The sequence below is a fragment of the Cyclospora cayetanensis genome, unplaced genomic scaffold (genome assembly GCF_002999335.1).
Source record: "Cyclospora cayetanensis isolate NF1_C8 unplaced genomic scaffold, CcayRef3 CcayRef3_contig_125, whole genome shotgun sequence".
NCBI lineage: Eukaryota > Apicomplexa > Conoidasida > Eucoccidiorida > Eimeriidae > Cyclospora > Cyclospora cayetanensis.
The window spans coordinates 1-122,059 of NW_020312065.1; the positions used below are offsets into that span (position 1 = coordinate 1).

Below are 122,059 nucleotides of genomic sequence, written 5' to 3' on the forward strand. Positions count from 1 at the left end.
GGGCACGTACGACACGCGGAGGGGGGTCGCAGAGGGGGGGGGCGTGGGGTGTCGGATGTGCCTTGGACTGGCGGGTAGCGCTGCGTGACGTGGCGGAGGCCGGTGAGTCGGACTGCAGGTCCGCGGGTGCCCTGAGGCGTCGGCGGCTGTGGGGGTCCTCCCGGGCGGGGCAACCTCTGGGGGGGGGGGGGGGGGCTGTTGTTCCCCCCCCCCCTGGGGCTAAGAAGGCTGGGGAGCGCAGCACTCTCCAGCAAGAGACAGATTTGTTCGTTTCTCTGCAAGATCTTCAAAACAGCAGCAGCAGTGCACAGGGGAGGCCCTGCAGGAGCAACAGCGGAGGAAGCGGATCCTCCGCTCACAGCCAGTGGTGGCAGCGACAGCTTGGATCCGAAGCGAACCACACTCTGCATGCGGCTGCAGACAGGCTGATGCCAGTGAATCTGGAGGGACTTGCAGCTATGGAGGCTTGCTGCAGAATGGGGGCTCTAGGATCGCCTGAGGTTTTTGGGGAATCGCGCGCAAGCCACGTTAGCCGCTGCTCGCGCTTAGAGACTCTGGCTTTTGGTAGGGAGCCTGCCCTCTCACCGGTCGAGCGACAGTGGCAGTCTCATCAACGCAAAGAATCTGCCAGCAACGGAGACGCTGAGTGGAGGGAGCGAAGCCTCCTTAGCGCTCTCCAGTTCACGAGCAATAATCGAGACTTCCCCCCGCCCTTCAAGGCGGATGCAGGAGAGCTTCGAAGTCTGCTTTCCCACCACACTAGCTCAGAAGAGGTTCAAAAGGTGAGGAGGGTGGGAGGGTGCCTCAAGGCTCGTTTTGCTCGCATGATTGTTTTGCTGGGCCCATGCAAGAAGGCGCCTACTGTGTTTGAGGCCTAGCGACGTGCTGCAGCGGCTCGATAAAAAGGCGGGCAGAGGTGTTGCCGTCGGTTCTCCAGGCTGCGGCGTCACTTATGGGCCCTATGGGCATGCGAACAATTGGGCTTTTGTGGCGCCGTGTAATTGCCTTCTTGAGCCTTTTCTGTGGGGTCGAGGCACTTTTTTGTTGGCAGGCGGATCATGATAGCTACAAAGGGGCGTTTGCGTGTCTCCTGTGCTCCGCAGGACCGAGAAGACGGCTCCGCGCAGATCTTTGCGTTACAGCAGGAGGCCGTGCGTCGTTGTCTCCGGGATTTGCGTGACTCGAGCGTTTCTTTGTTTGCCCCTCACATTCGATCTCAGAAGTTGGCCACGGTGGACGCTCATCTGGCGTGGGTGTCGAAGACCCGTGAGTTCCAGCATATTGTGGTGTATCTCCACCTGTTTGAATCTGCCCTTTTCGGGGGTCAGCTTCCCAGCAGAATGCCTGTGGAAACACAGCGAGTTTTCTTTGGAGCTCTTGACGCCCTTGCTGGGGCCTTTCAGTTGGGTCATGGAGGGTCTTCCATTCCTCAGTCTCCCCCGAATCCTCTGTCGCTGCACACGGGGTTCTTCTCTCATAGGGATGCTTCCCCCCTTCAGCGCTCGTAGAACGTTCCCCTCTTGCGGGGGCTGTTCGTGGGGAGGGAGGTGGTTACTGGCCCCTCTAGCCTGTTGGTCCAGGAGCACTGCGGATACGCATGGAAAGGATGGGGCCCCCCTTTCGAGGAGGCCCGGGTGTAAACCATGACCGGCGGCTTCGATGGCCGGAGTGCAAAGTTCGGGATTGGGGTGCCATTCATGAGTGTGTATCTTCATGTGTTCACAGCCATTGTGAATGTGACTGTTTTACGTGCTCCTCAGCCGGTTCGTGTTGAACTTGTACCTCAGAAGACTGCATCATTTTAGACCTGTATATTACTGTATATAAAACAAAGCAGCTGAGTATATTCATTCTTCATTCCTTTGGACTGCCTGTCTCACCTTGTGTGTATATCGTGCAGCAGATCCCCAAGTGTGTCCATATATATATATACACCGCAAAATATGGCTGTGCAATCTTTACCATTGCGGGGCGCTGAACGTGCGGCCGTCCGGAGGTCGCTTGTGGGCCCTCCAACAGGCCGAGACCAGGACAGTCTTAACGAAGGTCTCTGCGAATGGCGCGCTTTTTTCAGCAAGTGCAAATTTTTAACCTCGCACTGCCGTGGTTTTCATTATATGCTTGTAGTGGCTTCTACTAATTGGTCGTCTACTTGTGTTTGGCTGGCAGGTGGATTCGCATGCGCCTTCATCCTAAAAGATCCACGGACTTCCGTGCGAGTACTGATATTTTTGTTGCTCTAGTAACAATGTATGCATTTTCTGATGCCCCTAGTTTTGGGTTTCTGGGTAGGAAGGAAGGAGGTATTTAAGAGAAGCTAGAGTGGGAGATCGGGTGCCTCCCAAACGGCAGGGGTTCTAGCTTGCCGTCTGGTGGAGGCCAGTCCCTGGACTTGAAATCGGCATTTTAGTAAGAGAGTTGCTTCAGTATACAAAGTCCGGGCATAGCTAGGGCTCCCTGGGCTCGTTTATGAGGCAACGAAGGAAGCTTGATCCATGAATGGATTCTAGGGAGGCAGCCTTGTTGCACCATTCACAGCGTGCCCTGTTGAATCCTACCCACGAGCATGAAGTAGGCGGCATATAGGGCGTGGCGCAGGGGCCCTGTAAAGAAAGACCAAAAGGGGTGAGCGAAGCGAAGAAGGCTGGTTGCCTCCTTTGCATCGCGCCATCCTTGCTGGCTATATATATGGTGCTTCCTTCATGCTCTTCCAGATTGAGGCGCTTTGGTACTAGCATTCATTAGTGGTATTCCCACTGCTGTTTTCAAAGGAATGGAGGGCTAAGGAAGTCAGCTGGATGGAGAGCGAGAAGGCGCCAGAGGGGTCGGGATGTTAGGGGCCGTAGAAGGCACGCTGACGTCAAAACAAGGCAGATGCTGCCTTATAGCGGCATCATAGCTGAGTCCTCGCGGCGAAGTGCATGCAACAGCCCTGATTACTTGGACGGCCTCAGCCGCCGTACAGGTAGCTGACGAGCGAGGTTGGTCAATGCCCATCATGCAGGGGTGCAGATGCCTGCTAGGTCTGTTATCCATTACGCACTGTTTGTACGGCTACGCAGCTGACCACTAACTCAATATAGGTGTCTTCAGTGCCTCCCAGGCGACCTATGTCGTTAACCGATATCCTAAAAGGTATATTTTCCTACTATTCCGAAGCGGGTTATCCATACAGGCAAGAGGTCTGTACGAAAGAAGGGTGTGTCTGCCCATGTGCGGGCCTCACAAGCAAGCAAATCGTGTCTACAAAAGAAACTCTTTATGATCATGAGAACTATACTATGAGCGTCAGCCCCTCCGCTTTACCAATTCCCTGGGCGCTCCATTTTCAATAGTATCTGCCATTGATCTTAGACGCAGCAGCCGCAACCGAGTCTCTGCCAATCTGTCTATGCCCGTCGTGCCAGTACAAACAGCCTCGGAGACACTGGCTGGCCCTGCGCTTTTCCCCTCGCCCTCTTCCTGCCCGCTCCCGCCTTCTCAACTACAATGCGTTGCATGCTTTGGTGTATCGGCAGCTCCTTCAACGCGTCAACGCCAAGGCGTGCGCTGCTGCTTGTACCTCTCCAGGACCCAAGAGAGCCATGCTGCAGCAGCACCCGAGTCTACATGGATGCAAGGCGCAGCGGAGAGGGGGTGTCGTCCCTGCGACTCCACGCGGCGAGTGCAACAGTCTGCGCTGTCTGCGCAGTCCTTCGATTGCAGCCCCCGCCGACACACACCAGGAGGAGAGCTCCCCCCCAAAAAAGCCACTCGCAAGTACAGAGCCTTCGGTACATCCAGGAGAGATGCAAGCTCAAACAAAGCGTCTGCTGCCTGCTCGGATTCCAGACAAAGAGGGGATGCGCGACCCATCGGAAACGCTGCGCTCCCCGACACCCCATCCTCGGAAATCCAAGGAGGCAGCAGCAAGGCACACAGTTTCGCACTGTCTCCAAGCTCAAGAGGGCCCTCTGGAGCGGCCAAGGAGGTGGGAGAAGACACCGCAGTCCCCCCTGCGCCTTCGGCCTGCTTTTGCTCCTGTGCGGCAATGCGCAGCAGCACGGCTCGCCAGATTTCCAAGCGTTCCCTCCGCTTCCTTCCTTCTAATGGCCTTGGTCTCTTCTTTTCCTCCAGCCCTCGCTGGTTTCCCCCCGAAAGAGGCCCCCATCGCTTGCCTGGACCCTTAGGGATTGGCTGCATGCAAAGGCGGCCCCTCCCGCCGCAACTCACTTCTCTGACGAGGGAGGCCCACCAAAGCATGAAAGGAATGGCAACTGCAGCCACGATTTTTTGCGCTGCGGCGGCCCTTTCACACTCCTTCTCTTCCCAAAGATCATCTCCTCGCCTCTCGGCACCCGAGGACGAGGACGAAGCGGCTCCTCTGCCGCTCGAAAGAGGCCTCTGCAGCAAACAGGGAGCCGCTGTCTGCAGAAGCAACAGGAAAGTACGCATCTGCAGAGCCTCCGAGAGAGGCAACGAAAGGAGCAACCTGCTGGCTGCCCAGAAAGACAGGTGCACGACGCTCGAGGGGCTGAGAGCCAACCGACGGAAGGCCGCAAAGATCTCCTTCTCATCATACTCCACGTCGTACGCATTATGTATCTGCTCGGCACGATGCCTCGTGTCGCTGCTGCTGCCCCCCAGGGGAGCTTTCCCTGAGAGGTCCTCTTCCGAACCAAGCAACGCCTCTGCAAGTTCGACTGCTGGGGAGACTCCTGAGTACAGTAGCGGACCCCCACTCACCGCGTGGCGCATGCAATACGGCTCGAGAGAAGCACAGAAAAGCCACACCGACAGTTTGGGTAACAGAGACATGCTCTGGAGCGAGTAGGAGGAAAAGCAGCAGCCCCGAAGGGCACAGTCAAGGGCAGAGGAGAGGCCCTCTCCTGACATACATGCCCAACGCATGCAGCGCAATTCCACGCAGCTTCCTGCCTCTCGCAGGAGCCCCTCTGGGGGATCTGATTCAGTGGATTCTACAGGCTGCTCGTTATTTTCCAGGCCTCTAGCGGCGGGTACACCCGAGGAGGGAGGGGCAGACGCTGCCAGTTTTCTTCGCTTCGCAATTACGGCCCTCCGGAGATCTTGGACTGTCACGCGGCCTTCACTTATGGATTTTAAAAGACGGTGTAGCACATGGGCATGGGAGCTTCTGAAGAGATCCAAGGCACCGAACTGTCGGCCGTTTTCAGCGTGTTCTTGGGGGGAGCTGCTGCCGAGCTTGTCATGAGAGGCAGACGTGCCCCGAGTGCAGCGGCCTCCGGGATCATCCATATCCCCAGGTGCTGCCAGCTGACTGGAAAGCTGCGGCTACCTTTTGTGCGTTCCCGATATAGGGGGGAAGGCAGAAGCAAGTCCGGTCGAGACAGAGGTTAGGCGGCCTTAACTGGGGAGGCAGAGACACGGAGGCGCGCGACACGTGCATGCATGGTGCATTACTGGCTCACTTAGGAAGGCCGCATGCCGAAAGAACTGGTGGACGGGTTCTGCTCTTGGCTTTGCCTGAGCCTAAGCTACCTGTGTGCCGGTCCGCCTGGCTCTTGCAGCCACAGCTATGACAGTATTACCACTCCAAAACCCATCTCTTGCAAACAAGAGGGAAGAAGATCATGCGAAAAGGGGAGCTGGAAAGGCGGGCAGCAGCTTGCGGCTTGGGGGCTGCTAGCAGGGCCGTAGCGAACAGACAGGAGAGATGAGACTCAAGAGACGCCCATACAGACCTCAAATGCGGCACGAAACAAGGCGACTAACAGAAAAGAAAGACAGGGAACATGAGCGAACCCTGTGTTATCCTTCAATGTGCTAGTGGTTCTACACAGTCTCAACCAGAGTAATCAGCGGCTGAAGCCCCAAAGACCCCTTCGCCTCTCTGCTGCACGAAATGAAAGCCAATATACTATTGCACGTTGGAATTTGAACTATATAGCTATATACCATTCGAGGGAATGGATATTCTTTCATTTCTCTTCCTTTCGCCGCCCTCATTCCTTTAAATGCTATTACTCATGAACTCACCGGATCAGCAGGAAAAATACGAAGAAATCACCGTTCATCATCCTGCTGATCGCTCGTTCCTTTAATTTGGTCGCCAAGAGTGGCGTCACTCCGACTCATGCAACCCCTCTTCTCGCCCTCTCCCTCACTCGCCGTGTCTTTCACCTTCCTGCCTTTTCCCTTTCGTATTACTCCCTCTCTTCTGCTTTCTTCCGTCCCTTACGTATTTCGCCCTCTTTTTCACTCGTTTTTAAAGCATTAAAGCCCCAGAGCCGCCTTTGCGTGGCCTTCAGGTGGGCTTTTCTGTTCCCCTTACGCCCTCAAAGAGGGCAACCGGTGCGGCCTGCAGGGAGCTGTAAGTGAAGTCTCCCTGCATGGGAGGGCAGTGAAGCTGAGAGAGGCAGGCAAAGATCCGTGTACTGGGCCTGCGCGTGCTTCAGAACCAGGAAGGAGAAGCAGGCAGGCGCTAAGGGGGAAGGCATACGCGCCGACGAACAGAAAGGCAACATAGAAGGAACTCCCTATTTTCCTCTTTCTCACACCAAAGATGAGCTATAGGAACCGTCTTTTGAACGAATTACGCGATGCTGCGCGTCAGCAAGACACCACAGTTCAGCTAAGAGCAAAGTGCGGAACAGGGGGGACTGAACTCAGGGAGTACAAATTACACATATACATGCAATACACATACATGTACGAATCTACGTGCGTGTGTTCATTTTGGATAGGCGCATATTTAGATATACATGCGTTTGTATATCACATAGTGCAACAGGATCTAATTGCGCCTGCGAATTTGCTTTGATGTGTTCTTCTCGAGAGCGTCCATTTTGCATCTGTATTATCCCAAGGACGTCATGGCTCAGTATATATATATATATATACCTAGACTGGAACGCACAAGAACTAGCTTTTCATTTACTGCAAGACTCAGATATTCTACACATGCCAGTGACTCTCTCCTTTGTCTGTTACCGCCTGGCATTTGCTTCCAGCGAAGACAATATCTTGGAGTGGACGGCTCTCATCAAGGGCCCCCGGGACTCTCCTTACCAGGTACACCTGAACCCATGCCATGGAACCCAGTCTTGCACTGTGTGGAGTAACTCGAGGAAACACTTGCTTGTTGAGGGCTATCGCAACCGCTGTACACAGACTGGACGCCACCCGCATGCACACTTCACTCCTACACTTCCAAAAGTCTGTGTGTTGTTCTACGCGCGCGCTTGGTCTGTTGACTTGTAGGACGGGACTTGGTGCCTACAGATCGTCTGTCCCCCGGCCTACCCCCTGTCTCCGCCCCGTGTTCACCTCCTTACAAAGTGTTTTCACCCAAATATCGACTTCCGGACAGGTTTGTCGGCTTTCGAGGCTCTAGAGGCGAGACGGGCAGAAGCCATGCAGACGTTCGGAAAGGACAACTGGGAGGCGTGGAAAGTGGCATGGTGGAAAGTCTGAGCCCCCCTGCAGCAGGCAGCTGAAAGAAGCATGCGGCTCCGAACACTTTGCTGGGTCTTGTCGCTTTGTATGTGTATGGGTATCTCAGGAGCAATCTGCATGGACATTTTAAATGAAGGATGCTGGACGCCAGCTTGGAACTTGCACTTTGTGTGCCTCGCAATCATCTCCTTGTTGGATAGCCCAAATGCGGACAGCCCGCTCAACTGCGATGCAGGTGACTTCCGATCGAAATACTCACACACTCTGAAGCGGTAGAACTTCAGAATCACTCCAAAGGTGGCTGTTCATCAGCTAAAGCATTTACGCACTGCAGAGCTGCGCATAAGCACTGTAGAATTGTCTACACTGTCCATGTTCGTACACTCCAGAGCTCTCTATGGACGCTTTAGAGGTTTCTAGACGCAGCAGAACTGTCCAGACACTTGAAGCTACTTCTACTCTGTAATTCTGTCTACACCTGGTTCTCCCTATTCAGGCAATTTGATCCGATCTGGAGACATGCGCGGGTTCCGATCCATGGCACGGATGTACACCAAGGAACTTGCCTGCGGCCGTGATGCCCTGAAAGGCGAGTGAGCAACACCCAGTCTGATTATTTTGAAGGAAGAACCCACAGGGGAATGAAGAAGGCACAATAATTGGCTCTACAGGCGAACGCTGGTGACAAAGGCGGTCACAGCCGCTGCATCACTGCGCAGATAGTGCCGAGATCCATTGCCATTAGTGAGTGTTTCTAGTGTGTAAATTCTACTTCATGGGTAGCTGATACTTATCTACGGGAGCCGAGTTTCTTCTTTAGCCCGGTGATTTGAAGCACGTTTGTACGTGTGTGTCGAGTGTATATGTGTGAGGTATCTGCTTTGCACGTTCTATTCATTATAGGGATATATTTAGTGCGCAGACGAGGACATCAAGATTGTTGCAATTCTATTGTCCTGCGAGGGCTGGGGTGCTTGAAGAAGACTGAAATTGCTCCTCTCCTATGCGCAGTACTTATTTGGGTTCTCGGTATTCGAGTAATCTTGCTCGAGTTACAGGGAGCACGGTTTTTCTATATTTTAGGGGAATGCGAGCATTAAGCGTTTTTTCTGACTGTTTCTACGGCGGGTGCCCAAACCCATCACTACATTATGGCCTATCATGAGCCCAATGAAAACAAGAGAGTCATTTTGCACTGAAGCGGTGTTCAGCGCCGGCAGAGTAGCACCAAAAGATTAGTATTCGCAGCATCAACGTGTGTAGGCTCTAGTAGTAGACGAGCACAGGTGAATCCTTCAGCTCTATAACCTGTCCCTCCCCAAGTGCATCTAGTCCTTTTGAGCAAGTCTCGCCCCCCTCCCTCAGTACCCAGAGGGGAACGAGGCGGAGAAGGGCCCGCATACCGTGATCCATTACTGGACTGAGCTGAAGAAAATGGTTGTGGTTTATGGTTGTTTTTCACGGGCAAACCCCGTTAGCGGTTTCCGGGAGAGGCCCTATAACGACTAGCAAGCAATGCAGCCCCACGAAGACGAGCAACGGCCTTCCTATTGGGAGGCGGCAGGACACCAATTTTGGACGGCATTTAGATTTGTTTTATTATTGCAGAAGAAGGCGAGCTGCGCTAAGAGCCACCTTGAAGTGGGTCATTCGCTGTGGGACTGGGTGTAGCTGACAGAATCAAGGAGAGAAGAGAACCCTGCAGAATAGTTTGTGCATTGTTTTTGTGATGAAATTTATGAATACATAGACCTGAATGCTGACTATTATTTCTCTTTTTAGAGGACATCGAAAAAAGGGGGAGTTTTGCGCACCTTTCCCGACCCCTGACTTGCTGAACTTTCCGGTGGTATTTTTGCTTCCTGCCATTTTTAAGGATTCAATCCTTGATCTGCCCCCTTGCCTTCCTCTTCTCCATTGTCTTTCTTCTTCTTGGCGTGCTGATTATATATGTACCCTGTATGAATAATAATGATCTCTTTCTTTCCTCTAGTGCTCCTTGTAGCAGCTGCCGCAGCAGCACCAGTGGTCCAGTGGTCACCTGTTGCCAAATACCCCAAATCACAGGAAAGCACCAGTAAACCCAAAATCGCACCACAGCAGGATATAGAGAAACTTCAGCCGCGTCCCATCCCTGAGATATGGAAATGGTGCAAGGAGGAGCCCTCTCTGATCAAAGTGCGTGAGCAAGACCATACTACCTAAAACCTTGAGCTTCGAGTTCCACGTTGACAGTCCACTCTAAAAATATTCTCTCATCCAAAGCTCTTTGGTGGCCGCTCCTCTGCTGTGAAGGGTCCCCCCGTCTCCTACACTAAGTCGACGACTCTCCATGGTTGCGCGAGGGATGCATGGCCGAACGTTCTCATGCACTCTTCTTTTGTGGTGTTTCCCTTCTTTCCAGAATGTGGAAGTTTTGTTTGAGAATTACCCGCTGGTTCCCGGGACTAATTTCAATGTCATTATTCGTGGGGATGTGCTAGAACCCCTAGACGAAGTGACGGTAAAAACGAGGATAACGGTAGGGGGCCTCCTCTCTATCGTAGATACTCAAGACCTCTGCAAAGGGCCCAAGAAGCGATGCCCGTACACTGCAGGCCACCAGGAACAGAGGCTTACATGTAAGCAAAGATGACCATCACATACTGCATCTGCCCCCCCCCTCCCCCCCTCTAAGCACAATAAAACCCTAGGCCCTTAAAGAAATCAACCACAAGTTCCCCAAGCAAGCAGACAAAGCCCAAGGAGAAGCCCCAAATTCAAAATAATCTTCGACAGAAAAATGTGCTCCTATCGCAGTCGGATTAGGCCCCTAGAGAGCTAGAAGCGGCTGGTAGGCGCTAGGTGGTTGTGTAGTTTGCTACCCGTACGCACAACTTAACCGCCTAACATGTGTGCATCCATCTCTTTGGCCTTTATTCGCGCGCAGATCCAATTACCATTACACTATTTGGGAACGTATACACGAAGGCGATCGTGAGCCAACTGGTCGACAAGCAAACGTAGCTCTTACGTCTTCTCTGAATGCCTGTGTATGTGTATGTGTTTATGTATGTATGTGTGTGTGTATGTGTGTGTATGTGTATGTATGTATGTGTATGTGTGTATGTATGTATGTATGCGTGCGTGTTTGTGTGTATTTGTATGTATGTATGTTTGTATATATGTGTATGTGTGTTTGTGTGTGTTCCCGTGCATCTTCGCATTCCTTGTCTTTGCTTCTTCACTGTATCACCGCGCATCCCCCGTCTCCCCTCCGCCTGTAGATAGCTGCGGCTGAGTTCCTACATACGCCGAGATATCTTGAGTTCCCCCTAGCCCACAAGCGCCTCTCTTTTGTGCCTCTTCCTCGAATGCGGTAGCACATCGAGCACCGCTGGCTCTGCGAGTGTTCAGCTGCAGTGTCCTCGTGAGTCAATTTTGTGAGGGCCTTTACTGTCTGCCTTCAGCTATTGGCACACAAATCACATACCTGCACCCCAGTGTGTGTGCTCCCTTCGGTTTGCCCTTTTGCGCAGATGTACGCTGGTCAGAAGCCTATTGCGTGTATCGATCTTGGGCCCCTCGTTACCAAAAGTGCAAAGGTTGTGCCTGCACTAATAAAGGTCTTGTAGTAGCTGTGTGCCCCCCGGCTTGTTTGATCGCCCTCCACCAGCAGCCCTCAAACCCTGTAGATCGCGTGCCCGCCTTTCTAAGATCCGTAGCGGTTATCGCAAGCGACTCTCTGCAAAGGTCACTCAGGCCAGCAGTGAGTGGCACCAGCACCACAATCGTAGCTACACCGGCAGCAAGAACTGGTGCCCTAGGCTATCAAGTGTCGTTTGTCTTTGATTTGTTGTGTCCAAGTGCCCGGTAGTCATCATCCGACTGGGCATTTGCTTCGCTTTTACTTTCTCTCTTTGACCGCAATATGGCACTTTGCTTGGTATACGTCGATTCGCGCTAAGTATAAGTAGTGCTTACTAGGTCCCCCCCCTGCCCCCCTTAGGGCCCTTCTTAATCTTGCTGCTGCCCGCCCCCTACGAACACAGCGATGATCTCATAGACACTCATATAGGCTGTTTATGGAGGACTCATGACAGTCACAGCACAATGTGAAGCCGGCAGAAGCCCTAAAAAAGCGTCAGCGACGGCACTAGACTGTCGGTAGCCATGCATGGGTGCCTCCTTGGGTGCTATTCGCTTGCTTGAGGACTGAATCTGCTCTCTACGGGTCCGCACTAAGGCAGCAGGCCCCCTTTTTATGCATGTGCCAAAGGTGTTGCTTCTCTCAGCTTCGCCTCTTTCCGGGTTGCGCTGCGGGCTGCAGCAACACCGCGGCACCTGAACGCCAACTGCTCCACCAACAATAATCTCTTCACCAGCCAGGGGAGGGGTAATATAGAGATTAAATTGTGCGCCTTGGAGATGCAGCTTTACTACCGTGTAGAGAGACTGCGCGATTCATTGTCCCTCGTACGGGCACCCCCGGGGCCTTCATTACTCAGACGATGGGGATCAACAAAATTCAAAGAGTGGCTTCAGGAAGTACACAGAAGGAGGTACAGCTCAAGATGACACTCAATAGAATCGCTTCCCGATACTGAAAGCCATACCAGAATAATATTGCCGCAGCAACCTCCAGTGTCGCTGCGCAGGGCCTACGGACGACGCTGCCGGAAGAAGGCCCCTACAGGCGCAGGAGCTACAAAGGGACCTTGGGATCAAGTATCTACGCTCAACGTGCATAGGAAGAATCTAAAATAGGGATGCTCACCCTCGTGCTGCCGCTGTGCACCTGCACGCGGTACTGTGCTGCATGCATGCAATCGAGATCCTGCCCAGGAAGCATCACCAACGGTCCGTTGCTTAGTGACCCGGACGAGGAATAGCTGTTCCACATATGTAGGCTTGATATTGAAGTGAATCGATGGACCGGAGGTAGATAGTGAGAACAAGAGCATGCTGTGAGGGCAGAAGCCCGGACGGATGGACTGCCGTGCACGTGCCCTTCCATGATTTGCAGATAGACGAATCAGCGGATCCAGCACAAATAAATGCAGGATAATACATAACAATTTGACTTCCTGCAGAATAGCCTGGGTGCTGTCATCCCCCGGTCCGTCTCTTCGAGCAGTGGCCTCGAACTTGAAAGGTCGCCAAGCCAGCAATCCCAGAGGACAACCGATTCCAGACAGTGTCTTTGTGGGCGCATGCATCTCTTGAATTTGATCTGAATGTAGCCTTGGTTCATGTTTCTCTCGGTAGTGGCGAGAGGAGGCACTGCTTTCGCTCATGATGTGTGACATCTCCTCTCGCGTTTTGGGGTGACCGTCCTCCATCTCAACCTGTCCTAAAAGATCTCATATTCCTCTCAGCAGTTTCGCCATAGCAGCGATCTTGAGAGTCCGCCTTAGTCCCATGACCATCCTTTTGCCACTCTTATGGGGACTTCGCCGGGCAGCAGCAGCTGGCGTCTGCGCTTCCCGCGGCGCTTCAGTCACCGCTCAGCAGGCAGGAATCTCGAGAGCCATTTCAACTGCACCGGAGCACCCGCGTCGTACTCCGGATGCATGCACATCTCAAACTGATGGGACGGACAAGGCTAGGGGTGTAAATGCCCAAAGCGTGTCCTCGGGGAGCCGCATGCAGCAAATACAGCAAGTAAAGCAGGTAGAGCAGCAGCAGCAACAGCAGGCCCCAACTGTTGCTCAAATAGAGGATGGGTATCGTTTATATAGGAATATTTTAAGGGCTAACAGAAGGGCGATCTTAAAGATCCCTGTTCGGCGCATGGCCGATGCGTTTGTAAAAAATGAATTCCGCACGCACTTGGCAGCGGCAGCAGAGGCACTGCAGGGCCTCGGCAGCAACGAATCTGAGCTGTCTGTACGTTCCACAATCTGCCAGCAGGATGCTGCCAACGACAGCCTCCCAAGTGGGCCTCAAGTAACGGACGGAGGAACGAGAGAAGAGCGGCGGCTGCTTCGGCAACCAGGGGCAGAAGAGTGGACCGAGTTAGAGACGAAAGTACAGGAAGAGGAGCGAGATATATCAAAGGCAAGGCCTGCAGCAAATATAGCAGCCTCTCTCGCAACGGTGGCCAAACAGCCCCAGTGCTCGTTCCATCAATTGAATATGTTCTTGGATGCCTGGGACGAGTACCTGCGCCATGCGAAAAGCGGGGCGTCTCCCCTGCACTTTGGCCGCTCCCTTAGACCATCACAGCGAAAGCTTTTGAGTGCAGACCAAAGAAAACAACTCACAAAGCTCAAGTGCTTAGCAGGGCCCTCCCCACTGCGGTAGGGGTACCCGAAATCTTTTTCCCTTTCCCCTTCCTTCCCTATTTCCTCCCGCAGGGGCCCTTCGCAAGGATTTTCCAATAGGCGCCTCTGTTACTTCGTTTCTGTCGAGCTGCCCTGCTGCGCGCAAATTTGTTTGCTGTTGCTGGAGTGGCGGTTCGCGGCTGTCCCGTTGGGTGCGAGGCGTCGCGTGCCAGTAGGGGTCTCGAATCCGTTGAGACAGATAACGTTGACGACGTAAAGGGAAGGAAGGTATAAGAACCAGGACAGACTTATGCAGAGAGGCAGTGCAAGATTCCTGTTGGAAGTACGAACTGGTACCTTTGCATTTGGCACTAGGCGATATCTGTCACGCGTTGCATACACAGAGACCTCATGAGCCTTCTGATCCTACTCCTCCCGCCCCAGTAGTTTCGCTTCCCCTCAGCTTTTTTTTCAGACAAACCTAATTTTGGAAAGGCTAAATACTCGGGGGACGCCGCGGAAAAAGCTCCACTTTTCATGTAGCAAGAAAAGCCCCCCAGGAGGACGAGCGCTCCGCTCCGTGCCTTCAATGACTAAACTTCATGCTGCTTCTCTGTCAACTCCGTTGGATCTGGCAGCGGTGTGTTAAATGCCTCGCATATTATGAGGAGGAAGGGTGGCGCTACTATTGAGTCCTGCCGAACAGCCGCCCGAGTCTCTGCTGCCTGGTCACACATCCAAGCCCCAGCCAGTCCCCAAAGGCGCGTATCCTTCCACACGTTAAACTTCAGTCATCCCAGGCTGCTCCTATGAACCTTTGGCCTTCTTAGCCTGGCTGCCCCTCCCGTGAGGCCGCCTGCCCAAGTGCACCGCGTAGCGGCTTCAAAGAAGGGCAGGCGGAGGGAGAAAAAAGGGGGGACTCGGCAGGGGAGGGAGGGAGCGCGCGTTAAAGGGTGGCAGAGGCAAGGCGGCAAGCGTTTAGAAGACACGCGCGAGAATTTGGATATCGCATTTGAATTTTTCCTTGAAACTAGGTTTGTCGTGCGCTAGAACTTGGGGGAGGGGTGTGACGTTCCTGGAAGGTAGAGAAAGTTGGACCATGCACGCGCTTCTTCCATCATGTCTGATTTTTTGGTTCCCTGTGGCGTCTTGCCGTTGCCCCTCTGCGGGCGCCTTTCTTCCCGTGCCGAGCCAGCGATACCTCAGATCGAAAACCTCCTCCCCCTGGAGTGCCCCGCCGCCTTCTGAACCGCTTCCTTACTCACAAAGAGTGCATGCGCAATTGCTGCTGAGGCAGTGGCTGGCCCTGTGAAGCTTCCCATTCGGGACCGCCAGCGCTTCGGGGCCCAACAAACAGTTTCTCCTCCGTTTTAAAGACACTGCATGCGATAAGCAGCCTCTCACGCGCCTTCCGCTGCGGCCCGCGTCGTCTCGCTATTGTCGGAGAGCAGACACTGCGAGGGCGTCCAGTAACAACTTCAGGTGGGCGTGTGGAAGGGCGGCAGATGCGAGGCCGCTGCCAGAAGATTCATCCCTGCAATCAGGCACAGCAGACGCGGTAGGCGGGGGGGAGGACGGTTGTTGAGCACTGCTGCCCTGTAGCTGCATCCTGAGCGCCTCCAAGACGCCTTCTGTACAAAGCTTGCTCTTGCTATCCTCGCGCAGGCCGGGGAGGCACTTCCGCAACAGATCAAGGAGAAGCGCGTTTAGTGCCGCTTGCGCCACCAACAGATTCTCCTGAGCCGATGACGAGGCGGCCGCAGGGGCCTGCGAAAGTCCCGTAGACAGCAAAGAATCCTCTCTCTGGCGCTCTCGCGTCTGCAGCATTCAACGGAACCGCGCATGCACTCAACAGAAATCAGATAAACGTGGCCTTCTCGTCTGTGCGGAGTACTAAACCGGCAAAAGATGCAGTCCAAAACCGCGTGCACGCGCACACCTAAATCTACCCAGCAAAAGCCTCTTATGTCCCTCTTTTTTTCTCTCTTTCTCTCTCTGCCTAACAGTGTCTCGCTCGACCCTTGAATCCTTTTCGCCGTCGTTCTGCTAGTTCTCGCCCTCTGTCCCTGTGTATACAGCTACCCCTCTAGCTGCACTTCTGGTTGCCACTAAAAGCCTACCTCTGAGAGCCGCGAAATGCACTGCCGCTTCCAAGCCACAGGGCCCTGCAAAGCACCTCGAATTTCAGAGAAGAACAGGCGCTGTATGTAGGTAGGTTGGCTCTAGCGTCAACCAGACAGCTTTCAATAAGGAAGAAGGCCAGCTCGCGCCGAACAGGCCAACCCTCTAGCCCACCTATTGCAATCCTTCCTCGTGAAAGACAAACTTCGCCCCACTAGCCATAGAGCAAGAAAGCAGCAACGGCAACAACAACGGCAACAGCAGCCTCTGCTCACATGCTCTGGGCTTGCGAGTGAAGGGGAGAGGGACGGCGAGGCAGAGGCCGAATACTCCGTGGGAGAGCGCTCTACGGAGGCTGCATCCGATCCGCCTTTCTTGGCTGCGCCTCCTGCCCTGCTGCAGGAAAGACGTTGGTGCTTCGACTGCAATACCCTCTGCACGCAGTGCACACTCAGACACAGGCTTCCGCTTTGACCAGGAACAGCCTTGCAAAGACTTTACGCCAACTCATGTTTACGTAAAGGATTTCGATGCACAGCTACGTTAGGGCTGTTTGCGTCATCACGCATGTGGCTTCTTCTTCCTTCCAGCTACCTCTGCTGGACAGAGGACGCCTTCTCTCTGTCTCTGTCTCTGTCTCTCTCTGTCTCTGTCTCTGTCTCTCTCTGTCTCTGTCTCTGTCTCTCTCTCTGTCTCTGTCTCTCTGTCTCTGTCTCTCTGTCTCTGTCTCTCTCTCTCTCTCTCTCTCTCTCTCTCTCTCTCTCTCTCTCTCTCTCTCTCTCTCTAATTAGGGCTTTCGCCACCGTTATGGGAGGCTCCGCAGCGCCTCTACCACCCCTCACGCGCAGCTGCTTACCTTACGGCATTCAATGGCCAACCGCCTCGCCTCCTCGAAACCATGTTGCTTCACAGGAAAGTAGGCCATTCGCGTTTTCCCTTGGTCGTACCACTCCGCTACAAATCTATTCCGCTGAGCTTGAAACCGCACTCCTGTCACCTTGGGAAGAGTGCTAAGTCGTTCTTTTCCCGCTGCCCCACACTCATGAACGCGTTTCTGACGTTGGAATAGTGAGCCCAGTGACAGTGACTCTCCAGATGCGGCGGCCTCAGGAAGCGGGCAGACAGCGGCTGCCTGCCAGGCCCCCTCCCTGGCAGGAGAGCTATCGGTGGTGCGAGCAGGAAGGGGGGGGGTAGCAGCGCACGGGGAACTTGTTTCTGCAAAAGGATCGTCGTCCTTGCTCATTGCAGAACCCGGTTCGGCCTCACTATGAGGGGCACTCGGGCGGGTTGCATCCATTGCAAGGCTCAAGGCCTCCGCTTCGCGCGCTTCGCGCGCTTCGCGGCTTCTCTGAAGAGCCAGTTGCAGCTCTAGCCGCTGTTTGTACGCCTGTAAGTCGAGACTGGGAAGGCATAATTCTCCCCGTCTGTCCAGCACAGTGGCCCAGGGGTTCCCCCGGCCTTCTCCGGCAGATCTCTGCGTTTTTCCTGCTCTTCTATCTCCCTGCGAAGATGCGGTAGAGCCTCGTGATTCCAGCTTTTGGGATCTGCGAGTCCCCTTCGCAATGCTCCTCAAAGAAGAACTGCTCGTCCTTGAGGAACTGCTGCTGCCAGAAGGAACGGCGGCGCGGGAAGGCGTGACGGCCTCGGGTGCGCCGAGGCTCTCCCCGCTAGCAAAGGAGTGTGGAGAGTGCTGCTCCTCTAAAGCGGTCACCAGGCTCCTCCCAAACAAGGCAGTAGGAACATTGCCACTTTCCGCTGAAGGGAGCTCATGGGAAAGCAGACGAAAATACTCAGCATCGGTCCACGCGCGGCCAGCGTGTGCATCTGAGGCCGCAGGTGGGGGCGATATGGCCATTTTAATAAAAAACAATGCGGAGGAGAGGGAGCTGGGGATGCCGCCTTGGAGAGGCTGGCGGCCGGTGCGTGGCGTGGACGGGCAGACGGAAAGTCACTCAGAAACGCGTCAATTGAACAGTGGCCAATTGCATAATAAGGCAAAAAACCTTGATATCAGTCACGATAGGAGGGAATTGCAATGCTCAGAGGTTCGGCCAAGGAGTTCGAGAAGTCGTGCGGCTCGCAGCAGGCGAAAGGAACACACGATCCAACACAGACATTGACTGCCCTTTTGCTCCCTGGACTAGCAGTCACGGAAGACTACGAAGTCCTTTCAAATGAATGGGTATTGTACTTTGGCTCCGGCGGGAAACCTGGAGGATCGGGCGATGTTGAAGAGGAAGAAATGTCCTCCAGATTGCCGCAGGACACGAGCTACAGCACACCCGGTGTCACGACGCCTGGTGAGTGGCTGAAGTTGCTTCCCAGAGTTCGTCGGGACTTCAAAAGAAGCAAAAAGGATGATTTTGTGGCTTCAGTTTGCAGTGTTCTCACATCAGCCAGCTCCGGTAACTTGCTGCTTCATTAGCTGTGCGCTCGATCGGGCAGCCCGATGTTGCGGCGCTTAATGAGAGATCATGGGGAAATTTCACGAGTCTGGCTATAACTACGAGGATCTGTTAGAGACGTTACTGCCTTTTAACGATTAGCAGAGGCAGCGGTACGCTGCCAGAGGAGTTGTGGAGCTAGCGCAAGGACGAGGGGTGAGGAGAGCTGCGCCGGGGACCACTCACTACAAGTCTAGTGCCGCCTTCTCCCGACCCCCCTCTACCTGCAGGCCCCGCGAGTCCTAGATCCAATGCCCTATAGCTCATTCTTAAATTATATAAAACGGAAAATCTACATCAAACTCGCAGGTACATAGCGACTTCACGGCAATTCTGAACTCCACCAGTCTTTGGACCACTGCATTACGAGGTGCTGTCTGTAGACCGCAATTGTGTACGCAGGCAGACCCATAACTACCCTGTGTTCAGTCAGGACCTGCAAATATTAGCTAATGAGTGCTCGTTCCCAGTGCTTTTAGAAGCCCATAACGGTGACCATGCAGACGATGGGGTAACAGTTTGCTGTCGCGGATGCATACCCTCGGGAGTAACACCTAAAGAATCACCAATCTCGCGCACATGTACCCAGTCCATCATACTTTGCTCCTTATTGTTCCTTGCCATAGCAGCCTTCTAACTAGCGTTCCCAAGGCCTCCTGAGGACGACTCGTAGAGCCACAGTCTCCCCAACACACCGAAAGGAAGGGTACGCAGAAAAGCCCCGCACTGCTTCGAAATGCGCACAGTGGGATACGCAGAGCTCCTATATTTAGTCCTAGGATAATCTCCTCGTGGTGTGCCCTTTTTATTCGCTCTCGGCTTCTTTGCAGCCACCACTTTAGCCCCTGACAGCTTGTGTTTACTCCCCGGCTTGACAGAGCGTTAAGTGGCAGGGTCTCTTCTCTGTAGCTCAGCCGTATCCGATTTGTTTGATTCTTGTCCAGGTGTTCATCACGCTTGGGTGGCGGCAACTTAGAGGCCAAGAAATTAGAAGGAGTAGCTAGCCAATGGGGAGTCACCGAGGACGGCCGGCCCCTCTGAGAGGAAGGCACGGGAGGAAAAGCGCTAGTACCAAACGGGCCCATATTCCCTTCTCGCTGCTAAGAACTGCTAGATAAAAGGGGCTCATACTGGTCGGGCTAAGTTCTAGTTGGCTGAGGGACAAAGGACGAACGCAGTGTAGGCGAGATACAAAACGCCCACTCAGTTCTGGGTGTCCCCTATACTGCGGGATTAAACGAGGGCCCTTAGCCATCCTTCAAAGCCTTCAATATTTGCCTGTAGCAGGGCACGCGGACGGGGAGTCTCGGGTCAAGTGTAGTTGGAGCCTCTAGTGGGAGCAGTGCGGGCCACAGAATGCTGGTGCGGCACTGTTGGGGCCGCATTTACGTGTCTATAGCAGCAGCTAGTCTCTCATGTCCTCCGCACGTTTCTCGGGCCTACATCCCCAAGTACGAGTTTGTAAATGCATTGCTTAGACTCCCTTGGGTTCTCGGAAAAGGGGGGCGCAAGGGCCCCAATGCTCTGTCTGCACTTGCCGTTGCAGTCCCCTGGGTGCTCAGCTAAGAGCACAAGTGACGCCGGCAGAGGCAGAGAAAACAAGAGTTTAAAGCTCCGCGCGGCAAGGGAAGGTTTCAGAGAGATTGTAATTCCTGTATACCGAACTTTAAGGGCCTCTATTCATCGGACGGGTCCCAGGTAGGTCATTTTGACTGTGGGCCTGAGGCGCAAGGAAAAGCACGAACATACGCGTAGCAGAGCATACACAACACAGAGGCCTGCTTCCCATCGTGCCCTTGGCCTTCGGTGCAGGAGACAAATAGAGCGTGAGTGGCTGCCAACAATATCAACCCCCGAGCATTGCAAACAAGGGAGCAGCAGCAAGTGGGCAGCCAACTAGAAGCGCCCTGTATGCACAGAAAGTGAACGAAAACCGCGCGGAGGGCAGACACAATTTCAAAAGGAAGGAGACAGTTTACCTGAAGTCCGTGGCACTCTGAGCTTCCACGCGGACTCGCATCTTGCTGAAGACAGAGTGCCGGACAGTATTGTCTTTTGAGACGAGCTGCTCAGTCTCCGGGTCAAAGAGGAGGTCCTTGCTAACAAACACAACGCCTACAAGCGAGGCACGCGGACGACCACACAAAAGACTCGGCAGTCGGTGGAAGTGTGTTGCACGGGGATGGATCGTGATGAACACACGAAGGCAGACAGTTTCACCAGGCGATGCGTAGGGGACTAGACACACGCACGTGTAGGTAGGTGCGGCATCTGCTGTCAAAAGAGGGGAACACACAGGATTCACGCAAATGCAACGGATCGAATAGATAAACCGTGCTCGTTTCAGTCCCTGTTTCGGCTTCTGCACGAGGCTGCCGCGTAGCGCGCGCACTCACCCTCCAATCCATATTCGTGGACATACACCAGAGCACCATTCTTCTTTATCTTCGTGATAACTGCCGTGACTTCCTGTGGCCCCTTTCCAACGAAAAAGAGGTAGACGTAAAACTGTACGGACTGGCGCCCCGCCATCTGGGCCGCGCGATGCTTCAAGTTCAGCAGTTCACACTGTTGAGAGAGCTGGTGCCATAGCAGCAAGTCATACACGGCAAATCGCAAGCAGCAAACCGACAGCTGAGGTATCTGCTTGGACTCCTGATACAAAAAGACCCTCTATCTTTAACCCCCTCCTCCCCCCACAAACACCCTGAACGGCCTTCCAAACGTAGGCGCCTCTCTAAGAAGTCAACAGGCAGCGCGTCCCCTGCACCCCTCTGCGGCTGAACGACACCGACTGCTGTTGCTTAAGAGTGCTTAGGCGAGGTCTCTAGGAGCCAAAGACGCAGCACGTGGCGCAATGTCTGCACCTGCCATGTGTGTGTGTATCTCCCTCTATCTCTTTCTCTCTCTGTGTGTGTATGTCTGTGTCTGTGTGTGTATGTGTCTGTGTGTACTCTTACTCTTTCTCTGCTCCGTGCAATTGGTGGAATGGGCTCTATCCCCAAGGTGGCCGCGAGGAGTCTGTGAACGATAACGTCTGCGTATCTGCGGATGGGGGAAGTAAAGTGCGTGTAGATCTCAGCTGCTAGGCCATAGTGATGAAAGAAAGAGGAGACAGCACCGTCTCCAGCTCCCCCTTCTTCGCCCTTCCCTGAGGTGCTGCCTGTGGCAGCCTCTGCAGAGCTAAAGTAGAGGGCCTGAGGGACCAAACAAAGAGAGCACAGAGCAGCGAAGCCCGTAACCGACGTGTTTTGCCGTGAGGCTGCGGTGGGCAAGCGGGGTCAGCCATTCAAAAGAAACACGCCCTTGCAGGATGCAACCATACAGGCATACTGCGAGAGGCCGCCTAAAAGTTCCAAAGCGATTCAGGAAGAAGTCCTTGAGATGGCATATCAAGCAGTGGCGACGAAGGGGTGTCGCCGTGGGCATCTTTTAAAAGTAACTCGAAAATCCTACGGCAGCCCACACGAAATCCGCAGTTCCGCACCTGATTCATACATCGCGTCGTCATTATGCGGAGAAGAAAGTCAAGACTCGGATTCTGACGTGCGATTCGCTCCAGAGAGGCGTTCAGCGCCTTGGAGGACGAATAGCTGCACATATATACACACATGCATACATACATACACATGGACATACATATAGATAGGCATCCCTCAACAGCAAACGCTTCAGACTCGCAAAGCACACCGAGTCCTGAGCATGTATGCGAGAGAGGTGCAACATGCCAAGCAACGCATAGGACGGTGAGGGGTGAAGGCCCTCCACAGCACGAACACCACGTAGGTAGGTAGGAGCCACTTATAAGAACCTTACAAGCCCCCGACAAAGTCTCAGAGGGGCTGGTTGGCCATTATGGTCTCTGAAGGGTTGATACAGTGGAGGCGAGCCGAAGTTAGTCGAGACGTAGCGCACTCGAAGTCTGTGACCCCCTTGGCCTCGAGGAGCTTTTTCAGGGTCTCTAGGCTGGGCGTCTTTGGGGATGGATGCCTCCTCAAGAGCGAGTTTTGCGGGAAAAACTTCTCAATATGCTTGGCGACTGAGACATTAGCGAGCAGCATGTAGTCCTCTACCTGGCACAGAGCGCGCATGCAGCCCAGAAGCAAATTAGTACTGCCGGAGTCAGGTGTCTGGGCAGCCGTAATTGAGGAGCCAGTCCCCGGGACCCTACAGGGACGCAGAGCAAGACAACGCACCATCTTGTTGGTTTCTCTCGCCTGATAGAGTGCTATATCAATTGCTTCCTGCTCGACTGTCTCCACACTAAGGTCCTTTCCCGCGCCGTCTCTGGAATGCCCCTCTGCACCGGAGGCTCCCTCTGCTTCAGAGAGCTCCTCGTTTGCGTGCTCCGCAATGGCCTGCCTGATAACCTGCACGTCAGGGCTTGCCAGCTGGAGGCCCCCCGCCTCCATGCGGCGTCTCCTGAATATCTGCGAAAGCCGCAGAAGCTCTCGCAAGTTCTCGGCTAGGGGAGACCTGCGGGCAGCCAGCATGCATCCGCACGAGAAAAGCATTGGCGGCTCGCAGACGCCAGCAGAATGCACGGCAAGGTCGAAAGGGAGACGAAAAAGTGAAAGCAAATGGAGAAACCCAAAGGACTTTCGCCTCGCCCCCGAAGACAGGCACGCAGCATGGGCTATATGTGCTAGCAGTCCTCATGCAGTCGGGGAGCCGAAGTACTGGTGAGAAGAAGAGAGCATGCAAAAGACGCCCTCAGAAATAGGTCCCCAGCAAGAAGTTCCAGCTCGTGCGAAGGCTCAAAATGAAAAATCTGCCCCCTGAACCTCCCCTGTAGAGCGTTGCGCACTTGTCTCTCTTATCGTCGATAAGGCTCTGGGCCTCCTGATACGTCAGAGCCGCAGAAGACTTGATAATCGTCTTGTGAAAGCACGTTTGCAGAATGTTTGCATCAGCGTCCATCTCCCAGAGAACTGAGAAGGCAAGACGCTCACGGCCTCCCCTGAGAGACAGCACAACAGCCGATCATCGGGTGGATGCACGTAAATCATATATTTGTGTATACATATGTATATATACGTATATATATATATATATGCATCTCGCAACCAATATCATAAGGACCCTGAAGAGTAGAAGCAGTATGGTGCGGAGAACGCAAACGAACAGACATTGCAAAGCCCCTTTCCCTTCGTACCACTAGCGCCACGCATGCACCTATTTTCTCTCAGTCTCTGCAAGTGCAGCCATCTCTTTCTTTTTTGTATTAGGCCCCCCTCCCCCCGCACCCATCACCATTAAGGGCCTCCACATACACTAATGAGCAAAGATCCGTCGTCAGCAGCGCTGGCAGCATGTCTGTCCTTCTCTCCACCAGATATACCGTCGTACAGCGCTCCGCAGCCTCAATGTCGAGCTGTGTGTCTGCAAACCCCCAAACCTTCAATCGCCCCCGATCAATCTCATCGGCCTCTCATCAAACACCGTTCGAGAAAGCTATATTTAAGAGCAGATATCGCGTCTACTTCGGCCTTAAGCACACCCCCTCTCAGATACACTTCCTCGCATAGGATCCAATTACGCTGGACGTTGCGTCTTGGCTGTCTCCACCCATTCATAGTAGCCCCTTGTTTTGTGCTTGATAGCTCCCCTACCTGGCCTCAGAAAGTGCGTCACGTCTGCAATGTGGACGCCTACGCGCAGCCGGCCATTCGAGAGCCGCTCGAGCGAAAGCGCATCGTCAATATCCTTGCAGTTAGGAGGATCAATGCTGCATGTCAGCACAGACCGAAGATCCAACCGTCGTGCTTTCTCAGAGGGCGACAGCAGAGAGGGCGTCCAGTCCGGAGGAGGCAGGCACCGCATGGCCGCCTGTGAAAACTCCCGTTGCGTAATGCCTTGCTCCCGCAGAATCAAATCTCTGCAAAGAAACCCAGTGCGAACGGAACACCTAAAACACTGCACGATACGGCGGAGAGAAGAGAGCCAGCACTCGATCGGCATTCAACCCAAGAAACAAAGGTGTACAGGTGCATGGAACCCGCAATCTTAACATAGCTACGTTGGGATGCGCGCGCGCATTGACACACAAACACCCTGCCACATGCACACAAACATACATACATATATAATCAAAGAAAGCCCTGCCCTGCCTCCACCAGTCCCATAAAAACAAAGACGCACCCCTCGGCTTTGCGGTCCCCAAAAGAGCCAAGTATTTCCGTCCAGTGCCCCTGAGGGAGTGAATCGCAAGGCAGGTAAAAAGTGCGAGTTGCAGGAGTTTCCTCCAGAGAGCCATCCAAGGACTCCTGGATCCGACTGGATTTTCAGTTTCTTGCCGCAAACACTTCGAAAGGACAACATTGCCAAGAGGACTCTTAAAAGGCTCGCAGCAGACGCTGGCGACCAGCCAGGGGGCGCGGTTACGCAGAGAAAGCCGAGCGGAGGGCACATACACAGCGAAAGACACAATAAATATGTGCAAAGTGGATTTGAAAAGGGCCAAAGGGACGCTCCAACATCGTTCTCCCTACCCTGGGGAGCCTATGATATCGATCCCACGAGTCCACCGCCACAACGAGCCGCTTGCCATCCAGTTCGCGCGACTGTCTTGTCTGCCAGAGCAACCAGAGCACCCTCAAAAAAACAAGGCTTCCTAAAGAACGGCTCCTTGAAAAGCCTTAGCAGTGGGCCTTCCCAGGGTGGACACCGTTGCTTTGCGACTCACTCGCTACTACGTGCTAGGGGCCTCAAGGAGAGGCACCTCGCGCAAAGACGCGCGAGCCTCAAGGCTTAAGTCAAAGGGCCCAAGGGCTCACCTTGATGACGACGTTAGGGTTGCGGCGGTCCGCGGGAACGAAAATGCGCTCTACAGAGGCAGATGAGGGCATGCTCAGCGCTGCAGCGAAGCGCACAGTCATAGATCTACGTGGATGAAGGGTTCCTAGAAGAAATCGTGGGGAATCTATCAATGGCACTGCGCGGCTGAAGAAATAGGGAAAAGGGACGACAGTATCGCATAGATGAGAGCGCGATACAGAGCGGAATGCAAAAGCTCTCCTGACCCTTCACTTCGTCGATGGGTCTTAACGTCCCGCAAAATTCCCTGCGTCCTCGGCGGATAATTGCCACCACGCGGCCTTCCCTCAGAGAAGAGCACGATGGTTTATTTGTCTCCGGATCTTTGACGGTTTCGACTTCCCCCTCGCCTCCGTCGTCTGCAAAGAGGTCTGCCTCTTCATTGACTTCTTTAAGTTCTGCCGAGAGACCCGCTCCTCCTTCCTCTACAGGAGGGGCCTGGGGAACCTCTGGCCTAGGATCCGCAGCCGATATCGGGTTATCTGAGATTATTTCTACAGCAACTACGTCGCCTTCGAACGCCCGATTCAAGTTCGTCCGACCGACTATACGGACTTCTTCCCCTGTACGCAGGGGCGTCAAGCAACAGAAGAGCGAGCAGCAGAAGGGGTGCATTTGCGGATTCTTTTAATGCTCAAAAGGCCCTTGTTGTGCGAGGATCCTTTGAGATGGGGCGGGTGTGTGGGAAGAAAAGGCGGGAGGAAGACTAAAGGGGTCCTCAGTCAGCCCTCCAGGGTCATTTATGAACATGACCCTTAAGGAATCAATTTCATACAGAACCCTCTCTTTCCTTCCCAGCGACCTCTCCCAATTTCTTTCCCCTTGTTCTCCCTCTTGCACTCAAAAGGCTTTTTGGCACGCCCCCTAGAGTGCACTGTGCGTACACTGCGCCTACCAGCAGCGAAAACAAGACCCCGCCAGTTGCAGTCCGAGAGCATCCTGAGTTTGCCCTGCAAAATATCCCCTCGTTTCAGGCTTTCGGCAATGCGCTGCTCCGACCAGTGGGCCTCATAGAAAGCCTTAGAAGCGCTGCCCTCAGCCCCTCCAGCGTCTTCCACGTCCTAAGGGCCACCACGAAGCACAGCCGCATGCGAGCAGGCGCATGCATCAGCACTCAACTAGCGAAGCGCGTGCAGCATGCATTCTGGACAGGAACCACTTAAAGAGCTCTCCAGCACGGGAGACCACAGGACGAGCGAAGGAGGCAAAAGCAGAGGTCGGCAGGGGACGGTGCAAAGAACGGGGGGGAAGCAGAAGGAGGAAGGAGCGCGGCGATACATCATGACTGACAAGCTGAGCCAGCTGCTCCCCAGAATTCGGAAATTCATCTTTCACACTTTCCAGGTACTCCATGACCGTCTGCACGTCCAAGCCGAGCGCCTCGGCCCTTGCCTGAGCCAAAGGAAAACGGATGCGCAACTCAAAGAGAAAGCCTTTTTGTTATTTGCACGCCGCGCGCATCCAGAAGCGCACAAACACGCGACCAATCCTTATATCCCACGCGTCGCAACTTCTCTCCACGATGCAAACCGCCCTTAGCACCTTTGTACTGCCGCCTCCTTGGCAGTACAAAGGTGCTAAGGGGTCCCTGCGACGGCAACGTTCCCCTTGCAAGTGCACACCTTTAAGCTCGGATCGTGCGTCAACACTGTTACCCGTGGTCCACCCCCCCCGACGGCTAAGTCTGCTGCCTCCTGCGGCGGCTGCGTTGCTGCAGCAAGGGCTGCCGCGTGGCACTGAAGCCACTGGGCTGCAACACAGAGGCCCCTCGCCTCATACTCTTTAAGTGTCTCTTCTGCAGCGACATGCATGCATAAGTGCATGCATACACACACAGATATAGACACGCACATAAACATAGAACAAAGAGAAAACGGACTCGCAGAAAGACTGGACGGCGCACAGAGGGACCCCAAATGTGTGCACTCCAAGGAAGCGTCGCACGCGCAAGCTATGGAAAAGCCTGCCAACCAATCATCGCCTGCGGCAAGCTGAATCTGCCGGCCATCAGTGTGAAAGGGTGGCGCAGCCTCCAAGAAGCGCGCTAAGGGGTCTCTCACCGTCCGTTGGTTGCACAAACGTCTGCGAGAAAAACTCATTCGGGAAAAGGCAAAAGCATTTTGGACTGTCGCCAGGGCTCGCGCCCTCTCCACAGAGGGCTCTGAGCCGTCCATACACCTGGAGGTTCTTGGCGCGCACCTGAAAGGGAAACCAGACATGCATTCACGCCTTCCTTTTTAACCGCGTCATCATGGCAGAGCCAGCCAGGCCTAGAGAGACACCGAGTAACACCATCGCCTCACAAAAAAGGGCGAAGCAAGGCCAGCAGCACCACAAGCAAACGCCGCGGCAGCGTCAAAGGCAGCATCGGACCTGATTGAGGACTGTCGAAAGAATGAGGCAATTCCTCATGCAGGGGTCCGTCTCCACAAAGTCGATGAACGCCAGGAGCAAGGCTGCATCCGGCACGAGAACGCGATCCTCAGCGCGCAAACTTCCTGCAGCAGCAACGTCAACAGAAGCGGGTGCACCGCTAAATTATCATCTGCTTGGTTTCTTCAAAACCAAAGCCAGCGAGGGGGCGCAGGACGCTGTTCACAAATTCCTAAGGGGAGCAACAACAACAACCGTGTGACATAGTTCATAAGATACCTGCAGCTTTGGCCGGATCCCCGCAGAGACAGCATTCTCTGAATCCGCATGGAATGTCGTCTCTAAGATACACCTCACGAACTGTCTTGCGCACCCTGCCTCGCTTCGTTATCTTGAAATATGAGAGATGGCGCGCTGCACTCTCTACGCCGGCCTCCGCCTCCATGGTTTGCCGCAGTCAGATCTTTTGCCGCCTGTTTTTCTGCCGCAGCGTCCCCTCAAGGGAAGAGCTAATTCGACACGATGGCAACAGGATGAACACGCACAGCACTGCCGATGCCTGTCCCTCGCCCCGGTGATTCAACAAGCGATGAGCGGCGCGAAGAAGGAACTCGACGACACAGTGAGCGGAGAACGGCCCTAGGGGCCCTTCGCCGTGCTTGCTGATTCGCTCTGTCTTCCTTCGGTGGCTTGCTTGCTGAGAATCGACTCTGTTGCCAGCTGCTCTCCCCTTCGTTGCCGCCGTTGCAGCCATGAATGCCTAATAGCTGCCAGTTTCGGTCCAAGGAGATCCATAAAAGGGGGAGTTCGCGGCAGAGAGGAACCTCGGGGGGCCCAACAAGGCTTGTAGGGGGCCCGCCTGCCTTCGGCGTTACACGAACAAGAATCTCAACGGTTAAATATACCGAGAAGCCGCGCTTCAGGTGCCCATTTTTATACGAAATTGGAGCAGTTCTTCTGCTTGAGGAGAAGCAACTAGCAGACAGGAGCCCAAAAAGGTTCGTGGGGTCGGTCCGCAGGGACCAGCGGGACAGCCCCATGGGGATTTCCCGTTGCATATCAGCCATCCACCGCGTCAGCAAATATCCCAACACCCTCTTGTATTCTCCCCTGACGACGCTGATTCCAGGCTGCTTCTTTACCTCGAGGAGGCATAAGATGCTCTCATCTGCCCAAAAGGGTGCGAGAGGGTAGTGAGCGTTTGCTAGCGCCACATGCAGAGGAGGCCTCGACATGATGGCCTCCTTGAGCGTGTTTCAGATGCGACTACTGCATTTCTTCAGGGAAACCTGGCACCTGGAAAGCCATTCGAATCTGTTAAAGGGAGGCTAATGTCTAATCTGTACTGGGTGACGTTCCCTCACCTGGCATAAGACCACACACAGTGTCTGGGTTGACGTCAAAGCGAACCAAACAATTCATAGTTGGCTGCACCCTCAGATTAATCAGTTTGACCATATGCACGCAGATGTGCAGACAGCCAAAGGGCAGCTCATAATGCACATCCTCATCGCACAGATATACGCAAGTCCTACACCGAGTTCAGTGCGTGCATACTCGGATCCAACGAGGCATTTCGATAACCTCTTGACCTGGTCTGTGGTTCCCCTTGTATGGCTGTGCCTAGGCAGGTAAGGACTTTGTGGCAATGGTGTGGATACCGGCTGGCTGCGTCGCAGGTCACCTAACACGGCAAAACTCCCATAGGACTGGTATGCGAGGAACTTCTGAATAGTTCGCTGCCTGTTGGCAATACGCTTTTTATATTAAGCTGCATGGAGTGTAGCCACGGCTGTTGCTTGCTGGGAAGGCGCTAGGACAACTTGAATTAGGGGCAGTCGACAGGCCCTTGTAGGCACACGAGGTGAGGTGGCCGTCTGAGGCATGTGAAAATCCCTCAGCACTTCAGGCACTAGAAGTGATGAGGATTGGGACACCTTGGTGATGAGCTAGTGGCTCCTAACCAATTATTTGGCGATGGTGGATTAAAGGGGACCTAAAACGCGACACTGGGAATGTGATTTAGAGACAATGCTGTTTGAATATGAACCGCGTTTGCTTCTTCCCTGATGCAATGGGAACATTCAGAGGACAATTGTCGAGGCATGAGTGCCCAGAAGTATCAACAACTCGAGAGTTTGTCACAAGGGGCGCAAACTCGCAGGGGCAGAAAGCGAGAAGTATTAGAGAACAAGGATGTGGCTGGAGCCAACCTCAGGCCTCCCTGCCCTTTCTCTGCACCCAGCGACAGCCGTTCTGTCCCTGTGCAGCTTGAATTAAGGGGCATGGCCCTCTGAGTTTTTGTTCAGGGAATTCCAGCTCATTGAGCCAATAACTTCCTTGTATGCAGGACATGTGGACTGATGCTCTAGAAACAGCTATAGAAATACTTTTTGCTTTGTCATGGAATAAAAGGAAGTCCTCTTATATGGCTATTTCTGAGGTGGCAAAGAAGGACCAAGTCGTTTTTTTCCAGGGATAAGTACAATATGGCAGATGTATACGCCTTTTGTATACGGCGCGTTACCTTTTAGCACATCTGCACGTTATTGAACCCACTGAGAAGACCAGCATGCGCGTGGAATTGCATAATGTAAGGCAGTATAAAAAGACACAGCGTTTGTTCTCATAGTATGAGACTGCCCCACTCTCCCGCAAATAAACCTTAAGAGCAATCAGCTAATTCATTACTTTCATTGGATTTTGGTCGATACTTCGAATGTGACGAAGAATCCCGCCCTATAAAGGATGATCCTAGACCTCGAATGCAGTGAAAAGCTCCTCGGGCCTATTAGGCGCTCGAGGGTTCGGTGTACTGATACCGGACATGGTCATGGAGGAGCTAAAATACGGACTAGTTTAATTCCAATCTGCACTACTGGGCGGCACCCACACAAAAGTCCTCGTGCAACTGAAAAGAGAGTGGCCATGCACAAAGCTGAAGGTGACAGAGCGTAGTGGAATGATCTCAAGGCTTGAGAATAGGCCGGGCCATAGCCAACCGGGCAGACTGTTTTGGTTGGCGGTATAGGGTCTCGCTGTATTTGCCATCATGGCTTGACACAACGAATGAAATACAGAAAATTGGCCGTATCATTACTGGCATGACTTCAGAACCTCCGTAGCTTTTAAGTACATGAGTTTGTGTCTACAGACACTGAGTCCCTTAAGGGTGTTGGGCGTGCCTGCGCGTTGCCATCTGCACCAAAGTAGCATAATCAGGGCAAAAAGAGGAATCCAGAGTATTTATGTATAGAGGCTTTTCTCATTCTTAAATGGAGGCCTTGCCAGAGACTGTTTTGCAGCGCTGGACAAGAGTATCTCGAGCCAATTCCCGTTGTGCACTTACGCCCACACAGATATATCTGAGCTCCAAAGGACAAATAAAGTGTACCCAAACCGGAAAACACTTTTTAATGCTGGATAGTTCACTAAAGCTGCAATTTATCTGTACAACTTTTGGATGCCTCAGAAAGGACGCGGCTCGTCTCGAGAGTCGTCTGCAGGCTCCACCATCCATGGTCACGAGAAATCTGCCAGATGCAAGACGAATACCTCTATTACAGCGTATTCATTTACTTGACTACTAAAGTATACTTCGAATGGAGCCAAATAGAACAGTCTTTCATCCCATCCTCAGTGAAATGTTATTTGTGCAGCCATGGTTTGCCCTCCGTTCATAGGCTGAATACTGCAAGAGTAGCCTCTGCTAACTTTTTTGTATCTGGGATCCTACATCCAGGATCACTGTCTTTGAAACACCTGGGTACATTGCTTTCAACAAAGTGAAACCGCATGGCAACTTGTTCTCCTAATCCTTTGGTCTCTGCCGGCACCTGGATTGTGGCGCGGACGACAACAGACTCAGCGCCGTGAAGCCCGTCATCCTCGGCATCAGACCTATAACATGGAAGATTCTGGAGAACGTCTTCGTGAAGTATCCATATCTTTGTCGGTCGATGATGAGCAAACTGGCCAACACCCACTGCTGCAACATTCTGCTGACGAGGAGAGCCAACATGGAAGCGAAGACTATCCGCCAAAGGGTGATTCTAAGAGCCCCGAAATCCAAAAGGACAAGGAGATTATGAAGGCAGCACTGGCCAGAGGACACTTGATGGCGCGTAAAGCGGCGAGAAAAGGTTATGAGAAGTCTAAGCTCTTCGTGGCCAATCAATATACCCTATTTAAACAAGACGCCAAGAGAGGCCCCAAGATCATCAGATGGATGAGTATTGTGGCGTGTATTCTCTTGCTTCCTGGAATCTTTGTCGATTTGATAACCATGGCTCTCACACTGAGCCCTGCTGAAGTGCTGACGGACATATACGGCATCCTTGGTTCTGTGCTGGTCCTCGCTGCAGAATTCTCCCGGAAGAGCACTCGCTTTGGTGTCAGAGCAATGCTCCACTATTACGTGCGTTTCGTGGAATTCAGTGCTGGTCGTGGGATGGTGCAGCTGTACGTGGCCTCAACATGCGTTTCCCTGCACAATCTTTTGAACCTCCTGAAGTTCCTCCCGGGTGTCGCCCTCCTCCTTTGCGGCATCGTCAATATTATTTGGGGCACTTACGCTGCGTGCAAACTAAATTCAATGCTTGCCAGGCTCAGAGACGCCGAGGGAGGAGATGTAGGCTCTAAGCCTATGACGGAACAGTTGGATTTGATAGAGCGCAAGTTTGAGGCCATGGATAGGCGGGGAGACGGGTTACTCTCCAAAGACGACTTAAGAGAGGCAGTAGTTGAAATGAATCTCATGATGGATGCGCTTGAACTTGATGCGGTCTTTGAGTACATGGACAAAGATGGAAACGGATTCATCAGTAAAGACGAATTCGAAAGCTGGTGGCTCGCCAATAAAGGTGTCAAGGTTCTATAGTAAATGTAACCGCATACTTCTCTCCACTGCGAGTAATACCATTGTACATAGCTTTTAATTCAGTTGTTGCCCCCTAAAATATTGTTCTAGAGCACAGTTCCTGGACCAAGTATCCCCCACCGGACGGACGACGTAGCTGTGGATGCATCTAGGCAAACTAGAGGCCTTCTACCCCTCTCGTGGCCGTATTGATGGACTTTACACTAAATTCTGAACGCCAATGTGACTGAGTTCAGCGTTTTTTTCTTTGCATGCAATGCGGGTTGGTGCATTCCGCTTTGCTGGGCAGATTCTTTTGTTACACAGCACCCTATATGAGCTTTCACATCCCCGTCTAAAATATGCAAGAGCAGATATGTTACATCTGACTAATGCTTTGTATGTGAAAGAGTGCTGCCTCCGTGTACTACACTGCAGTGAAAAGGCTTGCCGATGGTGTTGCAACAGGGAACGCTACCGGTCAGTGATTTGCCTACGTATTTCATCTCATACTTTCACACAATGTTATGCTGCTTATTTCGTATCGTAACCGTTGCCTCCTAGCGGCTTGGGGGCTTGCCGCTTGATCAACTATGTGCGAGGTGAGCAGTACAATGCAGTATCATATGCACTTGCAGACCCAGTCTAAGACCTGTCATGGTGGGTGATTGGGGGAGAAACCTTGATTTGTGCAGGGGTATGCGCCTTTGAAATCAGAACAGAGACTGTCACCGGTTTCCCAGGTGGACCCGTAAATCCATGCAGTAGTGCGCGATCTTCCACTAACAGAATATAGGTCACATTTTCGAAATACTTATATGTGTGCAAGAGACGTTTGAGCTAGTTGATACATGAAATAGCTTGATACCGTCGTAAAGCGTTGCTCAAACTACAGAGTGCCAACAGCGAATCGCCACACTGTCAGTATAGACAATACTGTTTGCCGTGATAAAGCGCTTCACTTGACATAAAGACCTCATGGGTTTGCATTACTTGGCAAAGCCCAATTTATGGCTAATCTTTATCGAAACTACTACCTAATGCGGCATGTAGGATTCCAGGAAAAACTATGTTAATTTTTTCCCTCGACTTTTGGGTTTACATACAGCTGCAATATTTGCTCCCCGACAGTTTGGCGAATTTATCGGAACCAAGCGTCAATTCAGCACGCCCGTCACGAAAATGACAGGCTTTTCCTTGTTGTATTTCATGTTTCTGCCCGGCCTTCTTCATATCTCTCGGTGTGACGCTCAAGCGGCACCAGCAGCTCAGACGGACCAACCAATTCAAAATGCAAATGGAACTGGTGCTACATCAGGTGGTGAAGCGATGGACATTCCGAACGTCGACGTTAACATTGTTCCCCAAAAAAGGTGACAATGTTGCATCTTTACATGCTTTGGCGGTATATCTCAACTGTATTTGCGACCGCAGCTGGCAATCATCGAGAGCCGCTTTAGCTGAGCTACGGCGGAAGTTCAGTCAGTTCATTCGCGATGGTAATTTTGCAGCTTTTCTTCCTCAAGATTCGCCAAAAGCTTTTAAAATTTTGGGTCTGCCACAGAAATAAGCCGTTCTGCTCATGCCTGGGCGCGCCAATTGAATTCGGCCAAGAGAGGAGGAAGTGAGGCAGCTTACACAAATGCTCTCTGAGTAGAATGTACAGGATTCTCCAGCTGCTGAGACACTTGGAGTGTTTAACTCTTTACCGGTTAGTAAAGAATAGGGGGCATGATGGAATACAAGCAAGGCTACCAGCCGCATGGACACCATGCTATTGAATGATCATTGAAACTGCAGAATTCCCATGCTAAGCAGCCACCAGTTGCACGCTTTCAAGCCATTACGCCTCTTTTTACAGGTAAAGACACTTCGAATTTTGCAGTACACCTCTCAGTAAGACACCGGGGCAGCAGACCAGCAGGCAGCAACGCAAGGACTGGGAGGTGCCGGGTCAGGGGCTGCGTTGCAGGACCTCTTCAACAGCAACAAGGTAACCGCATAAAGCTTATAGTGCACGCAATTTAGTCATATTATTGATGGGCAACTGCTCAGGCAGGAGCCTTCCTAGATAGTACTCAGGGTGTCACTGCTGGTCAGTATTTGGAAGCACTCGCCGAGGCAGTCGCACACCAGGTTAGAAGAGGCATTATCTTATTTCTTTGGGCGTTTTTGGTTAGCCCCAGCCACTTTTCTTTCCAGGACAAGAGTTCAGGAGACATTTCTGAAGTGCCACAACAGCTGCAAACGTCCTCAAGTGAAGTGCTTAGACATGATGAGCTGGTGTCTTCTAAGCAAGACGAGACAGCAAATGCCACAAATTTAACTCTTGGGCATTCAGAATTGCAAGAGGGTCCCATTGCCCCTCCACCCGTTGTGGACTAATTACTTAAACTGCTCTCATGGGCATATCTAAGTGCCACATATACTGGGAAATATGCTTTTTTACGCCCTGTTTCCATGTGTAACTATGTCACTTTAGCTGCTCCCTCCGCTCTATCATTCATTTTGCCAACAAACTGGAGTTTCTTTGTAGAAAACGGATGTCTCTTGCTATTGCCCATCGCCTTTTGTCACGGCCCTCTACTGGATTGTTTGCGTCTTCAACTTCAATGAAGACCATTCCAAGAGAGGCTCCGGTCTACTTCCCTCATCCGACACTATCCTTGATCTGCTTTAGTGTGTAGCAATGCGCACAGGACCACTTTCAAGCTTCTCCATATACGCTTCTATTTTCGCCAGTTGATCTTCATAGTACTCTTTTCTTCGAGTTTCCTGGATTGTGTCCATTTTTGACTTGAACGTCATACCCTGGTACAGGTGATTCAGCTCCTCCCACCGTGCCTTTAACATATCCAGAAGCCTCGTTCGTTCTTCTTCTGGCAGCACCCGATACTGCTGCTCTGTTGCTTGCTACAGGTAAAAATCAGAACAACAGCAGGAAGCCCACCGGGGCTGCCTAAGTATGCAACCGCGTAGGCTCAATACACAGGTATAGGTGTGCACGCATGTGTATGAAGATAGCAAGTTTAAGGAATAGAGGGCGAGCAGCCATACACTGGTCAAAATCACTAAAGAGACTGTCTAGGCACATCGCCCCACTCCAAAATGCGATGCAGGAGTGTTGCGCTCCCAAGCATACGAAGTTCAGCTAACAATTGGATAAACTGAACCCTGATTGCGAAGCACAATTTTGGCGCTGCACAAGTTGCCCGATGCCTATACAGGTTGGCCAATCAACAACACGCCTGGAGCTTCCATGTAGCACTATTGCCGACTTTCTTGAGGCCAGGCATGCTTTATGACTCGGCCCGCCAGAGATACCAATCTGCCAGTATTTTGTGTATACATGTGGTCTTTTAGATACAGGAGCAATGGACTCCTACACTCTTTAGTCATGTACTGGAATCTGTTTTTTTTAGATGCTCTCTGAATTCTTGATGCGTCAGTTGAGCTCACTTTTTCTTTGTTTCTCAGCGAAAGAATGGTGTCGTATTCTTGTTTTATTTGAGTCTTGATATCTTTTAGGTAGCTTGGGACCTGACCGTAGCCTTGCTTCTTAAGATAATTATCCTCTGGCTTTGTTTTCGGAGGGCGGGACAACATGTTGATAATCGCATTGTATTTTACGTAGTTCATGTCCGACTTTACTCCGAAAATCTGCATTTCCCAATAAGAATTTTGGACTCACACGTCTATACTATTTCTTGTGGACCCCATGGGAACATTGTTTGCCTGTACTTCGGCAAGCATTGATTAGTGTACGCTCGCACTCGAGTATATTCCTTTACACAAAATCACCATGGTTGCTGAAACTAACGAAAAAACGGTGTTTTTGTAATCGCAGATTAATGAGCGTGTGTAAAAGTGAGTGTGCTTGCCGCCATATGTTGGAAATGCCCCGTACATTATTGCTGCAATGGTTCTGGTCTAATTCAGAGCATGTTCGACGAGTATCGCCATGCTAATTGGCAAAATATACAGCACTTGGGACTCTCAGAATTTGGGGTTGCTTTCCTCTTTAGCGGGTTGTACGTGCGCACGATACTTTTCAAGGATCTTCCAGCCCTAGATTTAAGTATGCAAGTGTACTGACTGGTCTTTCGGAATGTTTGGGTATCTCAGGTTTCATCTTAGGCTTGCAACGGGAGCTAGCCAATAGATTCGGATTTGTATGCCGCAGCTGTTGCAATGTTTCAATCCTTTTTGCCTTTGAGTGCATTGTCAGGGGCTGCTGCGGAGATGCCTTTAAGATCCCAAGGGGAGGTCCGAGCATCGCAGCAGGCTTCACAAACGCGTGGCTGCCACCGCTCTCCGGTGTTGTGCTGCCTGCTCAAATCGCCGTTGCCATCAGGTGGCAATTTTCCGGATTACAGAAATTTCCAAGAGTACTTTCGACTCTCCACGATCTGCTAGCCACTAAGCTAGAATGGGGATGACTAAATGGACACGTGATTGCTTTTTGACTTAGAGGGAGAAGACCCACCGCCAACATTTTGTACACCGGGCTTGGAAGTGCCTTTTAGGCCGAAAGTTGAATACGAAGGGGGGCACTGGCCATTGTGGATCGACTTTCTTAGAGGCTGGGGATTTTTGAGCTCAACCTCAGGCGGCAGAAGAGCGAGAACATTTTCTTGAGAATACATCTTCGTTATTGTGAGTGTCAGGGCCCACAGGAGGTCCTTCCAACATGAGACATGATCGGGAAAATGCGTTCATGACATATTCTATTTCTTGATTTGGCATAAATGATATTACGGCGTTAAATAATGCCAGTATTGGCTCACAGAGGAGGTATTCCCGTTTTTTGGTCATTTACCATAGCGACTGAGGGTGCACATCCCGGCGCTGCTGAAGTGCACGATGCTCGGCTGGTGTCCCCAGCACTGTAAAAGATGAAGCTTGTGCAACAAATCACTAGCACTCCTTAATCAGAGGTTCAAGGCCAATTATTGCAGATATTTAATTAGTTGAGACTAAATTTTCTTCAGATTTTGGCCATTGGTACTCAGCGGAAACACGTTCTGAATGCCAAGCACGCAGCCGTGAAGATGCCTCATGCCCAAGTTCATACCGCTTCCTGACCGGCTACCTTTGCACAGTTTCTTTGCTATGTGCATTTTTCTAGCTTTAATCATGATAGTGAAATCAATTTTTTAATGCATTTTGTGTAATTCTTCCCCCAACTGGACCATCACCAACAGTGTTTCTAAATAAACAGAGCAGCACGTACCTGCGCCAATTCGATGCATTACGAGTACATGAGCAACACCATGCTGCCAGTTTCCGTTCACCTTGCGATGCCGTGTTTCATGGCGGCCTTTACGCAAGAGCACAAGAAAGCTGTCCAGGGCAATTACAGGGCAGGCGGCTGTCGCTGGCAGAGCTACAGTAGATTATTGATTTACGTCAAGGATCGGAGCTAGCTGCTGCGTGGCACCATGACGTGCCATGCGCTAACACTGCACTACAACCCTTGAGAAGGAAGCTTTTGTTTATACTGATCTTGTGCTCGCTGTAGCTGCAACATGGAAATGCTGCTGAACCTTCGCTAATAATCCGATGTTCAAGCTTTCACAGACCCAATCACACAGCATGTGATTGATAAAGCTACAGCCTCCGACACTTAGCACAGTACCCTTGTTGCGGAGGAGAACCGCTCATTGACACCGCTCTGTGCTGCGTATTATTCTGTGATCCTCCTACATCTCCGAAGGCCACATGGTTCTTCGCTAGTTGCGAAGTTAAGTGGTTGCTACTGGGGTACTTTGTTTACACCTGCATTCGGTCGTGTGATTTCTGCTTCGTGGGCAAGTCCTCTTCTTCCGTTCCTAAGTTCGCTATTTGGCCATAAATGGCTTTTAAAGGTGAATTAAACGCCGCAAGTACAGAGGGGCTTCAAAATGATGTGAAACGATACAAGGCGTTCAACACATACATATCTGGGCGTTTGTATAGCCCCGTGTTTCTGAGAAGCTGCTGCAGCTCAAGAGGCTTCACGGTCAGCATGCTTGGTAGCCCTATGTATTAAGCACCGGTGCTATGATGCCAAAAGTATTAGCACCCAGATTATTGTACCACCATCGCAGCTCCACTCAACTATTAGTATCCTTCCGAAGAAAGAGCTCGAAGTCATCAGGAGAAAGAATTAGCCACAGTTAAAACTTGGCCTCTTCTGGCTCCTTGAGCCAAGGCAGCCTCTCGAGCTTCATAGGATCTATTTCGTTCAAGTTGATAACGTCCCCTTTCTGTATGTGGTCGTCCGTTACTACTGCCTTGTATGCCCCCGTCTTCTCATTGAGCTCCGCCTGAACAATGTGGTATCTGAACCAGAAAGACGAAGCGTAATTCGCACTTACGAGGAGGCATATACGCGCAAAGAGTCTATCAACTCACATACATGAAATGCAACGCAAGGACGCGCACACAACAATTGCTATATGAGGGTGCATCAAGATGCATCGCACCTAACAAAATCAATGGCCATTTTTAGTTCTTTGTTCAGATCTTCCTCAGACAACTTCAGGGTGTTGTAGCGAATAACATCCCGCATTTGTCTGTAGATGGTGCTTTGCGCCTCGTAGTCTCCACGGAACGTCTTTTCACAGGCCCGAAGGAACTGACGGTAAAGCGGCGCCAAAGAACGGTAGGGTAAGGGGGGGGCCATGATCCCCCTAGAGACAAATCTTGATAAAACGAGGACTGCCGGTTAGGGGAAGATTTCCAGAACTGAAAAAGAACCACGAAACTGGCACGGAAGCTACGGGCGAAGAGTTGAATCTTTCGGGCGTTTCGTGGGGAAGGCGTCCCAGAGGCCAGATAGCCAAGGGTTGAGAGAGCACAGTGGGCACGTATCGTGTGATAGAAAGAAACAAAAGTATATTCAGAAGGCGCTGCAGAGCCAGTGGCCAGTCAGCTGACCTGCACGCTATCACTACAGGATGTCTACCAAGGCTCTCCGCATATTACATTTCCCCGAAGCAACGTAAAAATGCAAAAGTAAAAGGCGAAAGAAAAGCATTACAACCATTGCCTTTGGGTCTACTAATGTTGGGGATGCTTGCAAGTAGCGGGGCTGGCCTGTGGGGCTGGCTGCCCATACCCGCTGATTCATCAGCACATGAACGCACACTGAATGCCTTCGTTCCGGGTTTCACTGTGAACGGGGTGTACAGCGACCTCGGTGCGAGGGTACCACGTGCAGCGTGCTGCTATCAATGCTGCATTTGTCTTGCGCTAGAAGTTTTAAACTGAACTGCCGTCTTTGTAATCTGCGCGCTTTTCCTCTCCCCTTGACTACCTCTCTTTTCGCGTTTGGAACTTCAACAGAGCCTCACAAGACGCTCGACAGATCCAGAGAGCACGTTAGCGCGAGGCGCGTTGCCACTTCAAGAGGCTTCCCAGCATCGCGGCAGGACAAGCGGGTGAGAAGGCGCACAATGGCTTCCCCTTTCACCGGCGGGCTTCTCCACTGGGAGAAGCATTATGGAAACTCCACATGCGATGGACAAAAGGTAAGGCGTTGGGGCTTGAGCAAGTGTGACGGCACTTTGCCTGGGAACTCCAAGGAAGGTAGAAGATGGCTTTGTTTGTTTCCCATAAGCTTTTTTAACTTCTTGTGGATCGTTTCGCCGATCTTAGAGTCTCTGTGAGCATGCGTGTGCCCTTTACAGGCTGGCGATCTCCAAGCGAACTGCAGTGGCACTGCCTACAATGCAGACAAATCAGGGAAAGCCCCAGAAAGCGCAACACAGAAGGAAGCAAGCCGCAGCGAAAGCCACTCTCAGGCTTCAGGGTTTCCGGACCATTCCCAAAGGTTTCCTCCTCCTGTCCTGTCGACCCTGAGTCTGGATGAGAGATTTGAACGATGCATGGCAGTCGCCGAAGAATGCATTCAACCCGAGGTGAGGAGGGAGAGGGGGTTTGTTAGTCGTGAGTGTGTATCCGAACCGTTTAATTTGAGGTGTATAGTCATAAACTGTTGGGTCTCATGACCCCTTAGCTTATTGACTGCCGTCTCCCCCCAATACCCACCCCCCAGTGCGCGATAGAAGTGGTGGCGACATACGGGATTGAGGATGCGGATCCAGCGTTTTGGCTCTGCTCGTCTTCCTGCAGCAGGTGCCTTTCTGCAAGTTGCTTAGCCAGGCCATGATTAGTGAAGCACATGCACCGTGAAGTGAAACCTTGCATTTTTTTGTCGTCCTTTAGGAGCTGAGATCCCTTTTGGAGAAAAAGGCGAACCCTATTGCCTATGACGGCTTTGAGCCAAGCGGACGCATGCACATTGCCCAGGGTCTCATGAAGGTGAAGAACGTCAACAGACTAACGAGCGCCGGCTGTGTCTTTGTGTTTTGGGTTGCGGATTGGTTTGCAATGCTCAACAACAAAATGGGGGGCGATCTGAAAAAGGTATGTTCCCTCAGTGCGCTCCCGCCAGCATAGCGTGCTGGCGAAGTGCCGGTGAAGCTTTAGTGCTGCAGTAAGACGGGCATTCGAATTTCTCGGAGGCTGCAAATGACGGGCGACCTCAGTATTCTGAATGGGCAACAACCACGTAGAGGCGGAGAATACGCAGACTGAGAGTAGGCAGGAAACACGCGAACGTCTTTATTTGCAGATTCGCAAGGTGGGCGAATACTTCGTGGAAGTTTGGAAATCCGCGGGCATGAATATGGACAATGTGCGGTTCCTTTGGGCCAGCGAGGAAATCGGAAGGGCGCCAGATCAGTACTGGCAACTCGTGATGAACATTGCAAAAGCAAATAGTATTTCGAGGTGCGCGAGCATTTCATTCGGGCACGCGCGCAAACCTTTAATCTGAAATGTGGCGAATCGTCTTCACGCCCTACCTTTTCCTAATATACGGGTCTAGCGGTGCCATTCCCTAATAAACGGCCATAGTGGCATTCGGTATGACTCAGGCTTTCGAGCTGACTGAATGCATCCCATCGGAATGTCTCCTTAAAAGACTACATTCCCCCAGGAGTAGCCATTGAAAACAGCGCTTTGGATGCCTTCTATATGTGCATGAGTTGGCCGCATATAGCTTTGCTTGTCCTGGTGGTGATGTTGCATTTCAGGATCAAGAGGTGCTCTCAAATTATGGGCCGTTCTGAGGGCGACGACCAGCCAGCAGCGCAAATCATGTACCCGTGCATGCAGGTGCGAACAGTAGAAATATGCTGATCACATATATGCATGTGCGTATTTTGTTGTACTACACATAGGTAGGTAGGTGAGGAAGTCGCTACAGAGCGGCGTTATGAGGTTTCTGCTCTTTCTGCTGGTTGTGTATCCTCCCGCCTTGCAGTCACTGCTTGTTGGCTGAAGAGCTGCATGAAGCTAATAACATGCATGAATCTTAGGATGACTGAGGAGCCCTTATCAAGTGTCCTCTGCCTTGTTTGTCCTTTGCTGCAGTGCGCAGACATCTTTTACTTGCAGGCTGATATTTGCCAGTTGGGAATGGATCAACGGAAGGTGAATATGCTAGCGCGAGAGTACTGCGACGAAATTAAGCGGAAGCACAAACCCGTTATTCTCTCTCACCATATGCTGCCAGGTCTCCTCGAGGGGCAGGAGAAAATGTCAAAGTCCAACGCGGACTCAGCCATTTTCATGGAAGACTCAGAAGCCGTAAGGGTCCTAAGACCTATACGTCCCCGTAGTCGAAGCTTTAAACTTAGTAGTTGGAGCCGCAGAATTGAGAAAGTCCTCCACTTAAATCCGAGATGTTGTTCCGGGCATCACGTTGTTCGCGTGAGGGTTGGTATCTCCTCACTAGCCTTAAGTGTACTAAAGTGTTGACGGAAGCAGTTGCCCTAGTGAAGTGAGGCCGCACTGCGCAGTTTCACACTACATTTCGCATGGGAGAAAAAATGTTGTTGCCCTCAGGAGGTGAACAGGAAGATAAAGAAGGCATTTTGCCCTCCAGGCCAGCTGAAGGACAACCCATGCATTGCGTATGTTGAGCATTTGGTGTTCCCGGACTCGCCATTTGAGGTGTTGCGATCGGCGGAAAATGGGGGGAACGTGACATTTAGAACAGTAGAGGAATTGAGAGAGAGCTACGCTTCAGGTGCTTTACATCCTGGGGATCTCAAGGCTTCCTTGGCAAGAGAAATTAATAAGAGGCTAGAACCTGTCCGCAAGCACTTTCAAACGGATGATCGTGCAAAAAAACTCCTGCAACAGATCTCCGCATATCGCATAACGCGCTGAATAAAAACAGTCTGGTCTGCTTGCATCTGTGAATGTGTTACGCTGCTTTATTTGTTTTCTATCCTCGAGTCGCTTTCCAAATTATACAGTACGCTGCGGAGCCGAACTGGTTCTAGCAACCCTTCAAAGTGGAAGGCAGAACGCGGGGCGAGAAGATTTGAGCTTGAATCTGATGCATGAACGATAGGGTAGTGGTGACACAACGGACAGGAATTCGCGTGCTCACCCCCACATGGTTGAGCAGCAGTGGTTCTTGAGCGTTGTGCCCCTCTTGCTACCAGTGATTAAACTTGAACCAATTTACGTCGCATAGTCTGATACGCTTGGCCAGAGGAGCATTACCGCATTAGAGGAGGTCTTAGATGATATGGGCTTGCGCACAAAAAGGCACGTTTGCATACATAACAATTTTGCAACGGGATGCCACTAGTAGTACGAGTGGCAGGAGCAAATGCGCTCTGGTAATCCGACTATGCTGCTCTAGCATGAAACTCACAACAGTGTTGCTACGCGGGGCCCTGCCAGAACTGGTGCCCTCATACACATAGGCCAACGCTTTCATGGAAGTAAATAAGTAATACCCAATGGGAAGGGCAGAGGGGGTGAGCCAGGCCAAGGGGCACCCGTAGTCTAGAATTCAATGTTGTCAGCCTACTGATAAATAACTTTCATTTTAACTTTTTCCGCGTTGTGATTGCAATAACGCAGATGGAAACTGGCCAGAAGTGCTGAGGACCGAATGAACGTGCAGTAGGTAGCTGCGAATTACTAAGTTACCGAACAAGTCCAACAAGCACCCGTTAGAAGCATAAAGATAGGGGTATAGAGGCAGCTGGCACATTCTACTAGCTTGTATGTTTCCTACTGTTGTGCCGGAACAGAACGTATATATTACTAGTATGCGAAGAGCCTAGCTGCAAAGGGTTCAACTGCTATAAGCCTCAGTCTCTAGTTCGTAGTCAGTTCGTTTATTTTGTTGTCAGCTGCGGTACTATCGCGAGAAATGCACTCGTGTCTTTTATGCAATGAAGCAACGCATGGCACTCTTGCTATTAACTGTTTGGCTACGGCAATCTTCATCCGAGTGCTGTGCTCTCACAAACTGGAGACATTCCTTTAGCCTGTAATAATCTTACACACTTTTTTAATGTTGCTCACGGAGTGTAACTCAGCAACACGGCAATATGTCTCTAGTGAAAGAAATGACGCTCACGACTGTGGTTGACCCGGCCACGAGGTGTCTACAACGGCGAGCATAAGGAAGCCGAGTGGCCCCTTTTCACTCCAAGAGAACCTAAGAAGAAATAAAAAAGGTTACGAAATTGATGATGTTGGCTCTGTGTAGTACGAATGGCGCTCTGTTCAGGAAAAGGGAGGCCACTGGTCCACGGCCGAAGTTGTCCCTGCGCACGAAGCATGCAGCTGCCGCATGGCTTCGAGGAGCACACCGAAATTACAACTGTCGTGAACTAGCTGCTTAAAAGGATTCTATTACTGCAACGGGCATATTGGTGTGACCACAGCCCTTTTTGTTCATGTCTTCCTGCAAAAAATATTCGGGGAAACGAGGGGCCTTTAGAGGAGAGCATGCACAATTGGGAGTGTATGTCGTCTCTTCGACTCAAAACCAAAACAAGGGCTCCCAAACACTTTAAAAGCCTGAAGAGTCGAGGCTAAATGGGCTGTTCTTTTCTGTGTTCTTTACGCGACTTCCGCGGAGTTTGTTCTCGAAAAGGTCTTTAGGGAGCGCGCATGCAGCTAGGAGCATTCGGATGATCCGTGTGTCCTGCACCTACCCGGGGCTGCCATGCGGCGAGTGCCCGATGGGGAAAGCCCTGAGGAGGCCCCGAAGGGCACGACAGCGCAAAGCCAGCCTCCCCAGCAGTTTTTCGATCATAGCAGCACCACTTCAGCGTTCTTCCGCTCATCCGAGCCACTGAGAGGTGAGTCAGTCTTAGGAAGAGGCAGAGAGGAGTACGCCTCTTGTTCAACGGGCTTCGCAAATTTCGAGAGCACCCAGCCACACGTTCTCCGCAGTCCTCCTTCAGAGCGCAGCCGAGGCCCTCGCTTCAATGCTTTTGTAGATGTCGTGTATTATGACTCCAAAGCCAGTCAGCAAGAAGACATCCGTGGGAGGACCGAAGCGTCAAGGCTTTCAGAGAGCGACGAAGCTCAGAGACACACTGACTTCTCCCCCGCGGGTTCCTCCGAAGAGGCTGAGGAGTGCGTGCCCCCTCTGGTGAGGCGGCCTGCGCCTCCTAGTGGTGGATCGACTGGCCTTATGGGCCAGAGCGACACAGCGCACAGCGAGAGAGAGGGAGAGTTTTTCAGGTCAAGCTCCGACATCGAAAATGAAGGAACGCCTTTGCAGAGTGAGCGGAGATGTGTGCAGTCAGGCGCTAGCAAGGACACTTGCACCGAATGCAACGCTTTGCATCATTAGGTTTGGTTCTAGACCTTTGAAGAACTTCAGACTCACCACCCTCGACTCATCATCTTGATGCATGCGGTGTGCGACCAATTCGAACGTCTGTGACAGGGGAGCTCGACTCGATTAAGCTGCCCTGCAGCAGTTACTTGCCGCGATGTGTCAAACTGGGGCTGACCTACATCGTTGCAATTAACCGAGATTCTTTCCTTGAGACCAAAGGTCCCTACCGAGTACTCCGACGCCGTTTCAAAAGCTTGAGGCCTCTTATGTTCAAGCGCGAGAAAATTGAGTCCGAGTTCGCTGATTTAAATTCTAGGAGAATGCCATTGCAGGTGCTCCTGGGCGCATTTTTGTTAACTTGTTTGTATATAATGCATTTTGTAACGAATTTTCATTGTGTGCAAGACATGAAGGGCCTCGTTACATGCGAGTTCATCGTCAGCCTCGCACTGCTCATCGCGTGGCTAGTCGTCTGTTTCAGTTATTGCTTCCGCCAGTTTCTCGAAATTTGCATGACTGTCATTATCGCTCTAGTAAGCTGGAAAATTTCATACAATCCTTAATCCCTTGTGCTATTTAGCTAGTATTTTGACCACAGTAAAGAGGGCTTGCAGCTGTAGAGTGCTGCCTAGTCGACTAACGCGAGCTAGTGAGTTGTTGTACACAATTCAGCTCCTCTCTTCGTTGCCGGGTCCCCTTTGTGGCTGCAGCTTTTTTCATTTCGCTCAGCTGTGCGCGTGGCGATCACCGCAAGCTCTATAAAAACAGTGCGCCTTGGCACGCTGGGTCTGTTTTCTTACAACTGTATGGGCCTGGCAGAGGCTGTTGTACTACTTCTTATCCCTTACCATCTCGCCTCTATCCGGTGCGTCTCCTACTGCAGTAGGGTATTAATGTGCTGTGTCAAGCTGGTACGGACTGCCACAGAAATCACGGGTCTGTAAGAATCTTTCGGGGGTCTTTCTGCGCTTCAGCCAAAGGCACCAATACTACACTCACTCGTTGCGCTGGGATGGACTATGTCGAACTTTTTGCTGCCATCACGTAGCGCCAACTAACCATAAATAAACACATTTGGGTGTCTGCGATTCTACCATTGCACTGTAACCGCGCTGTGTGTATCCGCTTCAGGTATGCTTTCTGTTTTTGGCTGACGCTTGTCGTCATGGTTTGGGCAGTGCCCATTTGCGGCCTTTCGGCAAAATTGGCAGCTGAGATCTTTCAGGATAAAGAAGAAGGCTTCTGGTTCTGGTCTCCAACGCTCTACTTCGTCCTCATGATTTTTGCTATCGTGATGGACCAGTCATGCTTCCTGCATGAGCAGAAGAGAAGGGTATTATTTTGGAAGCTGAAGGTGAATGCTGGAGATTTAACAGCCTATAGAGGCGGGGTCAAACCAGCGATTGGCGTGTATCTTCTAGGCAGCTTTGCTCCATGGTGCGACGCTGGTGGGTGGATTGATGTATGCAGACTGCGGACGATCGCCTGGAACTCCTGGAAGACCAAATATTCCATAAACGCAAGAGGAAACAGGCGAAGGTGCCCTCAACTCCTTTGGAGAGCGTCCTTAATAACATAGATCTTGTAAGTCTGTTTGCACTGTGTTGTACGGAGGACATGTTCGAATAAGTGGGAACAGCGTGATTGTTCGATGTGATGGTTACATCGCCGCACTCCACGATCACTGAGTTCGCACAGATTCAAGGCTTGCTCTTGAGTTTCCAAGATCTAGATGAAGAAAAAGAACGTGTGCACTTCCTGTTGAACGAGGCGCGGCACAACTTGACCTTGACCGACAATATATACCAGTTCAACGCAGAAACTTGTAGCGACGTAAGACTCGTCTTGTTGCTCTTCATCCTCAGCGCCTGAGCTTGTTCAGGACATGGGTGTCGGCTGAGCTCTCTCAAAAGCTTTTCAACTCTATTTTGTTACTCGATAGTTTTAACCGATGGTTTATCATGAAAGCGCACCATGGAAGCAGCTATTGTCTTTAATCTTGTTTTCCATGTCTTCTGTTGCCCCTGTAGAAGTTCGCTAGAAGCTATGTGTCCGATCTTCGACGAGAAGGTATAAGCAGGCCTCGGACACTCTCTCGTATGACAAGCCTCGCTGCCAGGAGAAGATCGCGGCTTCATGGAGTTGCAGAGAACATGGTAAGACGCCAAAGCGAATCAAACAGCCCAATGCAAAGGCGTAGGTAAACGTAAATGCAGCTAGAGCGAAGGCCGTGAATACGTGTAGGTCTTCATGCGGAGGTGGTGGAAATCTCTGCTGAAGTACAGGCTCTGAGAGCGCACCGAGTTAAGAACGTACCGTTGAGTCGCGCCGCATGTATGGGTGTTTGTGCATCATGCCGCATGCTGCTGAATTTTTAGTGCTTCCACCGTATTTTCATGGCAGCACCCTTGTAGTGCTCGTTGTGCTACCTCCACGACTGAACTTCATCTGGCTTTAGCGCATCATCACGCCATAGTCTTCAGTATCTATGTGCATATTCGTTTTGACACAGCTCAAGAGTTGAAACGCAGTCTTTTCCTGGGTGTCTCCTTCAGACTCTGCGAGAGAGCTTGTCAAAAGTTGGGCTAGACTGGAATTTTAGCTGCATCACCCTTGGGATTATAAGCCACAGGCCCATATTTGACGTTGGATATACCATTCTCTCTCCTTTTAGCTTGTCCCCCGATGTTTCTCTCGATCGGAAGGCCCTGAGCAACTTCCTACAAGAACTAAACGACCACTACAAGGACAACCCGTACCACAATGCGCTTCACGGTGCCACCGTAAGCAGCAACAGCTTAATCAGGATGTGATGCTTCTACCTACCACACGCGAGCTCTGTGTGCGCCATGCATCTACTAGATCAGAAAGGAAGGGCCCAAGTGCTGTCCCTTGCCTTTTGCTCTCAGGTCTGTCACATGACGCTTTGCCTGCTCGAGATGCTGAGCGTCCGCGACATGTAAGGGAGGAGGTTTCATGGGAGAGCTAAGCTTTTGTCGTGCAGTGTTTGTGTGTTTATGTGTGTGTGTATGTGTAATTATATGTGTCTGTGTGTCTGTCTGTCTCTCTCTGTTTGTGTGTTTTAGTGTGTGTGTGTCTGTGTGAATCTTTCATCATCGTTGTATCGGTATTCGGGCTTTCGGACTACTACATACGGTCTAGTGTGGACTTCGACAGGTCTCCTGGCACTGTCATGGCTTGATCCGGCAATTATCGTGCGGTTGGTATGCACGTGTTTTTGCTTTCGTGCATTTAGAATGAGCGACTTTGAGGACGTTTCCGCCTGCATCGCGTCTTTGAGCCACGATGTGGTCCGTTTGCCACACCTTTTCTCTTGTACTTCTTGGGAAGAGAAGTTCTAACATTAGCTGGATGCGGTCCCTAGTCGCTTCAGTGAGGGCAAACAGGGCCACGCGGTGTTTTTCGTAGGTGCCCTTCAGCATTGCAGATAAAAGCTGCTGCAGGGATTCAGATAATCCGCTACTTTTGCTTTTTGTTTCAGGGCCACCCGGGCCGGAACAACAACTTTATGATCGCAGCTAACACCCCCCTGGCCATTACATACAACGACGAATCTGTTCTCGAGAATCACCATGCTGCGCTAACCTTCCGCATCCTAAGCAAGTAAGCTTACATTTTCTTCTGCTGTAGTAGGAGACAGCGGCAGTCATCACTAGCTGAAAACTGTGCGGCAACGGAAAGCGGACAGCTTGAGCTGGGTAGCTTATTTAGCCATCACGTAAACGGCAAGCATACACTGGGGAATGCATGATACATTCCTGCTGTTGGGCCACTCCCCTGCATGCCTTCGTTTTTGCGGTGTTTCTCACGGGATGCCTGTCTGTGGGTAGGCCTCAGTGCAATATCTTGGAGAAAGTTTCCCAAGAAGGATACCGGCTGATCAGGAAGCTGGTGATTGGGTGGATCCTTGAGACTGACATGAAGAAGCATTTCGACCACATTGCCAGCTTCAGGACGAGGCGAATGAACGCAGAGTTCAGTCTCGTCAACAATGAGGAGGACAGATCGTAAGAAGTCAGGGGTATACGGAAAGGCTCAGGGTGTAGGATCTCGGGATTAGGGTGCAACGATGGACGCACATAAAACCTGACCCTAGCTTATGCTTTTCCCGTTACCGAGTGCGCAACTTGTTTGCTCCTCGCTCTGCAAGCAGCAGCATTAGCTGGTTCCTACTGCTGTGCATTTTAGCACAGTTGTGCTTTTTAGGGTATGTGTTTTTCTTGTAACTTTCTTCATTTGTTTTTAGACGGACGATATCGATGTGCATCAAAGCGGCAGATTTGGGCCACGCGGCCACGGATTGGGAGCAGCATCAGGAATGGTGTCGCAGAGTCTACATCGAGTTTTATGAGCAGGTAAACGGTAACATGCTTGAACACAGCTGGGAGGCCCTTTGAAGCATAGAGGCTACAAGCAACCGTGTATAAACGAGCGGTTGTTTTGTTCGTAGCCAAAACTAAACTAGCGATGCGACTATTAGATAAGCGGCTGGTGTAGATTTGCAATGTAAATATATAGTTACTTGATCTCCGCTGCACTGGGGTCCGCGGCCTGTTGTTTCTGAACTCCGCTTGATGAATTACACACCAGCTTGCCTCCCCATGATTCTGTGGGTACACTTTTCCAGTACAGCAGTCGCATAGCACGCAAAACACAGCTGTTTTGTTTTTTGTACGGCTCTAGGGTGATGAGGAGGCGGAAATGGGGCTTCCAAAGTCTTTTCTTTGTGACCGTTCGGTTCACGACAAGGAGTTCCTCCCCGCACAGATAGGCTTCATTACCTTCGTTGTCAAAGTAAGCAGGTGCATTAGAACCCGCGCAGTAGCACTAGCTCTTGATGCTGAATATAAAAGTTCGAGTTGCCATGCTCCTTCAGCTTGATGCGCTTTTCACTTGGCAGCTCACCTCGACAAACATTTGGCAGCGCTAGACATGTACATGCGCGTGCTGATACTACGTAAAGCACCCGCTCATAGGTTTTCATGTTGACCGGCCGGCTGCTATTAGAATTGCAAAGCACAGAGTAACCTATTTGTAAGCATTCAACCTGGCGTGAGTGCATGCATGTGTTCGTGAATTTATGCAGCCACTGTACGAGGAGCTGAAGGCAATGGATGACACTTTGCAGCTTCCTCATGAACAGGAACTTTCCAAGATTTGCATAGCTAACTTGGAGGCAAACGTAGCTTTGTGGCAAAAGAAGGAAAAGGAAGCGCAGAGCATAGCTCAAGAAAACTGACCCTAATCATGAGAGGAACCCTAATAAACAACATATCGCAACCGTATCCTGCATATGCCGAATAGCTAAGAACGACCGCTGTAACCTTGGATTTTTGTTACAAAGCATTGCGTCGCATCCGCCAAACATCAGCTCCATGGGCTGGCGGAGTTTCAAATAGTTGAAATAACTTAAGTGAAACGAAGTATGCAGGCACAAGGTTGTCTGCACGGATCTAGCTTCTTTTCTAGGTTCATGCTGCTACGCACATAACAGTTTAGGCTAATATATGGTCTTTGCAATAGCTAAGGCTATGCAGACATGAGAAGCGTGAATACACGAATCGCAAGAGAATTGGGTGAACTTCGAGCAAGGAGCACAGGGTGTCGAAGCCGCACATCTGCCTGTCTCTGCAGCTCGCGTGAATGTACGTAACAGTAGAATAAAAACCGGGACGAAAGCAGGTGCAAGCAAGGACGCAGGGATGCAACCGCAGAGGCGGAATAAAAGTAAACGGTAGTATGAAGGTGCTTTCCCATTTGTTTCATGCCTTTAGTCCTCCTGAGATATCCCCCACAAGAAAGTGAACGATTTGCCTAAACGTGCGCAGCTTTGTTCCCTCAAAGAGTTGCCAGTGGCGGACAACGCAGCTGCTCTGGATGTTAATTTCCTGAAAATGCAGACCGCATAGCGAACGAATGGTTTCCATAGGACATTGATGGAGCGAAAAGCACTTCGAGTTATTAACAACCAAGATGGAGAGCAAGGATCAGCGGCTATATCTTGAGTCTCTGGACGTCTCATGATTCATTCGGGTGGTTTTGATACCCGGGCCTTATGCCACAAAATGTGGGCGGATTCGCTGAAGCGAGTTCTCTTCGCTGCAGATATCTCATATCCTACAGTACACAGTGCGAAAAGAAACGAAAAAAGATAAAAGGATGAAGCGACATTGATATGGGGAAAAAGGGTCACAGGATCTGCGTTGCACGCTTCGCTCTCGCATCGATTTGCTCATCCGGCGGCAGGAAAAGGGCATAAATGGATGGAAGGCGACAAGCGCCAAATGATAGGCACTCATAAGGAGCTTTATGTTGGCTGCAACTAAAACTATTTCCTTGCTTGGGCTTGGAGGTCAAAGGTCTCCGCTGATACGTCTCCTGCACACGTGCCGGCACCTTACGGGAGTCCCCAGCGATGTGTTGCAACAAAACAGCCCCGCGGCAGATATTGTCAGTTTCCTCCAGAAGTTCAGAACGAGGGAGGGAGAGCAGTGATGCGGTACTAAAACGAACAAGCACACCAGATGTTGCACCCAAACACGAGGGATGAAGTACGGGAAACAGTACCTTAGAGAGAACGGGCGCACTTTACAAGTGGCAAAAGGATTTGCCACGATACATGTGTTGACGAGGAGGTTGCCTCGGGCCGTGTTCGGAAAAGAGCCTTAGCAACAAGTAGTGTTGCATAATAAATAAGTCTGTTATTTATGAAGGACGACATGCGGGCAGTGCGCGATGCGGTGTAGGCCTCTGGATGTGTCCCTTGCTCCCCTGTACTTCAGCTCAGTCTCTCAAGCTCACTTTGCAACGCCATCTAGAGCCTGAATGTACAGATCATCGTCTTTGCTGTTCTCCTGAAGGTATAGAGCGTATTGTACCGCTCGACCCAGTGAAGGAGACTGCGTAGACGCAGCCATCTGCAGAAAAAAACGGAATGCGCCGGTAACACGCCAGAAATACGAGTACAAATAGGTGTGATTTTTCTCTAATGCACCTGAATGTTGCTGCATTACTTTAAGTGACTCTAGAGAGAAGCCACCAGGGGGCAACCGAAATACGACACCACATGAAACTTCTGCGCCTCTGACGGGCAGAAACAGACAGCCTTAGACACTTGCCCGGTAGTACTTTTCAGCGGCGGCAGGCGAATGCAGGTTGAAGTCGAGGAAAAGAGCGTATTGTTCCGTTGTCTCTGGGTCGCTAAAATGTTCGAGGGCCAAAGAATGAAGCAAGGAAGCAACCTGAGAATAAACCTCGACATGGCCGCCAAGACGGATACTAGGCGCCAAAGCAAATGAGACCCCAAACCCTTTGGTATGAACCAGCATTCCCAGAAGCAGACTGCCTTGTCTTACATCCTTCAGGCCGTGCTTTTCGAGCATTCGCAGGCCTACTCCCGCGATGTTCGCTCCGCAGTGGGGGTCGGTCCTGCGACGAAACGGCACCACGGGTTTGCAGCATCGCAAACTTGAACAACGAAATGCATCCATCTCACTCTTTACTTTCGGAGGAACCACGAATAAAGAACGAGACAGTTGCGGGGAGGGTGCACTCAGAGAGACTGGTGGAGTACACCGACTGCGGGGTGGGAAACGGATGTTATTAAGAAGCAGCATTGTTTACATCTTGCACCGTCTGATCCACGGTTCCCAGCTACTCTTTTGCATTATCTGGAGACACACGCACACAGAACCGAGAATATCGGCTCCCATATCTTTAGGTGCTTACGTCAACATACCCAGTTCACACATGAACACGTGTTTTCTCACTTTTTCCTTCCAGTTGAAGGACAAGTACTCCTGGCTGGTTGCCGTCGGGGTCTCGGTAGCGAGCTGATCCACCATCGGCTCGTCCAGCCGCTGAAGGATGGAGAACTCTTCGTTTGCATACACCAGACTGAAAAAGCGGTTATTATCAAACAGGGTCCGGAAACAAAACCTTTGTTCCCGTGCAGTGCCAGCGGGACACTTAAAATTAAACGCATCGATCTTGTCCGCAACGTCAAATACGGATGTCCGGCCTTTCGGAGGAACTGAGAAGGAAAAGTAAAGTCACATCAGACGCGCGAGACGCTCTGGAGGCTACACAAGCAATCAAACAGCATGAAAAGCCTAGAAGTGCGCAGACAAAAGGCGTATTAACCACCAAAACGCTACTGCGCGTACAAACAGCGTACATCTGCGGGCATGATGGCATACGGAAGGCCGCTGCTCTAAGCACTGCTCTACTGGCTGACGGAACGAATAAAGAATGAAGATGAAGACAACACTGCGAAATCCGGAGACTTTGGGGAAATGGGTGTGTAGAATGCATTAGGGGGTTGTCTCTGGCCAGAGCAGAGCTCGGCCTAGAGTGCTGACAGCCAGGACAAGAAATGTGGTTCATCCTTAAAATGCCTTTATGTATCCCTTTGTGCTGAATAAAAATTAGTTTTTGCTGGACTTACCAGCACACCGGAAACTGTTTTGAATAAGGAAGTCAACTTTGTACACATCTCTCAGCTGCTGGTTGTACAGCGGCATTGACGGACAGGCCGCTCCTCCGTACGTCAACTGCACCTGCGCCGAGTCAGACGCATGGTAGAAAGATGACTAGACGTCAAATCAAAGCCAGCGTCATGCCAGCTTGAGCAAGCTGCCCATGGCATGCAGTGCGCACAAGGGCGGAGGCAGCATCGCCCATCCTTCGCGCAGGCGCCACCACTTGTGAATCCCATAAGCTTGGATAAACAGAAAACATACTGCTATGCCAAAGGCAAGTAGAAATCAAATGAATGAAAATCAAATGAATGAAAGTCAAACGATAGCGCAGAGCATAATGCAGAAAGCAGAACACAAAAGTATTTCGTTAGGAATGCCGTAGGCAGTAGATACTTGGGCATTAAATTACACAAATATAATTATGAGACCTTTTTAGAAAGACGCTACAGGCAGGCATAGCAAGAGTTGGCCGTTGCTGTTGCCTTCGCAGTTTCGTGTCAGTTGCCCACCCGCTTTCGGATTACGACATTTTCGTACTGCGGATGGACGACAATTCGAATTGAGGGGAGAGCCGCCCGCAAAAAGGCAGAAGTTGTCATGTCCCCCATAACGCCAGACCCGGGTGGAATATTTTTTGAGCTGCGTGTGGACGGGAAATCACAGGTGCAAAAAGCATGCATTGGATGACAGAGGATATGTAAAAGGCGGCAAATTTCTGTAGGTGATAGGGAGGATTCGGCATAATCAGTACCCATCTTTCGCTATGCAACGATCGAAAATACGCCCAGCAAGCTCTTTATTTCCTTCTTCCACTGTTCATCTACAGCAACTCTCTAGACCGCAAACAGGATCGCCCACTAGAAATAAATTCAGGCGTAAAATCTTACAGCCACTCGACGAGCCTTTGCTTGCTGGGGTTATTCGCATTCTCCAGGGAAGGAAAAGGCGTCAGCATTTCAGATAGCGGAATCTTTATGTAAAAGGGTGTCAGCGAGAGGGGGGCCAAGACAAAAAACGCAATAATCTTAAGCACCCTCTTTGCCCTGGGTCCAACGGACCGCCGTGACGCTTGTGGAAGCCTGCACCACACCGCTTACAAACCGCAAGCCGATTTCCTTACATAGCAAACAGCAAGGCCCTAGGTTTATTGGAGTGTTTGCATTGCGCTAGTAGTAATGCCATAGCCCATAGCATGCCTTACGAGACAGCCGAGAGAAGCCGCTCTATGGAGGCGCGCCAGAAATCCGCAGAGACGATGAGTGAGGCAAACAGGCAAAGCAAAGGCAACGCCAAAACGCGTAAGCGTGCAATCAGCAGCATTAAGGCGGTGAAGCACAGCGTCTGAAGTCGTATAAAGACAACCACCACAACCCTAAGCAAGGACCCGAAATCAGATCTCGCGAAAGCAGACAAATTCCTGTACCTCTCTAAAGCCCACCGCTGCCAGCCAATTCATAATAAACAGAGCCAAAGAAGTAGAGAAAACAATGTGACGTAGCAGCAGCAAAGATGGTCAAGTCTGCGAGCTAATAGGTCACAAAAGTCTTTTACATGCCTGGAGGAAAAGATAGCAAAGGCCTGGGCACAGGGCTGCTATGAACTGCTCGTCTGGTGTCTGCTTCTTGTTGTCTTCAAAGACATTTTCGACCTCAGTGCTAGGCTTTGCAGTCTTTGCCTGAACCAGATTCCCAGCATGGAGGCACCGTAACAAGATCAATGGGTATACTCGAGTAACTGCCCAGACGAACAGCGTTGCTTTCCTCCTAAAGGGAAACAAGCAGTATAACAAATGAAGTTACCGGCTTTCGCAACCTCAAATTCTCGCCAATCAACGCTTCGAGCTTTCGATGCTCTTCGGAAAGCCTCTCATCGCTCTTGGTCTCCTCCCTAAAAACGTCGAAGAAAAGGAAGAGCATACACCACCGAATGCTGCATGCTGGAACCGTCACACAATTCTTATTTAGACCAATATTTTGACGAAAAAAGCTGACACACTGGGGTGTCTCAATAATGCAAAGAGCACATGGTGCAACATCCCTCATGAATGCTGTCCCCTTTTGGTAAGCCGAACAGGGTACCTTTGCTTTCGCATTCTACTCACGGCACTACTGCATTCTGCTTTTCATCTCCTCTGAAGCCTTCAAGCCCTTCATCAAACTGCAGAAACACTTTCCAGTTTTTGCAGGTCAGGCGGTGCAGCAGGAAGATTTCTCTTCCAAGGAAAATCATCACGATTACCGCGATTGGGCAGGAGAAAAACAGAACTCCAGAGGATTTTATGTGGCTCGCCAAATTGGCATTCAAAGGAAGAAACTCCTGAGGACATCCAGTGCAAACATTCATCAAGGCTTCTGGCATAAAGAGACGCAAATTCGAGGCCGCATTCATGTGCCGTTAAAGAGAAGAGAAGGAATAAATGAGTGACACAGAAGTGCTCAGGAGAGCAATAATGGGGTCGTTCAAGGGAAGAAGGCATAAGGCAGAGCTCGGCGGAGGTGCACGGGACGCACTGTGTGCCCAAGCATGTAAATGCTGCTGTCAAACGTGCTTTCCGAAAGACCCAGGTGATGCAACAGAATGCGAAATACGTGAGCGTCATCTTTTTCAAAACTGCGGGAGCAGCAAGCACCAAGGGAAAATGACAAAAGAGAGTCATCAAGAAATGAAACGTGCAACGCAAAATAATACTTAGATGTTCGTCGTGGAGAGCAACGAACGACCACACGAGTGTCGTAGACGCCAATCCAAGTGCAGCTTAATTCACTCGAGAGGAAAATTGTAATGACATTTCAAAAAAGCTGTATTGTATGCAGCATGTCTACAAAATGTAGGCAAGCTTAGGTAAGTGGTCTTTTACTAGGTAGCATTTCCATGTTGCTTGTAGAGAAAGTGTCTACTCCAGCTGGCTGTCATCTCTAAGGGTGCAAAATGTGCAATATGTGGGATTCCTCTTCACATTCACTTTTGATAAAAGCAGAGCAAGGGATGTGTTCCCGCCCGATTTCACGATATGGAATAGCTTGGAATTACGCAAGGGGGTTGATCGTGCAGATGCAAAGTCATTGAGAAGGAGAATGAAACACATCGGCGTACGGAATAAGCGCGCATCGGATGAGCCCGCAGACGCCCACGGCAACAGCACCCCTCCGGAAGTCCACTGCTAGGAGCCAGAAGAGAAAATTGCGCGGGGAGGCGGAAAGACGCGAGAGGCACCATAAACTGAAGAGCACCGACACTGCGACATGTGGGAAGAAGGAGAAGGCCTGTGACGCAACAGACAGTGGCATAGAGGCACGATAAGGCAGAACTTGAACAAAAAGCTTGAGGTAGTGCGAAGAGAGTAAGCAAATACGGACAAGTCAGCTGTTGAATGGGTGATTTCACTAGTGGAAAAGTGATCTAATCTAAGGGGTATACTGGAAGGGGCATATGGAAAGGGGCTACTGATGAGCTGTAAAAAAAGTGAAATAATGGCATAAATTTCATGATGCCGCAAAAAAGAGCCATCACTCTGTTTCTGTAGCGTCGGTCGTGCAGCATCAAAGGTTTTTGTATTTCTGCGATGGAACGACTCGATGGCTCTCTATCCGCATCGATCAATATTCGCAGAACTTCCAGGAACAGAGGCACTGACCTACAGCTCTTAATGTGAATGGTGCGTGTATACGTACCAAGTAATTTGGGGCAAACATGAGGAGGAACACAGAAGCAAAAGACAGTAAGTAAAAAGAAACTATGCGGCGAATCACGATCGAGAGCGGATAGCCCAGCAGACACACTCCGAAGAGTGCTGCAACCTGCAAGCAAGTGCTCACAAGAAAAAAGCCCCAGCGCACAGTGCATGAGTCCGCAGATAACGAGCTAAGGGCAGGGCAAACAAGCATAAAGGCTGTCAAGACCAGAAGAACGAAAATCCAGGTCAGCCGCACCATTAGAATGTGGTGTATTGGCGGAAATCCCAGGCGATGACCATAGCCAGGAAGATGACAGGCAATACAAAGGAAAAAGGAAAGAGAAGAAAACGGCAAATATAATATGTGGCTTGAAACAGAACATTAACGGAAAGTTGCCTGTCTTGTGCTTACTTGAGTTGTGAGGATAAAGACACCGAACTGCCATGCGAGCATTAGACCGCTAGCAGTGAAGAAGGCGGTCAGCAGAGGCCCCCATATCTACGAAATTCCATTTAAACAAACAGCAGAAAATTGCGTGAGTGCAGCAAAGAGCCAGTGTCATGGGAAACTTTTCTACCTCCGTACCACGGTGCTTAAGGTTTCATGCACTTGCATATATAGTTTGCTGCCACCGGTTTTCGCAGAACGCGGATGGTCTCGAAAGACGAAAGCAACCTAGTTGACTTGCAGTGGTCTCAATGTATACGGAGAAGGAGGGAAAGAGGGGGGGCGCATGTTTGGGCATATTTTTGTTGCACGAGGACACTGTCAGTTGGTTGTAGTGGTGCACCGAAGATGAGAGCGCGCCAAACATGATACTAACAAAATTGGCGCAAGCTCCTTGATTGGGTTGCCAGGCAAAGTTCAATTTACCTTGGCTTGTTGATTTTTCTTCATGTGTCGTTGCAGCATGACGAAGAGGGCTATCATATTCAGCCAGAGAAACGGCAATCCCCAGTGCTCGCGTAGTGCCAGTGCTGTAATCACAAAATTGTCCAAAGGGTGCAGCAGGAAGAATAGCAAATATGCTTTGTTCCATCCGCCGATTTGCCACCAGTGTAGCAGGTGGCAGCTCTTTGGTGCTAGCAAGAAGATCTCACAGCCACTTCTCCCTCTATTGGCTTGTATGAGAGTTGAACGCGTACCGTCCGTTCTTAGAATAAGACGGTGATAGAAATTTCCCATAAAAAAACCATAGCAACAGATGCCGCACAACAAGCTGTTTCCTGCACTAGCCACCCACACAAACCACCAGCCGATATTGTCAGACAAGAGGCAGCCACCGATCGCGAAACGCAATTGACCGGAGGAAACAAACACAAGGAACGAGGAAAAGACGCATTGTAAGGCAGGATTATCGGGCAATATAAGAAAAGCGTGTGGATTCACATGGGCCCTACTCTGCCTCTCCTAAGTCCAATACCAAAAGAACTGTTTCTGCGTAGTGGGGTTTCTTCTTGCAGGAATACATTACACGCTCAATCCCGTATACGTATGTTATGAATATCGGAGCCCCTTCAACCTGTCTCAACGTACCGAGGCAGGCAGCTAGCACGCAGACGCAGGCTACGCCAAAGGCTTGGAACCAAAAGACTGAATTACACGCACACTCGCACGCCCATAGGCTGAACAAGCTACGCCATGGACAGCCCCAAAACGCCTCGCTGCTGACGCTAAAGAAAGGCGCCCTAGGAGCCCTACTAGCGGCCCAAGCATCCCAAGCCACAGCAACAAAAGATCCTCAACGGCAACATAGCGACGACTAAGCGCCTGTTCAACGCCCCCCCATAACGCAGGAATGGAATCCTCTTCACGCTCAGACCACTAGGCAATGAGCCTTTGGACGTAAGGGCGGTCTAGTTTGTTTGTGTTGTGTGCCTGACTTGTCGCGGCGTAAAAATTGAAAGGCGTTCTGGCGATGAGCTCGAGAGTTGAAGGTGAGAAACAATGCCGGAGAAAGCGGTAAATCAGACCCAACAATAGTTCTGCGCAGCACATATGCAAAAACAGCGAAGCTCAAGGAGCAGCCATGAGGACAAGTTCCCACGTACTCTTCTGAGTCTTGGGTTCTTCAGCTCTGGGAAGGTAGAGAGTTGCACAAAAAACCATGAAAAAATTATCTGGGGCCAGAAGAGGACGCAACGATCTGCCGGAATCGCACGTTGAAGAGGCAGAGGGCAGAGAGAAACAAAACATAGAAGGCAGGAAGAAGACGGAATGCTAATTTGCTAGGGTATGCACTCTTATAGGACTATCAAATTCGTGAGGCTGTGGTAGGTACGACATGTGAAATCAAGTCCCACGAAGGTCAGATTTCACAGAATCCTGATCCCAGCCAAGTGCATGAGACGGTTCGTTCTTTCGCCTCAACTCTTCCTGTATCCCCATTAAGTACAAAATTTTGCCAAAATTCCGACTTCCCAACAGCCCTAACAGCGTGCTATGGCCCGAGCTTGTGTATTCAGAGACGGGAAGCCGCGAGACGGTGGAACTTGGCCGAAGGATTACCTGGGTAGATGTTGAAGCGCTCGAGAGCATTAATCGTAGTCGGGTGTTCGGACCGCTGATCTCGCCTGCCACGAAGCAAAGGGCGAAATACCTCTGAACCGTAAACTTTGAACCTCAAAGCCGAAGTTGTGGCCTTGAACTAGTGAAAACTTACATGAGAGTCGCGATGGCTTGAAGGGAAGAGGGGGCACGAATTACGTCCAGATAGTACGAATAATACATCGCGTTCTGGGGACAAGCCACAAAGAGCGGTTCCTCTTCATTTTTCATCTGACACTATTTCTGTTTTGCGAGTTTTACACTCTGGAAAGGTTTCATCAGCAAGAAATCTCTTGGACGGGCAAGAGTCAAACTCTAAGTTTATCTACAGCTTCCAAAGTATCATCGCAGCTTTTATGACCTCCGAAAAGAGTGTGAGGGGTTGCTGATCTTCACTCATTTCAAAAGTGAGGCGGAAACGCCTCCACAGGAAGAGCGTGGTTATCGCCCTGAAAGGTTGCATACATCAAGCCGACCCGCCCAACTAGACAGAAGAAAACAATCACTGAAATATTAAGGCGAGAGGTGGCAGTAACCCAAAAGCTGAAGATGCCACTAGCAACACCAGAAGATCTTTCCCATGGCGCTTGCTCGGAGAAAATACCTCTCAGAGCAGGCAAGTGCGAACGAAGCGAGCATACAAACATCCATTTAGGGCAAGCGGACTTCTCGGGGGTAGAGACGGGGAAATATGCGTATTGGCTGATCCGACTCACCAAATTACGGCGCCAAGACAGAGCAAGCGTTGCATCTTGATCGGTTTCGCGTCCAGGGATTTCATAGGTCCATGGAGCGCATCCCTTTTTATTTCGCCTGTGTCTGGCTCCTCCCCAGACGCATTCTTCTTTTTTTGCTGCGCCATTGGCTCATAGGGGGCGAAGCTAAACCGCGGGTTAGAAGCTGGGACACGTTGAGGCGTTCGCGTACTGCTTGGTACTGCAGGCAAGCAAGCGCGGAGGCGATCGCTGGACGCTGGGCACGATTTGAACCCCCCGGTTGGCGGATGACGTAGAATTTGGCTGGAATTCCCCTCTATCTGGACCAGGTTTTCATGGTGAGGAAGCGTGCGTTGAGGCAGGAAGAAACCAGTGACAATGCTAGTTAGTATGTCTACAGCCAGCTAGGGAAATGGGGTTCCCTCGTCGGACTGTAAGGAACAGGTCTCCCTGACACGGCTGCTCCTAATAGAGTTTCTGTTCATGCTCCGATTCCGGGGAGGCTGGATAATTGCGACCTGTGCCTCCAACAGACCCCTGGCAGACTCAAGACGGCCGAGCCTCGCGGGCTCGCTGCCACGTGCTGCAAGCTGACAAAAGGCGTGCACACTGGAAATGTGACGCGTATTCCTAAATGCATTATACTCCTGTTTTTATGGAGTAAACCGCGTCGGAGCGCTTTTGGCCGCACGTGTGTGCCTGCTGCCGCTGGTGTTGGCTGCATATACGCCTTCGGCCGTGGACGCCCTCGGTGCACCGTGCTGCTCTTTCGACTATGGATACCTCTGCCGCAAAACTGTGCTAGCCCTTTAAAAAAAGAAGCAAGAAGGGTCCTTTCGTAGTCTAAGCGTGTGCAAAGCTAGAGAATATCCACAATGTCGGGGGCGACCGCCTCTGCGGGTTTCCGCTCTATCGGGGAGAAATACGGCTTTTCCTGGCAGCAAACCATGCTGAGGATCAAGGATCCTGCGATTTCTGTGCCATTCTATGAAAAACACTTTGGCATGAAGCTGGTACGGTCACCATGCACTGCGGAGTGGGCCCAGTTCTCTTGCATTGCAGCTCTCCACCAAGAGTTCTGTCTTCTCGCTGGCTTGCCCAATGCTATTCTCTACAAATTAGCGGGTGTTACCCACCTTCTTTAGGATGGTTTTCCGCACCACTCTCATTCTGCCACTCTTGGTGGTTGCTGTCCAGCCAGAACGGATAACGGGCGGTAGTACAAGTTGCGAGCCTGCTGGGCGAAATGCACACCAGACAATGACTTCGGGAACGGCCATCTCCTCCTTGCGAGGTGTTCGCTCAGATTCATAAATACACGTTCGATGAAGCAGGCTTTTCCCTCTTCTTCCTAGAGAGGCCTAGGGACGGAGCGACCCTCCCCACGCCTGGAACTCGAGAATCCGAGAGATACCTGTGGAACATGAACGTAAGGGGCGAATAGATCTGAAGAAAGGCAAAGATCTGCGCAAAAGGAAGAAGCAGCGTCAATAATGTACCCAAAATACAATCTGATAGGCAGGGATTTATTCCTCTGATTTTTCTGGGTCCCTCTTCCTCAGGCTGCGTACTTCCCCCCCTCCATTTTTGTAATATATTCTCTCTCTACACACATCTACAGGTGTTTCTCTCTCGGGGTTGGTAATGTAGGCAGGGTCAGAGACGGACAACCAATAGTAAATGCTTGGCGGAGCTCCAGCATTTGAAGGCTGCGTGCTCGTGGTGCAGGGTGTTTGTTTGGAGCTGACGCACAACCATGGCAGTGAGAAAGACCCGAATTTCCGAGTTAACAACGGAAATGAAGAGCCACACAGAGGATTTGGGCATATTGCCTTTAATTGTCCCGATGTCGTTCAAGTGTCGGAGGAACTGGAGAAAGAAGGGTAAATGGAGGCGTGGCATGCCGGATTCTTCTTCTCCCCTGCTTGTCTACAGCTCTTTCCCGAAAGCAGTCTTTTCCCTTGTCTGTTGCCTCTATTTTAGTGTTCAATGTGCCCTTCTGTCCATATTTCCCCTTGTTAATTCGCTTTGGCTTCGTGAACGCTTGTGGTTTGGCATCGCTGTATCTCAGTGTGGCGTTTCGAAAAAGACCGCATGAGGGTCGCATGAAAACGATTGCGTTTGCCCTGGACCCGGATGGCTATTGGATAGAGCTCTGCAACAGAAGTCCATCTTGTCCATTCCCAGAAAAATTCAATCTTTCTCAAACCATGATTCGCGTAAAAGACCCTGAAAAGGCACTCAAGTTTTACTGCGACATTCTCGGGATGAAGCTTTTGTTGAAAAGCAAGAAAGAGGATTTCACCAACTATTTCCTTGCTCATTTGGAACCAGGTGCAACTCCCCCTGATCCTGAGGTGAGGGATATGCACGACTTACTAGATTGCTGCAGTTTTGTTCTTCTATGCATTTTCGTCGAAAGTATGTTGTTCGCAGCTGAAGTGTGCCTTTTCAAAATTTTCTCGCTCTATCTCCCCATGTAGCGCCCTATCGGTACTGTGCTGTGCGCACCCAGGGTCCCGACGCACCGTCCTTCGTGAAGAGCCTCTGGATGCCAGTATTGGAGCTAACGCACAATCATGGGACAGAGAACGATGCGGCTTTTAGTTACCACAACGGAAACGACGCCCCTCAAGGATTCGGACACATTGGAATGCTCTGTGATAATCTGGAAAAGGCATGCGAAGAACTTGAAGCGGCCGGAGTGAAGTTCCGGAAGAGACCACAAGTGCGGTGATACATATGAAGTGTTCGTGACTAAAAATGCACCCGGTCCTACGCAGAAATTTGCTTCTGTGGTGTTTGGTAATTGGGCCATCTGCGGCTATTGGGTGTTGCAGCGCTACGGCCTGCGTGCAGATGCAAAACGTGCCTTCTTTATGTTTCCCCTTTATCCCGTTGTTGCTGTTGCTGTGCTTTCTAGGATGGAAAAATGAGGGGCATCGCCTTCGTGCTAGACCCTGATGGGTACAGCGTGGAACTTATTAATAGGGAAGTATCCTTCTAGCTTCCTCCCTTATCCAGATCTTATTTTACACTTTTGGCAAAAAGGAATGGTGACACGCAAGAAATAGGGAGGACAGGGTGTCTATGCAATTTTGGAAAACGACTGGCACGAAGCACAACATTCTCGCTACAATCAGAGATTCTTCCATCTGATATCTATCGTCTGCATTCAGCAGTTTGCGGTAGTAGGGTTCCTAGGGTTTTGCTGTTCCTGTATATAATGACGGGGACGAGCGTTGTTGTTCTAGAAAGGGAGCGATATGAGCTACAAGCTTATAAGAAGGAGAAGAGAGGGGGATCGCCGCATAGGGCTAGCTGGCTAGTTAATCAGCGGTACTTGTATCCTCAAGATGATCAAACAAGCGTACATGCACAAGGCGAACCGCAAAAGCGAGCAAGGGGAAAACAGGTAACGTGATTCACAAAATCCTGTAATGACCCCACTAAGGCCAAATGCCTATTCTCGTCGGGATCAATTCCAAGCTTCACTATGAAGCAAAGTTTCTGTTTACAAATCTAGTGCAGCGCCTACCGTGCTAGCTAAAGCCTTCGCCGTTGAAACTGTGGAGAGCTTGCTACTTACTGCTATCACTTGCAGATAAGTGCGGTGCACTGCAGGTGGCCGCATATTGTATTTTTCTAGTTTCCAGGCGTTGCGTATCGAGTGGAAAAACAATGGCTGCATGTTCAGCAGAACACACTTGCCATTCCATGTTTCTGTTGCCATCCAATGAAGCAACCGAGTTCAGGAATCGTACGAGTTCCTAGAAGTTAGCACAGGAGTGCCAGAGTTCTCTTAAAAATCAAAAGGCACTTGAAACGCGCAGCAAAAAGCTGCCGGGACGGGGGGCAGGGGGAAGGCCACAGTAATATAGGAGCGATTACGGCCAGTTGCTGGAAGCAAGTAGCTGGCCAGGTAATCCCACCTACTCTGGCATTAGCTCGGCAGGCGTATTTGCTATATACAACGCACCATTTCGTCTCAAATAAGAGGGGAGTCGGCTCGTCAGCTCGTTCTGAATGTACCTGCAACGACGCAGCCCGGAATACAATGTGAAAGGTTTCTTCATTAGCATACACTGCATCATATATAAAGCGTGCCTAGACGTGCTCAGCTCGCTGAACGTATGTACCTTTCCCTTGCTGCCTCAGTCTTTGCTTCCAAGAAGGGACGGAGAGGCAGAAGTATTAATTGCCACCCCTCGTCCCGCAAATGCCTGTGCCTCTGTTCTCCAAAAGTCCTTTGGGAGAATTGCTGGTAATTCAGAAGCCACAGACAATGACATGAAAAATCTTGACTCATAGTGAACAGAAATACAACGCAGCATGAGAAGTTTAGCCGCATCTGGACAAACAACACCGAGTATATGGCAATGTTGGTGTGAAGGGGATTCAACGACTGATAGAGAGATCACAAAACAATCATTAGGATTACGGTTCTGTAAACGGGAGTGTATGCGTACGTTCCAAGGGGGAAAGAGTAGCCATGGGGTATCCCATTCGACCGCAACTCTGCTCAGAGGGTCTGAGAGTTCCAGCAAGAATGGACCGTAGAGGGAAGGGTGCAGGTAATAGAGAGCAGAGGCGACTCGCAAAAGAGGCGCATTCACATGCTGTTGCTCCAATGGAGGAGCAAAGCTGCTCAACTGAGGAGAAACCGCAGAGAGGCAAAGACATATGGGGCTAGGAGAAGGCGTACAAAGAACGCACGATACGATAAATTTGGGTAATCGCGAGAGGAAAGACGAACTCCAACTGAAGAGAAAGGCACCTTCATTTGAATTGTTCCCTGGCAGATAATGATAAAATGATGATGACAAGCCACTGCAATAGAAGGGGCCAGGACGACAAGTCAAAGCCACTCAATTCAATTTCCCTATATAAACATTATAAGACCTTCTGTAATGAAGCGGACAGACAAACCAAGTCGTGCATTGTCCGAGGCGTCAGCTTACCTTTAACTTGGCATGCCGCACTTTGTCTAGAAACGAACGAATGGGAGGACTCAAGTTCTCAAACAGCTGCGAAGAACGAAAGCGGAAATTATTTGCTGTGGCCTTCTGCTGAGATCACTGATTACTGAAATCCCTGTTATCTTTCTGTAAGCCTGCGTGATAGTGTCTACACTTCATCTCGGTCCTTCGATTCAGCCTGTTCCCGATTGTCTAGGTTATTCCTCTACGTATACTGCTCTCCATCCGATCATTTCTGTATCAGTGCATCAATGAGTCATGTCCAGTCGAAATTTTCACCATTTTTTACCTGTTGGTGGCCATGACGGATTTGCATCTCCATTCTCTTCAGAGGCAACAAGACTTTATTGACTTTATGCAATACCTCCCTCTCTGCAGGTCCCTAAAGAGGAAGAGAGACACCACACCTGCAGCGCAAGCACTGCTCTCTGGTCTGGCCTGTGCGGACTCATGAAAGGAGAAAGTGGTGGCTTCCTACAATTCCAAACACCAACGCCGGAAAGACAGCTTGCTAGTAAAGCTCACTAAAACTTATTGCCCGTGGCTAGCCACTTAGCCGCCTAAACGGTTAGTCGGCTCGCTGGCTTACAACGCAGGCTGTATGCCATGATGGTAGAGATTCATCAAAACTGGATGATAGAGGAACCGGATACGACGTTGGGGCATTGGTTCTTATTAGGCCTTTCAAAAGCGCTACCTGCACCCATCGCACGCGCAGACTTGATGAACCCTACATTGCAACTGCTAAGCTGTACAGTATAGAATCTCAGAATCCTAGTTCTACCGCTCCTGGAGGCGCTGTGTAAATCATACTGCACCAGCTAACGCCGCAGCCGAATTTGCCGCTTCAAAAGTGAAGGCCGCAGCAACGACTGCGTCATGCACCGCTTTTAGGGACCCTTCATGCGCCTGTGTGTGTTTGGAGCTGCTGTTGCTGCTATGGCTAGCTTCCTCCCCTGCTTAGTCTTGAAAGCCTTACTACATTCACGGGCGTCAAGAGGCCGTACGAAAGCAATGGCTCTCCCAGTGTAACAAGCAGTGTGCTCTCTGACAGGCCCCTGAATCTGCAACACCACACGCACTTTTTGCTTCCAAGAGTCATCGAACAATCTCTGGTGCCAAACACGTCCTCTGGTCCGCATGCACACATGCATGCAAAAACGAACAAGAGGGGATCGATGGTCACCTGACATGCAGTCAATAGCAATCAGGAGGAGTACTAAAACGCTAGTTGGAGGGAATACTTGGAAACGAATCCTACACAGACGGCCCATAGAAATGGGTAAGTGATGGACGAATATACCTCTTCCCTGCAATGACGTTCAGTTTGGCCAAGTTACTCGAGCTTTCAAAGATTTTCAATTTAACGAGAGATGGAATCAGAGTCCCTATACTCTGCAAAAGCAGTACAACACACATCTGGAAGTCTTATGGACGTATTCATTTTCTTAAGTAGTACTTGCTGCATTCATGCTGTTCGGTGAAAATAATGTAGTATATCGACATCGCAGTAAAGTTCACAGCATACCGCGAATCGGTGTGTGCGGCCGTACAGCACGCAGCATCCCCCAGAGCTAAGTGGTTAGCTGCAGCGACTATGGGCAAGGCACAGACCAAACATCGGAAAACAAACTTCCTACTACAATTCTAAAAGGGTCTACGCGAGAAATGCGCCCTTCGCGTCGTACTTCTGCTGGTAGGAAGGCGAGGTTCTTGACCAGATGCTGCGCTAGAGAAACTATGAAATCCTGACCGACGTTTTCTGCGGAAGAAACGCTAGACTGGAAAATGCGGAAGACGTGCCAAGGCCGAAGGCTGTTTAACCTGCTAAGGACTGCGCAAGCAAGCAGCAGGGATCACAGCGCACTTTTTAAATGAAGCTGCGCGCGTTGAGTCAGTGTTCGGTTGCACAAGCTAGAGTGCATGTACAGCACCTATCTCGCCAGTCGTTGGCCTCACCTTCGGAGCAGACAAACTCTACAAATCCAACGCTTTCATGGAATCCACCCTTCAAAGTAGCGTAGATGACTCTTGAGAGGCAGTCCCCATGAAGCAGGTGAATGTGTGTAGCGACGTGCCTCTGCAGCTCTGCAAAGGCAGCGCCACACTCCGCCTTAGCCACCCACCAGCCGCTACCTTCTCCCACGGCCTCTCTTTCTGAGGCGAATGCACAGCCAGTGGCGTGCCTCCTTGATACGGCGTCGATGATTCTATTTGCATATGCAAGGCCTTGGCAAGCCCGCGTGATTTCCATGGGGTCAAGTTCGAGGATTCGCCTTCTGAGGCTCCTGAAGAGCGCCCTCCACTGTTCTGGCGGGAGTATGCGCACATCTGAATCTTCGTTTCCCGCTAAATGGTTCATCGGTGCACTTGCCAGGATGCAGGCCCTTCCGAGCACGTAGAGCAACTGCTGGGTTGAGAGGTCATCAGGTGTAACGACAGCCAGCTCTGCATCCTCCATGGACTGAAAAAGTGTTTTGCGCCGCCGCTTGTCTTTCCTCGTCGTTTCCGCATTACCAACAGCACACGTTCCTGCCCTCATATTGCCTTTTTGGACGCAATATCCTGTACCAAGAGCTGAAGACTGCGACGTGGCGGCAGCCGTCTTCCTGGCTTCACTGCTGCGATTTTTCCGGCGTAACGCCTCTCTTACCGACTCCACACTGTACTCGACGAACATCCCGGCACCTTCAGAGCCGTCAGCGACGGGGTAAGCGCCGTCAGCAGCCGGCTCATCTGCGTCATTAGACGAAGTGCTTTGGGCTGGAATTGGTGAGGAAGATACAGAAAAGCTTGAGCCGAAGGATGATTCAAAGAAGCCGGCAGTGCCCCGTTTCTTCCTTGACCCCGGGAACACGGGAACAGGCTCCTCTCTGGGAGCAGGTGGCGTGAAAGTCTGGCTGGAAAACACAGACTGCGGTGGTGCAACCTGTTTGTGTGGAGCCCTGTCAAAAAGCAAAAGTACTGGGGGCCCCCTGCTGGCGAAGCTGGAGGAGCCTGTCAAGCGGTGGCAGTCTGTCCTTTTCAGATTCCCCAGTGAGGGAAGGCCATGGAGCCGCCTGCCGCCAAGATGCTGTACACGGCCTACGCAGAGGCCAGCAGCTGCGGAGCCCAGATGCCGCACGAGGGCCCCTTGATGCTGCTGCATGATTTGCATCCTCACATTTGTGCCAGGCCTTCTAAATTGTTTCTCGTAACCCCGAAGGACGAACAAACGACGCGGGAAACTCGCACCATTGGCAGAACAACGTACTGCCGTTACACCACCGCCCTGGCATTAGTGGCTTTCGGAGAAGTGGTGCGATGATACGCGGTAATACTAAGCATGTTCAGAGGGGCTGAAATCAGATTTCTGTGGATCATGGGTTCCTCGTGCCGCGCGGGTTACAGACTTCATGCGCAGCGTAGCCTTCGGTGATCACGGGGGGCCTCGTACACCTGCGGGACCCTGTCGATGCCATCCCATGAGCACTCCTCCGCTTCGCGGCGGTATATCAAATGAACAGTTGACTGTGTTTAAAATTCATAATAAGATTGATCACGGTGATCCAATGAGCCTTCCTGACTTTTTGCGAAGAAAGAGACTTCAAGCACTCTACACCCAGCCGTTCACATTTAGGCAGTGACCCCTCTATTCAGAGCGTTACACCTAGAATCAGCTTAAATTCAAATAGGGATAGCTACAGCCTTACACAGTGGACTGGAAATACATGAGGAAATAGGCGAGTTTTCCCGTTACCGATTGGAGTGACACAAGTTTACGCCAGGCGCTGCGCTGCGTGTCGACACTGCTGCAGAACAGTGGAAACACGAAGCCACCAGATATGCTTGGATGGAGGGGATTAGGTATGAGTGATAATGAAACAAAGGCAAGACATTTTTTCACACGCAGGCGCTTTCGCCCTTCCGCATGAACTGTATATACAACCCAGCGCATCAAATACATTTCAGATCAGAGAGTTGAGGGCCTTTTTGTCCGGGAAGCCTCGCCTGTTCCTGTAGATATTAATGCAAATGAAGCTACTTATAGGCGCACTTGCCTACTATGCTGGAGGGAAGTCTGTGGACGCCATCCTTGCAAGAGGATGGCTTCCTAGTGAGCCGCCACCGAGCACAGCAAAGCTCGAGCAGGAAGTCGAGTCATTAGTAAGAGAAATCACGACTCTCTTCTGGGCTTTGAATTTTATTCATGCGCCTTTAGAGTTCCTCGGAGTTGTTTTTGCACAGCTTCGAGAATACCATTCATAAAATGCCACTAGCAGAGCAACAGGTTGGTACCAAAACTTCTGCTGTGGAACCGACAAAGATGCACATACTTGAACATAGAAACTTGAGTCTTCGATCTTCCAAAAAGCAGAAGAAGAGGTAATTCAAAAGCAAGCAGCTTTCCAGCATTTTTTTTCATGGCATCTGGATGCCTTCGACATGGATCTGCAGATGGAAAAAGATGCAAAGGAAGCGCAAGGCTGCGTGCGTGACTACTCGTACGCTGCCTAATACAGAGCAATTCCCTTGTAACCCATGCAAACGCTACGCTTTCCACAGGGCTGCATGCCCTCTGTCGTGGCTTCCAAGATCAAATCAAGAAACGTCCAGCATGTACTGCGACGCACCCAAGTAAGAACTGCAAACTCTCGAGTTCTGTCCCACATTGCAGCACATCTGGATGCCCAATACAGAGACTATAAAGGCTCGTCATTGGATTTTTTGCCACTCTTTAACAGTGCACACATACCGCACCACTCGTAAACAGGCTACTGCGAAACATCCAAGTCCTTCGAGTTCTATACGGAAGACGCGTAAGCATCAGCCTTGGCAACAGCTCGTGCATTCCATATATTTCAACCGTTGTTATGCAGGAAGGAGGACTGGGCAAAGTCCTGCGATGTAAGGCTTTTTTCGTGAATGCCTTCAATCGATTCAACATGCTCAGTGCATCTCTTCTGGGATGTGGGTGTCTTGACAGGTGCAGTGGCCCTGCAGGGGAGATGACGCACACTCCTGTCCCACAGGAACGCGCGACTTCGCACTGCCTTGTCCTGAAGGATTTGCAGTGCGAGAAGACGGGGAAACTTGTGAAGCCGGTCAGTTGTGGATACCCCTTGCCTCTTGCTAGGGATGTAAAGAGCTCTCTCAGTTCCAGGACAGTATGCAGGAATGTGCCCTCTAGTGGCGAATTTCGGCGGCTTTAGCGATGCAGCGAAACGTGCATGGAGCGTACGTGCGACGCCACTTTTTTTTGAATCCTTCATCACCATTCTGTGCATACTAACACTTCTCTCCTCCCTGTCCCTTACAAGGCAACATGTGGAGCGTTTTGGCCATGTACTGAGGACTGCGTGGTAAGAAAGATTTAATAATAACGCAGGGAAACCAAGCAGAAATCTTTATCTCGGTGTGTAGTCTGCGTATAATGCAGTGTGTCCAAGCGGTTGGTGCGGTGCTCCGTGTGTCATCCTGCAATGTTTTTGTTTACCATACAGTTTACAGGAGACGTGAGGGATCTTCATGGTGCATTGCTCCACCTGCGTATACTGAAACGGCTCGATGTGATGCCCGTTGGAACTTCAAGGTATGAAGCGGTGGCTCCTCCCAAATGTGCATGCATCATCTGCTTCGCCTCTCCTTGGCAACATGCTCTTATTTGGTTTGCAGTATTTCACGAAGGAGATGAAGCGCGCATTCGAGGTGGCTTGCCAGGCCCGCTTCCCGTGCGAAAATACGTGCGAGAAGGAATATACTGCTCCTTGTCCTGAAGGTTAGGCTGCGTGGGTGTGCGGTGTCTCGGCAGCAACAAAAGCAACGTCTGGCGTTTGGCTGTGTTCTACAGGCTGGGTGACGCGAGGAAAAAGCTGCAATGCGCCGGAGGGGTCGTCGGCATGCGGGATCAACATGGTGTCTTTCGCGCTGATGTCCCTAGCTGAGAAGAAGAACTTTGAAAGGTGCAGGAGGCTGCGTTTTTTGACTGGTGCTGCTGCCCATTGGTATTTGTATCTTTTGGATGTACAGGGAATGCGACGTCAGTTGGCCTTGCAGAGGTGAGGTTTACCCGCGCTAATAGGTTTCCAATTTCGCCTTCGCACTGCTGCGAATACTCAGCTGTGGATGCATGCCAGAGGGACTGGAGTCTCCCCTGTCCTGAAGGTACATCGAGCCGAAAGGCAACAAGCCCCCAGAGCTGCACTCGCTTTTCACGGCCTGCAAACAGGTTGGAACGTAATTCCTGCCCCTGGGAAGACGCTTCAGCAGATGCTGATGGAAGGCAACTGGTTGGTAAGGCGCGTGTTTTTGCGCCCTTCTTGCTCGCCAGTCAAGCCCTAGGACGCTCGTTTTTTAACGCCACAACGCACTTCAGGGTGCTGTGTGCGAACCCCCCCCTGGTGAAGCCTTGCCGAAATGCGGAGGCACTAAGGCCTTTTTATCGGAGTCCGACAAAAGAAAATGGGCCTCTATGTGCGACAAGACGTGGTTAGTGGGGATGACATTTGCTGGTTTCTATGCGCATGCAGAACATCGTATCGTATCGTACCGCCGCGCGGTCTTTTGTTGTTGCAGGCCCTGCATCCAGCCTCAGCTCCTGTACGTCCCATTTTGCGGCATTTCTAAGTGATGAAGATAACTGTGCAAGAACAGAAGCGGGCAAGGCGGAGCAGAGGTCAAAAGAGTCGCACGTGAGCTGCCTCAGAACTTCTCATGCCGTTTCCTCTTCACTTCCCCACTGTGCCTTCCCTCTTGCAGTTCTGGCACCAGGGCCGCGGTAGGCGCACGAGACTCTCCCTAATTTTTTTTCGAGTCATCACTTTTCGCACTCCTACAATTCTCGCAACTCACGCAAGGCCTCCATCCCGCGTCATCGACGCTCGGTAACCCACGCGGCAGAGCATCTTCCTCCATTTGGTATCCTGTTCATTCTGCGCCTTTCTTGCAGAGAGATCGGGAAGCACGGCCCTGTCCACGACCGTAAGAACACGCTTTCATCTGGGCATGCCCCTCAAAGTCCTCCATCCATCTCTCACTGCTCCCGCTGTATTTGCTGCCTTCAGGCACCGGCGAGGTGTGGCCCCGCCGTTCTAAGAGCATACTCCCTTTTACCCGAATTGTTGGAGCCGAAAAGAAAAAGGAAGTACCGAAGAAGCTCCCGGCAGTCGAGCAACGCATTATCCAAGAGTCTGAAGCGCAGGCAGTAAGATTGCAAACGCAACGCTGGGGAGTTGCGCCGAACGAACGCCCTTCCGCTCTCTCCCTTCCGATTCATATTTTGCTCATATTTCGTATTTCTGTTTCAGCGCCAAATGCTGCCCTCTGAAAAGGCACACTCAGGTAGGCATCACGCCCCCTGACTCCTGCACCTCCAATAGCTCCGTGCTAAATGTGCATTCGCCCCTTTGCTTTTGCGCTGCGCAGCTCACAGAGGATATTACGGGGGTCTGGCTGTCGGATTTCACCTCATCGGTAATTGGAAAGGTGTTTGCAGTGTCTACGTTGACACAGTCGCTCATGCCTCTTTGTGCACTCTTCAGGCTCTTCTACATGAGCCAGAAGCGGCAATTCCTCAACGCAACATGATACTTTATGAACTGTTTCAGTCTATCGTGCCGCTACGCTACGCCAGCATGTGCACTGCCCAACTCGAAATAGGTCACGAGATAGGAGAGTGAAAAAAACACACTTAATTATGGAGCATGTCCCAAGGGTGTCACATTTCCGTTAAAGGCGTTTCTTCGCCCGGCAGCTGAATTAAGAAATGTTGGAGGCAGATAGCAAGGTGCCTTTCTGTGCACTCACGCTAGTCTTAAACTAGGGTGCTGCTTTTTCATGAATACATGGGAGAACACTGCGAGTCCGGCATCAAACGTGGCCTCGTTTCTGTCTCTCTCTGCCCCCAATGTAGTCTTTAACTCTAAAGCAAGCCACAAGGTTATGAAGAAAAAAGATGAATTCGAGGATGGAACCTGCAGGGGTAATGGCAAAGAGCGACGGTACACCAAAAGAAACAGGCTCGCTTACACTGTGTCCGGAGGACATCAACCCTCAGCGAATGGTTTGGCACACATAAAAGCGTTGCGTCACACGATAGCTAAAGCAGATAAGGCATAATACAGCTTACGTCTACTGTTACTAGGGAGTTGTCATGGTATGAAGTGATTTCTCCTACAGCTCAAGTGCAAATGCCACGTCTAAGCAGAGGCGGAACTTAGGCAGAAGCTGTATTGCCGAAGAAAAATAAATTTCTGCGTTAATCATGTGGGTGCACGATGTCCCTACAAGCCTGCGCATTGCTGCTCCTGCAGGAAAGCGCAGCATTTGCCACTTTCGGTATTTTTTCCTGTTGTCCTCCCTCCCCTTTTGTACTCTCGTTCACATGCTTACATTTTTCAAGTGTCTCGGGTGCCGAAGGTAATGATCAAATTTTTAAAAAGAGGAGTATATGCTGATAAAGAAATCCCCTTTTTGCGTCTCATTAACGCAGTTCGTCCGCCTCTGCGTAGCCGCCGAACTACGAGTGCTCGATACAACGGGGGAAGCTCGGAGATTATAAACCTGTTTTCATGCCATTTGGTGGGTCCATCAGGGCCTTTGATAAAAAGCACATGTTTTTGCTTCTGGAAAAGCTGAAAATAATAACCAGTCACAAAGGATAGAGAATGGGCAGCAACGTAGAGAGCTACACGGAGACATCCCAGTACTTTAGTTGCACCCAGCAAGCACAAATGACCGGAATATTCAATACAAGAAAATGCGTTTAAGAAGCTGCTTTGCACAGTCCCGTCAGCACGGCCGTTTAGGCTCCAGGTGGTTTCGAATCGCGGATTCAGATGGACTATGTGCTTGTAGGGGCTGTAGGGAGAAATGATTGGATCGTCAGAGCTGCTTTGGTGTTAGGTCATTTCTGGTTGCTGTTAAAAGAAGAGGGCGTGGAGGAAGCCTTTGTTGGTCTTTCTATAGGGGCATGATGGTAGTCTCTTTCCTTCCTTCGAAGCAGCCTTCAAAGGTTACTACCCCTTTCGGTGTTGCATTGGGGAATGGCATAAGCCACCTTATCGACATAAGCATTAGAGGCTTCATATTCAGCTTCGATTTCAGTCACTGCTCAAGTAATCATTTCGTTCACATCTATCTACTCTTGATCAAATCTGAAGGTACACAAAAATGCACCTGTCTGCCGTGGTTCAGTGGCACACATACTAAGGATAAGCAGCAGTCAAGCAAGTGTTGCTGCTTATCGCTGTGTTCGCAATATGCGGGGTTACTGGCTTGCACCTAGTGGAAGAGTATTTCTAGCGTTACTATGCTTGTGCGAGTTCGTGGGCCTTCCTGCTCGTTTGCAAGACAACTTAACCACACATTTACAGCGCAAGCTAATGGCGATCACGCAGTGTTGCATAATCACTGCAAAAGCCAACCCGCCATGGACAGTGTCCTCTTGAGCAGGTGGTGGATCAGAGGTGCCAGAAAGATTGACGCACTTGCGGTGATCCTTTCAAGGTCTGCCTCCTTTGGCAGGTGAAACAAGGAGAGCTGTGATTGGTTTATTGGTGAGCTCAAAATATAATAGACGCAAGGAGAATTTCTCTAGACAAATGATTATCTGAGCTAAAAGTCACTGTCACAATGCCACACTGCAGCTGATTGTGACCCAGCGGTATTGCGTTGTCCGCCCGCGATAGTCTACGCAAATCACTCCCCTTCGTGCTTTCCGAGCTCGCGTCTAATGCCAGGTATGTCCCTTCTTCCTGTTTGTTGTGGCATTTTGCGTTGAGATCTTCACATTAGCGAGCGCCTCTCTAGCGATGTGAAGTCGTGGAAAAAGCGGTAAACCCCTATGAGTACTCTAGACACGAAAGTACAATAACAGACATTATAGTGCGCACTCATTTTACGAGTGCCGGACCTGGAAGAGCAAAGTGGACAATATGCATGCGGTCAGAGGCGTCGTTACGTGATGCCACGAAACTATCCGTTCTAATGCCTAGGTACCCGCTAACGTCCCGGCGGCCATACGTATCTATCATGCCATATGGAACTAGCCAGCAATTGACAACCAGCCGTCCATCATAAACTCCGTGGCATCAGGGGTCCTTGGAGGCCGCCTCAATGTGGTTGCAGTGTGCATGCACGGACCACTGGGGTCCAGAAATTTCCGAAAGCTAAGAAACATAGACTATAGCGTTATTATGGAAAAGGTGAAGTGGGAAGCAGCTCAAAGTCGTGGTGCACTAGGCATTTGCAATGAACTGAAGCACTGCTCTCGTGTTTTGGCCGCTTTAACGACAGAAAAAACGGCAAAATATCACTCAAGGCGCTGGCGAGACATTATATGTGCTGTATTACCTACACTTCTTACCATCCTATCCTTGGCTTCCTCCCTTCGTACTCGCATTCTCCCTCTCGACCGCAACGCGGCTTTCCAAACACATCAAATAATGGAAATGTGGAGAGAGAGAAGAAGAATTATATTTTTGTGGATAGCGCCTGTTGTCAGCGTGAGACCCGTGAAACTTCCAGGGCAGCTAACTAAAGGCCACAATGCAAGGAAAGAGGACACGCGGAGAAGTGCGTGCAACCAGCGCAGCACAGACTGGGGGGGGCCTCCGTATAATAGGGGTCAGAAGAGCAACACATTAGGGGAGTCTCTTTAAGGTCTTGTCTGCTATTTTGGCAGCTCATTACGAGCAGGCACGGCATAAAAACGATAGAAAGAAACAGTGCGACAGGAGACCTCCGGTTTGGGAGGAAAAAGGCCTTTGGCGGTAGCTGCAGCTGGCCATAGCTCCTTGTCGAATAGAAACGCCGCGGCCCTCGTGGCCTTTTCTGTCTCTCTCGATCTGCTGAGCTCCGTGTTATGGTTATCTTTCATTTATCCTTTTTTGCAGCCGTATCTTGTCCTGCATCGTACAGGTATTTTCTTCTCTGTTTCAGCATGTGATTGTACAGCTGCACGCTGCCCGGGACGTACAAGCAAAGGAGAATGATATACGCCCAATAGAGACTCAACTGAAAGTTCAGTTTGTTTGGCATCGGAGTGGGAAATTGTGCGAATGCGGGGGAGGAGCGCAGGACCGAAAGGCTTGAGCACATGCAGACGACTTCGCTGGCAATGCCGATAGGATAAAGAACTGTGAAGCCTGCAGGCAGAACGCAGCCAAGATGCCAGACGAACAAAACGGTAAGGGGGGAGGCAGTCAAAGATGGGCTCAGCACGCCCAAGAGAACGCAGCACAAAGGAGCCACGGGTATACAACGTCAAGACTGCCCACAATGAGCATTCAAGGAACGCTGCGATGACGCCGATAGAATGCTACGCCATAGAAACGCGACGACACTAAAGACACAGGACTCTACAGACGACCGCCCCGAGACGCCGCGCTTTTAAAGGGAGGACCGCAGGTCAAATTTCTTACCAGAGTATCGCAGCCACTTGAGTAGAAATGGCACTTCCCGAGGGGAAGCCTCTGACCCTAGTAGCAAATCAATCAACATAAGCAGCTGCTGCACGGCGAAGAATGGAAACCTGCACATACACATATATATATATACACGCATACATGCACATACACACATATACACACATACATACACACACATACACATATGTGTCCCTACAAGATGTCGGAGGCTGAGGGAGATTCGACGATAAAGAAACCGGAAGAAGAAGAGATTTTTCACAGCATTGGCCGCCTCATACAGGAGAACAACTCGCAGGGCAGTGCAAGAAGACAACGGCCTGCGCCCTTCTGTCCATGCAGCACTTCACTTGACTGGGTAAATAGAACAGTATCCGGGGAGCAAGAGCACAAGGGGCACTGCCTCTGCACACTGAACACGACGGCGCGTCTCGAAAAGAAGGCCGTGTGTAGCGCTCGTCTTACCGCAGCAGCTCGGCGCAACTCCATGCTGCAACGCAGGTAAGGAGAGCCACGCTATTGCGAGAGGCAGGGACCAAGGAGAAGAGGAGCCAGACGAGCTGCAGGCGCGAGAATACTTGCATGAAGGTGGTTGTCACGCTGCTTCTAACAAGGCCTGCACAGGCGGTCGAACATCGGAGACACAAGCGGGGGCATGCACGCGCGCGGTGTGAACGGGCGGCCTTTTCTTGGGTAAAGAGGCAGAACATTCTGAGGGATTTGTAACGCGACGCCTTTCTGCAAGGATCTGATTGTGAGCGTGAAAGAAAGAGATTTCGGGAGTCCATAGCCAGAGAGGGGCATAGTGAAAGGAAGGGTTTGTGCAGATGCAGAGGCGGCGTAAAAGGGGAGGGAGGGCTAATGCTTCCTTTTGAAGCTTTCCACGCGCTTCCGCTTCCCTCGCACACGTGCCACACAGACAGACGAGTTACCTAGCAGGGAGTGCCCGATCTCCAGAATGGCGAGGCTCTGGGCAAAGAAGAGGGGGTGTTCAAGCTCCGGCCACGCATTGGCGAAGAAGGCGCCAGGCAAGCTGTGCTGCACGAAGTGCCGGATCAACGCGAGAAACACCACGCCCCAGGCGTAGGTGCACAGAAGGTTGAATCCCAGCATGTACAGACATCCCAAGACATTCCTTGTGCTTGAATTCTTCCCAGGCAGGGCGCCAGTCCGAGCGCTTGTGGCTTCCATCTCACCCGATGCGCAACCTGCCATTTGTGGGACTGCCCGGGGGCAAAAAAACAGGAGGAATACAAACAAGCGAGCTATATAATGGGGCTTTCTCTTCGTCTCGGTTCCCAGGCCGCAGAGCGACAGACACAGGAACAACGTATTCGCACGGCCCACCCGGAAAGAGGGTGTACTGATCACGGTTTGCAGCCAGAACCCCTAAAGAACCGAAGGGTTTTAACGGAAACAGTGTGCTGCTGCCCACAGAACTTGGGCTGCCACTGCTGGCCTCACACTTCGCGCATGCTGGAGAAAATCTGCTGCACATTCAGCGACCGTTCGGCTTCCGCCTGTTTACCGCGGAAATCTGTCTAGCTAGTTCGATAAACTGTAGATAAAAACCCAAAAGAACCCTGTACAAGTGCTTGCTTTCATGAGAATCACGAATCCGAGTTGTTTTGGAGGCAGAATCGGTCACAAAAGCGAACGACCCATCCATCGCCCCAGTCGTAAACACCCGCCCCCCGGTAGAAGCTTCTATGCGGTAGTCGTTAGAGAAGGCGTTCCCCTAGATCCTTCATCTTATTTCCCTAATCTCCTTTTGAGCTTGCAGCAGCTATTGTTTGTTGTCTTCTTCGTGTGTGTTTACCCGCCTGCACTTCCTCCTTGGCCTCCGCCAGCCTAAGAACTCACTATTTATAAGAGTCGTGCCGCAACTGCCACCCCCACCCGCGCTTCCGCCGCTTCACCTCGCTAAAAAGGGGGGACGAGCAGAGGGCGTGCCAATACCCTTCACATTGCATGGGACGAACGCCTCTCTGCGTCCTGTTCTCAGCCTGGAGGTGCAGCACATACAGCTCCCATTCCAGACTGCACTGCATCCCTTCTTCCCTAGCATCTCCTTAGCACCACCACTGGCCGCAGCAACATCTCACACTATGCCAACAAGCTGCAGGAGGCCCTCAGAACTTCATGAGATATACGCACAGGCAAACCTGTAAAGGCATCTCTCACCCCCTGAATGCACTCCTCTCCACTCTCCCCGTCCTCGGAAAGGGACGCGAGGACCAGTGAGCCATGTCACGAGCATGCGGCTCCAATGAGTTCTCATTCTTTTGAGTTGTCAGATCCCGCCTCGGGAGCTCCGGCAACACCAGAAGGCGGGGAGGCTGCCGAGGGGAACGGTGATGATCTGCAATGCAGCGCTTACAAGAACCCCAGACGCACGACACCCTCGCCGCCTTCGGAAGCCCATACAAAAGTGGCAGGGGATGCAGCCTTCATCCCCGAGGACTCGATTCTTGTCTTCTTCCCCGATGATCTGAATGCCTCTGGATGCGCCTTGCGCTGTGAAAGAAAACAACAGGCAACGCGCTATCAAAAAGAAAGCAAAGTGACTTTTTACGGACCTTTAAATGAACCCCCGACCGTTATAAGAGAACTTGAAGCTTCAGCCGCAAACGCCGAAGCGGGGGAAGGCCTTTCTTGTCTGCCTAGGCAAATGGAAAACTTTCTGGATTGTTCCAACTCCTGCCCGCATGCTGAATCTAGAGCTCAACACCAGATCGAACAAAAGGCTTTACCGGATCGGGTGCACAGTGCGATGGCCGCTTCCCCGGCAACTTTCCGTAAGACACAGTCCCCTAGGGGTTCTAGCAGTCCACCTGAAGCATCTGTAGCTACGCATGCAGCACCTACTGACGCACATCAAGCATCTAAAGCTGTCCATACAACCCTTACAGAAGCACCCACAGACGAATCTGCAGCTGATCGGCAAGCATCTTGTGCTACAGCTCTTGCAGCACCTGTAGATGCACAGGAAGCATCTACAGCTGCACAGGAAGCATCTACAGCTGCACAGGAAGCATCTACTGTCACACAGGAAGCATCTACTGTCACACAGGAAGCATCTACAGCTGCACAGGAAGCATCTACAGCTGCACAGGAAGCACTGACAGCTGCACAGGAAGCATCTACAGCTGCACAGGAAGCATCTACAGCAGCACAGGAAGCATCTACAGCTGCACAGGAAGCATCTACAGTCACACAGGAAGCATCTACAGTCACACAGGAATCATCTACAGCAGCACAGGAAGCATCTACAGCTGCACAGGAAGCATCTACAGTCACACAGGAAGCATCTACAGCTGCACAAAAACCACCTTCAGCTGCACAGGAAGCATCTACAGCTGCACAAAAACCACCTTCAGCTGCACAAAAACCGCCATCAGCTGCACAGGAAGCATCTACAGCTGCACAGGAAGCATATACAGCTGCACAAAAACCACCTTCAGCTGCACAGGAAGCATCTACAGTCACACAGGAAGCATCTACAGCTGCACAAAAACCACCTTCAGCTGCACAGGAAGCATCTACAGTCACACAGGAAGCATCTACAGCTGCACAAAAACCACCATCAGCTGCACAGGAAGCATCTACAGTCACACAGGAAGCATCTACAGCAGCACAGGAAGCATCTACAGCTGCACAAAAGCCACCATCAGCTGCACAGGAAGCATCTACAGCTGCACAAAAACCACCTTCAGCTGCACAAAAACCACCTTCAGCTGCACAAAAACCGCCATCAGCTGCACAGGAAGCACCTACAGCTGCAGCTCTAAGCGTTGCAGCCATTGGTGGGGAGTCAGCATGCGAAAAGGATCTTGCGGTAGAGGTGGCGAAGTTGAGGGCATTGGTTGCGAGGCTGCGGGCAGAGAACGAGCAGCTGCAACAAGCGGCTTTAAGCCATGGACGATCGTGCAGCGCCAACGACTCGGCTCGTTGTGCATGTTCAGTTGTAGTTGGAGGGAAAGGCAGCGGCGGTTCGGAAGTCCAGGGAATTCCCTCTCTTCACAGGCCGTGTGCCAGTGTCGCATCATGTCCAGTTGGGCGGAAGGAAGGAGGCACTGAGGCTTCCAGCGAGGAGGCCTCAGTGCGGAGGCGCGGTGCTGCCCCCGGGGCCCCTCCAAGTGGAAAGGGGCCCCCCGGGAGGCCTCCCGGGGGGCCCCCCAGCCGCGCGGAAGGCGCTGCTGGGGGGGGCCCCTTGGGCCCCCTGGGGAGGAGCGGCGCTGCCTGCCTGCTGTGGGGGCTCTGTCCTCCGGAGAAGCCTCTGAGTTCGCTGCGCCGCTGCTGCGTTGACCACTTGCTGCTGGGGGGCAGCTGCCTTGCGGAGGAGGAGATCCTTGCAGGCAGCGGGGGCAGTAGCGGCGTGCTGACGCGCGCGAGCGACGCGCTGCTGGATGTGTCGTGGCTTCTGACCATGGAAGCGGAGGTTAAGAAGACTCTGGGGGGCCCCCTTGGTGGAGTTATTGAAGGCCACGCCGCTGCCGTCGCCTCGAGGGACAGAAGCGCTGCACAGGCGCTCCTAGAGTCCGTGGTCAAGGAGATCGGCTTCTCTGGTGAGAAAACACGAACACTTGCGTGCTTGCATGCATGCGGTCATCTGCTATGCATGCATACAGTTGGTACTGCGTATCGAGGAGATGCTGTGCGAAAGAACCACGCTACCAACCAACCAACCGAGCACAAAGGCAGGAAGGAACCTTCGGGGTGTCTCAAAGCTCGGCGCGGCCTCTCAGGCATTTTTGTTTTTGCAAGGCCTTCCATTCAGTGTATTATTGGGGTGGACCGAAGAGGCTGGGGAGAGGGATTCTTGCATATATATATATATGTATGTATATATACAGATGTATATATATGTGTGTATGTGTATATATATGTGTATATATATATATATGTGTGTGTATGTATATATATGTGTGTATGTATATATATATATATACAGCCGTGGAGTGCATTGCCTAGGGTGTCGTGTGGGGTGCTGCTCGCTTGCAGTGTTGGAAATGCGGGAAGAGGGGCAGGAGGCCTACACAGTCGCTCAGGATCCGCGGCTCATTGGATGGTTTTCGAGGCCTCAAAAATCTTCAGGCGGCACCTGTCTGGAGGCGAAGACTCCTGGCAATGGCAGGATAGCGGCAGGGGGGGCTATTGTCAAAGAGCACTCGAAGGGGAGTTTGCCGCCTCAGTCGAAGGAAGCAGCGTCGCTACCTCCCTCCCTCAGAAAGAGCATCAGTAAGTTAATTGATTGGTCATGGACTGCACAACACCCTCCCGCAATCTCTCTTGTTATGCATGTCCTAACGCCTTTCCTAAAGGATGGGCATCGAGACGCCCAGAGAAGAGAGCGGCCCTCTAATTGACGTCACCGACATATTAGCACATAGAGCAGTTAGTTCTTCTCCGCGAGGAGAAAGGGGGAAGAGAGGAGACAGAGACACACAGAGAGAGAGAGCTGTACGTTGTTAGAGAACGTCCCACGCGGCCCCTATTTTTTCTTCTTCAAGAAGGAAGGAAGGCATCGCTTAGTGTTTTTCTAGATGCTGCTGAACACCCCCTTCGCTGCAGAACCTCAGTGCTGGGCATCCACGTCGAACGTCTGTGCAAACTGTTTTGCTTTTCCTGAGATCTTGATTTTCTTTTTTCCTGCATAGGGAAGGGGAAGCCGCTCGACTAGCTGGCGTGCCTGTGCTGCCGGGGCTGCTTGCACTCTTACGCTTTGTGTTGGTGGTAGTATGTGGAAACCTTCTCTAGGCATCTCGCTCTCTGCGTTGCGTCGCGGCTGCACCGATCGCCGCAATTTCTTGAAGCGGCTGCAGTCCGATATCCTCCAATGCTCCCTCAGCACGTCTGCCATCGAGCTGCTGCTGTAAGGACTTTTGTGTGCCTCCCTCGTTTCTTCTTTTAGTCGCCTCACGGGTTCGCCTGAGCCACGCGCCCGGCACCAAAAGAAAAACAGACTTTGCGCATAGAACGGCGTGCAGCAAGGGAGTGGAGAGTGGGAAAAGAAGAGACAAGGCCGTGCTATAGGGGTTCTATTTGTTGCTGTGGACGTAGGGAGTTGGTGCCGGCCATGCATCTGGCCAGCGACAGACGGCAGCTGTGGATGGATGCGCGGGAGATGCTCTCGAGACACCGCGAGCGCTCCACACGGCCCCTCGATGATGATGAAGCCTTCACCAGTTTTGTAAAATAACACAATCATGGGAGACAGACAGGATGAGGGCCAGGCCGCGTTTCAGGGCTGCAGAATTCCTTTGATTTATTTTGTTTGGCTATCCTCTTTGTCCCTCGTGCGAAAACTTGAGCGGCTTCGCTCGCAACACACTCTCTAATCGTCCGGGCGTCGCCACATCCATCTTGAATAGATATATATACTTTTCCCTCCATCCCACTTCTATCCATTTTTCATGAAAAAGAGGGGCGAAGAAGCGCCTATAAAGCTTTCCGGACATAAATATAAATATATATGTATTGATATGTGTGTATGCCTGTGCGTGCACCTCAGGTACTTGAATTTGGATCTTTGCATCAACGCCTCGAGCTGCTGCTCTTTATGAACCGCAAAAACCTAGAGACGCATATTTCTTTGCTTCTGGCGGTATGTATATGTATGTGTATGTTGCATCCATGAATGCCGTATTTATGTATGTATGTATGTGCATCGTATGTAGGTCCTATGTATGTCGAGTGTATGTCGTAGGCATGCGGTATGTGTAGGCGTATCGTAGTGTTACGAGCGCTACACCGTGTGCAGGTATACGGCAACGGCGGTTCCCCCACCCAGCCCTTGCATTTTGCCTGCGTTTTGGGATGCTGTCCCTCCTTCTCAGCAAGCGCAGGTGAAGCTTGACTGTCTCGCAATGTTACGTCACCGTGCCGGACGGCTCGCTCGATGTGTCCAAGTAAGAAGCTTCCTTATTGACCCTCTTTCTGCCGCAGCCTAGCCATTCGCCTTCTCCCTTTTACGCACTTCTTAACTCCGACATGCGCTGCTTCGGCGCCTTGAAAAGTACCGCGGCTCCATGATCTTCTGCTGCGGAGAGATGGTGGGGAAGAAGAAGCTGCCGCCAAGATGCTGCATTTGGGGTCTGTGTGTCGTGCCCCTTTATTGCATGCGTTCTGATTAGGTTGCCGCTACGGCCGCAGCAGTCGTCAGCGGCATTCGGCCCCCCACCCCACGCCACCCCCCCGAAAATGCTGAAGCAAAGGCCCAAGACTCTGCTAAAGAAAACAAGGCACCTACTTCTGCTGCTGCGGCGCATCGAGAAGAGACTGAGGGAGATTTCAGGCAACAAACAGCAGCTAAATCTCACACTGCGACCGAAGATCCCCCGAAGTTCAGGTGGCCGTTGCTTTTTGAAATGGTGCGAATGCAAAACGAAACGCACTCCGTTCCCAGAACACGGCTGTCTGGAATGGCGCCGCGTCCCTGTATCGATCCATACATCCGTATTATTTTCGGTGGACATCTTTCGCCTCCCATGTGTGGGAGAAACAGCGGCTAGCGGCACGTCGTTGAGCCAATCCAGGCCAAAAGGCGACGAGGGGCTGAGGTCAAGGTGGCGCTGGTGCCTGAAATACATGCTTGACGTAACTGTGGAAAGGAGGCTTGCAACGCAACGGCACTCTTAAGGTTCCGCATCGTTGCTTAAGTCTATCCTCTACTTTTTACATGCTGCATTTGAGTTACGCCTGCTCCACCTCCTAGGCTCTTGACCCTTTAAATTTATATACATATGTATAAATATATAATTATATATTTCGACGTGTATATGCGCTGCCCACCGGATCGTCCCCTCCGTTACGCCGTGCCGTTTTTCTTCCATCCGGCGTTTTACACGCTTGGTGCTTCTTTGCAACAAGCTTCAGGACGTTCAAGGCCGTTCAACATTTCCGTAAGTATGACCCTACATGTGTGTTTTGCTGTCGCTTCAGGTGGAAAAACACTGCAGCTTCGCGGCGGATGGCTCTTCGGATCGGTCTCGCTCCCTCCTGGAGGTTTTAGCGCCACACATCGGTGCGTTAGCATCCTAAAGTGTGCTTGCTTGCCATTTTCAGATGTTGCCTGTGGCAAATGAGACATACATTACGATTTCACGCGGCGCTGTTGGGAGTGTGCTAGGCGCTCTTCCCCTTGAGAGCACGACCCGAACAGAGACCTTTGCTAGGCCTTCCCCCTCCTCCTCTGCCCTTCCCTTGCTAACGGCATTGTGTCTTCCCTCCGTCTGAATCCTTTGAAAGGCTCTTCGCGCGGCAACGGCCGCTTGCGTTCGCTCTTCTGACTGCCGCGACAGGCAAACCCTTGGACGCCTCCGAACTCGCGTTACTGAAGAGGGCAGCACAGAAACCTTTGGCGGCTCTGCTGGAGCAGCAGGCGTCCCTCGTTCGCGTCCTCCTGTTGCTGCATCGCGCCGCCTCTTTGGCGGCGTCCCCTGGATTTCGTGATGCAGCAGGAAGAAAGCAGGAGGCTGCTGAAGAAAAGAACCCGCGAGGGAACCCTGTGCGCGCTGTGGCAGTCCGGCTGTTGCAGTGCTGCCGATGCAGCTGGGACGACGACGCGCCTTCTTGTCTGGAGGAGAGAGAGGGAGAACTGCAGCAGCAGCAGAAGAAGAAGTCGGAGGGGATGGCGTCGCAAGAGGAGACGGCAGATTTGCTTCTTTCCGTCATTCCGAAGCTGCTGGTGAGCCTCAAAGAAAGGTTGGAGACCTTATCGCGTCTCGTGGCGCAACTTCTTCGAGAGTACGCAGCGTTTGTGTGCTGGATGGGAGACAGCGAGTCTTTCCTGCCTATCGAAGGGCTGCTGCCAAGCAAAACGGACTGCAAGCATCCCTCACCAGGCGGCCTCCAGAGCCCCCCTTTGCCCTCCTTCCTTGCCGCAGTCATCCTCCCGAGTGTGCAGGAGGTGCAGCAGCAGGCGCCGTCAAAACTTGGACCGGGGAAGGTTCCTCCGAAAATGGACGCCTTTGAGCGCTTAAGCGCGTTCTTAGAGAAGGTGTCGCACCACCACACAGAGCCGCTAGCCGCCAGCTGTTCATCCCGGAAGCTTTTGGTAAGAGGCCCCACATTAAGTAGGGCCTGGAAGCGGCGAATCTCCACCAAGTGTGTTGCGCCTGCTTCTCACTTGAGCAGGAACACTATTTCTGACTAGAGCGCTGCTAGACATGCACGGATAATGCGCAGACAGCACGAGGGAGAGTGTGATGTGCGTTTGGAGGCGGTGCAGTGGGAACGGCGATGCGGCAGCAGTGGCAGCAGGTCAGGAAGCCCCTCGTCCTCGAGTTCTTCCTCGCTGCCTCTCCCATCTCCTGGATCGTCTCCCGAAAGCAAGAAGCACCCAAAGATGAGTCGACAGAAAGGCTTTTTGGCCATGAAGGGGCAGGCGGATCCTCAGCCGCTGCGCGTCCAGTGGCAAAGAGAGAGCTCTGCGCTGTTGCCTGGCAATGCTGGTGGACTGACACCCGGGAATCTCAGAGGACTCCTTCTTTCAAGGGACGTTGCGGCGTCACGCCAGCAGCGAAGCCATCTGGAGATCCTTCCAGCACCCCATTCAGCACCTGCAAGTACCACCAACAACTCAGCTGCCACTCCGAAAGCCCTCTCGACTCCCCGCGACGTCCGCCTACGCTCCATGCACCGACTGCTACCTGGAGGAGAATCGGCAGCAGCAGCGGTTCCTTGCTCGAGCAGCGCCTCCCCTCAACAGGCTGCTCGTGCAAACGCAGATGCGCATGCAGAAACATTCACAAAGTGCATGCGCATAGGCGGCGAAGTGAAGGCCAGCAAACCGAGGAGCTGGGAACTCGAGATCACCGCTAAGAGGCTGCGGAAGGTGCTGCGTTCGCAAGGGGCCGAGGAAAAGCAGCCTGCACCTTCCGCGGCGTGTAATTTTGAGGGAGGAGCCAATGCCACCATCCCCTGGAGTACACCACTCATGGCACAACGCCTAAACAGCAATGCGCAAGGTGGGGGGGCGACCCCTGCGTTGCCACTACCTCTGTCCGGAGAGCGAAGCTTTCCAGAGGCTGCAAGAAAAATCCACGTGCCTGCAGAACAGGAATCCAAGCAGAGGAGCTTCTCGCTCGCCAGCAACCCCTCGGAGTTTTGCAGAGGCAGCTTCGCATCCGTCTTTTGCTCTGCAAGTGAAAACGCCTTTGGTAAGGAGGCAACAGCGCTGGCAGCCTGCCTGCCTGCCGCTGCCGCCTTGTCCATGGGTGGCCCACCCCATGCACGCGTTCTCCTTCACCCTCCACGAATGAGTTTGACGATGTCTCCGAACATGCCTTTGCCCTCTGCCACTTGTCTGTCTCTATGCACTTCTTGCAGCCTCTGCAGTTCGCGTAGTACCCCTCAAATCAGTCCCAGAGGCCGCTGGCGCCTCTGGAGGGCCGGATCCTCCTCCCCCTTCAGCACTCCGAGAGCCGTCTCTGCATCGCCATGTCCAAAGAGGGGACACTGAAGGCGAGGAGGCGGCAAGCCAAGGCGCGCTGGCCTCCTTGAGTCGCCCTTGAGAATACAAGGGGGACGAAGAAGGGAAAGGGGGAGGACGCAGGGGGGGGGGCGGATAAGGGCCAGAAGAAGCCACGAAATCCCGAAAGTACTACACCACAGGGGTAGCGAGGTATCGCCGATTTTTTGATGTGCTGCTAGGGCAGCTGGCTATCACTCCCTCTAAGACTGCGCAGCAATTAGTGAGCCATCCAGCGTTCCAAAGCTGCACTGTGCTCCTAGCACACTCGATGCCTCAAAGAGCTACCAAAGCGTTGTCTACAAGGCGTGCGGCCGAGGCCTGTGAGACGGCTCTTCCGTACGATAGATTTAGAGCCAAAATATCGTTCGAAAGCGAATGCTCCGGCTTGCTCGAAATCCAAGCAAGCCCAAGTATTCGCAGCGTGTACTGCTCTCTGCTAGCTGCTCACCAGAACGGTGCTTACAGCACACAGAAGGCCCAATATTCTTCCCCTAAATGGAGAAGAGTGTTGAGCTTTGTTTCAGGAGTCATTCTGGTTATCTACAGGCCTACCTGCCTGCTACTACATATAAAGAGATTCCCTAAGGATGCATGTGCCAGCCCAGTGTCAGCGCTTAAGGCTCCCAAAACACACACACATAGACACACACGCACACTCCGCAGCCTGCAATTCTAGGCCCTTAATTACAGCAAAGGCTTGTAGTAGAGATGCCCCCCGGGGAAGTGCCTTCTGTTACCCTCGCCGTAGGGCTAAGACGGGCGAAAGGCGAATTTGTCACCTTGTCGCAACAGTCTCAGCTGGTCTCGGCAGTTTACTCCTGCAACCTTTCGATGTATATTATTACTCGACTGTACAACAGTGCAGCTCTTGCAGCATCTTGCACAGTCAGGGGGACTGGACGCCATCTATATGCAGTGCACAGCGCGTTGCCTGCCTATTCCCCTAGACCGATGAAAACAGAAAACCAATTCCCCCACGCAAATAGTAGAAGACTCAAAGGCTCTACAGGTCAGGAAAAGTAGCGTAGATACCAACACGCTGAGGGAAGAGAAGTACTGGGGCATCCGCCCCTCTCCCTGACACTGTACACTTGCGAAGGCAGAAGCCAGTCTCCTTAGCACACTGCACTCCGCGAAATGCTTCGGCGTATCGATATGAGGCCGTCCGCTGCTCCTGTGTTGCATGCGAGTCATTGACGCAAGCGGCTTTCAAGCTGAAGACAATGTTTGCCATGGGGGTCGTGTCCAGCAAAGGGTGCCTCCCCCTCTGTCTCTCTTGCGTATTCCTCCTGTTTCTAAGAGATAGCCTCCAAAGCCTGCTTTTCTTCTGCGGGCATAAAATGCGGGAGAGCAGCTGTGTCTCGCCAGTTCGTAAAGAACGGTCTACATGGCCTTCGGGGAAGGGGCCGTCCCGTCGACTGTGCCGCCTGATTCCGCTGCATCTTCTCCGCTGCTATCTCTGCAGGTCCATAGCTTTACAGTCGCGTCCAGAGAGGCTGCACGCAGCGCAGAGTCGCAGGAGGAGGCCTTCACAGGTGCCTCTAAAGGCGTGCAGAGACATGCCACGTGTGGCAGGGGAATGCAGAGACACCCACTCAAAAAAATAGAATTGCTGCTTGCTATGTGAAGCAGTAAAAACACGAGGTCTGCAAAAATGTTTCTGCCCCAAGGGGACCTAAAACAGGATCGAGTAGAGAGAAAATTAGAAGAGCAATGGAGGAGTGAAACAATGCAATGGCAAGCACCATACCACTGGCCAGAAGATCGGCCTTTGCGTCGTAGGCTAGGCACGTAACGAACTGGGAATGTGCCCTCTCTATGAGCCGATCGCAGTGCCCTGCAAAAAAGTGCAAAGATATCAGCCAGAAAAGCAGCTCAACGGAGATGAATGCTGGAAAGGCTGAGTAATTTCAGAGCTGCGAGAAAACGGGGGCAGGATTAACGTTTGCGCATGCGTGGACATACGCATTCTACAGCTTTAATCAAAACACATATGCTTGATTCCGGTGCAAAAAGCATTTAAAAAGAGTGCTAAACGGACGATACCGGAACATGAACTCTCCTGCATGCCGTAGGGCTTTAGAGAAAGTACCTGTCAGCACGTTCCAAGTCCGGATAGTCCTGTCATCGCTGCATGATATGACATGCTCGCCAGTCGGATGGACTACCACTTGACGCACCCAATTGTCATGACCTATCTGAGACGGAATCATCGCAGGAAACGCCATAGAAAACAGCCATTCCACGATCCGCATGCACAACAAATTTCGTTGGATGAAAGCATGTCGTTTTTTTTCAAGTTTCAGGCAAAACACAGGCATGTCTTTCTTCAAGCTCCTATGTGGCGCCCCTCTCTGCTGCCGATCTCTAGATGCTCGGCTTTTCATGGGGAAGGAAGCGTACGAGGGTCTGCATGCAGCTGCCTCCAATAACATCCCAAATGCGGATGGTTTTGTCGCGGCTGCTGGAAATAAGAACAAGGCCAGCAACTCGCAGAATATGCGACTCCCTCTCTTCGCGTTCCGCGTCTTGCAGAGTCTTTAAATCCTGAACAAGATTAGGAGTAGGATTCAACACACAAGGGCCCCCTCCCTATGAGTGACTCGCACTCACAACCTGTGGCATTGCGGTGGACATCCAAAGACGCCCCCGCTTTCGATAGTTCAGAGGCGCTATGTAGGATTCATCCGGCGTGTTCTTTTCTTCCACCCCCTTAGTGCTAGCCCACGAGCGCATGCACTGAAAAAGGATACTTATACTCTGCCAAAAGATCCGCCTTACGCCCTGACGAGCGACTCCGCTTCCTAAGCGAGGAGGGCATTATACCTCGCTTAGAGACGCTTCCATGTGAGCTACTTTAGCCTCAGAAAAAATAACGGCTCACCAGCATGGAGGCGGGCAAAGGGGGAGGCGCCTTTTTGTGCGCATGCAGATGGCGAAGCATCGCCTCCGTTGCAAATGTAACTGACTCAATCACGTGCTCGTGGCCCGTGAGCTCGCGGACCGATGAGGAGAAATCCGGCCGCCAAATAACAATCCTGAGCGACACAAAAAAATAACCGCATTCACACATACATACATACACATACACATATACATACATACACACATACACATACATACACATATACAGTGGAGGGCGAAAAAACGAGAAATCGACACAAGTTAAAAGGGCAGCTGCCACGCAGCGCGGCCGGTGCACTGCAAGACGCAGGCAGCCTTTAGCAACTGCGGATGAGGTCTAGTATGCATATCTTGCCATGAGCATCCCCACGTGTGGCCTCGTTCGGTTGGGGGAACCTCTTGAAACCAGCGCTTACCGAAAGCACCCATTCCACTCAGTTTTACAAGGGCCAGTGAGCCACAGCAGCTAGAGCAGGCTCAAGGTTGCATAAAGGGGCGGAAGGCTTGCCTTTGGTCGTTCCCGCCAGAAGCGAAAAAAGGAGCAGCTCGCAGCTTTTTCTCTGGCACGCAGAGACAGCGCAGCCATGCGCCTCCCGTCCCCAGCCCAGACCCGCCTCCCCAGCCACCCGAGGAGTCTGAGGACGAGAAAGTCTTGAGGCAAAGGGCAGACTGCGCATCCCACAGCTTTATGCAACCGTCGCGGGAGCAAGAAAGGATGCACGCGCTGTCTTCAGACGCTGCACCTTCAGGAGGAAGGTGGGGAGATGACGTCCCTCTGTTGGAAAGAGAGCGCAGCTCCCCCGGACGCGATGCAGCCGCAGACTTGTTGCTTTCCATTGTGAAGAATACGACGGCCTGAAGGACAGGGCAGCAAGGAGCACGAGGAGGCCCTCTCCAAATATAACCCTCTCTCCATCCAGAGCTAAACGACGCATGCAGGTTGGTACTTCTGCGTGAGAGGCGAAGCCACGCGCAGCCCAAGGAGTCCGCCGCCGCTCGCGTAGGCAGAGGCAAAAGGACCAAGGAACCCCAAGCGCACCGAGACTGAGTCTTCGTGACCTTGCAAAGTTTCCTTCAGTGTGTAATTCGTCTGGACGTCAAACAGACGAAGGGTCATATCACTTGAACACGTTGCCAACCTGCAATCCAACACGCCTCACCACCACACGACGGGGCGATGCATCAGCGCAGCATCCATCCACACCTCGTGCCAGCACACTCACGAGGTTTCTTGCTTGGCGTCCACTGAACTCGTGAAAAAAACCCATTAAGAAGCAACAACCCTATGCACAGGGGAGGGGCTGCATCATCGGCGGCATGCAAAAGAAGCAGCAGCGTCCCAACAAGCAGCCGCGTGTGTTTCGCCATTCTTCTGCAGTCTCCGTTGGCTGCGAAACACTAGGCAGCTGAAGGGCAGTAGGCAGCAAAACGCCGCGGCCCCGTGTATTTTTCAAAAACAAGAGGCATCGAGTCGTCACCCCCGGTTTCTCTTCCTGCTAACAGTTGCATTTTTCGTCATGAGAGCCATCATTAGCAAGCAGCAGGCAATATGTAGGGAGTTTTTACCAGCGGCCCGAAGGGTCAAACGCCAGATCCGTGACAGAGGCGCTGTGGGCTCTGAAGGTCTTGGAGATGGTGGCACTGAGGTTCCCCTCGATGTGTATGACCTAAAGGCAGCACATGCGCTTTTTGCATTGTACAACGAAGCTTAGTGCATGGGTCAAGGGGGAGAAGCGGGGAAAGGAGTAGCCAAGGGAAACCTCATGCGCTTCGCATCCGCTTTCAAGATGCTCACACGAACGTTGCCATCGTCTGCCCCCACCAAAAGTTGGGGAAGAAGAGGGTGAAAAGCGCAACTGGTGACGGGCTGCCGTTGCGCTGACAAGACGTAAGAAGGCTTCAAACTTGGGAGACCCGCAGTCTTCTTGCTGCCCGACCCAGCGGCCGCAGACGTGAAGAGACTCAACTGTTGCTCTTGCTGCTGCAACTGGCGCTGCAGCACCGTCACACGAGCCTGTAGACGCGCAGTAGCCGCCCATCGCTTGGGGAGAGTTTCGCCGTCAAACTTTTCCTCCCCGCGAGTGGTGGCGCTGGCAGCAGAAAACTGCGCACACCAAAAACACACCTTTGCTACGGGGTAGGGGCCCCCTCCCGAACGATAATTGGCTGCTCTCTGCTGCCTTAAAGGCCGCGAAGGCCTACGTCGAGTGCAGGAATGAGGGCTCAGTTAGGCCGCACCGCCCATCAGAGGCGGCTCAGGCAGGCTGGGCTTTCACGCGTTTTTCACCAGGGGCCTACAAGGCGTTATAACTTGTAGGCCTCAAAGCAGCGTTACCACGTGTGTTGATCCGCGGAAACACACACACGCACACACACAGCCGAGACGTACGTCGATATGTGCCTCTCGTTCAAAGACCCTGTAGGCCTCTGGAAACTTCGACTCGAGATAGAGGGCAATGGCGAGGTGGAGCTGCTGCTCCTGCCGTGCCCTGAGCGCCATTTTCCACGCTTAGGCGCGGAGCCTGCGCTCTGGAGGCGCACGAGCCCCTCGTGTGTCTACAGTGAGTTGAAGAGCTGCAGATGTCCTTGATGGTATGGCTGCATGGATGGACTGGGTGGCTTGCTGCGCTGCGGAGCAACGGCAGCAGGGAGATGCAATGTGCGAGAGAATCAAGCCAGAGCCTCTATTCAGACCACTCTGCGGGAGATGTAAGGTCAGCGCATTGCAACCCGGAAACTTCGACGGCCGTGTGATGACGCGAGCACTGCGCATGCCGTTGGTTGGTAGCTGCAGCACCTCTTCCGTTTCTTTAGAATCGTGGAGCAGCACACACCCCCAGCAAAAAACCAGCAGTCCAATCAAAGATGAAAAATAAGAGCAAATAACTTTGTAATTGTGGACCCTTACACCAGCTTCCTTGTGGGATGTGCTCTAAGAAGCCCCTAAACGGCTACCGGTACCTTAGCGGTCCACCCCCATCATCCCGTATATTCCTAGGCGCTCTTCACACGTGCGCGTCCCCGAAATGCAGCTTTTGTGGGGGCTTCCATGGCAAGCAATGTACTCCTGGTAGTCTTTGAGAGGGAATATCTGGCCAGTTACACCACAAGGCGGCAAAGAGTCTCCCCATTCCCATTACCCCGTAGTCTTCCTGATGTTATGACACCCTAGTGAAGTTTTCGGTTGTCGAGCTTCGCATTCAGCTATGCCCGAAGCATGCCTTAGGGGAAGTGTGTTGGCGCCAAGGCGAGAAAGTTGTAAGTGCACCTCAGCTACGCAAGCATGCGTGTTATTTCACCACATGGCCGTTGTGGTTTCGGTTTTTATGCCGGCGCATTGGGTATAAGGAAAATTTGGTCACTCACTCATGTCACCCAATTTTTTAATCGCTATGAAAAGTGAATCTGTGCTCCTATGTCCGAGCAGACTCTACCACGACTCCTTCACAGAGAGTGTCCACAAACATGTAGAGCAGCACAGTTGGTGTACACAAGGTCCGTGAAAATGATAAGTACTTCATTCCGTTGGGCTTTTTCCTTGGTACTAAGCAAAACAGCATCCCGCCGGAAAATCTATCTCTCATCTAGGGTCTCCGTAGGTGGACATTTGATCCAGACTCGGTAGGAAACCTGACAGGTTATACAGCGGCTTTCCAAAAACTCTGGCCTCGCGTTCTGTCCCCACACCTGAGGGTTACGACATGACGGAAGAGGTATAGTGCACTCAGCTGCATCCTGTACGCACTGCAAGCATCCACACCAAACTGCACATATAATCATATGCACACGCACACACCATTGCGTTATCTCATATCGAGCGACGTTTACTCTGCAATAATTGGATGCAGAAAGAGAAAAAACTATCAATCAATTCATCAGGAAATGCTCGTTAACTATTAAGTGTGTAGTTGCGGCTGTAGCAGGAAGCTTAGCGCACAACAGGATGCGTGAACCAGCCATCATTAATCGGGCGCGTTCTAAAGCTTTCTTTGCGAAGCTGCATTCCATAGGCGCTCAAGTTGAGACTTGCTAGATATCTACATTTATGCTTTGTTGCATGGCGACGTAAAGGCACAGACCGGCAGCCCATGCAGGATGTATTTCGAGGAACACCATAACCTACTGTAACTGCCCACTTCATGGGCATACATAGATGTGCATTTCTGTAGACTTGGGCCTTGTGACATGTTTATCTTGATGCTTCTTGTCCATTTCCGGAGTGCTGTAAGGAAGAAGCCATCGTACGAACACCGCCAGCACTGGAATTCAGCCAGCGGGACAGCGGGACGTCGGAGCCTCACTGGAAGGCCCACCAAAGGGGAAGGAGAAATGACCAACTGGGATCTGAATCATTGCCCTTTCGTTCTTCGGGCTACAAGCACCACTTTTGATCGCTGGGCCGTCCACTTAAGGCCAGCAACGTTCCTCTATTGGCACTCTCCATTGCTAAGAGCCTCCTTGCCCGCAACGGAATTGCTACTAAGTAGCTTCAGCTAATTTTCATTGGAAACTCGGGCTAACAGCAGAGTCTAGATATTTCTTAAAATGTGAAAATGCCCGTCGAAGTGATAAAGTCACATGGTGCCGGTGGGGGAGGGAGGGCACATTCATCAATAGCAAAGCAGAGTCCTACCATGATAGACAATATACATTTTATCCTTTTGAGGCGTTAAGCAGCTCATAAGGCATTTGGCGCTCCCATCCATACATACCGCTGTCATCTCGATACTTCGGGAGTCGGAAGGCACCTCGCCGGCCAGCCGGCCCCGCCTACGTGCGACATCTTTAGGCTGCCTCGCCAGCTTGCCTAGAGACCGTGCCTGCTTCGAGCGCTATAAGTCGCAGTACCAAATTCATCCTTGGGCCAGCTGCGATGAGCGCGGAATTAACCATATGAGCTGAGTACTTGATAAGGTGTTCAGTGATTAGGGGAGCAGCAAGACCCGAGCCATAGTCTGCCTCCGGCACCAAGTCTGCCATAATGGTGAGAGTTGCGGTGTAGGAGAGAAAGTGAGTAAGCATCGGATTCAAGAAAACAGAGTCCACATCATTCATGTTGACCAAAGCACCGAAAGTGCGCTTCAGGAAATTTCCTGGATGAAACTCCTTCCGAATCCACAACTGTCCCGAAAAATCAGGATCCACGGGGTTCGCTGATGCGACTACAACCTTTTTCATATCTTCAAGCATTATCTGAGGATCAGTGAAAACAAAAGATCCGCAAAAGGTTGGGATTTAAGGTTGTGAGGCACGTGAGTCAAAAGGCAATGCCCAAGTGCAGCGCATACGCTTAACCGAGGCATCCCCACAACGAGTCAAGTGATTTAAAATATCCGTGTGCTATATATATGCAAACACTACGGTATTCTAAAATGTACTTTGTGGCTAGAGGCAGAACCCTAAGTGTAATAGGCATATGGTTCGGGGCATGACTTGCTGACTAGGGGAAACAAGGAGCTGATTGTTGAATGCACACTGTAAGGTCTGTTATTGATACTTTGTTGAAGCACGAATACGGTAAGCATCTGCTTGCTAGCACGGCAGCGTTACTCTGTAGTGGTATGGTTTTCTCCACTGAAGTCCATGACCGAGTCCTGGTTCGCCGTTTAGTGTGGTCACAGGGTCGACGCTGGTTGCAATATCGTGTGCAAGTACTCCCGATGCCACGAATTCTTCGTAAGCAGTTTCGTTTCCCCACTGTTCACAACACAAAAGGCATGCCCCCCGCCATCATATGCTCCTGAAACGCTCATGAAAAAGGGTCTGAAACAAGGTGGCTTCCTTGCTACGGACCATCGGCGTACTCAAATCTTCCCCACTTCCTGACTCACCGCGGGCGAGCCGAACGTAACACATCTGATTTGCAATAGGCGGCTTTGCACCAGTGCACGCGCCTTGACGGCGTAGTACCAAGCAGTGATCTGGGCGACAGCTGAGCCCAAAGAGTGGCCGGTGAAAAGGACGACCTGTCGCCTTCCTGTTGCGTTGATTTTTTCTGTAACTTCCTCAATGTCTTCATCTATTATCTTCTTAGCTGCCCGCTTGAACAGAAACAAAAAGCCGGAGTGGATCCTAGCTTGCTTGGAGGGAGATAACTCCGGATCCACAACAGTTTCCCACATCGTGTTGAGAAGCCAGAGCTGCACGTGCCACACCCCCGAAGCGCTGATAAACACACCACTGATAAATATGTATATACATTTGCCTCTGCGAGAATTTTTGCATCAGGAAGGGGCATGTAAGGACGCATTCTCAGCATAGCACGCCGAGCAACCATTCAGAATGCCTTTAAGTAAAAGGTGCTCATCGGAAGGGTGGTGAAGGTTATAATGCTTTACTGGAGAGCTCAAGCACTCGTTTGTTAATGGAGGCATCAGTATCAAAGAGTCTTAAAGTTTATGCACGCATTGGTATAGATGATGAGAGTATAGGTAAATGGAATACCTTTGGCAACGCTGTGCCTCTAGCAGACCAAATCCTGTCCACGTAGTCGCTCTGCGTCTCCTCAGTTTCCCAGCTGACCCAATTAGAGTCTCTCTCGAGCCGGAAAAGCCAGGGTGTTTCTACAGGCCGAAGGTATGTTGCATCAGAGCCACACGTATCTGGGTTAACCAGAGGAGGGCACTGCACAACAGTTGAGCTGACGGGGCATTGAGGCTCTTTTTTCTCCAAGAAGCCAGTAGGGTCCCACATCCCCATTCTCCCCCATTGCGCCGTAAGGCGCCCCTTGGGAGCTTTCACCTTGTCAAAAAACTCTAGGTCTGTCAGATGTTGGGGGCAGGTTGCATATTCCTGTGCTGTTGGAACCGCTGAGGGATCCACATGAAATCTAGGGGTGAGGTTGTCGTACCGCAGAGGCGCTGCGAACAAAACGGCGTAGCACCTCAGGGGTTTTCAGTATTCTAGAGTCACTTCTACGAGCTCGCAGACGGGGCAGAGGGGTTCCCCATGGAGTTACTTCATGATTTTGCGGATACTCCGAACGTGAGCTTAGGGGTCTTTACCGGTACACGAAATACCTGCTTCGGCTGTTGTCATGGTGGCCACGCGCGTGACCCTCCAAGGCTTAAAAAAGAAGGTGTTAGCGTTCATATTTTGGCTCCATTGCCACATATATCCAGTATCGTACATCATTAGCTGCAAGGCCCAAAGATTGTGCCATGAATTGTACACTTCCTTCTTCCAATTACCGCGAAAATTGAATGTATCGCGTTTTCCAGCGGTACGCCGCGTGGTTCTGTTTCCGTCGTATATGCGAGGTTGCCAGTTCTCTGGGATTTCTTTGGGAAATGACACTTCAGCCCCCACGCGTCGCAGATAGTCATAAATGGGGTATGTTTTGTACTCTGGGCTATCTGGGCTAGGGTAACGGTGCGGATCCTGCCAAGACTTCTCGGGGTAGTCCTCATGCGTAATGCATGTAGTAGCTGCGAATTAACAGGCGTGTGCAGTAAGATTGTCTCAAGTAGCTCTTTGAGGCCGGAAAACAATGCTACGAGTGTAATGCGTAGGAGAAACGCCGGCGGGCCGCAGCTATCTAAAAGCAATGCGAGCACGATTGCACAAATGAGGGGGGGACGGTGAGACAAACCGAATTGAATAAGGTCCTTTACGGGTTGTAGCAGCCGCAGCTCGCTCAATACAATGTGGTTTATCGCTTCGCCGACATTGGCATCCAGCATGCTGATGTGCATTTCCGAAAATCTCTCGACCAAGTGCCAGACCAAGCGCAAGCTTCTAGAGGATATGAGTTTCATGATCCATTGCTTCTTCTTTGCAGTAAATGCAAGATTAGCGGCTAAGACAAGAGCAAATCTTAGTCGTGGGTGTATTTCTCGAAGGCTTTCGATGTCCAGGCCTTGTATATTGGATGAGGACTCGTCCAGCTGACAAACAATGCACACGGGGTCCGACGAATTACGGGTAATTCCACTACTGGAAAAGTAGAAGTTGTTGCATACTTGCAGAGAATCATACGCTGCTTTGCTATAGTTTACGTCTAGCCCGAGGTTCGTAAGGTCCGCCGTTTGCTTCACGTCTTTCAGAGTGACAGTAGGAGGTAATGCCTCTTTTTGTGCCCCCTTGCTTCCGTAATACGGCGTCTTGCTAAGAATAGACTTGGGACAAGGAGGGGATGGGCGACCATGTGGGTCCAGCGTAATCACTGGAGGTACTTTCACTGTCTGCGGATGAAGAGAAGGACTCAAGTCAGAGCTAGTAGGAGTGTGAGCTCCCGCTTCCATCAAAGCAGAACAGTCAGATCGTGTCTTCCCTATAGCCACTGCCGGTACAGCCGAAGCTGTGTAATCCATCAGAAACATTTCTACATGGTTTTCCCCAGCAAATTCATATAGAAGTTTGGCAGCTTCGGCTCGCGCCCTCAGGAATTGGTAATCGTGGGTCTCCACTTGGCCAAGGGACCCTTGAAAGCAGTTAGCACAGATCAAGATGAGATAGGAGGCTACAAAGAGACATGTAGAGGTCAGCTGCTGCATCATTGCGTGCAGGAAGCGTGTGCAAATGTGAAATCAGCAACCATAGCCGCAAGGTCACACCTGGTCCTACCCAGGAAGATATAAACTAACAACCTCGCGAGAAGCCTTTATCTATATCCCAAGAAAGCTTGTTTTTTTCTTCTACAACGGAGATGAAAGTTTCAATAGAGAATGATAAAGGCGACGGCAAACTGGGGGGTCACTTGAAATGGGAAAAGACAGCTGGGAAGTAAGGTGTTTTCCTTTGTGATTTTGATATGATCGTAAAAAATCAATCTACTGTGAATTTCTTTGAATTTGAAGGGGCAGGGCGCTGAAAAAAACGCCTAATATGCCGTCTGGCTGGAGAACGTAGAACAGTAACAGCGCCAGCCCCGCCTAAAAGGATGGCTAACTATTTTTGGATATTTTCTGCGTTTTCCTATGAAAAATATCCAAATAAGATCAAATATATGGATTGTTTGGTCTTTTGTGTATACGACTATCGGGAATTTCCTTGATCACATGCAAGATCCAAGTTTCGTGCATTCTGATCACCGTCAAACAAAATCAAAAGCTATCCAGGCTGTGCCCCGTATACATACTTTATGAAATCCTGAGAAGCTCACACACAAATAGACTTTTTCGGCTTCATTTGCCGTTGTCGTTCCTTAATGGGTGCAGCTGAATGCCGGATCCCCTTCACTAACCTGGTGTGGCCCGCCGGGTGCAGTGGGGAGAAAAGGGGGTGCTAAGAAATCCTTCAAGATATTGGATGCGAGCTTCCGAATACCTCTCAAACGCTAGGTAATTGCCATATTGGGGTTAAAAGCATGCGGTTAGATGCATATATATACTCACGTCAATGTTTTCTTTAAAGCAATAGATTGTGCACACGACAACTCACACCCTAGGACCGCATTCTACACATTAACTATAAATTGATACATACTGCACGTAATAGGGTGCGTTTGTATGGATGTAGCCCCCAATTCGTAATGCCCCCACAGTAGTTTATTCCCAGTGCTGTAGCACACGCATTTTCAAAAACAACTTTACCTGAGGGTTTAACAGAGTGCTGTGGCTGTGCACAAAGTGAGTTCCTTGCGAATTATGTTGATGGACCTCATATAATGATCGGACGTGTGTACTTACAGGATGAGTGAACTATGTGCAGATGCCTAAAACCTCAGCGGGTGCTGCCAGCTGCACCCCACCATGTAGTGCATCTTGTAGAGCCTTCTTACGGGGCCGCACAACCATAAAAATCATATTCGTTCAATAGGCAATCATCGCTTGCTACTTTCTGAGTTTTTTCATTCTCACCTGAATGCGGCGTGGCAGGAAAGGGGGAAGCTGGGGCATCCACCGTTGTACCCTCTAAAAGATTCCCAGCAATCAAGCCCATATGCATGAAGCAACATAGCCCACAGGCACATCCAGATGTTGTTGTGGTATGAAGCTCATAATTCTACAGAAATTGATTGTACGAGCAACAAAACGAATCATTCCTATCTTAACAAATTATTAATTACTTATTACGAGCTAATAATAAAGTGCATAGTTTAAGTTGGACCCTCACAGTGTCCCTTCTCTTCTAGGTCCCTCAACTGTGTGGCACTGGAGAAATGTGACTCGCCTATTATTCAGGCTGCACGGTCTTCATACAAAGATTCAAAGGTGAGCGCTTTTGCCCTAATGGGCGAAGGACTGAGTCCCGCTTCGGCACCGAGTCACAGTGTACAGAAAAAGAGTTTCCGAATAGAACTGGGAAATTTGCACTAATTTATTTAAAAAATAACAAGTTGCCTCACCAAGGAGAGCGAAGGACTACTGCATACTATTTTAAGGCCGTTTCGTGTACGAAATGTGAAGCCATAAGTATGCATGTCCTTCAAAAAAGAGTTGGTTGTAATCTTTAGCCGTAAAAGAGAATTCAGTGAAATCTTTGCCAACCATCGAAGACAAAATCTGCATAAACGTACGTATGTAATATTTTGATAGGATAGGGCAGCATTTATCCAGGACTAGCTTAGCCTAAATGATGGCAGCTAGTCATCGAGCAAAAACTATGCCTCTTTTCAGTAATTGGGGGGTATCATGTTGAAGGTGCTCACGTATGTCTGTATTACATCACAATTACCTTAAGACTTTAAAATACATCGCTCTTACATGAAGAGCTAAGATGTGGTAGTAGCTGGGACATCGCACCACAAGGGGCAACTAGTGGTGATTAGTCTTGTAAATGACAATTCGGAGAATATGTAGCTTGGTTTGAATGTTGTGTGGTCCCCTATTTGACGTGCCAGGTACTTTTGATTGCGGCCCTGCCTATTCGAGATCAAGGCGAGTCCACTGCTTACCGAAAAGGGCTACGTCTAGGTCGTCCTCAGATCATTCTTTGATATCAAGGCAATCGCACGGTAGAATAGTGCCCTGGGCTGTCCACAATTGCTTGATTGTTTTGTCGAAGGCTGGGGTCACTGGAGCAGGTACAGCAGTATTTGTGGGAGAGCACAAAGCAGTAACACAGCACGGAAAGGAGACTAGCCTGTTCAGTTACTCTCACCTGCCCGGCACAGACAGCAGAGGACAAGCAGCAAGGCAGTATGCGGGCCGATAACAACTGCACGAAGAGGACCAACAATTGACCATCTTTCGATTTGACATGTGCAGTCTGCTCCGTTTCAGGCGAACGAACTAGAAAGGCCAGTGAAAGCATGCTTCATCGAACAGTATGAGCACATAAATACGACGCGTGCAAGCATCCATTATCCTAGCACCTGTCAGACTACATCCTACTGACTTTTGCAATTCAGATTGACTGATATATTGTAATACATCAATAGGGCAGACGTTTCATAACATAAAGGCCATTCATTTTGTGTAACTCAGATTGTGTGCATGAAGACAGAGATCCTAAGGAACGCTCTAGCCAACAATGTCGGATGAAGAGTTGGAGTCCCTCTATCCCATGTAAACAGAGTGCAAACAGAGTAGCACCTCAGGCAGTGATATTCTCGTAACTGGGTCGTCTTGCATTCGTTCCCCAGCCCCCACATTTTCTAGCAACGATGTGCGGGTATGCCGGGCGCTGTACAAAAAAATCGGTTTGAATCTGTCGGACCAAAATAGAGAGGGAAGTGAAACGATACATGACAGTCCAGCTCACCCAAGTTTTTTCTATTGAATAAAATAAAATAAAATTTTTTTGGACTAATGAGTGCAGACGCGTATCCGTTTGAAATTCGCTGACACAATTACAATCGATCTGACTTACCCAGCGATTTGCGCTGAACAACTACTGCCTGTTGTAGTCAGCATTTTACAATTAAACCATGCTAGCTCTCTTTTTCTTGCTCTAAAGTGATGCATGTACAGTTACGTACACGGGAATATTCTGATCCAGCGTTCGCAGAGGGGGCAGTGAGCGCGCAAAAGCAGCTTTAGACAAAGGTTGTGTAGGAAAGGGTGAAACTCGCGCCTTCCAAACCATCGTTGGTTCATCCTGTAGGACTTCAATAATACATACACTCCACGCATTAGATCGAGTGTTAACAAGGTCACCACTAGGAGTTTAACGGTTGCGTACATATGTGCGGTCTCGGGCAAAGAAACACGATTTGCCATATTACACAATATTTAGCCCACAAAAACCTAAACAAACAAGAAAAGGTTGGTGAAGACGTAACCTTAGTTTAAGAAGTGTACGACGTTAGCACCGGGACTTCGCGTACAGTCTCTGAAGCACCAGGGAAGAGGTGCAGCGCAAGTGAGATCGAGTTTTTGCATCCTACTGATTCCTTTAAACCTACCAGCAAGAAATATTTTCAAAGCGCTTGCTTAAATTGGTTTTGCCGTGCATGAGAGCAACCGATCGAGATTTAATATATCATCAGTAACTGGTTTTCATGGTTGCTTCGGCATAGGGCAGCAAGTGAAGGGTGGCCTCCTTCGGGAGTGCCATCTGTTAAGATAGGAACGATACAGATAAGATTAGCATGGTACCTGCAAAGGCTTGAGGGGTTCCTGAGTGACTGATTATCGCTAGATGGACGCAGGAAGAGGTAATTTTCTTGTCATCAGCATCGAAATCCTGTTCCTCAGAGCAACACTGCTTCCATGAATGACCACAGCTTCGGCACTCACAATTGGTGGATAAAGTGCACTGCAGAGGAGGTGCTCCACGTGAAAGGTGCAGGACAAGAAAGAATGTTCTTGTATTTTTCGTCCGCATGTGAGTTTATAGGCGGAGTAATTGACTGTGCACTTTTTGATAGAAGAAGCCCTCACTGGAAGCAATGCCAAGACTTCTTCGCGAATTACTCGTCGTTATCCACCGATTTCCTTATATTCTCAATGGCTTCTTACCTGAAAAAGCCAACGCAGAAGCAAAATCCTGGGCAATTCGATGTCTGCGCAAGTGCATCCTAGGACAAGGCTGTAGCGATTTCCACTGCCGGCTGTGTTCGAACCATTGCACTACCGTTCCAGAGAGTGCTAAAGAGCCATAAATTTATCATGCATCATTGTAGGTGCAGCTACGGCCACAATACCTTTCGAGTTCCTGTTCCACTATATGGCAAGGTATGACGTATTCCCTCGAAATTTGGGAGCTGTCACAATCCAACATATCTTTGTTATTTTCCGCTATGCCTCCTCTCCAGGAGTTCGGGTAGCTCAGGGTTTCGTCGTACCTACAATTTCACTTATGCACCCCTTTTGTGCATTACGGCATCATGCCTTTGATTGACTTTAGAACAACCGAACTTCGGTTCAGGAACATTCAAATGCGTATTTTGGTTCACATTTGAAGTCCAAACATTAACTCTAACATTACACACTGACCAACGAGGTGAGAGCCCTGTTATATGCTCAAAAATAAGCCAATTGAGTCTTTGTGAAGATACGGGCGTTCTGCGAATCGTTGCCTGGCTGATTGCCTTCCCTCAATTGATCTTAACCTCACGATTTTGTCCACTGAAGAGGCATGCAGCAAGATTGGCTGTATTGCACAACGTGATGTACATGGATTGGAGTCACTGCAGGTAGATTGGGATAAAGACACTTGAGCATTCTGGAATCAAGAAATTACTGAAGTCCTAAGTACCTTGCAAATCTGACAATATAAACAGTCTTATCATCACGAGCGATGTAGTACCGCCTTCACATGCGGTGTCCCTAACTTGCCTCCAGGTGACAAATATGTAGATGCCTTATGAGCAGATCAAAGGACAGAAGATCCGAACTAGTAAAATGCAGTAACTGCCAAGGCCGATCCACCCAAATATATTTACCGTTACGACTGCATAGTCAACCTCACGGTCTTCTGTATCCCTCCACGGTGCTAAACCGGTAGCAACATATCTAAAAAGCCGAACTAGTGCTAGAGTTGCCCCGTGTAGTCTGGATGATAAATGGCATGCACGCACAACAATGCCGTTTTAGCTAGTGATTCTAGTGACGTCGATTAGAACCACATGCTATACGCTACGAACTATGTAGCTGCTGAGGCTTTTGCGAAGTCTGAAGACTTCCCTGTCGAACTGGATGTTGCAGCGCAGCTCCGCGGGTGGATAGGGGTCGCCATGCAGTCACAAGCCATGTTTTCTTTATGAGGCCCCATTAGCCGGATTTGTCTGAAGTAGAATGTGATGAGAAGAAGGAAGGCAATACATTGATAGCTTTAAAAAGGGCGGAGGTAATGCTACACTAAAATTAGGGTAGCTCGATTGCAAATTTGTGGCCACACACCCTCTTGCGCTTTAAGAAAAGCCTCTCCACCCACAACAACAAGCTGGCGCTTGGCGCGAGTCAGCGAGACGCACAAGTGGTGGGGACATGTAAGAAACCCTGAAGCACCAGAAGGCATGCTTCGCTGTTCGAGGACACCGTTCTGCGAGGTTGCTAGCATCCTCACGAAAGAAAAATAACTTCCCGGTCAGATCCTCGAAAAGCGTCAACATTTGAAACTTGCACCAAATCTGCCAACTTTTTTGGCAGGACACGAAAATGCTGCTGCCTGACTTCAGTCACCTGAGCACGATAGAAGCAGATGAAACCGACATCCTGCGGGCCAAGCTGCGGCACTTGAGGGCGCCAGATTTCCTCAGGGTTCGTTGATTCTCCCGTGCAAATACGCAGCGCAAAGCTGACGAGACTGGCTACTGCCGCTATATCTGGTACATTGACAAACAAACACCCTGCTCTTGAGCCCCTGCTTTTTTGGACAACTGCTACGCATAAGGCGACCCCCATAAAGGAACGGGAGGTTGCCTCTGCGCAGCACTGACGCCACGAGTAAGGCAAGAGCCGTAAAATAGGTCTGATGCAAGCTGTCCAAGATATGGGTGGCAACGATACTGTATATGCATCTAAAGGGATTGAAAAAATGAGTCTCCACAAGATTGATGGACCCGGTAAAGGTCTGCATACTTGCCCTCTCCACCAACGCGTAGCGAAGCACTTGGCCCCAACGTTTCATCAGCACCTAGTGGCACTGACAGGCGGAGGAGACGAGTGAAAAAGGGAGGAAGAAAGTGCTGCTAGTGGACCTAGCAGCCTGGTGACTGGTGGAAGCTGGGGAATGTCGCCCAAAAAAAGGCAACTCACGGGCCGAGCACACGTCAGCACAGCTGCTGCCAATGGCTCTGCAACTTGGGAGGCTTCGCCCGTCAGAATAAGTGGAAGAACATTCCCTGTCGCGACTCTCTGGGCAGCCTCTGTAGACTCGCCACCAAAACAAATGCCACTACTGACCAGCAGGCTGCACGTCGTCGCCAAGATGCGCCGGCGCTTCCACTGCTGCAGCACAGAAAATAGCATTTTGTACGTGGGTGCAAATAAAAACAACAAGGATTATGAGCACTGTGACATGATGCTCTTCGACTTCTTAGCGGAATGAAATGCACGCAGTCATCTTGCCTGACGTTACTTCAAGAGCGATGTGTACTACCAACCACGTCCGCTCCACGGGGGATGGCGTATTCACGAGAAGACAGCTATTATTTTCAGTCGCCTAATTGCATAGAAGGTGGGAAGATGCCACAATTTATGTCTGCGAGAGGCCTTTTCGCCATGACCACGTGGCGTGAACGGACATCCGAGCCATCAAGAAGCTTAGTCAATATGCTCTGGGACTCCTGAACCACCGTACTGCGGATAGCGCTGCTGCTTACGGCATAGGGCAACAGTGCTGGTTGCATCTCCGACAAATGGCCAAAACGCGCAAAGTTGCAAAACTCAAACTGTTCCAGCAGCCGCAGCAACACGCCATCCACGGCAGCATTCGTTGCGCAGACCAAACGAATACCCCTGGCTTTTCGCCCCATCTAAAAGCCTGCATTATATGCGCAAGATAAGAGTTACAGTAGCTGAAATAATAACAAATCGCCTGACTTGGAAAGGTCACTCACGATCGGGTTTACGAATGTTGTTTTCAACGATACGTAGCATGAAGTGCTTGGGAGCGACAATAAAAGCAGATGCAGTGAAGGCCCCTACCTGCATAGGCGTGCCAGGCATGCTGAAAGAAGAGTGGTCGCTCCTCCTCTAAAGACACCTTGAACAAGCAAATAGGGTGGAGATGACGGAGGCGTACATGCGGCTACGGCCTTCAGATATGGCCCAATAACGGAGAGGCAAACGGGGCCCTCCAATTTATGGGCCGTGCCTGCTACCAAAAGACGAGCAGGAGCGGCGCGAGGGGTAATCTGTTGCCCAGAGTCAGATTCTTTACTCGCTGAGGCTTTGTACTGCGAAGAAGGAAGCACAGGAGATGCCACTCGCTCTGCAAAGGCAGGCGTGACTGAAGGTTCAGTGCCAGCAGTGGGCAGAGTCAGGGAGCAAAGAGCACTATCCAGCCCCCCATATCGCGTAGCGTTTCCGACTTCCTGCCATTGGAGCCTTCTTGTAATGGCATGCCTCAGCCAATACTGGGAATTGCCTGCTCAAGAAGTTTATGGCTCTGTGGACGGCTGTCAGCCAGAACATCTGAAAATCAAAAGGGTTTTGATAACCTCTTGAATTCTTGGTTGGTGAGCGCTGCGGACCTGATACCGAGGCTAGTCTCGCCACAGAAGGAAGCGCCGCTTAGAAGGACTGTGCACCTCTCAGGCGTTACAGATGTATCTGCAGGCCTTTTAGCCGTCGAAGCTGAATGCTCGCCATGAAGGGAGCTGGGTGAACTTGCGTACTCTGCCGGCATTTGTTCACTTGGTTGCAAACTGTGTATTCTGTGGATCCTTCTTAGAGGATTTCCCCTCTTTCAAGAGAACGATGCTCTAGGCGGGGTGCAAATGGACGCCCGCCGTCCGTGTAGCTGAACCAGCGTGCAGCAGCACGAACGTACAGAGAACCTTCCTTATTTTTGTTGCTCAAGTCCTGCACACGCAAAGCAGCACTGTTGATAGCCGCGAATCGCTCTAGTACCATGAACCTACCTAATGACCCCAAGACGCTTTAAAGTCGAAAGCGTTCAGGAACTTGCCTTAGACCGTACATCACTGCGTGACTACTCACCAGCTCAAGAAGCTGCTGGATTGCAGCGTCTGCGCCTATGCTGGCATTGGCCTGTCCGTCGTGCGAGCCAAAACCAATAATTCGGGCAGTGCAAGCGTCACCAAGTTCCCAAGTAGCCGCACTGGGGCACTTCGGTGAAATAATATTCTTTCCCACCAACCCATTAAGGGCAATCTTGGCCTAAGACCAACCGTAAACCCTAAAAGCAACACATGAGCACCCCATAGTGCATGAGTTGTTCGGAAAGCAACCTCCTTTACGGCTTCCCAATAGGAGCGGAGAGTAGGCTCCAGCGGTAGAATAGGCGCGAGTAGCAGACGGTGCCAACGATGCCGTTGATGCACCTATTTGCGCTGCGCGCTTGGGCAAAGGGGCGTAAAACGCTTGTGACGCAACTTCATAAGTCGCTGACAAGCTTCAATCAAGAAAAACTCATCTTGAAAGTGTCCACCCCACAGAGCCCGCACTCTACCGATGGCCTGGCATCCTCCCCGCAGAATCTGTCTAATGTGTAGTAGCAGAGGCGGTAGGAGCCGCATCGCGGCCCTCTTAAACTGGTCGTCCGAGAAACGAAGCAGGGGCAGTGCGACGGAATTCTGGGTAGTGGGCCAGGGCCCTGTGACAGAAACCCTGATGCACTGGGAGTGCGGGTTGACTCCCCGCCACAAGCTGCGGGCTAAAACCACCTTTGCCCAATCGTCAAACCAGTCTGAGCGGAGGAGATAGAATTGGAGAAGCTGCAATAGTGCTCACACGTACTTCGACCCCAGTATGCAGCTTGTTGAGACCTTCTCTGATTGAGATCCAAGTGGAACGGTTTGCTTGTTCCTTAACATGACACCAGGTTACCACCGGTGGCGAGGGCCCAGATGTCGTTGCGATCGAGGCATTCTTTCATCAATGCCATCGAATCGAGAGTATGTCTGCTTTAGCCTGTGATGGCCTCCTGGTTGGGGCTGCGTTAGACCCAGCAGGATGCTGGCATCCGACAATCAAGGAGGAGGCCTGTTCCTGTCGCTGAAGTATCGCAGCACTCATCGTCCTTTGAGGAGTCATTCTGGCTGCGCTCGTCGCTTGTTGAGACACTGGACATCTCAGAGGACAGGTGTCGCTTTTTGCGGTGGCGGCGTCGGTGCTGCTGCTGCCTCACTTCTTGCCTGCGTTGTATCTGCTCCGCAGCATGGCCAGCAGCATCAGTATCCCAAGCTCGTTCTCAAGGTCATGACCATTGAGGAATCCCGATACAAATACGTACCCCTACATAGACTGAGTGCGCCAAACGCTCCTAAGTCGGCTTTTGTTTGAAGTAACAACAGCAAAACACACAATTGACTCTGCACAAAATGTACAAGCAACGGCGGATGCAGTGCTTCCTGCCACCCACGGATTGCATGTTTCCGTGCCCAGAAATTCAGCAGCTGAACTTAGAAGCTTTTTGTGCTCTCTGTGAACTGCCAGGTAAACCATGTGCGTTTCTATATCATGTATGGGGCCGGGGGCATCTCAAACAAAGTAATAAGAATCTGAGGCTATTCAACAGCCTCGACAAGCCAGATGAGCAACGCACTTCATCTATTCTTTGCCTGGCTTCATAAAATTTCTCGCCATCAGCACGAAAATTGGCACCTTATATGAAAAAAATCCTGTCTCTCGCTGCGCTGCAGAGCCTGCGGTCACAACAGGAAGACTAGTAAACTCGCCAGCCTACATCCTTCAATGAAATAGTGGGACAAAAGACAGAAGCACCTTAAAAAACGTATGGACTCCTCTCAGATTTGGATTAGATATGAGTCTGCTCAGCATACGGCTGGGCGCCAAACTGCCAAATGCCATAAAGTTCCAGGCTACTCGGCATAAAGGCCTACTGCTGCTTCTGCTGCCGAAATCAAGAGCAAAGCCAGTCAGTGCAGTTTGCAAAGACACAACGATGGAATTGAAGTATTGCAGTGTGAGCTGTCTGGCGCTCAAGGCCTCCTCGTTGAAAGACAACGGCCGGATAACATGGCTGGCAACTTCATCAGCTGTCTAGAGAAGCACATGTACACCCACAGTGTATACAGTATCGTTTAGTACATTGAGAAACCAGCTATCATCGGTTTCAAAAACGCTTGTCTCGGATGCGTCAAGCCCGTGACTAAGATGACGCATGAATACTGTGTGTGTCCCTTTCTCACATTAAAGGGAAGTGGCCCCTCCTTTGTCGTGCAAAAGGTGATTGGGACAAGATCTGCCAAGTTCTTAAGCTGTGCATTTTGAGGAAGCTCTTCAGCTACTAGCAGGAGAGGCTGGTGCTGTGGTGGACAACTTAATGTGATCCCTCTGCCTGTCGTTCGGTCAAGGTGCTACAGCGACGTTTCTGTTGAAGCGACAGCAGCAGCTGCTCCTGCTGACCCTGAGGCTTCATGAACACTTTAGCTGCTTAACTCCTTGCCAGACATGTGCCACTGCGGACTACCGTAGCAGCAGCTGGGTCTACCCTGGGAAAGCGATACCATTCAGCATAGCCTGCTGTTGTCCACAAGGCCGCATGGGTACGGTCTGTGCGTGTCCTAGACTGTTGTTCCCATTCGCGCTGTTGATCCTACTGTAAGAAGGCATGCTTTCACCACCAAGAGCAAGAAAGCGGCTTCCGCCTGCGAGGCTGCGCGTAGAGGTGAAGAAGCTGCGATATAAGCGAGTACCTGCAAGGTTGTGTTGCGTATGTGCTGTTGCTGTACCTCCACTGCCTGGGATCACGGAGTTGCATCCATCAGCGTCGGCTGCGCCATGAGTCGCATCGCCAATACATGCAGGTGTGGCACGCTTCTAAAGACATGCCGTGTCTTTTTCAGGAAGCGGAGTTTGGCTGGGAGACGGATAATTGGTACCCGACGGATGATGCCTCTCCCTACTAGGCACGGGCCGAGCTTGGTGCCAGCTGGAGTCAGTTTGCATAGTGAGTTCAGAAGGGGATCTTTCACCAAGAATGAGAGCAGACAGGCCAGCTCCCTTCACGTGCTAAGCGCAGAAGATGGCTAGCCTATGTTGTGCTGAATAGCATGCTGAAAAGATGTGGAATGTCATGGTTACTCTTGCTGGAAGAGTCCCAGCACCGTGTGCACTGTATGGTAGAATAGCAAGGACATGTTTGCAACAGGACTGCACGCGCTCCATTCATAACGCAAGCAACCTCTGAGGCCACAGGCTCGGTGATCCTTCGTGGTTCCTCCAATAAGCTGCTAGCTGGGAGCACGGTATCCTCATAAATAGCATTACTGCTCTTGTGATTACGAGAGGCAGTCCGGCTCAACTCATCTTCACTAGGCATAGGAGGCAGAAGACCGGCATCTTTATATCGAGGCCCCTTGAGGTTTATGGGACAGGGCGGCCGGACACCGCCGGGACGGAAGAGTCCCCCAGGCAGACGTCGTCTGAGGAGAGGCTCGCTGCTGGGTCCAATTGCAGTGGTATTTCGTAATATCTGCGAAGTGGAACATTGAGGTACCACCACCTGAGCTGGTTGCCGCTGATGCATAAACTGTTGCTGCCCACGAAAGGGTTGCGGGCGACCGAGTAGTTGTACCAAATGAACGTCGAACTCGATTTCTTGTCTGAGAAAATAGTCACACATTCACAATACTGCACGACACACTGATAGTGCATCTAGAGCTCACCAGACCTTCGTTTCGCAGCTCATTTTCCCTTTCGGTGCCCGCAGCCAGAGGAGTTAAAGTGCTTTGCACCGTGCGAGCTTTCGTTGAAGGGCATATGGAATGTTATGGTTTTGAACTGCTGTCCAGGGCTCTTTAGAAACATGGCCTGGCAGTGGAATGGGAACGCATCTTCCCGGTCCAGTCATGCACCATCATTCAGCAGAAAACCCGCAGAATATTTGAGCAGTAGACACTGTTTGCACGTGTTCGGCTGCGGAAGATGGCAGTCGGAATATGCAGCAAATGCTTGCTGTCGCCCGAATGCCGCAATTTGCTGGCTTACTTTGCAACGGTAGAAGGGGCAGAAGGGGGGATTCGCCACTCCTCCAAGGGATCACTGGTAGTGCTGGCCCCTTCAGGATACAGCTTCAAAACGATCCAGCCCCTCACGAGGCAGCAAGTACAGATACCATCGCGCCAAACCTTGTGTTTTTTGTGCTTCTGGGATGTGTATACGCACTCAGTGGAGAAGTCAATCCATTGCGATGGCCGATCCATTACATCCGGAAATCTACAATATACTTACATAATCCTCAGCACTCTCGATATGGGGGAAAAGCAGTTATGCTGGAGCTGTTGCTTATGTGGCAGTTTCCTCCTTTGCTGTACCGCAACCGATACAACGTAGATATTGTGCACTAACAATTGTAGGCCGCTATAAAAAGGCCTCGACTCTATTTACTCCTGTTTCCAATTACATAAAATAGTTCGATTTTATTGAAAGCGATCTCAGTTTCTGCCTTGAATTAATCTAGTGTGACTCCAACAAGCCCCGTAGGACCGATCGGTGGGCAGCCGCCCAACCCTGGAACCGAGTTCGGATAATCGAAAATTCACCTGCATTATATTCGCTCTCTATGATTGCATTGGATGCTTTTACGATATCTTCCTTTTACACCACATCATAGCGCTGACTCTCTCGAGACGTGGTGCTTGTCTGTGGTGTGGTGCAGCGTTGCGTACGTTGACAGTATTTCACGCAGACTGCTGACACACAGCTTTCGAGCTACTTATGCATCATATTATTGAAAATTACTCGTATGTACCTACCACTCAACACAGGTTTCCTCATCAACTCTTTTTTGGTGGCAAATGCAGCACCTGGCCCTGTTGGCTTTTTCAATAATTCTGCTGTGCTCGCCGAAACGCACAGAAATGCCTGCTCAGATAAATCCTGTCCAGGATGTTTCCTTTACCTCCCTGTGATGAATTGATTGCTCTTGGCAGCAGTGATGGGTTTCGCGGCCTTCCTATTCGTCGTTGTGCGTATCATTTTGAAGATAGTGCAAAAGCATGTAGACCTTAAGAACACTTACGAGCAACATGACTTTTTGCTACCCAGGTTTGCGAGTTTTCCAAGTGAGACCTTGGTTGATCCATGCATGGGAATCCAGTAAGTGCTCCACTTTCGACTGGTTGTCTTAAGGTGATATGGTCTGTTGGCCACCACGCCACTGCACATCACGCAATGGAACCAGAAGCCTGAGGCTGAAGCCACTTACTCTGCAGGTTAAACAGCTTAAAACGTAGCCTGTCTACATGACATTGAGAAAAACAGGGCTCTTGTGGCGATTTATATTGCCTGGAAAGCAGAGGAACAAGTTTGGGGGGACGCGTTAGCAGTTATTTAAGACAGCGCAAGGTTACACGATATCACCCTACGCGTATTTTTGCTGGAAAGGCAATTTGTGTACTACTTTTGTTGCTTCTCCTGTGTGCTTCCCCCAGCGTAGTGCTAAGTAGTTCTCATGTGATATTACCTCTAGAGCCTGCCTATTGGTTTAAGAATGAAGCTTGTTTGCTGTTTTCCATGTTTAATTGGGACGGAAATGTGTAAACGCATTCTTTTTGCTGCAGCAGGTCAGGCTTGCGTTCGGGGAGAAATATTTATGAGGTAGTCCTCCTTTTATGCGCCCACAGGGAGGCCCAACACATACCAAAACTGCGCTCCATGCTAGCAGCCTATTTTGAGCTTGAGAAAGATTAATGCTAGTATGCTCGTCGCTGTACCATCTGAGCACCCCGGGGGTTGGCAGAGCAGCTCATTGCATAGGCATCCAGAGTTTTTGTTCGGAGTATTGAGCTGAGTATGGTTTGCAATTAGGAGAACGTACGACCAGAAAGAAGTGTGTGCAGGCCTCCCCATGCCCAATGAAAAGTAAGATTAAATCCTCAAAGTCTCTCCTGCCCTTGCCCGCGACCCTCCGAGTTTCCGATGTGGGGGGAGAGGTGCTAGGGAGACGCGTAGCTGTACTCTTTCAACACTCCGAGCATTCACAGTAGCTGCACACGCAAACCAGCGTACAGCATCGTGCCTTCTTGCATCGAGATAATGGTACTGTGCAATAGATAATCTGCTAACAAGTAAGCCATATATTCGATTTCTTACTGTTTGTTACTTTACTGTAGCTAATTTAAGTGAAAGTCTTTAGGCGTTGCATAGGCCCTGCATTTTTTTCCCGATTTCGAACACACGCAATCGTTTTTATATACCTGTGCATTGAGACCAGTTGTGTGGAGGACAGAGAACAGGTTAATACCCTATCACCACTTTCCAAGTAGGCAGAAACATGATGATAGCGCAAATGATAGCAAATGTGCATCAACTACTGCAGTGAAATCGATGGGAAGCAAGACACACACTAGCCAGCAACGAAAGAGATCAAACCGGCACGGGCGCGGCAGCGCAACTGTTTGCCGTCGTCGGAGCGCTGAAATGTGTGAACTTCCAGCAAGAACACGGGAGTCAAGTTAAGTGAGCCAAGGGCACATTCAAATACCGGCGTCACATGCAACATAGTCGATTTCAACGCCCGCCAAAAGCCATATGGAAGAATGTGCGTATAATATATCGGAGTGCCTACTCAAGAATCTGAAAATAGAAAACACCTGCACACTAAAAATTAGAAACTTTCCAAGCAACATCAATAGGTAAAGGTAGCTATAACAGTCAAATCAAGCACTGGGAAGGGGCAGTTAAATTGGTTGGAGAGAATTGCATTCCATAGTGACTAGCGCAGAGTCGCGTAGTCTCCCACAGGCAACGAATCGTATCCTGAACAGCAGCACTTTCAAGGCTCCCTGTGCAACCTGTACCCCCACACGAGTCGCTTGCCTGCGCGGCAAAGTGCGCGAACAATCAGGAGTTTTGAAACTTTTTGAAGAAGGCAATGTTGCTTCTTCTGCCGCTCATAAATTCAAAGGCAGATCGATAGACTCAGAAAAAGCATCGTTATATGACATAAATGGCCCAAGCAACGGGGCCCCAGACTTCTTTGTTTTGCTATCTGTGAGGGCTCCTCGTAAAGCATGCTGGTTCACCGAGAACGAGCTTCCAGGCTATACATACATACGATGGATTGCCGTTAATCATGATCCAGCGCTTGACTCTCTTGAGCTCATATTCGCGAGCAGTAGGCAGCTGCCCGCTAAATCCCTTCACTGCAAAGGGTAGCTGCTGACTACAGACCATCAAGTCCAGGCCCGGTTTGAAGAAAGGGCCACAGTAAAGACCAGCGATGGGGGATAAAGCGGGTTTACAAGTACCTGCTGTAAAAATAAAGCACTGAGCACACGGAAGCAACTCAAGCCAAGCAGTCAGATATATGTGAGCAGTACAGTCACAAACTCTGCTATCGAGTGCAGTTGGTGAATTCTGTGAAACCCTCTGCGCAAGGGTGTTTTTGCTCGCCTAAATAACGACCATGAAATGTCCTTTGCGACAAGGCCTGTCACGAACGCGGAACTCCAGAAAGCACTAACGAACCTCGGGTCCTTATCTGCGATGATATTTTCTGGGGTAGCCCTAAAGCTTCATAGGTAAGCTCAAACTAATTGAGCGGCTGCTTGAGCTGTAAGGATGCTGGAATGACATGCAATGGGCATGTGTGCTGCATCTGTCGAAAACAACGTATATGTTGTATTCGCCTTTGACCAATAACGGCCCAACCGTGAATTCCATAATCAGGTCGGTCCAAATTCCTTCAGGAAGCAGTAAGCTGTTTTAGACGCTGCGTTTAGCAGCATTGTGCTGGTTCGGCACCTGGCGAAAGGACCATAGCAATGCCTGCTCTTCAGCCACTGGACGCAATCCAGGTCACCCGGACACCATGTTAGTTTTTATGTGAGTCCCACCATTGCCTTTAAAAGGTATGAACCTATGCTTTCCGCAACACGGCATAGCATAGCGGTCATGGACACGGACGATCGAGTCCCAGCCCTATTTTGAACCATCGCAGGCTGCCATCAAAGTGGTAGTCCTGAAGCCTTTTACAGCTCTGGGGTTGGGTAGAATCGCTGTTGTACAGGTGGCAAGAGCACAAGGTTAACTCAGATTTATTAGAAACTGAATCGTCACAAACAAGAGCGTATGCGCTGCCCAATAGAGAATTGCTGAGGTGTCCCAAGATCACATCAGCGACCACGCTGGTGATGCCCTTATTAGGCGTTGATGTGCAGTCGTACTGCGCGAGGCACCCAAGCCTGCGAACAACTCTAGGGCAGTCGAAGTCCTGAAAGCTTTTATTGAAGCACGTAAAAGGCTCGCGGCTGGTACAAGCAGCATATGACGCCAACATAAGTTTCCCAGCATCTTTTTGCGCTGTAGAACACCTCTAAGAGGTACTTGTATCTACCGAATATCGGTGCTTTTGTTTGGTGACGCGATGAAAGGAGCAAGTAAAAATATGGTATTTTAGAAATAGCATGTTGGAAAAGAATGGCACTCACCGCTGCGTCACTAGCATTGATCGTTGGGAAGAAATGGCCCTCCCAGTCGGGCAGCGCAAAGACCCGAGAGGTCGACAGGTCGCCATCAGGCCTCCTTGTTGCGGCATCTGCCTACTTGATCCAGCTCACGGACTGTGCGTAATTCAGTAAATAGAAGGAGCATCGATCCGGGGAAAATCATGACTGAGCTTTCCGTGCTCAGTTTTACGCCCAAAGAACTTCGGAATGTCCTTGCTGGAATATAAAAGTAAAGGCCTCGCCTTAGTTACCTCACGTTTTTGCAGGGTCTGGCTCAACGCATAAGGCTGAAACACTGAATCGACGAAGAACAATTGCTATCGTGACAAAGATGCACTTACGTGCATTAATTTATAGTCGCCTCTCTTGCAATAGCTGGTCCTGAAGGTGGTCTTGAAAGCATTGGCTAAATAGTACAACGTCGTCCACGTGGACAGCCATCCACCCCTACTTATAAGGCCCATGCGAACCCCGATTACCTTAATGCTGCAGTTCAATTGGGGCATTGGCGAGCCCAAAACAATATACAAGTATACTCAAGTGTGCGGGTGAAAGTGTGCAATGCCGCTTTGTGCCTGTTATGTGGGTGAGTCGGGATTGGTAAAAAGCGTCTATGAAGTCCGCTGGTGACTAGGCAGATAACTCGGGTATTCTTTGATGCACTGCACCAAAACGAGGCAGCGTAAACTAATGCGTTACAGTCACTGGGTTCAGGAGGTTGAAGCTGACCTAAACGAGCCACCATTTGCCCTTTTCGGCACCAACACAGGGAAATGGCCAGAGGTGCTACTCGACTCCTGCACTAAGCCTTTTAAAAACCAGTCATCCCTTAGCCGCTCATCCTCCCTTTCATACCATAAAATAATTTGATACCGCGGAGTAAGTTGAGGCTGATCCGAAAGTTCAATACGGTGCATTGGATGCCCACCAGGTGGCCAGCTCCTGGCAGCTCGCCATCATTTAGCACGTCGACGAATTTGTCACTGCTAGTTGCCCATTCCAGCCGCTACTTGGCCCGACGCTTATTTGCAAAGCTAAATAAATAAGAGACTGCATACCAGTAAGGCCCGATGATTGAGCAGACTCGTCTTCCCTCACTGTACTGCTGACCTGCTCCCAATAAAGACTCTGCCTCACTTCGTTGAGGTACTGATGCCAGCCCGCTTACACTAGATGAAACAAGCCTTGTTAAGGAGACCGGAAGATTCTTCTTCCTACTGTCTCCTAACATTATCACCTCCACGGAGTGCAGCTGTCGCTGCACGCCCTCCATCCATTAGGCGACACTTGGCGTACCTTATATTACTTCAGGGTGCACGGGCCAACAGAGAAGATACAGAACCATGCTTATAGGATCCAATATTATTTGAGAACCAGGAAGGTACCATACCATTGCCGATTCTTGCGTTGCACTGCCGGCCAGCTAACCTGAGTCAGGGACTGCGCTAACGAATGACCAGGCACACTGCACTTCTCGGCTCTCGTGACATCCAGTGGCAAGCGAGGCTAGCAGTTCTTGACCATTATTGCAATATTTTAGCAGCAACGAATTGGATTGAGGTGAACTCTCTAATGCAACTCTGCCCTTTGTATTGGTCCTCATTGCACAGTAGACTGTGAGGGTAGCTTGCTGTTCCCTGGTGCGTATTCTTTGTATGCCAAACAAATATCTTCCGCAGGCGGAGCCGCTTTTACTGCTTTCGCTAGCTTTTACCATGGACTTGATATTTTGTATCGCATGACACCATTCCTCAAAGGGAAGTAGGGCACCGTTTGGGGGCTGTGTGGGGCTGCCTAGCAGCGAGAGTCCACTGGGGCGCTCGTTTCTCATTTACCTGAGGCTGTACGCCAGAGCCGATTGTGACAGCATGGCCAGCTAAACATTCTGAATCTGGCTTAGGCTTCTTCGTTCAACCAGAAACGCAGGTAGTTCGTCCATTTACCTCTGACACCTCCAAAATTTCATCATCGGAGGAAGGCTGGCCGGTCAGTTGTTTGTTTGCACGGTGAATACCCATCTTGTAGCCACCTAAAGTGACAGTTTGGATAGATAGGAGACAGGCCACTGGTTTAGGAGCTGTTCGTGTACGTTTTGATGTATGGTGTGTCTGTTTCTCACTAGATGCCGATCTATCGATGGATATCCTTGCTTCGGCTTTCTCGATTCTCCCGATGTTTTCTGTAGAAGTTTAATTGCCATAAACCGATTAGATAGGGCTGCATCAAAGGATGAAGTCGAACAATTCCTGAAGCCAGCCAACTTTCTCAACAAGCATAGTGACCAATGATGTGCTTCACCCTCTAGTATACATACTTCGAGGATCACGTGTTTGGCTTCTTCTCAGAAATACGAATTGAGGCATGGCAGATGAAATCTTCGACTTCTTGGCCATCCTTGCGGCCGTCATACTTATTTTTATGGCAGAATCTTATAGGCACATTCATAAGCATTTTATCAGCTCATGCCTTTCTACCAGCTGAGGAGATTTTAATTTTAAAATCTATCTTCTAACTACAGTTAGCTCATATAGACTATAATTAGCCATTTTAAAGCATTTTAATAGTGGTTAGAAAAAGTTTACTTTTCTAGTCCTACGGCACGTAGTCCATAGGAACTCAATTCAAGCCTAATTGGTTTTGCTTTCAAAGGTATTTCCAACCTTTTCTCCTCGGGAAATTTCTCAAGTACACTTGCTGTATAAGGAGTTACTAATGGTACGGAAGTAATTATTTTTCAAAACAATATCCTTATTTTAGGAATAATGATTTGGAATTATCACGTAACGACTTACTACAATCAAGCAATTGGTACAATGCAGGCCGCACACTGCCACCCCAAAAGGCTTTGTGCCACCGTCAGCGTCCACCGCCACAGGGTATTTTATTGGCACTTTTGTCTGTAAAAGTAGATCACTGAATAGTCGGACGTCTTCCTCGCAATCAGACAACTACTGTGCAGAAAATGATGGCATCCCAATACATCCACAGCCGGTGGATGAGCGGAACAGCTGCATCAAAAAAGTGGTGCTACCAACTTTAGGGTTTCATTTATGGTCTTCGTATTGAATTTCGCCTCAAGTTCAGTACAAATATACTACAGACTTATTAAACAGCTTTTATACGAACTTTGTTGGCTTATTGCCTGTGACTGGAAGGGTCCCTAGATGAGGAGATAAAGGCAGCCAGGCGCTGCGTGGCTTCTCTCCAAAATCATTTCGAACAGTCACAGCTGCTTACACATGACATCCTGCGGGCATACAAACAACATTGAGCCTTCTACTGTCGAGTCAACAGTATCCTGCAATCAATAAATTATACGAGCAGAGAAACCAAATATTTAATTCCTTACTGATTCTTAGTAAAAAATGACCATTTAGTTGAAAGTCTTGAAGTGTAGCGTGGCCCGTTGCACATCAGTGTGGGTTACGCATATCGCTTGCTAAGGATTGTATATTTTACTCAGAGCTTTTGACCAAAGTAATGCAAGACCATTTAGAAAGTTCGATGCTTTGCACCATCTGTCAAAACGAGTATAACTTGGTGTGGATTTTCGAGGGCTTTTGTTGTGCTCACGCAGTTCTCCGCCTTCACTAGGACTCCTGTGACAATTCTGATCTCCCTATCAAAGACCCAGATTTATCTGAGCATAGTTAAGATCCATTTATCACCAGCCGTGACGCCCATGCATTTATCGTGCAGAAAGCTGTGCAACATGGCCTCCACATGGCCTCTGGTGTTGTTGCCTGTGACTGCAGAACGGGGCATGTATGCGAAAAGTCACAGGTGGTTGAGAAAAGGTAAAATCTGTGTTAAGCTATCAAAGCTCGTCAGGATGCATCACCGAACACAGGTTGCTTTGAATATGAGCGGGAGTTATGCTTGAACTATTAATGTGAGCTCTGATTTTTGGAAAGGTGACAATTGAGCTTGCAGAAAAACAGCTAGGAAGCTTGAACCGTCATGTAATATTGCAATTAAGCATCTATGTGGTCTAAGGTTGAATCATCTCAGGGAATAAAATCCTATGTTCCGATCGATAACTGCAAATGAGGGAGCATGAGGGAAGTTTGTGGCGAGAAAGCATTCTCCTAGGAAGTAGACACGTTGCATTACGTCCGTTTCCAAACAACTAACCTCTTGATCTTTTAAGTCCAGAGAGTTGCGTTTGTAGTGACACCGTTTCTTCAGATGCAGCTCTGTTGACAGTTATTAGTGTCAAATATATACCGTATCACTTACTCTCCCTGAATTCACTGTATTCACATTCTCGTGGAGTGTACGGGTGAGGAATTGAGTGTTGAATATCCATGAGCCTTTAGATTTTGTCGTGAAATCAACCCTGCTACGATGCTCTAGGGGACAGTGAGGGCACGCCTCGCGTAGCAAATTAAAGTTGGGTCCGGCAACCTCTGGGTAGTTTGTATGGTGCAACATTTTACTTCACAACAGAAGCCGCCCATTATAAAAGATCTCCTGTGACGTTTTGAATCATATGAAGGAAGCGCACTACGGAAAATCCTGCGTCAGTCAACGACCCAAGGGGCGGGGCGGAGGCATCTGCTTTTTACTCTTAACTATTGTGCCGTGCCGGGAGTTTTGGGATCCTGGGTTTTTAAAAGTATGTTACTGCGTACTTGAATTTCAGAACGAGCATGACCGAGCAATAATTTAAGTATTTTGATTCGTGTTTAAAAAGGGTGGAGTAAGTAGGGCCTTACGCCCTGTTGTAGTAGGTGCGAGTCAATGCTCCCCAAATTTTGAATGCTCTAAGAGGGGTCCATGCCCACTAGGCAGCTTTACTCAGCAAAAGACTCGATATTTTTTTGAAATTACATTCTGTGAACCGTGTCTTTTGTACTCAAAATATCTTCTGTAGATACATCCCGTATCAACATTATTATTAATTTATTGTACCAAGTATTAAATGCGCATCTGTATCAAAACTGGCATCACGAGTCAACTGTTCAAGCCACCACCCAAGCTGCAGTTCGTGCCATTAGGGAAAGTTGTCTCATATGAAGAGTCTGCTGGACTACATTCACACCGTTTAATGATGAGATGATACTTTCCACCCATCCTCAGAACTATCGCCAACAGTAGTAAATATCGTCAGCTGGTGTTTACACCGCAGAATGTGCAAATTCACTTTATTCCATGAATTGTCGCTGCCAAACATAGATGTCTGAGGGAATGGCGCTGGTGATTTATGTAATTAGTCTACCAAATGCTTGTTAAACTCTTCAAGCGGCACTTCATAGTCCGCACTAGAACACGCTACTCAATTCTTTAGGGCGTGTGCCGGTCAGTGGGATCGGCTCATCCAGTGAGTGCATCAAGTCTATGCGCTCCCTTGTGGATGTAATATTTGCCTTGCTAGTGGTTTGCTTTCAGTGACGCCATATAGAGCGGATCCTGTCAGCGCCCAGGAGTGGTCGGGCATACGAGAGACGCAGCCCAGGGCTAGCTGAGGAACGAAGTTTTTTTGCTGCCCCATAGAGTCCTTCAGCAAATGGTGAAAATTAATGACTCTTCATTATTGCGACTGCAGCATAATTATTTTGCACTCACGCGCAAGCTGCATCTCTTTAATAGTGGAACATGCTTTACACACTTTTCACTCTTACACTCAGGTGATGATACTTGTTCTCGTGTTGCCATCGTGGATGCTTTGTTCAGCACGCACTCTGAATGGTTTGATTAGGACAAGCACGAAAGGCAAACCAGTAGGCACAAGCCAAAGAACGCCATAGTCCAAGATCCGGTCGTGTGCATTACCTTGATTTTAGTGTGGTTTCTTTCGTGACAGGCAAGAAACGGCGCTCCGAAGATTCCCATTGATCTGATCGTTCGTCAGCGATTTGGTTGTGAGCGAGAGACACACGTGCCTCAAGCCGTCCTCCAAAAAACTGAATTATTTTTCTTATTTTCATCGCTTCCCTCAATCCGAGCAGTGGTATCCAGTAAGCGAAAAGAGACTTCATGCTGTGTGTTACGGCCTGAAAAATGACACCTTGTGTACTGGCTTATTTTTCTGTCCGAACATATAATCAGTCTTGAGTGTGCCTTTAAAAATGATTTTAGGACGTTAGTAGTCCTGTGGGTGTCCTCTGGCTTGGGTCTTGCTTGTAACACTACTCTCCAGTAGAGTAATATCCTACATGTATCGACAACGTGGTCAGAGACGCGTTTGTGCGAAGTCTCAGTGATTTCCTCTTCTGCTCATCCACCGCTCTCGCTTCGACGAATCACGGCTTCTATCGAGCTTGTATGAACATTATCTTTTTGACACTCATGCATCAGCTACTATTGCCAAAATCCATGATAGCGTATGGGGGAGGCACTACAGCGTCAACAGTGGGCTGCAGTGGATCAAAGCAAAGCAAGAACTGCGTTGCTTTGCTTGCACAATCCGACTTCGCTCGCTATGCAGTGCCCTTTTACGTACGTCGCATGGTTATCTTATTTCGATTCATGATGGAATTCACACTACAGTGGA

At 50.7% G+C, this 122,059-nt stretch overlaps 16 protein-coding genes, 1 non-coding gene and 1 pseudogene across 17 annotated transcripts; 9 read left to right on the top strand and 9 right to left on the bottom strand.

Moving 5' to 3' along the window:
* Nucleotides 1–6,523: 6,523 nt before the first annotated feature.
* Nucleotides 6,524–8,013, top strand: LOC34619392 (protein PEROXIN-4). The gene is made up of 5 exons (XM_026336389.1): nucleotides 6,524–6,603; nucleotides 6,972–7,032; nucleotides 7,222–7,330; nucleotides 7,523–7,651; nucleotides 7,913–8,013. The coding sequence occupies exons 1-5, from the start codon at nucleotides 6,524–6,526 to the stop codon at nucleotides 8,011–8,013; spliced, it is 480 nt and encodes a 159-aa protein (XP_026192174.1).
* A 4,803-nt stretch (nucleotides 8,014–12,816) lies between these two features.
* LOC34619390 lies at nucleotides 12,817–14,204 on the top strand. Its single transcript, XM_022732682.2, has 3 exons — nucleotides 12,817–13,677; nucleotides 13,782–13,949; nucleotides 14,109–14,204. Exons 1-3 carry the CDS (start codon nucleotides 12,817–12,819, stop codon nucleotides 14,202–14,204), a joined length of 1,125 nt encoding a protein of 374 aa, XP_022587966.2.
* A 5,868-nt stretch (nucleotides 14,205–20,072) lies between these two features.
* LOC34619386 (exosome complex exonuclease RRP44 homolog A) lies at nucleotides 20,073–27,860 on the bottom strand. The gene is given in 18 exon segments (XM_026336390.1): nucleotides 20,073–20,341; nucleotides 20,623–20,806; nucleotides 21,187–21,423; nucleotides 21,714–21,819; nucleotides 22,142–22,299; nucleotides 22,423–22,702; nucleotides 23,034–23,186; nucleotides 23,500–23,608; nucleotides 23,839–24,104; nucleotides 24,368–24,417; nucleotides 24,718–24,798; nucleotides 25,003–25,082; nucleotides 25,249–25,605; nucleotides 25,938–26,103; nucleotides 26,522–26,792; nucleotides 26,894–27,189; nucleotides 27,416–27,540; nucleotides 27,695–27,860. Coding segments are annotated over 18 exon segments (3,354 nt in total).
* Nucleotides 27,861–31,322: 3,462 nt separating this feature from the next.
* Nucleotides 31,323–32,294, top strand: LOC34619385. Its single transcript, XM_022732677.1, has one exon. It carries the CDS (start codon nucleotides 31,323–31,325, stop codon nucleotides 32,292–32,294), a length of 972 nt encoding a protein of 323 aa, XP_022587961.1.
* A 2,655-nt stretch (nucleotides 32,295–34,949) lies between these two features.
* On the bottom strand, nucleotides 34,950–35,939 carry LOC34619383. Its single transcript, XM_022732675.1, has 2 exons — nucleotides 35,733–35,939; nucleotides 34,950–35,186 (listed from the first exon to the last, which is right to left on the bottom strand). Exons 1-2 carry the CDS (start codon nucleotides 35,937–35,939, stop codon nucleotides 34,950–34,952), a joined length of 444 nt encoding a protein of 147 aa, XP_022587959.1.
* A 2,492-nt stretch (nucleotides 35,940–38,431) lies between these two features.
* LOC34619382 lies at nucleotides 38,432–38,940 on the bottom strand. The gene is made up of 2 exons (XM_022732674.1): nucleotides 38,741–38,940; nucleotides 38,432–38,597 (listed from the first exon to the last, which is right to left on the bottom strand). The coding sequence occupies exons 1-2, from the start codon at nucleotides 38,938–38,940 to the stop codon at nucleotides 38,432–38,434; spliced, it is 366 nt and encodes a 121-aa protein (XP_022587958.1).
* Nucleotides 38,941–39,712: 772 nt separating this feature from the next.
* Nucleotides 39,713–42,497, top strand: LOC34619381 (tyrosine--tRNA ligase 1, cytoplasmic). Its single transcript, XM_026336391.1, has 7 exons — nucleotides 39,713–39,787; nucleotides 39,947–40,177; nucleotides 40,485–40,685; nucleotides 40,894–41,051; nucleotides 41,357–41,438; nucleotides 41,697–41,912; nucleotides 42,174–42,497. The coding sequence occupies exons 1-7, from the start codon at nucleotides 39,713–39,715 to the stop codon at nucleotides 42,495–42,497; spliced, it is 1,287 nt and encodes a 428-aa protein (XP_026192176.1).
* Nucleotides 42,498–44,304: 1,807 nt separating this feature from the next.
* On the top strand, nucleotides 44,305–50,188 carry LOC34619380 (high affinity cGMP-specific 3',5'-cyclic phosphodiesterase 9A). Its single transcript, XM_026336392.1, has 15 exons — nucleotides 44,305–44,869; nucleotides 45,037–45,288; nucleotides 45,658–45,793; nucleotides 46,060–46,282; nucleotides 46,399–46,512; nucleotides 46,627–46,761; nucleotides 46,959–47,069; nucleotides 47,460–47,711; nucleotides 47,838–47,887; nucleotides 48,185–48,239; nucleotides 48,431–48,552; nucleotides 48,780–48,956; nucleotides 49,196–49,304; nucleotides 49,633–49,743; nucleotides 50,036–50,188. The coding sequence occupies exons 1-15, from the start codon at nucleotides 44,305–44,307 to the stop codon at nucleotides 50,186–50,188; spliced, it is 2,565 nt and encodes an 854-aa protein (XP_026192177.1).
* Nucleotides 50,189–50,711: 523 nt separating this feature from the next.
* On the bottom strand, nucleotides 50,712–60,512 carry LOC34619379. Its single transcript, XM_026336393.1, has 21 exons — nucleotides 60,367–60,512; nucleotides 60,012–60,099; nucleotides 59,766–59,839; nucleotides 59,612–59,676; nucleotides 57,977–58,080; nucleotides 57,101–57,226; nucleotides 56,523–56,692; nucleotides 55,940–56,039; nucleotides 55,531–55,745; nucleotides 55,229–55,316; nucleotides 55,016–55,104; nucleotides 54,631–54,801; nucleotides 53,939–54,068; nucleotides 53,396–53,507; nucleotides 52,719–52,981; nucleotides 52,573–52,619; nucleotides 52,068–52,149; nucleotides 51,751–51,866; nucleotides 51,351–51,451; nucleotides 50,996–51,066; nucleotides 50,712–50,837 (listed from the first exon to the last, which is right to left on the bottom strand). Exons 1-21 carry the CDS (start codon nucleotides 60,510–60,512, stop codon nucleotides 50,712–50,714), a joined length of 2,484 nt encoding a protein of 827 aa, XP_026192178.1.
* A 729-nt stretch (nucleotides 60,513–61,241) lies between these two features.
* On the top strand, nucleotides 61,242–63,373 carry LOC34619378 (lactoylglutathione lyase). Its single transcript, XM_026336400.1, has 6 exons — nucleotides 61,242–61,379; nucleotides 61,673–61,795; nucleotides 62,095–62,249; nucleotides 62,438–62,723; nucleotides 62,882–63,094; nucleotides 63,290–63,373. The coding sequence occupies exons 1-6, from the start codon at nucleotides 61,242–61,244 to the stop codon at nucleotides 63,371–63,373; spliced, it is 999 nt and encodes a 332-aa protein (XP_026192185.1).
* A 1,110-nt stretch (nucleotides 63,374–64,483) lies between these two features.
* On the bottom strand, nucleotides 64,484–68,582 carry LOC34619377. The gene is made up of 10 exons (XM_026336394.1): nucleotides 68,509–68,582; nucleotides 67,305–68,365; nucleotides 67,034–67,179; nucleotides 66,649–66,740; nucleotides 66,325–66,409; nucleotides 65,935–66,042; nucleotides 65,635–65,709; nucleotides 65,328–65,393; nucleotides 64,836–65,018; nucleotides 64,484–64,627 (listed from the first exon to the last, which is right to left on the bottom strand). The coding sequence occupies exons 1-10, from the start codon at nucleotides 68,580–68,582 to the stop codon at nucleotides 64,484–64,486; spliced, it is 2,034 nt and encodes a 677-aa protein (XP_026192179.1).
* A 1,210-nt stretch (nucleotides 68,583–69,792) lies between these two features.
* On the top strand, nucleotides 69,793–73,442 carry LOC34619376. Its single transcript, XM_026336395.1, has 9 exons — nucleotides 69,793–69,940; nucleotides 70,099–70,144; nucleotides 70,205–70,232; nucleotides 70,312–70,436; nucleotides 70,836–70,917; nucleotides 71,001–71,103; nucleotides 71,355–71,813; nucleotides 72,750–72,999; nucleotides 73,136–73,442. Exons 1-9 carry the CDS (start codon nucleotides 69,793–69,795, stop codon nucleotides 73,440–73,442), a joined length of 1,548 nt encoding a protein of 515 aa, XP_026192180.1.
* A 2,757-nt stretch (nucleotides 73,443–76,199) lies between these two features.
* On the bottom strand, nucleotides 76,200–78,248 carry LOC34619375 (very-long-chain (3R)-3-hydroxyacyl-CoA dehydratase hpo-8). The gene is made up of 5 exons (XM_026336396.1): nucleotides 78,017–78,248; nucleotides 77,683–77,973; nucleotides 77,216–77,366; nucleotides 76,748–76,857; nucleotides 76,200–76,471 (listed from the first exon to the last, which is right to left on the bottom strand). The coding sequence occupies exons 1-5, from the start codon at nucleotides 78,246–78,248 to the stop codon at nucleotides 76,200–76,202; spliced, it is 1,056 nt and encodes a 351-aa protein (XP_026192181.1).
* Nucleotides 78,249–79,019: 771 nt separating this feature from the next.
* Nucleotides 79,020–87,215, top strand: LOC34623456. Its single transcript, XM_026336398.1, has 13 exons — nucleotides 79,020–79,704; nucleotides 80,521–81,092; nucleotides 81,531–81,574; nucleotides 81,705–81,991; nucleotides 82,511–82,625; nucleotides 82,814–82,943; nucleotides 83,265–83,357; nucleotides 83,590–83,661; nucleotides 83,887–84,123; nucleotides 84,695–84,776; nucleotides 85,054–85,808; nucleotides 85,983–86,272; nucleotides 86,552–87,215. Exons 1-13 carry the CDS (start codon nucleotides 79,020–79,022, stop codon nucleotides 87,213–87,215), a joined length of 4,026 nt encoding a protein of 1,341 aa, XP_026192183.1.
* Nucleotides 87,216–88,417: 1,202 nt separating this feature from the next.
* Nucleotides 88,418–92,631, bottom strand: LOC34623454 (lissencephaly-1 homolog). Its single transcript, XM_022736577.2, has 11 exons — nucleotides 92,521–92,631; nucleotides 91,927–92,235; nucleotides 91,698–91,798; nucleotides 91,171–91,270; nucleotides 90,640–90,986; nucleotides 90,112–90,265; nucleotides 89,631–89,774; nucleotides 89,320–89,425; nucleotides 88,978–89,064; nucleotides 88,620–88,723; nucleotides 88,418–88,516 (listed from the first exon to the last, which is right to left on the bottom strand). Exons 1-11 carry the CDS (start codon nucleotides 92,629–92,631, stop codon nucleotides 88,418–88,420), a joined length of 1,662 nt encoding a protein of 553 aa, XP_022587280.2.
* A 2,285-nt stretch (nucleotides 92,632–94,916) lies between these two features.
* Nucleotides 94,917–98,626, bottom strand: LOC34623907. The gene is made up of 6 exons (XM_026336399.1): nucleotides 97,723–98,626; nucleotides 97,151–97,558; nucleotides 96,576–96,991; nucleotides 95,963–96,271; nucleotides 95,682–95,828; nucleotides 94,917–95,324 (listed from the first exon to the last, which is right to left on the bottom strand). Exons 1-6 carry the CDS (start codon nucleotides 98,624–98,626, stop codon nucleotides 94,917–94,919), a joined length of 2,592 nt encoding a protein of 863 aa, XP_026192184.1.
* Nucleotides 98,627–102,551: 3,925 nt separating this feature from the next.
* On the top strand, nucleotides 102,552–102,658 carry LOC113147093. The gene has a single exon (XR_003297368.1). It is a non-coding gene; the product is annotated as a U6 spliceosomal RNA (small nuclear RNA).
* Nucleotides 102,659–104,312: 1,654 nt separating this feature from the next.
* LOC34623910 lies at nucleotides 104,313–111,315 on the bottom strand (annotated as a pseudogene).
* Between the last annotated feature and the right edge of the window lie 10,744 nt (nucleotides 111,316–122,059).

Excerpts from the sequence above, each read along its gene's own strand:
- LOC34619392 (XM_026336389.1), top strand. The coding sequence starts at position 6,524 with ATGAGCTATAGGAACCGTCTTTTGAACGAATTACGCGATGCTGCGCGT. Across the intron at positions 7,033-7,221 it reads CCCGGGACTCTCCTTACCAG|GACGGGACTTGGTGCCTACA; the intron begins GTACACCTGAAC and ends GTTGACTTGTAG. Across the intron at positions 7,331-7,522 it reads AAATATCGACTTCCGGACAG|GAGCAATCTGCATGGACATT; the intron begins GTTTGTCGGCTT and ends TGGGTATCTCAG.
- LOC34619390 (XM_022732682.2), top strand. The coding sequence starts at position 12,817 with ATGACCATCCTTTTGCCACTCTTATGGGGACTTCGCCGGGCAGCAGCA. Across the intron at positions 13,678-13,781 it reads TCACAAAGCTCAAGTGCTTA|GCGCCTCTGTTACTTCGTTT; the intron begins GCAGGGCCCTCC and ends ATTTTCCAATAG. Across the intron at positions 13,950-14,108 it reads ACGACGTAAAGGGAAGGAAG|TTTCGCTTCCCCTCAGCTTT; the intron begins GTATAAGAACCA and ends CCGCCCCAGTAG.
- LOC34619385 (XM_022732677.1), top strand. The coding sequence starts at position 31,323 with ATGGAAGATTCTGGAGAACGTCTTCGTGAAGTATCCATATCTTTGTCG.
- LOC34619383 (XM_022732675.1), bottom strand. The coding sequence starts at position 35,939 with ATGCAGATTTTCGGAGTAAAGTCGGACATGAACTACGTAAAATACAAT. Across the intron at positions 35,187-35,732 it reads CGCTGAGAAACAAAGAAAAA|CAAGCAACAGAGCAGCAGTA; the intron begins GTGAGCTCAACT and ends TTTTACCTGTAG.
- LOC34619382 (XM_022732674.1), bottom strand. The coding sequence starts at position 38,940 with ATGGCCCCCCCCTTACCCTACCGTTCTTTGGCGCCGCTTTACCGTCAG. Across the intron at positions 38,598-38,740 it reads ATGGCCATTGATTTTGTTAG|ATACCACATTGTTCAGGCGG; the intron begins GTGCGATGCATC and ends TTTCTGGTTCAG.
- LOC34619381 (XM_026336391.1), top strand. The coding sequence starts at position 39,713 with ATGGCTTCCCCTTTCACCGGCGGGCTTCTCCACTGGGAGAAGCATTAT. Across the intron at positions 41,052-41,356 it reads AAAGCAAATAGTATTTCGAG|GATCAAGAGGTGCTCTCAAA; the intron begins GTGCGCGAGCAT and ends GTTGCATTTCAG. Across the intron at positions 41,439-41,696 it reads TCATGTACCCGTGCATGCAG|TGCGCAGACATCTTTTACTT; the intron begins GTGCGAACAGTA and ends CCTTTGCTGCAG.
- LOC34619380 (XM_026336392.1), top strand. The coding sequence starts at position 44,305 with ATGCGGCGAGTGCCCGATGGGGAAAGCCCTGAGGAGGCCCCGAAGGGC. Across the intron at positions 47,712-47,837 it reads ATGCGCTTCACGGTGCCACC|GTCTGTCACATGACGCTTTG; the intron begins GTAAGCAGCAAC and ends TTTTGCTCTCAG. Across the intron at positions 47,888-48,184 it reads ATGCTGAGCGTCCGCGACAT|AATGAGCGACTTTGAGGACG; the intron begins GTAAGGGAGGAG and ends TCGTGCATTTAG.
- LOC34619379 (XM_026336393.1), bottom strand. The coding sequence starts at position 60,512 with ATGGCGCAGCAAAAAAAGAAGAATGCGTCTGGGGAGGAGCCAGACACA. Across the intron at positions 56,040-56,522 it reads ATCCGATGCGCGCTTATTCC|TTTTGAAAAAGATGACGCTC; the intron begins GTACGCCGATGT and ends CTGCTCCCGCAG. Across the intron at positions 53,508-53,938 it reads ATGTCGTAATCCGAAAGCGG|GTGCAGTTGACGTACGGAGG; the intron begins GTGGGCAACTGA and ends GACTCGGCGCAG.
- LOC34619378 (XM_026336400.1), top strand. The coding sequence starts at position 61,242 with ATGTCGGGGGCGACCGCCTCTGCGGGTTTCCGCTCTATCGGGGAGAAA. Across the intron at positions 61,380-61,672 it reads AACACTTTGGCATGAAGCTG|ATTCATAAATACACGTTCGA; the intron begins GTACGGTCACCA and ends GTGTTCGCTCAG. Across the intron at positions 61,796-62,094 it reads GATACCTGTGGAACATGAAC|GGTGTTTGTTTGGAGCTGAC; the intron begins GTAAGGGGCGAA and ends CTCGTGGTGCAG.
- LOC34619377 (XM_026336394.1), bottom strand. The coding sequence starts at position 68,582 with ATGGTGCGAGTTTCCCGCGTCGTTTGTTCGTCCTTCGGGGTTACGAGA. Across the intron at positions 68,366-68,508 it reads TTAGAAGGCCTGGCACAAAT|GACAGACTGCCACCGCTTGA; the intron begins GTGAGGATGCAA and ends GAATCTGAAAAG. Across the intron at positions 65,019-65,327 it reads TGCGGCATGCCAAGTTAAAG|TTGAGCAGCTTTGCTCCTCC; the intron begins GTAAGCTGACGC and ends GTTTCTCCTCAG.
- LOC34619376 (XM_026336395.1), top strand. The coding sequence starts at position 69,793 with ATGCAAAGGAAGCGCAAGGCTGCGTGCGTGACTACTCGTACGCTGCCT. Across the intron at positions 70,145-70,204 it reads GAGTTCTATACGGAAGACGC|GAAGGAGGACTGGGCAAAGT; the intron begins GTAAGCATCAGC and ends GTTGTTATGCAG. Across the intron at positions 70,437-70,835 it reads ACTTGTGAAGCCGGTCAGTT|GAGACGTGAGGGATCTTCAT; the intron begins GTGGATACCCCT and ends TACAGTTTACAG.
- LOC34619375 (XM_026336396.1), bottom strand. The coding sequence starts at position 78,248 with ATGTGCAGCAGATTTTCTCCAGCATGCGCGAAGTGTGAGGCCAGCAGT. Across the intron at positions 77,974-78,016 it reads AGAGAAAGCCCCATTATATA|TCCCACAAATGGCAGGTTGC; the intron begins GCTCGCTTGTTT and ends GCCCCCGGGCAG. Across the intron at positions 76,472-76,747 it reads CAAGTGGCTGCGATACTCTG|GCTTCACAGTTCTTTATCCT; the intron begins GTAAGAAATTTG and ends TTCTGCCTGCAG.
- LOC34623456 (XM_026336398.1), top strand. The coding sequence starts at position 79,020 with ATGAGTTCTCATTCTTTTGAGTTGTCAGATCCCGCCTCGGGAGCTCCG. Across the intron at positions 81,575-81,704 it reads GGCTGGGGAGAGGGATTCTT|CCGTGGAGTGCATTGCCTAG; the intron begins GCATATATATAT and ends ATATATATACAG. Across the intron at positions 83,662-83,886 it reads GGCTCGCTCGATGTGTCCAA|GTTGCCGCTACGGCCGCAGC; the intron begins GTAAGAAGCTTC and ends CGTTCTGATTAG.
- LOC34623454 (XM_022736577.2), bottom strand. The coding sequence starts at position 92,631 with ATGGCGCTCAGGGCACGGCAGGAGCAGCAGCTCCACCTCGCCATTGCC. Across the intron at positions 92,236-92,520 it reads AACGAGAGGCACATATCGAC|TTTTCTGCTGCCAGCGCCAC; the intron begins GTACGTCTCGGC and ends TGGTGTGCGCAG. Across the intron at positions 89,775-90,111 it reads CTTTGCCCGCCTCCATGCTG|GATTTAAAGACTCTGCAAGA; the intron begins GTGAGCCGTTAT and ends AATCTTGTTCAG.
- LOC34623907 (XM_026336399.1), bottom strand. The coding sequence starts at position 98,626 with ATGCAGCAGCTGACCTCTACATGTCTCTTTGTAGCCTCCTATCTCATC. Across the intron at positions 96,272-96,575 it reads GAGGCACAGCGTTGCCAAAG|CTCTGGCTTCTCAACACGAT; the intron begins GTATTCCATTTA and ends TGGCACGTGCAG. Across the intron at positions 95,829-95,962 it reads TTACGTTCGGCTCGCCCGCG|TGGGGAAACGAAACTGCTTA; the intron begins GTGAGTCAGGAA and ends TGTTGTGAACAG.